The sequence below is a fragment of the Pantherophis guttatus genome, chromosome 2, assembly GCF_059756535.1.
Source record: "Pantherophis guttatus breed Tessera chromosome 2, ASM5975653v1, whole genome shotgun sequence".
Lineage (NCBI taxonomy): Eukaryota > Metazoa > Chordata > Lepidosauria > Squamata > Colubridae > Pantherophis > Pantherophis guttatus.
In genome coordinates, this window is record NC_142064.1 from 59,182,992 (window position 1) to 59,327,170 (window position 144,179).

Consider the following 144,179-nt stretch of genomic DNA (forward strand, 5'->3'; position numbering starts at 1 on the left):
ATTATTTACACTAATTGGATCTTTGGCCTGTCCTTCCCTAAGTAGGATTATGAATTCTAAATAATGCAGCTAGCCTACATTCTGCAGGTATAATAACCCCGTAGAAATCATTTGAACTCACATCTGCATCTGGTCCTACTCTCTTCTCACTTTTTTCCTGGGCCACTCGGTGAATCTCTTCACTTGCTTCATCTCCTGAAGGTCCCTAGAAAACCAACGCTGAAAAAAGGTCCAGGACCGGCAAGTAATGAGAGGCTGCTCAAGAGGAATACTGTCTAGTGCTGAAGTTACTTCCAGATTTTAAAGATGGCTAATGTGCCATTCAACAGAACTGTCCTTTGAATGTCATCTGGAAAACCTCTGAATGTCTCAGGCACCTGAAAACAAGGTGTCTGTGTTGCAAAATCTAATCGCTCCGATCTACTTTCATGAAGTAGAAATCTTCTCATGAAAAAGGACTGATGAAAATTTCCCTAACACTAGATTATTCCCCTTCTGCTGAAGGGCCCAAAAGGAGTCAGTTCTATGTGCTATGCATATAAGGGACAAGCTAATGGCTATTCTGGTTGCTGTGAATACATGAACCTCCTTTGACCCAGAAATGTGGGTTTACTATCACCCAGAACTAAGAGTATAGATGAATCCTTAACCACCCTGCAATAAGATTGAGTAGCTTGGGGAGGGAAACTGTTATGCAACTAGGAAGATGGTACAAAAAAACACACACACCCCATTTCCCTTAAGCCCTACATTGCAAACATCGGTTCATGTTTGGCTACTTGCAGAACAGTGATTTGCACAACTGCTACAATGCATAAATGCTGCTCCATTTCTCTTACAGTTTCATGTGAATTATTTTAAGTATTCCCTGGCACATTACCAAGAAGATTCTTTTCCTAGGATTAAGCCTTCCACGATCGTAATGCAACTGCAAGAAAAGATAGATTTAGTTTAAGAAGTTGCATGTGCTACATGTATGTTCCTTTGCATTCTAAAGCACCTTTCTGCCTTCCGATATAAAGCCTAAACACAGACTACATGTAAAAACTGCAAAAGCCTGTGTTGTCGAAAGTGATATGACTGGAAGCCATGCCATGCTGCCACTTCCATGCAAAAAAAGCACATCCCCACTAAGCATATGTTTGTCATTACCTTGTGATCAAGTGACATTAGGTTGGGACTGATAGATGCATGATAGCTAGTTTAGTATAGTGGTTAAGGCATCAGGCCTGAAATTGGGTTCTAGTCCTGCCTTGGATACAAAGCCAGCTGGGTCACTTCAGGACAGTAACCTCCTTCAGCCCTAGGAAGAAAACAGGAGCAAAACATTTCTGAAATCTTTCTAAGAAAACTGCAGTCAGTCAGCAGAACTCTCTCTCTCCCCCCCCCCCCACACACACACAGATGTATGCATGCATGCATGCCTTTCAACTCTGCCTCAGTGTGTTTGAAGTTTATTGCAATAAGGGCACCTGTAAGTGAGCTTCTAACATAACATCTGAACGAAATCTGACCATGGAGTCCAGCAAAGAATTGGGTTGACAGGATGGGAGGGTTGCATGAGGACAACCATCCACCAGCTGTGATGAATAATGGCTTTCAATCAGTGAGAGCCCCCTCAAGCAGTCCTTTGCTACGTGCACCGAAATATTTTACTTGAGAGTCCGTTTAGGAATCGTATCTGGATAATGAAGCAATTCTTAATCCAAGCAAGTGCCCAAGTGCAGCTTTGGCTCAGCTTCAGACCAAGGCCTGCTGTTGATCAACTGAACTTTGTTGTGGCAACAGCTTAAAACTACAGCTCCATTTCCCTGCTATATATACCAGGTTGAGTGTATTTCCCTCCTCCCCTTTTGATCCTGCTTGCTTCAGTACTTGCACTCAGCTAAACTTTGGACTATTTATCAAGCCATGAGATTTCTTGTACAACTTGCCAAATATAAAGATGACATGATAACATGGCCAGCAAAGCAAGATGAGAGTTGTTCTAAAGAGATTCTTGAAAGATACAAAGTTAGCACGCTTGCCTATATTGGCTGACAGATACACTGCAGACTCTTTTCTTTTTTTCCTGCACACAAGAGTCTGCTAAGCAGATTTAGGTTTGTATAAGTGGAAGGTAACAAGCCATCCTCCAAATATGTTCAACTATCCTATCATCCCAAACTATTTGCCTGATTGGTTGAGGCTGCTCAGAGTGGGAATCTCAAACATTAAGAGATTGTAGATCTCCTTCTGTACTTTTTAAAGAAGGAAGACAGCTGGTCCTGGAAATAAAAGATTAAAGAAATTGACATAAGTAGTGGAAGTGATAAATTTGGGAAGAGTGGCCCATTTTCTATTTATTAGAATGTTCTCTTTTTCTTTCATTGCTAGGAGTCTATCATGGTTTTCTCCCTCGGGCACTTAGAAGATTTCATGCTGGATTGGCTATTCATTTCTCCTATAAATCTGAATTGCAAAAAATGTAATGAAGGGAGAAAGAAATTAAATACTTTCAGAAAACCTTTGCCATGTCAAAGCAAGGGAGATGCATCAAAATTAAAACCAAAAGCCTCCCAGAGTTGCTTTGAAACAAGATGGGCGGCAAATACTGTAAATTTAATAAACAAAAATAAATAAGAATGGACAGAAGCTGACAATCAGATGACATTTGCAATAAGATTTTTCTACCTGTCCTGAAAACTGGTTCTTTGATTTTTATTGATTGGCAAACAGCTGATCACATTACTTCATTTCAGTTATGTCCAGGGCCATTTTTACAAGTTTACTGTGTAAACTTAATTCAACTGCTCACCAAAGAAAGGTATTGCTGTCCTTCTTCGTGTAAATACATGAGCAAGCATTCATTTTTGCATTCTAGTATTTGCGACTTTACGATACTCTCTAGATACAATTTACAAACCAGGTTGTATTTATTTTAAATTTGTTACTTAAATAAATCATAACTGAACCATTATGAACTAACTCATTGATTATAAATCCCTCACATAACAATGTTTCTTACTTTGTAGACTGATTGAACTACTATGCATGCCAGGAGGTTGCCTATTGGCTGGGTAAATTGGACATTTTATATGAATGAATGTCTTTCTTTCATTCATTCATTCATACAGTCATGTAATGTTGCTTGTTGCTTGTATTCTTATGATTTATATTGATATTGACTGTTTCCTAGTATGATTTGATTGCTTATTTGTACCCTATGATTATCATTGTGTTGTACCTTATGATTCTTGACAAATGTATCTTGTCTTTTTATGTACACTGAGTACTATTCTATTCTATTCTAAATTAATATTGGCGCAAGTGACTCCAAAAGGTTCTGGGAAAATGGATTTATTTATAATTGACAGTAGAGAGGCAGGCAAACTGAGATTAGGGCATGGAGGACTTCAGGGGATAATGAGAGAAGTGATAAAAGAAAAATGTGATGAGAGAAATTATGGAGAGATTGCCAGATACAGGTAGCCCTGAGTTACAACTACAGTTATGTTGCTAAGTGAAATATTTGTTAAGTGAGTTTTGTACTATTTTATGACCTTTCTTGCCACAGTTGTTAAAGGAATCACTGCATCTGTTAAGTTAGTAACACTCTTGTTAAGTGAATCTGGCTTCCCCATTGACTTTCCTTATCAGAAAGTCACAACAGGTGATCCCATGACCCCAGGACATTGCAACCGTCAATAAATATGAACCAATTGCCCAGCGTCTGAATTTTGATCATGTGATCATGGGGATGCTGCAACAGTCGTAAGTGTTGGTCATAAGTCACTTTTTTCAATGCTGTTGTAATTCTGAATGCTCACCAAATGAACTGTTGTAAATTGAGGACTACCTGTATTGAATCAGTGAGAGCATATCTGCACAGTGACCTGAAGCTGTTCCTGTTCTGTGTTGATTCTGTCTTAACACTAAGTCATTTTAAGAAAAAAGTTCCTGAAATGTTTTGGCGTTGCCTTCTAAAACAGGGGTCTCCAACCTTGGTCACTTTAAGACTTGTGGACTTCAAGTCCACAAGTCTTAAATTGACCAAGGTTGGAGACCCCTGTTCTAAAGGACTCAAAGCAGATTGTAGACACTATGACACCCATCGGAAAAAATTTCCCTCCTGCTTGCTGTCTCAACTTTTCACTCCTGAATTGCAATTCCCAATAGCTTTCTATCAGTGGGTTTTACTGGACATTTATGCATGTGTGTGCTTAGTGGTTGTTTGATATGCAGAACAGCTTTGTTTAAACCCCAGCACAGTTTCCAGACTTTGGAAACGGAAGAAAAACTCTTCTACCTCTAGACTAGAAGATGAAACAGTGCACTAGCTAAAACAGTGCCCTACTGGATGTGTGTGTGTGAGTGTGTGTGTGTACTTACTAAAAATGTTGAGAGGAAAAGGAAGTAGCTGGTGGAAAGAAAAATATTCTTTTTAAAAAAATCTACATCACATTTTCTTGAAAACACTCAGAGAGTACATTCCCATCCCTTTTAATAATCAGTCAAACTGCAAGAGGAGGAGTGAGGTTAGAACACAATAAAGCACAGAAGACAAGTCTCCCACTTCCAAAGGAATAATGCATTTTATGAGCAAATTGGAGTCACTATGGAAGGCCTCTTGAATCTGGCCATAGTCAATTTCATGGAAAAGTTTGAACAGCCGGAACTGGACCGGGGTGAAATGCTACCGGTACGCTTCAGTTCGGGTGAACCAGTACTGATAAAAATTATCGGTTCGGGCAAACCAGTAATAAAAAAAATCTACAAGTTTTTCCAAACCGGTATTTCCGACAATCAGCTGTTCAGTGGAGTTTAGCTTTGCTAGAAAGCAGGAAATCCTGCTTTCTAGGAAAGCTAAATCGCGCGCCACAGCTGATCCCCCCCTTGCTTCTACTTATCTTCCCAAGCCTCCTTTCAGCGCATGCTGCACATGAGCAGGCAGGAACATTTGGCACATAGTGCGCATGCGTGGCCAGCAAACCGATAGCAAACTGGTTCGGATTTCACCACTGCACTGGACACACAACACTCCTAAAACCATCATTTTGGTTCTAATATGTAGGTTGGCTTACACAATACTATCAAGACTGCCAGATCCTTGTTGCAAGTACTATTGCAAACCTGTTAACCTCTGTCTTGTACCTGTGTATCTGGTTTTAGAAGCTCATATTTTTCACCACTGAACAATATGTTGTTAGAGAGGGGTCAATGACATCCATTCCTTTCCATTAGAAACTGTTGATGGCCTGAATTACAACAGGGCATCCAGAATATGCCATGTAGGTGGCATATTTTTATTTTATTGATTTATTTATTAAATTTGTTTGCCACCCATCTTGCTACAAGGGGTCCTAGGCCACTTACAACATCAAAACTGGAAGATCCTGCAAAACACAGAAAACTAAATGAGTGGGCAAGGAGATCCCTTATTTTGGGAATGGGAGGTGAGTGGGAGAACACTGTGTTCAAATTTTTAAAAATGTAGATTCTGTCTCAGATCTCTCCACTGCCTTGTAGCCAGGCAAGTAACCTGTGCTTTACTTTCAGCATTTACTCATGTGAAATGAGTATTTTGAGGGTGGCTGCAGGAAAGCAGCACTTTGCCGATCTTGTCCAAACTTAGAAACTAAGCAGGATCAGGCCTGGTTAGTACTTGGATAGAAATTTCTACAGAATTGCAACACTAGCCTGAAAAATTGAAAAGCAACTAGAAAACGTTAATTGCAAACCACTTCCTTACTGTTGCTGAGATATGAATGTATCTAGGGACTGCCCCAAAGGGGAAACTGGGATTCGATTGAATAAATAGAAAACAAGAAACCATTTGGATTTCTGGAAAGATCTTCAATATTAATAGACTTTAGTAATAGAATTTCTCATTCAAGTTATACCTAATGAAATTAATATGGAGCTGCTTTGAATCTAATCATCACTTTTTCCTCTTCCCTGCACTGAGGGGTCTCTTTCAAAATGGGCCTCTTTCCTCTCTGCTTTCCAGGGTCTGTTAGATGTTCATCCCATGTCACAATTTTGGGATGCAAAGCCCACTTTGTTTGCACATGGATCAGGATGTCACATAACCACCCAAGAAAGGCAGTGCCTGCTGATGAAATCAGCATAAGCCTGCAAAGATTACTGAATGCCTCTAAGTAGGCTGGAGGAGTGAAGCTCAAATTGATAGCATCTTTACCACGATCAACTGCATCTGTTCTGAAGCTATTTCATAAATATCGTGTCTTGCCTTGTGCCAACAATTCGGGGTTGGTACTCATGCCATTTTCCCATATTCCAACTTACCCGACAATCTTAAGTTTCCTCTGCCTTAAAATAAAGAAACGGGTCTGTCAACTAAAATAAGAAAAGACGTTTTATGTAGACAAATAATTAAAAAAAATCTTTTCTTTTAAATAACGGGGGTTTGATTTGGAACTGGGAGGGAGGCCTAAATTTTATCCCGATCTTCAGAAGAAGAAAAACATGCTGCAGAATGTTTTATCACAGTTATTGAGTCAGCGTATTTGGGGGGGAACAGCCATATGTAGTGCAATGCAGTTATTAATAGACTGTGCAGAATTGCAATATGCTTTTTTTTTTAGTTTATGGAAGTTTGGAAATGGCACCAGTCTCCAAATAAGGAGACTAAATATAGACCCTGAACTTTGGCAAGCCTAAAACTCTGGCAATAGTAAGCAAAATCATATTTTAAAATCTCCACTGGCACTATCTTTGGGCTGGAAATTAAAACTGGCATTGAAGAAATACACAGCCCAACACAAAAGGAAAGTAGTACAATACAGGGGTGGGCAAATGTGGCCCTTTTACAATCTGTGGATTTCAACTCCCAGAATTCCTGAGACAGCTTGGCTGAAGTTGAAATCCACAGGTTGTAAAAGGGCCACATTTGCCCACCCCTGGAGTAGGAAGATGAGAAACCTCAGTTTTAGATTCATTTGATTATCTTCTTTTAATCATGTATTTCATTTGGTAGCCTATGAGATACCCTTATGTTACTATGTACTTTCTTTTTTAAAATTAGCTAAAACATTTATATACTAAAACCAGGTGTGAAATCCAGCAGGTTCTGACAGGTTCTGGAAAACCAATAGCGGAAATTTTGAGCAGTTTGGAGAACCGGCAAATACCACCTCTGGCTGGCCCCAGAGTGGGGTGGGAATGGAGATTTTACAATATCCTTCCCCTGGAGTGGGAGGGAATGGAGATTTTGCAGTATCCTTCCCCTGGAGTGGGATGGCCAAGCCACACCATGCCCACTAAGCCACGCCCACAGAACCAGTAGTAGAAAAGTTTGGATTTCACCACTGACTAAAACTCTTGTCTGTTTGTAACCTTCAACTAGCTGAAACGATGCATCATAGGGTAACAATTTTTGAAGCTAGGTATCACAAATGTATTACCTTAAAGAATAAATCTAGGACCCAAGACTCCTGTAGATTTGAAATGTCAAGGAGGTTCAGATCAGTTTTATTACAAAGTTCTGGCCATTGCAGCATCCCTGCAGCCATGTGATATAGATACTCTTCTAAGGTGATGATGGAATTACCCAGAATTAGATTAATATATATACATAGTCAGCCTAATTATGCTACATGACTGTGATTTTCAACACTTCCTGCCAATCAAAGTCAATGTAGAAGCTGGCAGGAAGTCAAAAGTCACTCCCACTGTTTTTGTTTTTGTTTTTGTTTTTTTGCCTGCTCTTGGTCATTATGTTTCTCTGTTTAAGTAAGAAAATATATCTGAAAAGGATGAAAATGGATCATGGGTCATCTAGTATTAATTGTAAGTCTTACCTTAAGATAGGAAATAGTTCACAGAATCCCCAGTTTCTGGAGAATTCTAGGAGATGAAGACCACACATCTTAAAATTGTCAAGGTTGAGAAACACTGGTTCAAACTATGGGACATGAAACTTCAGCTGAAAAGGTGCACCAGGCATCATTCAGCAGTTTAGGACTCAAAGTGGATAGGGCCAGTTCCCAATGCAAAAAAAAAGAAAAAAGAAAAAAAGAAATAGCTGAAAAGTCTGCTTTGGGGACACAAAAGAGGTGCTGATATGCTGCCTGTGGACCTTCAAACACACTATTTGCAGCCCTGCAGCCCTGGTGTTCTGCAGAGATCTTGCAATATGCAAAGGGGGGGGGGTTATTTCTGAAATTTGAACTCAGTCCCCAATGCAAAAAAAGACCTCAAATATTTGTTTTGGGGACACAAAAATGATGCTTATATGCTGCCTGTGGACCTCCGGACAGGGGTCTATGGCAATTCGCCATGGCCAACTCCCTGTAGCCACCTTACCACAGCCAACTCACCATAGGACAACTTGCCACAGGACAGGAGTTACACTAATATCAAAGAAATATAGGAATAGAACCATTGAAGAATGGATGCAAAAGGGGGGACAGAATGAAATGAGAATGGCAAAAATTAAAATAATTTTTATTTTAAATAATTAAATAGAATTGTTAGATTGTCCTGCAGCAAGTTGGCCGTGGCAAGTTGACTGTGGCAAGTTGTCCCATTCCATCCGGACACAGTGTTTATTGTGATCTGCAGAGATCTTGCAATATGCTAGGGGGGGTCATTCCTGAAATCTGAACTCAAACCATGTGGAAAAAAATGTCCCGGGATTTAAAAATAAAATATATATCCTTGCAAGATACCCCTTCTTTTGCTGAATGTCCCACTGCTTTGCCTTCAGATTCAAAAATATTCCTGCTATTTTGAAACAGTGCTGGGCCAAACCCTGCCCCTACATTGACAAATCATTGTATTCCTTGAGAAAGAAGACTTTTATTTTTCTTCCTTTTCCTTGAAGCAATGAAAGGATTTAGTAAATGAAATAATTAGGGGTAAGTATGAGATTATGGGAGCTTTTTTAAGCATATGAAGTGTCAGAGGAGTCTTTCTAACCAACTATCAATCTGACAGATCTTTCTGAAGTACCTCTGTGGTCACACTGATCTGAGATTTCCTAATTTAAACCTTTTGTTTTAATTTTCTGTTCTTTTATTGCTTTATGCAGTGCTGGATTTTATCTCATTTATTACATCTGTTTATTTGTATTTATGTTCTATAGCTATAGTATCAAAGGACCACCCCGCAGTGCCTCTGCCAACCAAAACAGGCCACTTACAGTCCCCCCCCCCCCACCGGCAGCCCATTTTTGGCCTCCTGCAGCATTCTGCCAGCCAGATATGGGCCGCGTGAAGGCCTCAGGAGGCCTCCATGCGACCTATTTTTGGCTAGCAGAGTGCTACTGGAGGCTGGGGAAAATCAAAAACGGGCCACGTAGGGGCCTCAGGAGGCCTCTATGCAGACCGTTTTTGGCTAGCAGAGTGCTGCTGGAGGCCAGGGAGGCAAACAAGGTACTCCCCGCTTTGGCCGGTAAAGTGCTCAGGAGGCCATTCAGGCCAAAAACAGGACAGAGGTGTCTCTGCCCTCCCCCCCCCGCACCCTGTTTTGGCTTGGCAGGATGCTGCAGGAGGTGTCTGTGCCATCTCCCCCCTCGCTCCCCCCCCCAGCCCGCAAAGGAGAACTGAAATGCTGATCTGGCCCTCGAAGAAATCCAGTTTGACATCCTGATGTAAGATATTTGCTAAACTTTACACCAACATTTTACACTTGCATTCACAAAGGAGGAAGGAATAGTTTCTGTCTCTCTCACAATGTTGCTGAACTATAAATATAACTTTGTTATATTCATATGTTTGGCCTTTGTCAAAATGGTTGGTACTATTACTTCTTAAAATTTTGGTGATATCTGAGGACCAGGGATTCCCCCATGTAAGTGACTGCCCAGCTGAATTTTGACATGTGCATACTGTTTCTCTCTCATGCACGTCATGACCTTGTATTATAAAGTCTGGCCTTGTGTTATAAAATTAGAATGTTAGACAGTATAATAATAAATGCTTTTACAAATGCCTGTGGAATCCTACACAGTGGCCTCCAAAGGCTTGGGAAATGGAGGCAGAGATTTAATTCAAGGTAAACAAACTGTCAAAGAAGGAAAACATGTTTTGACCGATTATGTAAAAGACAGCCAAGAACAAGCATTGATGCAAATTAAGAATTGGAATTTATTGAATTCACAGGAAGCAAAACATGAATATCAAAATAATGTAATAAAAACAAACTAATGCAATCAAGGCCAGAACTGAAAAATCATCAAGCGATTCAAAGCACACATTGTGCAAAGAAGCAAAGACAGTAGATGATACATTCAGCTCTTGCAAGAAGATCACACTAATTTAGTATAAACAATGACATAACACAGTTGTCAAAATAATTCAATGTAATTTGTATATGTAGTCCTTGACTTATGACCACAATTGAGTCCAAGATTTCTGTTGCTAAATGAAACAGGTGTTCAGTGAGTTTTGCCCCAGCCGCTCTGAATCTGACACTGGTGAGGTCTCATATTAAGACCTACGTAGTGGCGATAAAAGTGGCGAAATCCAGCTATTTTGCCGCTCTTATCGTGTCATCAGATGATCGCCCAGCTGCCCTGTTTAGGGTGACCCGCTCCCTCGTCCATCAGGAAGCGCGGGATGATCCCTTGCAGGCTCGAGCTGAGGATTTTGTGCACTATCTGTATGACAAGATCGCTCAGATTCGGGAAGGCCTGGCCTCTGACTGGGTAAGTCCGGACGGGATGACTGAGGCAGGTCTTGAGAGTGTTATCTGGGAGGAGTTTGATCCTGTGGCTCCCGAGGACGTGGACAGGATCCTGGGACGGCTGAACGTGACCACATGTTTATTGGACCTGTGTCCCTCTTGGTTGGTACTGGCTTCCCGGGAGGTTACATGAGGCTGGCTCCAGAGGATTGTTAACGCTTCTCTGAGTGAGGGGGTCCTGCCAGCCGCTTTGAAAGAAGCGGTGGTGAGGCCCCTCCTCAAGAAGCCCTCTCTGGATCTGGATGTTTTAGCTAACTATTGTCCAGTCTCCAACCTTCGCTTCATTGCGAAGGTTGTTGAGAGTGTGGTGGCGCGGCAGCTTCCCCAGTACCTGGATGAAGCTGTCTATCTAGATCCGCTCCATTCTGGCTTCCGGCCTGGGCACAGCACAGAAACAGCATTGGTCGTGTTGGTGGATGATCTCTGGAGGGCTCGGGATAGGGGTTGTTCCTCTATCCTGGTCTTGTTAGATCTCTCAGCGGCTTTTGATACCATCGACCATGGTATCATGTTGCACCGGTTGAAGGGGCTGGGGGTGGGGGGCACCGTTCTTGCGGTGGTTCTCCTCCTACCTCTCTGACCGGTCACAATCTGTGTTGACAGGGGGGCAGCGGTCGACCCCGAGGTGCCTTGCTTGTGGAGTACCACACGGGTCAGTCCCCTCGCCCCTTCTGTTCAACATTTATGTAAAGCCACTGGGTGAAATCATCCGTGGCTTTGGGGTGGAGTTCCATCAGTACGCTGACGACACTCAGCTGTACATCTCCACCCCAGGCCACCCCAACGATGCCCTTGAAGTGATGTCCCAGTGCCTGGAAGCCGTGTGGGCCTGGATTGGGAGAAACAGGCACAGACTCAACCCTTCCAAGACCAAGTGGCTCTGGCTTCCGGTGTTCCGATATAGCCAGCTGGTGCCATCGCTGGCTATTGGGGGCGAATCACTGGCCCCCACGGAGAGGGCTCATAACTTAGGCGTCCTCCTGGATGCACGGCTGTCTTTAGAAGAGCACATGACGGCTGTGGCCAGGGGGGCTTTTTATCAGGTTCGCCTGATATGCCAGTTGCACCCCTTTCTGGATCGGGACTCCCTACGCACGGTCACCCAAGCATTCCTCACTTCCCGCCTGGACTACTGCAATGCTTTCTACATGGGGCTCCCCTTGGGGTGCACCCGGAGGCTGCAGTTAGTCCAGAATATGGCCGCGCGGGGGATTATAGGAGCGACGGGGCGCTCACATATGACACCTCTCCTGCGTGAGCTGCACTGGCTTCCTGTGGTCTTCCGGGTGTGCTTCAAGGTGTTGGTGACCACCTTTAAAGTGCTTCATGGCTTAGGGCCAGGGTATCTGCGAGACCGCCTTCTGCTGCCAATAGCCTCCCACCGACCGGTTCGCTCACACAGAGAGGGCCTCCTCAGGGTGCCGTCGGCCAGACAGTGCCGGCTGGCCGACCTCCAGGGGGAGACTCTTCTCTGTGGCAGCACCTGCCCTCTGGAATGACCTACCCCCTGAGATACGCATGATATCAGACCTCCAGACTTTTCGTCGGGCCCTGAAAACACACTTATTCCATCTACCCGGGCTGGCTTGATCCCATCCTCTCAGTTTTAATTGAATTCAGTTTTAATTGGGTTGTTTTAAATCTTGGGCCGAAATTATTTAATTGTTTTTTAAACTGTTTTTAAATTTTATATGCAATGTTTTATCTCGGCTGTACACCGCCATGAGTCTCGCAGGAGAAGGGCGGTATAGAAATAAAATAAAATAAATAAATAAATTTGATGACCTTTCTTCCACAGTTGTTAAGTGAATCACTGCAGTTAATAGCAATAGCAATTAGACTTATATACTGCTTCACAGTGCTGTATAGCCCTCTCTAAGTGGTTACAGAGTCAGCATATGCCCCCAACAATCTGGGTCCTCATTTTAATGATCTCGGGAGAATGGAAAGCTGAGTCAAACTTGAGCTAGTGAGAAAAACTGCTGAACTGCTGACTGTTAAGTTAGTAACACAGTCACAGAAGGGATTGCGTGACCATGGGAAACTGTAACTGTCATAAATATGAGTCAATCACCAAGTATCTGAATTTTAATCACTTGACCATGGGGATGCTACAACAATCCAAACAGTGGGTTGCTCCTGGTTCGGTCCGGTTCTATAGAACCGATAGTAATATTGGTGGGAGGCTCCACCCACCTGCCCCGACGTCATCATGGGGATTTTTGCATGCTCCCATTGCGAACCGGTAGTAAAGTTAAGTAGAACTCACCCCTGGATTCAAAGTGTGAAAAATGGTCATAAGTCCCTTCTTCAGTGCCACTGTAACTTCAAACCGTCACTAAACGAAAGGTTGTAAGTTGAAGACTACCTGTATTGCATGTTGCAATTATAAAAATTATCATTTGCCAGTAATGAAAAATTGAACATGGGAACATGTGGTTGAAAATATAATTAAAAATTAGCAGGGTAAAATTTTGTGGGATTTTTAAATAGAAACAAATGAAGTCCTACTTCCTACTTTCTTATATTTTCTTTCTTTCCTTCTTTTTTGCACCTTTAACTTTTTCTGATCTTGCTTTTTCACTTTCTTCTGTTTTTATTTAGTTTGTTGTTGTTAAACTTTTAATGAAAATTATATATATAAAGCAGGCTGGGAAAATAGAAGTGAAATCATCAAGTATGTATTTCCTTCCTTCTATGTTTCTGGAATGCTCATGCTTGTTGCATCAGCCAGTATGAATTCAATTACTTTACATGAAGTTGCATAAGGCAACAGCTCTGATACCATTTGATGTAATACCTTGAAAATGCAAGATAAACCCTCTGCTTCCTCCTGGATTGAAATGTAAATGCATTTGGTGTCTTGTGTTTGGAATTTTAATTTTTTTTAAGAAGTCACATGATAAATTATTCATATCTTGGATAAAACTATTCCTTCTCCTTTCATATTATCTCCTGCTCCATCAGAGCGTCTTGGTTTCTGCTGCAACTGAAAACTAGCCATTTCACATGTACAGAGTGCCAGGAAAGAAATTGAACACATTGATAAATTGGAAGATTTCAATGCAATGACAGGTTCATAATTCTCTCATAATGAAGGTGAAACATCTGTCTAATAAATTTTTAAGCGCATGCCTGAACTTCATTGCAGGGAGTGGGGAATGACATGGAAGAAATCTAAAAAGGCAATACAGACTAATTTTCCCTAATTTAGTACGCATACAGGCCAAGATTGGTGGAGTACATCTGGAGATGTCACCGGATTGTGCAGTTACCCAAAAGGTTCTGCTTGCCTTTTTTTTACAACTTGATAGACATATAAGAGGAGATTATCATTGTGATTACTCTTCTCACTCCCTCTCCAAATCTCTGGATCTTCCTAATCTCAAGATCTTCCCATCTTTTGTGAGGAGAGTTTGTGTCGTCCTTAATTGTACTCAATCTCTGACAGAGGGAAGGAAACTTTCCGTCCATACTTACATCTTTAATCTGGAAAGTAAATGGAACTCAGATTTTTTTTTATGCGTTTTTTTAAAAAATTGCCTTTTATAAACTTCTGATGATTCTCTCACTTGCTTCTGTTTGTTTCATCTCAGTAAAGGATGAAAAAGACTGTTGCTTATGAATGTTTTATGACAAGCAAATATGCAAACAAGACTTCAGTTTTTAAGTTCCATCAAACAATTTGATTTTCTTTTACGAAAAGCTGTTTCTCCTATAATATTATCAATAGCCACACAAAAAAAATCTTGTTTCTACCCTGTGAAATCTAAAATAATAGTAACAAAGAAAAGCATATGGCATCTTGTGCTCCATTTTAGATGAAAGTATATTTGTTTTTATGTGTGGTCTTTTATTTTTTTGTTTACAAAAAGATGTGCAGCGTCAGCACCATGGGCATTGAGCGTGCGTCTTCTGTGCATGCGCAGAGCCTTTTGCCCATGCGCAGAGGGTCAAAAACGGGACAGAGTGACATCCCAGTGGGTGGGCGGAGCCTTCCGCCGTTGCTGCTACCGGCTCACATGAGCCAGATAGATCTGGCCAGATTTCACCGCTGACAATGTGTCCATGGTAAATAAGTATTCTTGGGATCTGAAAGAGAAGAGATGGCAAAACCTAGGGGCAGAGTGAAAAGGGGGACCAGCCTGGAGTCCCTATATAGCCATGAGAAAACTAAATCTAACCTTCTCCCCGACTGCCATTAACCTTTATTTAACTTTTTTTTTTAATGGTGCCAATTGTTACTTCAGAAGATTCATGTGCATAGGCTTTTAGCAATAAATCAGCTTTGCAGCCCTCTCTAAGCAGTTTACAGAGTCAGTATATTGCCCCCAACAATCTGGGCCCTCATTTTACCAGCTCGGAAGGATGGAAGCTTAATTGAACCTTCATATATGGATCTGGTCTTTCATGCCTGACATGATCTTTGGAACAGTTTCTAATTCCCAGAAATGCCAAGTTGTCACGCCTGGATTATGGAAATTCTTTACTGCAGCCAAATCACTACAAACCATTCTAACTGGAACTCCATACTGGGGGGGGGGGGGGAATCCACCTGATTTAATGTAAATTCAATTCCTTGTATGGATAATTTGAGAAAATGTAGGGTTTAATACTCCTGTCTTTGATCCTGATTCTAATATTGATGATGATGATGATGATGATGATGATGATGATGATGATGATGACAATGCAGTGCTGGTAGAACAACATCTGCCTCAATTACAGGCAGTGAGGTATTGTACAAAGTGGTATAAGATCTACTCTCACACCAAAAGTAACAGGTAAAATCCACCCACCTTTCCCCACTTTACTTTACAACATTTAGCAGTTTTCTTCCTCCCTGGCTCACTTCCAGCTTCACACTGGGAGAAAATTGCTTAAAGTAAATGATCTTTTAAGATCATGCAACAGTCGTACATCATCTGGGCTGAGGGAAAACCTTTTCTCCCAGTTTCTGCTCTCTTCTGCTGTATTATGATTTGAACATAAATAGACCCTTATTGCTACAATCTTTACCTTATTATTTATCCCTCAGACTTTCCAGTACTATGACTGTAGAATTAAAATGGAAAGCCATCTGACACTCTCCAAAGAATTCAATTCAAGAAACACAAAAACACAAACAACCATTTCCAGTTATCAAAAGAGAATAAACATATGGCATGTTTCCACATTCACATTCTGCTTCTCTGCAAACCCTGTACAAAGTTCATTCATAACCAGATTACCCCCAGATTGCACCATGCTGTGATGTTTTGTATGGACGTATGTAGTTACTCAATCCACAGATTCAGTTGGCATTTGCAAATCCAAGATTTCAGGAATATCAACATCCAGTAAATGCTTGTTTTAATAACTGACAAGTAAGAATGGAGAAACAATATGTCAAGCACGGACTTTGCCTAACTGAATAGTTTTATTTCATAAGCTTCTGCAAGAATGGCTGGATTCATGTGGCACATCTATCCGTACTAACTTAAACATGATTTGTGGAACTAAACAGGTTTTGTGGTTCTGTGACACAATAAACTGCAAATTACTCAGATGAGTTAGATCTGTAAACCAAAGCAGGCTAAAATATGTTTGGTCATCTTAAGGTTCATTGTGCCATGCAGACAGAGTAAAAATAGAGGTGTGCTATCTATACATGAACGCAAGGCAAATATAATTTGGTCCATCAGTTAACAATCTACAGATAGTCCTCAACTTACAACAGTTCATTTAGTGACCGTTCAAAGTTACAACAGCACTGAATAATGTGATTTATGACCGTTTTTCACAGTTATGACCTTTGCAGCATGCCCTTGACCGTATGATCAAAATTCAGATGCTTGGCAACTGATTCATATTTATGACCGTTGTTGTGTCCCAAGGGCCTGTGATCCCTTTTGCGACCTGCTCACAAGCAAAATCAAGGGGGAAGCCAGATGCATTTAACAACTGCATTACTAACTTAACAGCTGCAACGTTTCACTTAACAAATATGGCAAGAAAGGTCGCAAAATGGGGCAAAACTCACTTAGGAAATGTATCCCTTAACAACAGAGATGTTGGGCTCAATTGTGGTCGTAAATCAAGGGTAACTTGTAACGATCTGAGGCATGACACTAATCATATCTGATTCTAGAAACAAACGTCCATTGACTTTAGCAGAATTTTTGTGTGGACCAAATTCATCAGAGAAAAATAAATTCAACAGTAGTTGCCATGTACAAGAGCTGAGTGTCCCTTCCTTTCAAAAGTGCTTCTCCCACGTGCTCTTAGAAGGTCCACTTTGAAGCCTTAGCTTTTCTACTGGAAAGGAGCAAAATCTGACAGGATATTACCCTTCAAGTTGCTTTTGCCCTCTGGTACTCCAGGAAGTGGATCCCAGTCAATCAAAACTGATTCAAAGCAGGACCATCTCTGCCAGGACCTAGATTTCAGGATCTTGAGTGGATTAAATTGGAGTGAAGCCATTTCCATCAACCTCTCTCAAGTGCTGTTCAGAACAACAATTCCATAATTTCCAACCAGGATGGCCATTGTTTATTTATTTATTTATTTATTTATTTATTTATTTAATTTGTATACCGCCCTTCTCCCAGAAGGGACTCAGGGCGGTGAACAGCCAAAATTAAAAAACATACAAATGCAAAAGTTAAGATAATTAAAAGAATTAAATCATTGGCTACCCAAATTTGTTGTCTAACACATCTAGAGGTCATCAACTGAAAGATCAATTCAGGGTGTAATTTAAGCTTAAACCAAACCAGTTGCCTAAAAGTGTTATAACAGAAATATTGATGCAAATCAATGTTCCTTAGTTAAACACATAGTCAAGAAACACTGTTTCAAAATGAAACTGGAGAATTTTAAAGGTTTCCTGAAAATATATCTATTTTGTGAGTGTCAATTACTTTAAACACTGAGTGAGAATTTTCTTTTTTTTTTTTTTTTTGAAATGAAAAAAATACTTGAAGACAATCTGGAGAAAAGAAAGTTCATATGAAAATCGAAACAAAACACATACATACATATTCATACCACCATTTCCTTTTGAGGCAACCAATGTTATGCAAAGTGCAGGGAAAAAAATAAAAAGTAAAGAAATTATGATATATGGTAAGAAGAAGAAATACCACAATATGTGCTTTCGATAATGGCCTGAGCTACATTCAGAACCTGCCATCACTTGTGCATTTCTCACTAAAAGTCTCAATATTTCATATTAAACAATGCAAGTGAAACAATTTTGCCTTTTGAGACATTCCTTATGAGACATTCCTCCGCTTATACATAAGTAGTTTTATGCTTAAGCCACATATTCAAGACTGTTCCCTGAGATACTGATAAAACAATAACCATTTTTTGTTCCCATCAATCCACTTGTATTACCCAATTGAATCATTTTCCCCCTGAATTGCATCCATTAGGCAATTCTTTCTGAAATGTATTTCTTTTTGTTACAGGTAGTCCTCAATTTACCACAATTGAGCCCAAAATTTCTGTTGCTAAGTGAGACCTTTCTTGCCCCAGTTGTTAAGTGAACCGCTGCAGTTGTTAAGTTGTCACATAACAACTTAACATGGTTGTTATGTGAATTTGGCTTCTCCATTGACTTTGCTTGTCAGAAGGTTGCAAAAAAATGAACATATGACCCCAAGATGCTGCAAGCATCATAAATATAAGTTAGTTGTCAAGCATCTGAATTTTGATCACGTGACTGTGTGATCATTAGTCATATGTGTGAAAAACAGTCATAAGTCACTTTTTTCAGTGCCATTGTAACCTTGAATAGTCATTAAAAGAACTGTTGTAAGTTGAGGACTTCCTGTATCCCAATTCACTAATATATATACAAGTATTAAGAACTTATTGATTCCACTTTCATATGTATCCACAACAACCTAACTGACACCGGTTGATGTTTCTACTGTTATTTTATTTTTTTTACAGATAACTAAAATGCAAATTCCATGAGCTGGTACAAGTATTCCTACATAATGTACTATTTACAAAAGGATATTCTCAAGCCTTTGATGGCTAGAGTCACTTTTTTGTGAGATGGATAGCTATATAAACATAATAAACAAACAATGTAAAGCTTTAATGTCCTTATTATTGTAAAAGATTTCATCAACATTTCTTAACTCGAAAACAGCTTTAGAGCAATTTGCTATGCCTCATGACAGGCACACCGAATTTGATTAGAACTGTACACATATATTCTTACTCTTTCTTATTGCGCATCACAGAATCCCTTATTCCTCTAATAATAGTTATTTTTATTAATGTTCCCTCCCAAACTAGAGGTTATTAATGAAATTGTCCAATTTTAAGTGCTGCTTCTCGTTTAAGCATCTAACTACTGGACATTTTGCTATCATATAATTCTGTGGAATCTGCTGTGGAATTGTCTGCACAGTTATCCACAGAATAGAGAATTGTAGAAGTAATGGGGTGTTTCTTGTAGTCTAACCACTTGATTAAAAATGCCACATCTCCAATATGCTCCATCCATCTTATGACTTTGATATATCCACTAATTGATTTTCTTTTCATCTTGCCTACTGAGGTAATCATTTGAATTGGTCTCTAAAATCCATTTGGCTTTTGGTACAATAAGAGTTCTATTTGTTCTTTATGGAATTTTAATGTCATATAAAATATGCTCTGAATCTCATGTTGGTACATAGGCATCTACATTCATTTTCCGTGTGACATTGATCAAAAGTTCTTCTGTACATTGCAGATCTTGCTGTTCCCACCCTAGGAAATTGCATAATTAATCCAACTGAATATGGTATTGGGGACCTATGTTAATAAGCTTTATGCATCCCCAAAGACTAACCAGATGATAACCATTTCTTCTTAGATTTTATTTCTTAAGATATGCTGTTTTATACATGCTGACATAAAATCTTCCATTTGAATGCAGATGCTTGGCCAGGAAAATAGCTTCTAACAGCCTCCTCTTACATAGTTTAATTCACAGTTGATTATGCACCTGTTGTTCAGTATTTCTTTATTTAGATTTTGTGATGCAAAAATTCTCTTCTCTGTGTAAAATGGCTTGTCAAGTATTCTTAATTTATCTCTTATCTTTATAAACTGTTTCTTTGGCAACACCTTTCCTTGTCCTTGTGCAGTTTAATTCTCTCTCCACATAATTTCATTCCAATGTAACACTTCCTTGAAGATTTTTGCTAACTTGCTAGCTGCTTGATTTTTTTTTTAAGATTATTTTCAGATGCCATGTAATGTCTGTTGTAAACTCTGGAAAATGATGCCATAGAAATACAAGAGTGGCAAATGGAGTGTGACACTCTGTAGCCAACATATCCTTCAGTATTCAGTGTTTCTATTGTTCCCCAGAACTTTCTTCTTTGTAAATACTAGAGCAGGGATCGGCACTTTATGAGGCATTTTCTATGGTCAGACTACATCTCTAGATAAACCCAGTGGTGGGATTCAAATAATTTAACAACTAGTTCTCTGCCCTAATAACCGGCTGGGTAGGCATGTCTGGATGGTCATGTGACTGGGTGGGTGTGGCCAACTCAACATCACTCATGTCGAGGGGTGCCTCACTTCGCCTGGCCTCCCAACCTTGCCTGGCTGTTCATCTGGCTGCTCACCTAGTCTCCTGGCCGCTCGCTGGCAGGGAGGGGAGGGGTGAGGCAGGGCCGGGCATGGTGAGACACGCTATTCAGCCGGTTCGCCGAACTCCATAAAAAATTAGCTACCGGTTCTACTGAACTGGTGTGAACCGGCTGAATCCCACCACTGCATAGGCCCCTTCTTCCCCCTTTTTCCCCATTCTAGAATTATGATAATGGGAACAATGTTATTCCAGCAACAGATGATGATCAGGCATCAGGATTTTAATATAATATCAGTTGACTGTCAATATTCCCATGGTGCTGTCTGCTTCCATGGCAACTGCAGAACTGTGCATATAAATGTAGTTGGTCAGCTTTCCCCATTTGGGCCCATTTTCAGTTCAAGAATATCTTAAACTGGAATTCCTAGAATTGGGCACAGAATTCTGGGTGTTGGAGTACCATCAATCTGGACAGAACCAAGTTGGAGAAGCCTGTTATGGATTTCTTTTTAGATCACACATTCCTAGCATCCATCAGTCACTGATCTTCTGATAAGGATCAGGAGCCAAGGCCCATGTTGGGTCTCTTAATGGCATCTGGGGCCATATTTGAAAAAAGAAGGTTAAGCTAGGAGAAAGATGTAGGCAGACCTGGGCCAGAAACTTTATTTATTTTAAATTACTGAAGTACAATTAAAATTATTATCCCCTAGTATATTTAATACTTTCCTTTTCTAGCATGTTAATATTAATATAGGAACAATTTTGGAAAGATCTCTAGACACCTGCACACCAATGGATTTGAAAACTGATAAGTAGTTCTTATCTACTAATAGTAGTAGATACAATCCAAAATCAATACAGGGGAGCAGTTAGGCATTCCCAAATGCAGACTTGGAGGTAACATTGTCACCAAAGTTTTATTCAAACCATTTCAAGAACTCCCTCATGTAAGTTTTCTATATTCTGAAGAATTCCATACTGCTTATGCTCCTAAAAACAATCAAATTACAGACCTATAGGAGAGAAAGAAAGAGATTTTAACACTGGAAATCATATTGAGGGTACCAATCTGTCTCTTGATTGCATTTGTTCAAGCTATCAAATTAGATCACTAGTTCAATCATTAACAGATATGCTAGCAGATACGCTAGCAAACTCTTCCTAGAAATATATTTTTAGCGGAGTTTTTTCTATTCCATCTCTGGGGACAGTTGTTATTGAGACACAATGTTTCTAAAAGTGCAGGTAAGAACCTTTTAGTAAGATAAATACGCCCCCAGGATTCACTTAACCATTGATGATTCTATAAACATGTTCATGTAGAGGTTTTCGGCAATAATACGGACCTGGTTTGCCAGAGCTTCCTTCTGGAAAGTTTCCTTGATTTCCCAGTTCAGTCAATACCTTGGCATTTCTCATGCAATATGAATTCTAATCAGAGCCAACCAGCTTAGAGTTTTATTTTGTTACATCAGCTACAACAAGCCAACCTGGTCATGGGTGAATTTACAAGATTCAGTTTAGAATGGGTTGTACTTTTCTGACCCTCACAGATACTCTGGAGCAAATTGCACAAAACTAAATCCAAAACTACTGATACAGCATTAGGGTAACCCTTCATAATTGGGGAATTCATGCTTTGCCTGCAGAAGGGCCCCAGATTCAGTCCATGAAGTCTCCCAATGGAGCTGGGAAAATATAAAGTGGGGTGTACAACTCTATCTCAATTTTTCATGTCAATCTCTCTCCCCCCCAACACACACAAATAAATTAGGGGTGGAGCTTTCCAAATACATCTGAAAGTTGCCTAGGGTTACACATTTTAATTTGAGAAATAGGAAAAATATTGTAATGTGGTTTATTTTAATGGTTAGCGCTACAATCTGCTTTTCCTCCAGGTATCCAAGATTCTTCCTCCTCCCATTTTTCTCAGAATAATTGTGTGTAGAGTAAGTTGGGCCGAAGTCATTCTAAAAGCTTTGATGGCAGAGGAGAAGTTGACCTGTGTCCTGCCTGCTCTGGTCTTCAGTATTGCACCCTACTGAATACATGGCAAGTTGTAAGATTCACCGCATTTAATTTCACTGTTGCTGAAATGAAATAAAGTTTAGCTTTTGACCTTAGTTCTTCGCAAGTTGCACAACTCGGTGTGGATAGAACTGATTGCAATAGGCTACCTTGGTCAAGTTTTGTAAAATGCCTGATTTTCGTTTCCTAGTAAGAAAATATTGGCTTTATCCTTTATTCATTCCTGGGCAGGATATTTAAAAATACATTGACATCATGGCCAATGCTTTTTGCTATCTATTTAATGTAAGTAAAGGATAAGGATGTCATATAGAAAATATAAACATACATTTCATATCAGCCAGATCATGGTGGATAGAGTGGGGAAAAAAGTATAAGCAAATCCATGAAATCCAAATTACTCTCATATGGGGCCAGAGAAAATCTGATTAATAAATGTCAACCAGAACAGCATTAATTCATATTAATTCTGTTGATAGCTAAAAAAGAATATAAAACAGTTGGGGGAAATTCTCCCCTAGCAAATAACGAGAATAATCTGCCCATTTCAATATTTTCTGGAAAGTGCACACAAACAGACAGGTCCTAAATGAATATTCCTAGAATGAGTGGGGAAATCCTTTTAAATATCTCTCTAGATGACTAATGCTTCTTCAGAGCATAGCAACTGATAGTGCTATAGAGATGCAAAAATTTAGGTAATCCTTCCTCTGTTTCAAAGATGGCAGAAACCTCAAAAAATTAAAGATAAGATGATTGCTGCAATTAGAAAGACATTAATTGGCACTGATAAAAAAAACCTCTGTCTTTAATTGAACTGCTACTGAGAAGATTCTGAAATTCGTGGCCTGTACTTCCTTCATGTATGATACCAAACACAGGTAGGTAAACTATAACTTACAGAATTACTTACTTACTTACTTACTTACCAACTTACTTACAACTTCTTTGGCTAGGGGCTTGGCTAGGGGCTTCCTTGGCTAGGGCCTAGGGGCTAGGGCCTCTCTCTGAACTCCAAGGCAAACCTTGGTCATTGGTTTAAGCACTAGTGATTATCTTCAGAGATGCAGATATGTTGTGGTACCCAGAACTTGTACACAGAAGCCACTCAAGAGGCTGAACTGAAGAAGTGGTAATTTGGGATGCTTTCCTGAAGGTGGGCAGGCACCATCGTGTAGTATCAGTACTAGTGGTGTCAGATCTGAATTGTAAAAGTCTGGAAAGTTACTAGATGGGAGCAAAGAATTAAAACATTTGGTATCTGTTTGCAGCTATCTAGTAGTTGTGCACTAGACAGCACGCACTAAGGTGTCCGCTGCATTTTCCCTTGACACTTTGACCCTATCTTAAGACAAATGCATTGATTTTCCCATTGCAGCAAACCACAATATTTGAAATTAAAGGTCTGACTGGAACCTGCTATGCCTGTTGGCCTGAAGGTAGCCCCCATCCCTTTTTATACTTACACCTTATACTTACACTTATCCTCAACAGCAACCAGAGGGGCTCAATTTAAAAGACTTGCTACTGGAATTAAAGGATTCTGAACCTACAAAAAGGATACAGATCTTCAATTCTAAAGTATAGAGGCACTTACTTAAGAGCCACAATTTTGCAGTGGGTGAAGCAATAAGGTGAAGGGCCATTCACTTCACATGTGCAGATTTGGGGATCTACATTTCTCTTGCTTTGGAAATGGGGTTGAGTGGTTTAAGGCCATTAAGAGCTTAGACTACCATTTTTGTCTATATCGTGTCTCAAAATGATGGAAAATCAGAACACTGATGTTTAGCATTCATCCTCAGGTGCAGCTCCAATGGGCAAAGAAAGGTGAGTTGGGAATTGCACATAGCCTTGCAGCCATACTTTGACCACCTCTGGTTTCATGCAAGAAGCTGGATGAAAGTTATCTTGTTCTTGTTAAAGAATTCCAAATCAGAAATCTTCTCTAATGTATTGCTAATCCTTTGCGGCTGTACCAGGAGACGCAGCTGAGTCATCTGCCACCTGTGATGTAGAATATTAAAACCTCAATCAAATCTTTATGAATGTATTAAACATGGGCAGATTAGTGGGTCTCTGATATTTGTGCCAAATATTAAATGGATGAACAACAGAAGGTATCAGTTAATAAGTAAAAGTCTTAGAATCACACAGTTGGAAGAAACCATAAAAGTCGTTTAGTTCAAATCCCTGCTAGATGCAGAACCCATTATAACATCTCTGACAGATTGCCATGCAAATTTTGTTTGAAATCCTCTAGTGGATGAGCTGACAGGGTTCCAGATAACATAGCAAACAAAACTCTGAGGCAGGCAATTTCCTCAAAGAATATGTTTATTGGATATATCATATTGGCAGAGCTTGGTGAAAAACTGACTCTGAATATTCCCGTGGTTTTCCACCTAATTAAAAATGAAAGTTTGTTACTTTCTCAAAACAGTCACATTAGGATATTGTCTGGTTCCTAGGAGACTCCAGTCCCCTCCTTCCAAGCACGTGCAGGAATGTCCTTGGTTCCCACAAGAAAGTATTTTGTTTTGGCTAACCCAACTATCTCTATTCCCCCCACCTCATCCCTCTTCTCTGGTGTGTCAGTACTGAAGTCTCAAAATGGCCTCAGTCAGGCCAGCTTCAGGAGCATTCATTACCTGGTTTATTCATCATTTTGGTAGCCTTCTTCTGAACATTTCCAATTTGTTCTCCACTTTTTCCAAGAAAAAACAAATACATGTTTTAAAAAAGAAAGAAAATTGTATGTTTACATTATTCAGGTTATGAGTTACCTTTCACAGCAATATAGATACTTATAAAACAGCAGAATATAACAAATTGTAAAGTTGAGTTCAATATAGATAAAATGAAAAAAAAAAAGTGGTACAAATACAAAATCCAGTTATACAGGGAGGGAGGGAGGGAGGGAGGGAGGGAGGGAGGGAGGGAGGAAGGAAGGAAGGAAGGAAGGAAGGAAGGAAGGAAGGAAGGAAGGAAGGAAGGAAGGAAGGAAGGAAGGCTTTTAAAAACCCCTTGGGTAGTCATATGAATTTTAAATTTAAAAGCCAAAAGAATAAATATTATTTGCCCAATTTTAGGAAAGTAGTCAGGAAAGTAGGAACCCATCACTCATTTCAGCAGAAAGCATTCTACAACCATTTGACTACTTCTGAAAATAACCGCCTGCTCTTGAATTTCATCTGGTTAAGTCTCAGGCTATGAAGGACACTCAGAACAAAATATCTGATGACAATCTCAGGGTATGATTAAAAACATACGGAAAGGAATGGTCCATCAGATAATGTCACTTCAAACTGTTGAGGTTTTATAGGTTACCATCTGAACCCCAAACCATCCAGGAGCCAGTAAATTGGATTAAAGTGAGTATAACGCATTCCAATCATTAATCCAGCTACTGCTTCAAGGGCTACTTCATGTCAAGTGCACTACAATGAAACAGAGGGGAGAAGGGGGAGAAGATCATCATAGATCACTGAAATTGCTTGCTTTCTATCTATTTAGGGATGTAGTTGGCTCATCCAACTACAGCTGGTAAGCTGGTAAAAAGAAGTCTATGCTACACAGAAACACCAGAGAAGGACAAGAGAACCCTTGTGATTCTAGTGATAGAGGAAGTCAAAAGCTACTTCCAACCTAATATTTGATCCTTCAGGGAGAGAACAGCTCAATGCAGAGGGAAGACATTATTTAATACAGAACAGCTAATCAAAACCACCCATGAATAATACTTGTAACTTCTCTGGATTGGTGTTCAATTAATTGATCCTCATCTAGTTCACTATGGCCAGACATAGATTAAGTATTTCAGCTGCTTAGACTGACTCTAATGCAAATAAGAAATAGTCTTGCATATCATCAGTAGATGACTGCCACAGCCCTTTAAGCATTATTTCTGGGGAATGTGATAAAACAGGCAAAGAGGGATCACAATGTTGTGATCTAAATGTTGTCCCCTTTCCTGTACAAAAGGATTTCTCAGTAGACAAATTAGTTCCCACAGAAGACCTATTAAAAACTGATCCACAAATGGAACAATGGAACACAGCTGTCTGTCACCTACAGCCCAGGCCATTCAAATCCGTTAATAAGCTAAACCTGGACAATGACACTGCACTTTCTCAGGCACTGACTGGCAAACCCATACTTACATATAGACCATCACCCAACCTGAAGCAGATTCTCACAAATAACGGCAGAATGCTTATGCTGGTATAAGAACCAGACCTTTTAACAAACCCAAATATCTACTTTGCCCTCATAGCAATAGCAAAAATTCCAACAAACTTCACCCAAACTTCTCACAGAAGCATAGAAGGATCTTCACATGTTCTTTCTGTATTGTGATATATGCTATTATCTACTGTGCTAGCAATTGTCCCTCTGGATTCTACGTAAGAGAAACAGACCTTGAACAAAATAGTCAATGGATGGACAAGTTCAACATCAGGACTGTGAAGAAGGACAAAGTAATATGAGAGCATTTTAACTTCTCAGGACACTCCATTAAGACCTCAAAGCAGTTGTTTTGGAACAAAAAAACTCTAACATCACAAAATGAGATTGCTGAACTCACATCCATTCAGAAGTTCCAATATCTCAGAAGGTCTCTGCAAACACAATGGGTTTGTAACACATGATAATTGCTAACTAATTCAGTATTTTTAATCTATCTCACATGTAACCTGAATTTGCCTAGTCACCCTGTCTTCTCCCCACCCTTTCCCCCCTCTGCCTGACCCCAATTTAAATCCTACATCAGCTTAGTTATTCCATACATCTGATAAAATGTCATTGGTTTGCAAAAAGATAGACCGAAAAAATGCTATCAGACTTCTAATTCTTACCAAATATTTTATTTCAGTAAATTAATAAAAATATTCTGTTTTCTTTCAAAAGTAGAAAATCCATCTTGAATCATAAGTATAAAGGTTTGTTTAACTCAGGGGTCTTCAAACTTGGCAGCTTTAAGACTTGGGGACTTCAATTCCCAGAATTCTCCAGCTATGCTGGCTGGTTTAACTGAATCTCATGGCTGCATATTTATTTATTAAGGGTTATTATTGTAGCTGTGCAGAACAGAAAATAGAATCAAATTATACTTTACTGGCAGTGAGTACCACTTATAACATCCATTCCAAACCTTGTTTTTTTGCATAAGCTTCACTTGGTAACCTAGTGGCACACCAGATGCCACTGTCTCCTCTCTGCCCTTCTGTCATTTGGTCAAAGCCAAGAAATTAAATTTCTAACCTACTCAAAAGGTAATTGCAAGATTTCGTGGTTTGAGTTGATGTGTGCTTAAGTGACCACACAGATCATGCGGCACATACATCACTGTCCTCAAGGGTAAGATTAGCTCCTGGTCCTCCACATTCAATGTCTGAGCGAGTTTACTCACAGTCTCATGGAAAATGAGTTCTCACAACTGGTAAAACACTCTTACTTCCCTCAATCTATATCGGGGGTGTCAAACTTGATTTCACTGAGGGCCGTATCAGGGTTGTGTTTGACCTCGGGGGCTGGGGTGGGTGTGGGCAGGGTGGGCATGGCCAGCTTGATGTCACTCATGTCAGGGGAGCCTGTGGTGGCCTGAGCACACTGCCAGTGAAAACGGGCTCCTGAGCTGTTTTCAGCCGTGACGACCTCCTGCAGCCCTCTGCCAACAAAAATGGAGCTCAGGTAGACCACGCATGACCCCCCATGGCCCTGTTTTTGGCCACAGTAGCCTCCTTCAGCCCTCTGCAGTGAAAACAGAGCTCCGCAGGCCGGTCCTTCACTGTTTCCAGGGCAGCCACACAGGCCAAATCTAAGCATTCCACAGGCTGGACCTGGCCCCTGGGCCTTGAGTTTGACACTACTGATCTACATCTTCTGAACAGACATAAAGAATAATTCATTTTCAAATAATTTGCTATGATTTTTTTCCTCTTGATTTAACAATATATCATTAGCCCAGGGTTTTGACTTCCAATCTCTTTAACCTACTGCAATTACTTACACACATACACACACAGAGAGAGACTTGCCATATTGCTATAGAATATAGAGAACTATATCCAAGCATAATTTCTTACTTCTGAAAAAGAGAACCTTTACCCTTTTGTGTTCCCCCCCCCCTGAAAATATAGTTGGTAAATCTCACTTTACTTTCCACTGATTTTAAGCAACAGTGCATTCCTACTAGGTCTGCCACAGGGCAAGGAGAGTCTTAATATTGTGTACTAGCAAACCTCAGCTCTTTCTACAGAATGATGGAGTCTCTAGTAGTATTATGTGTTCTTGGTTGACTTTCCAAATGTTGCAACAGAAAGAATATCAACTGAACCAGGAATATATTAAACTTTTAGCAGCCGAAGCCCCAAGGGACAGACTGATGACTCAAAGCGAACTATGTCAACATAGTTGTGTCCAAAGTTTCATCTCTTTTTTTTTTCCTCCAGGTTTTGGGAAAGACTTCTGGAGTCTTTCTTTAGATTTAAAACTGTTGAGACTGTTTTAATCTGTGTTAAGTCTTTGGTCCTCAGTAACTGAAAAACAAATGTGGCTCCTGCTTGGAAAATAAAAACTATTTAATTTGGATTATGTTCTTAAATATACCGGTAATTCACTTGTCCTGAACTCAAATAAAGTAATAAAATAAAATCATAGCAACTAAATTCATGGACAATTGCATGTATCATTTACTATTTAGTTTACATGCTAACTTTCCTCTCTTTTCTCATACTAGATTTTATCTCTGAGCTGGCATGTTATTGTTCTTTAAATATGTTTACCTGTAGTTTTCATTAACACCCATGTACTTTCGGCCAAACTTAAATCTTGATGCACTCTATCTTCCTTGAATATATATTTGTATCTGGTGGGTTGGTTTTTGTTGTTGTTGTTGTTTTGGTAATATTTTTCCTATTGCCACTGTGTTCTTATCCAACTATTCTTTTTAGTTTTTAAAAAAATTGTTTTCCAAATTATTGTTTCCTTTGGATATACTGTAAATAAAAGAAGCCAATGTGCAGATAGTCAATGTATCATTTTTAAAATTTCTAGTGTGCATGTAACCATGATTTATAATATTTCTTAATATCAAATCTTCATTGCTGGAGATACTGACCTGGGTCCTTGATAGTTATTTATCTATTATCTGGAGGGCCACAGATTTCAATCCTGAAAATTACAACCTAAGAGCCAACCAGATTCCACACAATTTCACGAGGCCCATTTCCAAGTAAAACATACGGTATATGAAATGATTTCTAATTATGAAGACAAAATACAGTAGGGTTATTCTTCAACACCAATAATATTTTTTTAAAATTCCAGACACATGAAGAGTCTATCCCTTCTTCTTTCCTTAGTTTCTCAGTTTCAAACTGCAGAAAGTGCTTGTTATATCAACTAAAGAGGATCACCATCCAGTAAGAACATTTAGACACACAGAATTATCTTGATTTCTTTTACATCATAGGATTGTTTTTTTTTTTTTAATAAACAGAACGAAAATAAACTAGGGCATTCAATGGAATAATCATACTCATTCTCCCCTCTGTTGACTTCCTGCTCCTTCCATTATGTCGCTGCATTAAAAAAATTAATGTGTAACTCAAATCAAATATGGAATATTTAAAAGAGATATATTTACAGGGCCATGAGCTCCTAAGCTGTACCAGAAGGAGATATAAAATATGTCAGGCACTGAAGACAAGAGGAGCACAAGCAATTACATTTGTATGGCACGTGAACAGTTACAAAAACAGCATATTGTAAACTGAACGCACTTCAGATGTTTGTTCCTTTCTTAGAAAACTGTCTGCAAGTTGGAATTATATTGTGACATAAAGAGGAGAGAAAAATGAATCCAAATGTGGCATTTTATATTTTTTCTTTTTTAAAAAAATGACTGACAAATGTGATATCATACCTATTAATAATTTCAAAATATTTTCAGCAATACAAGAATTATTATTATTATTATCATATGGCATTGTTATATTAGCCAGGAAACTGCAATGCTATTGCAGAGTAGTAGTTTGGCTGCCAAGGTACTTACTCTGTCATGGTACACACTCGCACGCTTGTGCCACAGGAGAGTGAGCTAGCTTCGCACCAGAAAGAAAGACAAGCACACTTTTTGCAGTGTCATCAAAGGCCCCCTCCCTCCACTGAAGCCACATCGCAAACGGGCATTGCAATCAGGAATTCAGAGCCAGCAAGAATCTGACTGACTGCATGGAGCACCAACTGATCTTCCCACCAAAGGGGTACCTATTTATCTAGTCACATAGACATGCCTTTGAACTGCTAGGTGGATAGAAGCTGAGGCAATTGATGGGAGCTCACCCTGTCATGCAGTGCTAGGACTCAAACCGCTGAAGCAGAGACCATCTCCAGCATCACTAAGCCCTTGAGCCACCACATCTCTCAGCCATAAAACTAATGAAGATAGTAAAGTTATAGAAATCAGCGTTGACTGAATTCAGATAGATTTGAAAAAGCAAACTGATTCAATCTTTACTTTTAATCAGACTGGAAAATTAATCCAATTTGAACTTTTGCATCATTTGCAGAATCAACTGGACCCAAACATTCAAATTAATTTGGAAAACCTGCCAAAAACTCTGAATTGGCTCTGAATTGATTTGGAGGCATCCAATTTAATCCTTCAAAACTTCAAAGATTCACAGAGCCCTATAAATTAACTCACATAATTAACCTGGCTATTTAAACTTCATGATAATGTAGAAGCCACATTTCCCATTCAAGGATTAGTCTCAGCATAAACATATTAAAGAATATTCTTTTAAATATGACATACAACCAGTAATTAGCCTTTAAGTCTATTTTACAAAGGGTAGGCCTCTGCCTGAGAACTTTGGTTAGGAAAACAATGGGCAAGTTGCACCCCTAAGTCATTTTTTTTAGGGCCTCAGGGATCTTTCTGACCACAACTTGAGCCTGACCACAACAGTGGACTAAAGCACTGTTATTAACATCTGCTGCTTGCAATTATTGCAAGTTCAAATCTCACCAGGTTCAAGGTTGACTCAGCCTTCCATCCTTTCAAAGGTAAGTGAATTGAGGACCCAGATTGTGGGGGCAATAAGCTGACTTTGTATAAATATACAAAAGTATGAAGCCTATTGCTTAATGCATTGTAAGCCACCCTGAGTCTCCGGAGAAGAGCGGCATATAAATTAAAGCAAAAAAAAACAAAAAACAAAAAACTGTCAAAAACTGATGGCAAACTTCCCATAATTTTGAAATAGGACCCCTCAAAATGGTGGCCCTTTAGGGCATATAAAAGTTTAATAACAAAAAGTCCCCTATATTTCCATTAGAAACTCACCCCTTCCTATATGTACATTGCAGTTCCATCTACTCTAAGACCCCTAGTTGCCCCCCAAAATGTGAAAGTAATCTCAGCTACCAAAAGACCACTCACCCATACATTAGAAGGATGCCTAGATAGCATCCATAAATTGGTAGAACTGATGCAGACTTTGCAGATTAATCTTTCCCATTACAGGAAATGTAATATATTTCCATTTAATATCTAAATAATAGTAACTGTTTGCAAATTTATTTATATAATGTGATGTGCAAATATGTATCCATTTTTACATTCTTTGGGGGATCATTTAAGTGTTGCTTCTTTTTGGTGATGTATAAATGGCCCCTCCAATTGAGATTGGACGTTGGACTTACCTGATACGTCCTTTCTCAGCATGTAGAAAGCATCAGTCATGCTGGGGAATCACGCCTCGTCTAGCGTATGACCGAGTCTTGCTTAATAAAGGCTCCGCCCTTCCGGATGCCCCAGTTCTTCGTCGAGGGCGAAGCGCAGGCTCGTGGAACGTGTCTTCCTGAAACGATAGAGAATTAATAACCGACCCCCCCAACCACCACCGGACGGACAGAAGGGTGGGGCTGACTGACGCTTTCTACATGCTGAGAAAGGACGTATCAGGTAAGTCCAACGTCCATTCTCCAGCGTAGCAGAAAGCGTCAGTCATGCTGGGGACATACCAAAGCCAGATGTCACCAGGGAGGGCAAAGAAGGCTCCGGTGAAACTCAGGAACGATGGACTGCCTGCAGGACTCGTCTGCCAAATGCAGCATCAGCCGAAGCGAAGGAGTCCACTCTATAATGCCTGATGAAGGGGCTGATAGAGGTCCAGGTGGCAGCCCGACAGACTTCCTCCATCGATGCCTGTGTCGACCAGGCAGCCGATGTCGCCGCACTCCTGGTCGAATGAGCCGTGATCCCGCGAGGGGGAGCCAAGTTGGAATGCCGATAGGCCCAGGCAATAGTGGCCCGTATCCAGCGGCCCACGGTAGAAGCTGAAACTCGGGAACCGATGGAGTTAGGATGAAAGGCTACAAACAGGGCCTCCGACTTGCGATGTGGTGCCGTCCGGGAAATATAAATCTTTAGAGCCCTGCGGACATCGAGGGTATGCCACAAACGTTCCAGATGATGGGAGGGATGCGGGCAAAAGTCTGGGAGAACGAGCTCCTGCGTTCTGTGGAACGAGGAATTAATTTTGGGTAAGAAGGCTGGATCCAGGCGAAGAACCACTTTATTGGTATGAAAAATGCAGAGATCCGCACGGATGGAAAGCGCCGCTATCTCTGAAATGCGGCGGGCGGAGGTAATCGCCACCAGGAACGAGACTTTCAGGGAAAGAAAACGAAGGGAAACAGAACGAAGAGGCTCGAAAGGTGGATACATCAGTGCGGTAAGGACCTTGTTTAGGTTCCATGAAGGGAAACGATGGATGGGAGGAGGCCGTAGGTTAGTGGCACCTCGTAGGAAGTTCCGGATAATAGGATGCTGAGAAATGGAATCCTTAGATCCGCAGGTGAGGACCAACGTGATAGCGGCGACCTGACGACGTAGGGTAGAGGGAGCCAGGCCCTTGTTGAGACCCCTTTGCAGGAAAGCGAGGACATGAAGAATGGAAGCCGATGTGGGAGAGACAGAGACAGACGTGCACCAGGAAGAAAAGGCCCGCCAGGAGGCGTCGTATATGCGAATCGTAGAGGATCTATGGGCGGCTTGAATCGTTGTGATAATCGGAGGTGGAACCTTAGCCAAGGTCAGGATGCCCCGCTCAACCTCCAGACGGTTAAGCGAAGCCAGGCCGGATCCAGATGGAAGAGAGATCCCTGGAACAATTGGACCTTGGAGGGAGGAATCTCCCATGGAGGTGAGACAGATAGGGTCATCAAGTCCGCGAACCACGGACGCATCGGCCAAAACGGGGCAATCAAGACCAGTTGAACTCGTTCTTGGAGAAGCTTCCGGATCAGCCTGGGAATTACCGGTAGCGGAGGAAAGGCGTAAAGGAGGCCTGGAGGCCACCGGGTGCGAAGAGCATCCGTGGCCTCCGCCTGAAGGTCCAGAAACCTCGAAAAATAACGGGGTAGCTGGTGGTTCGTCCTGGAAGCGAACAAGTCTACGAGGGGGGTCCCGAACCTGTCCGAAATCTCCTGAAACAGAGAGGAGGGAATCGACCATTCCGCTTGATCCACCTGTGACCAGCTGAGAAAGTCCGCTTTGGAATTCGCTGCGCCGGAAATGTGATCCGCTCGGATCGAAGACAGATGAGTCTCGGCCCAAAGGCCTAGCAGGCGAGCCTCGACCATCAAGTTCCGGGAATGAGTACCCCCCAACTTGTTCACATGAGCTTTTGCAGTTGTATTGTCTGTTAAGACAAGAACGTCTTTCCCCTCCAGAAGGTCCTGGAAGTGGAGAAGGGCTAAACGGATAACTCTGAGCTCCAGCAAGTTTATGCTGAGACGGGATTCTGTTGCCGACCAGCGACCTTGAGTTATGTGATGTAGGAGGTGCGCTCCCCAGCCCGAAAGGCTGGCATCCGTGGTTAACTGAATCCGTAGGTCCACCAGCGAAGAGAGTCGAGTACCCGGCGAGGTAGCCGGATGCCGGGAGGGGATGTGTCCTGCGACGCCCTTTGAAAAGGGAACAACAGCCATTGAAGGTCCCTGCTGTGTAAACGGGCCCATGGAGTGATGCCAAAGGATGACACCATCATGCCCAATAAACGGGAAAGAGTCAAAATGGATGCCGAACCGGAGGCTAAACACTTGAGAGCAAGGGAACGAAGGTTGGACTGACGTTCCGAAGAGAGAGACACCGTGGAAGAGACCGTATCAATTCGGGCTCCCAAGTGGACAATAGTAGTGGTTGGGGAAAGGTGGCTCTTAGCCCAATTAATAGAGAACCCATGCGCTTGCAAGGAGTTCAGGACAGTGGTTAGGTCGGCTTTTGCTTCCGAAAGAGAGGAGGAAAGGATCAAAATGTCATCTAAATAAAACTGGAGCCGTATTGGAGTGGAACGAATATGGCCTATCAAAGCGGCCATGATTTTTGTAAAAACCCGAGGGGCTGAAGACAGCCCAAAGGGTAAGGCCCTATACTGGAAATGGGAGCCTCGAAAGGCAAACCGGAGATATCTACGATGAGCGGGCAAAATGGGGACATGGAGGTAAGCCTCCATCAAATCAATTGATGAGAGAAAATCCGATGGACGGACAGATTCCAAGATGGAGGACAGGGATTGCATCTTGAACCGGCGATACTTAACATGTCGGTTCAAGGCTTTCAGGTCCAAAATGGGCCGCCAACCCCCCGAGGACTTTTGGACAACAAAGAGTCGGGAGTAGAACCCATGACCTTGTTGTGACTGGGGAACCCGCTCAATAGCTGCAATTTCAAGGAGATGATCAATAGCAGCTGTCACACGATCCCTCTTAGCTCTATCCCGGGAAACTGGACAGGGGATAAACCGGGAAGGAGGGTAGGAAGAAAACTCTATGGAAAGACCAGAGGAAAGAGAATCAAGAACCCATGAATCGGAAATGGAAGCCTCCCACTGAGCTAGAAACAATGAGAGGCGACCCCCAATGGGAGCCTGGGAAGGCTGTCTATTGAGATCTACGGGAAAAACGACCTCCCCTCCCCCCCCTGGTGGAGCGACGAGGTGGGAACCTGGAGCCTGGTCTAACCTGGAAGTCCTGTTGAGGTCTTGAAGAGAAGGGCCGTTGATAACGCGCTTGGGAGGAAGAGGAGCCGGAACCCCGAAAGGACTGGAACCTGGCAGACGAAGAGTAGCGAGTGTCCCCTCTGCGAGAGGCTGGAGGTAAAATTTTTCGGTGATCCCTGGTTTCGACCAGGAGGGGATCCAAGGCAGGTCCAAACAGGTTCCCAGTTGAGTAAGGTGATGAAGCGAGTTGCCACTTGCTTCGCATGTCGGCCTGCCAATTTCTCAACCATAGAAGGCGACGTGATGTTACGTTGGATCCCAAGGCCCTGGCCGAGAATCTAGCCGAATTAAGCGTGGCGTCCGCCGAATATTCTAATGCAGCCGTTATTTTGTTCAGGTCCTGATGAGACCGGGAGTCCGACAAAGGAAGCCGAGCCTGAAGTTGCTTGAGCCACAGAAGGGCCGCCTGTTAAAGAATGAGGCTGAGGTGGAAGCCCGAATGGCCCAAGCCGAGGCTTGGTGGGTCTTGATCAGCGTTTTCTCCGCCCTCTTGTCCTCCGGGCGAAGGGCATCCTCAGCCGGACCTGTAGGATGGACTGGATCCGCTAAGGCTACAATAGGGACATCCACTTTAGGAGGCTGTAAAAGGTCTGCCAATGGAGCCGCTGAGTTATAGAGACGCTTGTCTAAACCGTTAGGACTGGGTCCCGCACCCGGAAGATTCCATTGGCGTTGTAAGACATCGGTGAATAACTTCGGGGCTGGAATGGTCTCTGGATCCACGGTTGGTTCCGCGAACATAGCCGATGCTGGATCATGCGGATCAGAGGCCGGAACTGAAGCGGCAGGAGAGCCCAATCGAGTTGTCGCGATTGCTTTGAAGAGAAGAGAGCGGAACATCTGGGGTTTGAAAAGGCCCACAAACGAAGGTGGATCAGGCCCCAACCCTTCATCGTCGGACCAAGCCTGGTCCAGACCTTCATCCGCTTCGGAAACTGAAACTTGATCTGTGAGGTCACGACAATCCCCGTGACCTTGATCCAGGAGGGTTTCATCCCTGGGACTGTGGTGAGGCAAAGATGGAATGGAGTGGCCGGAGGGAGGAGGGGCCTGTTGCCAACATTCAGCCAAGCCCTGGCGAATGGCCCGAGCGATGAAGGCCTCTAAGCAATCCGCCATAGAAGTAGGAAGTTGGGGTGGTAGCGAAGGCGGAATAATGGAGGAAGGTTGAACATCTGGATCTGCCTCAGGAAAGGTCTGAAATAGACGGTGAGACTCAGAAGAAGAGGCGCCCGCTGGATGGCCAGGGACATCAGGAGAGAGGTCCCGCACCGACCGTGGAGACCTGGCCCTAGAGCTGGATACAGAAGCGGGCCTGTCGTGGTCTCGAGCAGAGGCCTGAGAATGGGCCTTTTGAAAGGCTTTTTCAAGCGCCTTATGCCTCCTCTGATCCTCCTTTGAAGAAGCAGTTGTAGGCTCCGCCGATTTCCCCTTTCGTGATCTTGACTTCTTGGCGGGGGGGGGCTCATGAGAAGGCCCTTCCAGGGGATCGCTGTCGTGACGGCGGCGGGCTGAGGCGGATTCGCGCTCACTAGCTCTCGAGCGCATGGCGTCCGCCATTTTGAAGGTGATTCGATGGCCTCCGAAATAAGTTAAAAGGAGGCCGGCGTGGGTAGGCGAGGCTCTGCAATCAGGCCGGGGGGCAAAGCGCCGTGGAAAAATGTTAGAGGGGCCGCTAGATGTTCTAAAGCGACCCGGAAATAGCGCCGGCGCTCAGAGGTGGAAGGAGCGCTCTTCGTAGGGTCCCTAGGGAAGTCCAGTTATAACCAAGGCGCCCGAGCCCTCAGATGAAGGGAGCCGGTTGTCGCTAGCCGTCCGGCCACGAGCGACGTGGAATCAGCGAGCAGCCGCTCCAGCCGATGTGATCTGAATGCTGCTAGGCAAAGGCCTTTTACACGCAGCCAATTTTTTCCGCGCCTGGGGAGGCTCCAGCTGATCGGCGCGAAGCCGCAGCGAGGGACGATCTTGCTAATAGAGCAAAAATTTCCAACCTGAGTCCAAACGATACTCGGAGAAAGGAAATCCAAGCAGCAAGGCGATCAGAAGTTGGAAGACACGTTCTCGTCAGCGTAGACCGAGCCGAAGAACTGGGGCATCCGGAAGGGCGGAGCCTTTATTAAGCAAGACTCGGTCATACGCTAGACGAGGCGTGATTCCCCAGCATGACTGACGCTTTCTGCTACGCTGGAGAAGAAGCCACACTCTGTAACTTATACAATTAAAAGTACAAATACCTTTGGTTAGTCCTCTTTCCCACATTTTCTGTTTTGCACATACGTTTCCAACAGTATATCACCCATAAAGTTATATGAAGGAAGGTCAGGTTCACTTTTTGTAAATTCAAACTTGTAAAATTTTTAGAACCATACAAGCAATGAACCATCCCTGGAAGCAAAGAAAACAGGATAAACAACTAACAGCAGTAACAGAACTGACGCTTAGCTAGAAACTGGGAGATTATGAATTCTAGTCCTACCTTAACCGTGAAAGCTGGTTAGGTGACTGCACCAATCAGTCTCTCTTAGCCCAACTCACTCAGAAAGTTATTGTTTTGAGGAAAATAGAAGGAGGGAGGTTCACTGCCTTGAGTTATTTATTAAAAATAATAAAGGTGTGCTCATACATAAATAAATAACATAGCCTTGTCCTTATGACTTTAATGTGCATAATTTTTTTCTCCTAATTCCAGTGCTGCAGAATTCAAGCCTGATTTTATGCAGGTTTGAGCTCCATTACAAATTCTCTTGAACAGAGTCATAAAGTTAAAAAAAAAAAGATTCATAAAGAATTGGCAGTGCATTGTGAGGACCCAAAGGTAAGTGTTCTGGTATGCTTTGGTTAATTTGCTTTCTACATGATAGTTAAGACACGCTTGTAGGCCAAGCGTTGTTGCTAAAATGTATTTGGTTGCTAATGCTGTAGGTCAGTGTTCCTCCTTCTCACTTCAGCCTGCTACATCCTTGAATTGAGGCACTCCTCACATCAGCCCTGCTTCCCTACATTCATGCTTAGTCAGCAATCAGATGCTCCTGCTGCCAGAGTTTCTGCCTACTTTCATTGCCCCAAAGCTGGTTAGATCAGACACTTTGGCAGCTCAGCTCATACCTTCCCACATTCCCTGCCAGGCAGCTGGGCAGAGGCTGCTCACTGTCTCAGCTCCTGCCTCCCTCCAGTCTCTGGCAGTAGCTGATCTGCCAAGATCAATCAGTAGTCGGAATTGGGCATAAAAAAAATCTCACACAGAGGAAAACAACTTGAAATCAAATTTGTCTGTTGTCATAACAAGAGAGGGATGAAAGCTAAGCCTCCGATTCAAAAGAAAGAACTGTTGGTATAGTTCAGGGGTTAAGAGAAAGAGATAATAAACATATGAACTTTGATTTTACTCTAAATAGCATTCTTTTTTAAAAAAGATTTATTGGATTTTATTGGATTTTTATTTTTAAATATATATAACTATATCAATACATGAACAGTGTGGTCACTGGGTATAATTCATTTTGATACAAACAGTATTATTATTATTATTATTATTATTATTATTATTATTATTATTATTATTATTATTGCAGCAAAATCACACAAACTGATTACAAAGCTAGACACGACCGAGTTGCTAAATTAATCCACTGGTCATTATGTAAAAAATACGACTTACCTGCATCCAAAAAGTCATGGGAACATAAAGTGGAAAAAGTTATAGAAAATGAGAAGGTGAAGATCTTGTGGGACTTTCGAATACAGACAGATTGTCACTTGGAACACAACACGCCAGATATCACAGTTGTCAAAAACCGAAACGTACAATTTATTGACATCACGGTATCAGGAGATGCCAGAGTCGAAGAAAAAGAACTGGAAAAAATCTTGAAATATCATGACCTGGCCGTCGAAGCTACATGGCTATGGATGAAACATGTAACAGTGATACCCATTGTCATCGGGGCACTTGGTACCATGTCCAAGAATTTTATAAGATACATCAACAAATTGCAGCTTCCTGCAATAACACCAGCGGAACTGCAAAAAACTGAGCTACTTGGAACATTGTACATCTTAAGAAGGTACTTGGTTGATACCTAGGATGCTGGCAGCAACCCGTATCAACCATTAGCACCAGTCAGTGGTATTTGTGATGCATTTTTGAATGTTCAGTTGACTGAGTTTCATGTTTAATGAATAAAGTAAATAATAATAATAATAGTTGTTACATTAATCAAACTTATATAATCCTAGTATTAATATACATGTTTGTTTTAGAGTAGTCATTCAATATTTCAATGTTCCATTTTAATGCCAATGATATTATTGAGCGTACATAGTAATACCATCTTTCAATCTCTAATCTTTTCATCTAAATAGCATTCATTCTTGATACACAGCAATTGCAGGAATTCCTTTGTCGTATCTCCTTAGTTCTACTACAAAAATTTATTGTTCAGAAGTCCCTGGTTTCTTATGTGTCCATTGTTTCAAGCCCAGCCTGCTTGTTGGGGTGGGGAAACTAGTTCATTGAGCAGCACAAGTGATAATATGAAGAGCAACAGGAGTACTAAAATTCAGAAAACTGACCATAGTGAACATGTCTTGAATGCAGTTACTGACTGCATTCCAAAAAGGCTGTGCTAAACAGACCTCTGATTTTGCACAAGCCATGTCAAAATTAAAGTGCAAAATGAATTTCAGCAATATATATCTAAGCATTGCATTTTTTTTATTTAGGCTCAAAAATCACACACACACACACACACACACACACACACACCCTTAGTATTCTGGGTATCTGTTGAACAATTTATCTTCTGTGATTGTACTAAGAGTAGTTGTGATTATGACATGGACTACATAAGAAAAACCAAGTGGTATAAAGAGCTTAATTTTATCATTATTAACTACAAAAGAAAATTTTAAAAGGGCTGTTAAAAACGGAGGGAATGCAGAGATATATAGGAATGCATCTATAACATTACCCTATTAAAATATTTTCACTCTTAAGGGGGTAGCACTTAATCACTCCTCACATTTTCCAAAAGTGGTCCATGATTGCAGAAAGCTTCAGAAACACTGCTCCATGTAATTCTCATATATAGCAATTGAAATGAGCCAAATCTGCCTTTCTTGAAAGCCAGAATTAATATTTTTAGATGACTTGCTTATAGGGGCATTTCTATTTGTATTAACTAAGTGTGCTTAATCATGGCCTCTAAATATCACTGGCTACATTTACAATCAACAAAACAGAGGTACACAGTATTCTTTCAGGGATGTGCCAGCTGGACAATTATATCACTGATGTCAAGGTGACAAAGAAGTCCAGTTAGGACTTGGCATACCAAAATGAGACAAGATGTACATATGTCATGAAGGCATTTTGTTTTTCACCACGTATAGTCACTGTCATTCAAATACTTCATTTTCTTCAACCACAGGTTTGTTGCCCAACCTGCTCTGTATGAAATAGGGCCTCCCATCTACATCTTCTAAGGAACAATGCCTCCAATCTAGAATATAGATCTACACAAACTGGGATACCTCCTTATTTTTCATTGATAAACTGCCCATGAGGTGTGCTATCAGTTTTAATTCTAGGTTTCTCATCAATGCCCTCAGAAATTTAGCTGAGGATCGTTCATCATTTCAGTTCCTGGTTGTGTTTCTGAGAGATAGTTCCAATATGAACCATTTCAAAAAGGAAGCCAACCACATTTACTTCCACTTCAAGGCAGAGAGAAATAGTCCTACCATCTTTCTTTGATCTCCTTGAATCAATTACTATTTTTCCATTGATGTCCTTTAGTATAGCATTCTCAGGTTGGAATCTCCTTCTGGTTTCTTATTTTTCCCATGTCTTTTCCCATCTTCAGTATTTTTACAGATGTCATGTAATACCTCTTTTTGTCTCTTCTAACGGTTCTCTAATACTCTTTGATAATTTCTTTTCTGAGATTTTTGCCTCTTTTTTTGGCTGTTTCTCTTCTCTTTTTGGCAATTTTCCACTATTTTTCTGGCATCCAGTTGGCTTTCTTCTCTTTTCACATTCATCATTAATGACTTTTTAATGTTCACCCTATCATTCCTTTGATTGTCTATCAATGAAGTTCAGGACTTTGAAGAATTTCCACATACCCTGAAACTAATGGATATATGTTTAAAATCATATTGTGAACATGGACTGGCTTTCTTTTTCTTATTTAACTTAACTGGGAGCTTCCACATCAGCACTTTAATCTGTTACGTAGTCTGCACCTGGCAAAAAACAAGTGAGGGAATGATTTTAAAAACTACAGCAAGTAGATGAATTTGTTTATCTTTGTAAAATCTACACTAAAGATGGAGAAGAGGATTGAGATGTGCAAATCTTAGTGGCAAGGTAGTGGGTAATGTGTGATCTGTAGGGGGAATGAATATTTGCACATGAAAATTACTGTGGAAATCTATGTGTTCATGGATATATGGAATGAGAAACATACTCTAAATACTGAATACAATGAGAGTTGATTTTTAAAAAGAGTAAGGATAAAAAGAAGAAATTCAGTGAGGAATGAATGAGTTTTGAACTGATTGAATACAAAATTCAAATGTAAAAATACAAACAAAACATTTCGAGATGATTTGGTTATAGAGAAAGAATGAATGACAGTGAATTACAAAACAAATATATACTCTATGGGCAAAGGGGGTTAGAGGAAGTTCCTGGTTGGATGGATTTGATGAGATACTCAACGAGAGAGTAAAAGAGCAAAAGGCAATGTCTGAAGCATTATATGACTGCAGCATTTATTTGTTTATTTTAAAGATCTATATGATCGCCTACCTTAAGCAACTCTAGGTGGTTTACAACAACCAAAGAAACAATAAATAAACAATCATAGAAACAGACAAAAAACCTTTGCTGTAAGTTTCCCCCTTGGAATGCTCCATAACAGACTCCTTTACCCTCCTTCCATGTCTTCCAGTCATAGAGTAGATGCAAGAGATAAAGATATGCAGAGGCAGAGTAAATAGTCTTAGTAATTAGTAAATAATACGTAAATTAGATTTTGCTCTTTGTTGCTTTATCCATATCTTTTAATCTCTTTGGCTTACTATTTCTTACTTTTTTCTATGCTTTGCATAATGGAGAAACCAATAACGTTTGTGACAAGACCCTGAAAATTTTTCTTCTGTATACAAAATATGAAATGCAAGGTAAATAATAAGTGATGTGCATTTTATGAGAAGCACATATATAAGTAATAATAATAAACTTTGCATATGATGCTGCTTTTCTTATGCTAAGTTTTACTAGCCATAGCATCCCATTCCCTGAATATATCTTCTGTCTGAATATTATTCTTGATTAAGTCAGGTATTGGAATGATAAATTAGTTTCCAGAAGTTCAAAACAGTTTGAAAATTCAGTATTTTCCCTGAGCATTCAAGTCTTAGTTAATTGGTTCTGTTTTAGATAATAAGCTGACTTATAAAGCATAAATAGCTAAAGGTCTAGCTACGCATATAGCCCCTTTGCTCCTTCTTTTGCTATGATTGGTGCTTGCATTTCAGCATGTAATAAATAATTGCTTCTTATTATGTCTAAATCAGGAATATATGACTAATGCCCAATCCAGAAAGAATAAATAACTAGAGTATGATGGATCCAGTAACTGTTCACTCTGGCAATTTACATACCTATCTTTTATGCAATATTTGAAATAAAATTCACCAGCTCAGAAAAGCAGTGGATGATGGTTGCATATACTTTGTTATATATCTATACATATTTGCCTCTCCTATGATTCCTAGACATTTCCTATGTGGCCATCTCATAAATCTAAAATCTAAGGGTGAATGACCCCTATTCTCAAAAAAATACCCATAATCGCTTCAACCAACAGTTGTGCAGATTTTTTTTTAAATGCTAATTGATCTGAACTTGATTAGAAGCTCCCAGTTATATTATGGTTCATGAAAGGGGAATAACATTCCCCCCCCCCAGCAAAGCATGAGCGAATGAATGATGCAGATGCACTATCGTGACAATGAGTATTCTCATTAGATGCAACTAGTGAGGTATTAGGCTGCTCAGAGAATAAGTGTAATGCAGTTTTGTCATTTCAGCATGCCCTGGAACCACACCTCCTACCTACATCATCTGTCAACAGGAATCTCGTTAGAGAATTCAATATCTACAATGCATAGCATTGTGTCATACTGTCCAACAGGTTCTTATTTCTTTTCTGTTCTGCCCACACTCTCTGAACACTATGTGATCTACTTTTTATGTAACAAGAAAACGGCTCAGACCAACTCTTATCTAAGGAAGCCTCCTCTTCCTACTGTGACCAAAGAGATGTCTGATAGAAGCTGAAAAAGATGCTATGAGGGTATTCATAGGTAATCTACTTTTTGCATTCCTGGAAGTGTGAACACAGCTGTCATGATTTATCATCAGAGTGGGGCAGGGGTTTCTGCAGGTGTGCGTGTATGTATGTCAAAAATTCAAGATGGCAGCCACAATCATGTGATCAAAGCCCCACTGTGTCACTGGTCTTAAATCACATTCTGATGGTCACATGATTAAAATTTGGATGGTTGGCAACAGGCATGCATTTATGACGGTTGCAGTGTCCCAGGATCCAGGATGTGATCACCTTTTGCAACCTTCTGACAAACAAAGTCAATGAGGAAGCCAGATTCGCTTAATAAGTGTGTTACTAACTTAGCAACTGCTCTGATTCACTTAATGACTGTGGCAAGAAAAGTCATAAAATGGGGCAAAACAGTTGTCTTGCTTAGTAATAGAAATTTTGGGTTCAATGGTGCTTGTAAATGGAAAACTACCTACAATCCTGTAGGACTGTAATCAGTGGTGGGTTGCCCCTGGTTCGGCCAGGTTCACAAGAACCAGTAGTAAAACCGGCGGGAGGCCCCGCCCACCATCTCGGATGTCATCATTGGCGATCTGCGCATGCGCAGAAGCAAGGCATGCATGTGATTGTCGCACGCACATGCGATCCCGTTGCAAACTAGTAGTAAAGGTAAGTAGAACCCACCCGACTGTAACCCTTTCACTTACAACCATTCATTTAACAACTGTTTCAAATTACAACAGCACTGAATAAAATGATTTATAACCAGTCCTCTTGTGTACAGCCCTCACAGCATCTCCACAGTCATGTGATCAAAATTCAGGTGTTTGGCCTGGCATGTTTTTACAATGATTAGAGTGTCCTGTGATCACCTTTTGCAACCCTCCCAGTCAGCTTCCGACAAGCAAAGTCAATGGGGAATCTGGATTCGCTTAGTGACTTTGTGATTCACTTAAGGACTACAATGATAGGCTTAACAACTGTGGCCAAAAAAAATGGTTGTAAAATCAGGTGTGATTCATTTAACAACTACCTTGCTTAGCAGTGGAAATTCTAGCCCCAATTGTGGTCATAATTCAAGGATTGCCTGTATTTGAAACATTGTGATTCAATGTGCCAGATCAAAGAATCCTAGTCCATAGAGGAAGAGGAAGGGTGGGAGGAAGTACGGTATACATGAGAGATGGAGAATCAGAAAACTTGATCCCACAAGTGACACTAAAAGGTGAAGACAATAGCAGCAATAACAAAAGGCGTTAAAATTTTGAAACATCAGAAGAAGCACTGAGTGAGGAGCAACAGAAGTTGGACATACTGTAGGATTTGTGATGGGTGTAAGAGGTAATCCAGTACCAGCCATAACCAATTAGCCCAGTACAGCCTAAGGGACATCAGAATTATGTAAAATTAACTATGATTTAAATTCAGGAAATTAAATCAAATGACCATCTCTCCCGTCAAAGGAAAGGTCAAATTAAGAGACATGGAACTATCACCTGGCCAGCACTTGCACAGCAATGTTGAAATTTAGCCTTTGTCTTCTCCCACTAAATCAGATGTATAACATGTTGCTCGAGCATGAAATGTTGAATCTGAGAATATGTGATCCTAAATATGTATGGATCAGTGGTGGGTTTCAAATTTTTTTTACTACCGGTTCTGTGGGTGTGGCTTGGTGGGCATGGCACGGCTTGGTGGGTGTGGCTTGGTGGACGTGGCAGGGGAAGGATACTGCAAAATCCCCATTTCCTCCCAATCAGCTGGAACTCGGGGCGCAGAGAATAGATGGGGGCAGGGCTAGTCAGAGATGGTATCTACCAGTTCTCCGAACTACTCAAAATTTCCGCTGCTGGTTGTCCAGGACTGGTCAGAACCTGCTGAAACCCACCTCTGGTATGGATGCATGGAATGAACCTGCTTTAAGGAGACCTAAAGACAGAATATGGGCAGACATAATGCTAGGTAAACTAAACATTTTGCAATGTGAGATCTCTTCAGATTTTAAAACAATTGGTGTTTATTAATTCAGCCATCTCAAACAGTCACTTCCTGACGTCACATCTTTATTTAAGTTTTCTTCTTGTTCTGATATGGAACAGGAAAAGGAACAGGCCTGAATCAATCCTGTACTCTCATTTTTTCATTGGCTTTAATCTTGTTATTAATAGAATGGTTTCACAAGCTAGCTATATAAAAGCAAAATCATAACACTGAACAGCTTGGTTTGTTTTAGCTCTGAAAATAAAATAACAATTAAAGTACTTTCTCTGTTAATTCTGGATCCATTTTAAATTACACATCTTTTTTTAAAAAAGTAACACTATCACAATAATTTCTGCTTCCATTTTATATGAAGCAAATGCTCTATATTCAGCCTACATTGTGTACATTTTAAAACAAATCTCTGAATGTAAGCTATTATTCCATAAATGATTTTACTAATCAGTATAAATACTACTCCAGATATTTTTAAAAATTAGAAAATAGCAAAGCAAGTAAACAGTAACACAATGAGCATCTAAGACAGTTAAAATATTTCTAGGAACTGTTCCAATGAATGGATACCAGAAGTGGGTTTCAGCAGGTTCTGACCAGTTCTGGAGAATCGGTAGCGGAAATTTTGAGTAGTTTGGAGAACCGGTAAATACCACGTCTGATTGGCCCCACCCACATCTATTCTCTGCCTCCGAAATCCCAGCTGTTTGGGAGGAAATGGGGATTTTGCAGTAACCTTCCCCTGGAGTGGGGCAGGAATGGAGATTTTACAGTATACTTCCCCTGCCACGCCCACCAAGCCATACCATGCCTACCAAGACACACCCACAGAACTGGAAGTAAAAAAAATTTGAAACCCATCACTGATGGATACATTTATTCATGTATGTATACAATCTTTCTATACTTCTTTTCAAGTCATCGGAAGAAAACTCTTTCCAGCAAGTTTTTAAGGTGAGGAAGTATAGATAGCCAACAAGGATAAAGGATAATGAAAAAGCTAGGTTTTAGAAAACTATCTCCTTTTTCATCTTTCAATAATAGGGGGGGAATTGAAATAGCTAGACATGATGATAGCAAAATGTTTTTCACTTAACTTCATCCCTATCCAGTAGTGAATAACCAGTTCTGTGAGCACATGCTTTGCGTGCACGCACCTAAAATGCTTGCATGCAGTGTTCAAAATACAGCAATTTGAAGCTCAGCTGCTTACCTTCTAAGGCAGCCCCAGTAAGTAGAACAGTGGAGGCATGGAAATCAGCTTTGCCACGCAAATCAGCTGAGCCAGAAAGAAGGAAATATAGGGCAGGTGCGGGTGAGAGGGGCCAATTGATCATCGGAACTACTGGTTCACCCGAACTGGTAGCAGCCCACCACTGCCCCTATCCCCATGGACAAGGGAGGTATCTCTAAGCAAACTTTCTGAACTGGCTGGAAGTCAATTCCAGGTGTACATGATATTGACTGATTTTGTTCTTATCTGGCTCTGCTGCCACTGCTGTTTTTCTGAAATTGGAACAAAGCTAGTGTTTATAATGCTGACTTTCTGAATAACTTTTGGACAGTCTATTTTTTTCCCATTCCAACTCCTGCAGCAAAGGTAACCCATCCCCATCATCCAGAGATTTAGCATCCTGTTGTTTAGAAGGTGTCTCACCCTTCTCCCTTACCTTCTTCAGCAACATGCAATCATGGTTAGCATTGTTAAGAAAAATGTCCGGTGCAAAGATGCCAACTTTGATGTCCTTTCTGCATCACAGCTCACCATGGCTGATAAACATAATGGAGGAACGGTGGTCTGAAGTTTTGTATATCTCCATGTGAGCCAACAGCCAGTTTGTTTGTTTATTTAGTGTGTGGCCAGACAAATGCATAAAACATGAACTAAAAGCATAGATGTAGTTGGGTGTGTGTGTGTGTTGGGCGGTAAAAAATTATTTTCTTTCCATTTTGAGTAGGGTGAAGATCAGGATTAGATTTGTGAATTTGGTTCCTATGGTGTATCATGTGATTGAATAGCAATCAAACCATACCCTTTGTATTCTGCCCTTAGATAGACTTTGGGGAACTGGGAAATGAAAATGATGACAGTACAAAAATGTTGTGAGAGGAGGAAAAGAAGGAAAAACAAATGTGTCATTTACAGAAGGGGAACTAAAACCTCTTTCAAGAAATCAGAGGCCAAATTCGATGGAAACATTTGTCATGACAAACTTGCTGTATTCCATGACCTATTGAATTCTTATTCATCCTGATATTAGATCTTCCTATTCCTGCTTGTACTTTTCTTGCCTTCATTAAAGACTCTCTAGATCAGTGATGGCTAACCTTTTTGCCGTCATGCGCCAAAAGAGGGGGGAGTGCGGGGGGTCACGCATGTGCGTGCCCACACCATACTTCAATGCGCCCCACCTCCCGTGCATGCGCGCATGATCCCTCCCCCACTTTTGGCACTCGATGGCACAGTGGGCCCAGTAGGCCCATTTTTCACCCTCCCCAGGCTCCACAGGCTTTCTAGGACCCTGAGGAGGGTGAAAATGGCCTTCCCCACCCCCCTGGAGGCCCTCCGGAGGCTGGAAACGGCCCATTTCCTGACTTCCGGTGGGACCGGAAGGCCCGAAAATCAGCTGGCCGGCACACACATGCACACTGGAGCTGAGCTAGGGCAACGCTCACGTGACCACAGATATGGCTCCGCGTGCCACCTGTGGCACGTGTGCCATAGGTTCGCCATCATGGCTCTAGATGCTCTCTTTCCATATCCCAATGTCATCCACATAGCACTTGTTTATACAGGTAGACATCACTGAATGACCATACATTTAGCAACAGTTCGAAGTTACAACAGACTGAAAAAAGTGACTGGTCTTTGCACTTAGTACAGGGTCAGCATTCTCACAGTCATGTTAGTACAATTCATGTACTTGGCAACCATTGCGTATTTATGAGGGTCGCAACTTCCTGCAGTCATGTGATCACCATTTGCAACCTTCCCAGCTGGTTTCTGACAAACAAAGTCAACGGGGAAAATGGCAGGATGCTGTAAGTCACATGATGTCTCATATCAGGATCGCAATCAGGATTGTTGGAATTGGCGTTGGATATTGGCCCAATTACATAATGTTTTGTTTAACAACCATCTCACTTAGTGACAAGATTGCTGATCCCAATTACGGTCATTAAACAAGGACTACCTGTAGTTTAGAATCAGTTTGTTATGAAAAACAGTTATATGTTTATTATCCATTAGACAAAACCCCCAGAATTTGCAGTGAGTGATATCTATACTAGTGGCAATCAAAAAAAAAAATGCAAAAATTTATAAGTTTCTAGGTTTTCCAGAATACTTTATCAAGTGGATTGTTAGAGAAAATAGGAGCTAGAAAAAAAAGTAAGAAAGTCCAAGATTTAGGTCATGAATCTACAGCTTGAAGTCTGTTTTCAGGGCTGGAAGGAAATGACTATTTCCTTTGTTGCCAAGTTGCTGGAAAAGAGAATGACAGCAGAGACAAGCCAAAATGAAATGGAGCAATATTTTCTGGGTGAATTGAAAAGTGTGCCATGCGGGGGTTTCAAAAATCAAGCTGGCAGCCATAATCATGTGATCACATGCAAAAAAGGATGGGCCTTCAATCACATGATTGTGATATATTGATCTTTTTTTCACCACATCCCTGTGAATTCCCTGGGTTGGAACACTGCCAGTTTTCTATTGTACTTATTCTTTTCATTCTTGCATGACTAGTACAGAAGAAGTTGATGCAAACTTTGCCAATGCTTTCCGGGTGTAAAATGTCATTGGCAAATCATTTTTGGAAAACGTGAGTAGGGATTCTGTAGTTCTAAAATGGGGACTTTTAAGTAGAGTAATCCCTGTGCTGCTGGATCTACCAGTAGGGAGATTTGGCTATGTTAGTGGCTGACTAGATCAGGCCTGTCAAACTGGAGGCCCGCGGGCCGGATGCATCACATTTAGGCCACGCCCACCCCAGTTCTGCAAAGGCAAAAAAAGTCACGATACGTCATGTGACATGATTGAGTTTGACATCTGTGGAGTAGATTAAGTAAAATCTGAGAACAGCCACAGAGGGGTTTTTTGGGGGGAGGGGGGAATCCCTCAGCATCATTTAAAATATGGAATGCACCCTGAATCAAAAATATTTGGACTAACATCTTTTTATTCTAACTATGGAATCATCCCATTTCCAATTCTCTTGCAAATGGGCAACTTTACCCATTGTCCATATGCCAGACATCAGTTTACAGCAGCTGCTAGAAAAGGGTTTAATCTCCTTCAAAAGCTTTACACTTCAGAGCATCAGAATATATGAAGGCGAAGTCTTGAAAGATGTCACAAAATATTATAAAAGATGTCAGGCCAAGTGGGATATCGGATGTCTCAGAAAAGGACTCCGGTTTCCCAGCAGCCTTAAAGAAAGATCACGCTTCGCCTGATGCTCCTCCGAGCCCAGAGGTTTATTGGCAATAAAGGTGATATTTGAAATATGAACCATTTCCAGTGTTTTTCTTTCAAGTAGCAGCAAAACCGCTCTCCTTCCAGAGATGATCTGTGTGCCATAAATCACGCCTTATATTTAAAACAAATCAATTATGTCTGTGGGAATAGATCTCTCAACCGAAAGAACACACACTTAGCAATGGTCCATTCAGCCTGACTGACTTATCATATTTCTCCACCTGTTTCAATACTACAAACACCATGAAAAGCATTTTATTGTTGGATCGTTAGTGTTTAAGTGAAAAGAGAAAGGATTCCCCATATCTAAGCTTATAGACAGGTCATCCTTGACTTGCAACCACAACTGGGAACCACAATTTCCATTCTTAAGCAAGACGGTTTTTAAATGAGGGGTGCCCACTTTTATGACCTATTTTACTGTGGTTGTTAAGGGAATCACTGCAGTTAGGTGAATCAGGTGGTCATTCATTCAGCGAATCCAGCTTCCTCCATTGACTTTGCTTGTCAGATGTCAGCTGGAAAGGCAACCAATATATATATATAGTACTGTCATAACTTTGAAACATTGTTAAATAGATGGTTGTAAGTCGAGGACTGCCTGTATTTCTTTTTACCTAGTAAGGTTATAAAGAAATGCATTTCCTAATACCATGAATCTCTCTGCAGATTTCCTCTTCATGTTCAATAAAATATACAAATATGTATGCCTCTCTTCAGACTCTTCTCCAACCTTTATCCAAGACTCCTTGATTATGTTTCTCCTTTGTTGTTGCTTCATATTATCAACCTTCCAGAGTGATAGCACAATCTGGACTAGTCCCATGGGGCTAACTTTTCCTTTAGGCCTACACCATTTCTGACAAGTGGCAGTCCATCTCTTCTTGAAATCCTCCAGTGATGAAGCTCCCACAACTTCTGAAGGCAAACTGTTCCATTGGTTGATTGTTCTCACTGTCAGAAAATTTCTCCTTATTTCTTAGGTTGAACCTCTCCTTGATCAGTTTCCATCCATTATTCCTTGTCTGGCATTCGGGTGCCTTGGAAAATAGCTTGACCCCTTCTTCTCTGTGGCAGCTCCTCAAATATTGGAACAGTGCTACCATGTCTCCCCTGGTCCTTCCCTTCACACAAGCTACACTATGTATATTATTTGTATGTGTATCTTTTCTATTTACATATACCCACACATAATGAAATACACACATAAAAGGAGAAAGCTTTGTACAAAATTTGAATATGATTGTTAATTTAGATATAATTATTACATTAACAATTATAAGTAACAGTAAAGACTTTCTCGCCTCAAGCTCAACTTATAATGATTACTTAGATATGTAATTCTCTTGTCAATAGTATGGAAATAGCTTGCTATTGCCTTTTTTAGGAATGCTTTTCTGAATGTGGTCCAGCCTCAACACCTTGGTATCTTGTAATGGTTCCAGTGGGGGGCTGCTGCCAGTCCGGACCAGTTCAGGCGAACCAATAATTGCGACCCATGGGTGGGCCTGCCCTATATCGCCATGTTTTTGAAACAGCATACATGCACGGAAGGCGTATCACATTTTCAGTGCTGGGTGAACCGGTTGTTACAACTGGCAGCAGCCCACCACTGAATGGTTCCCTACCCAACACCTAAACAATTGGGCTGTCTTATCGTTGTTGTTGGGTTTTTTTGGTTTTTTTTTTAGTTTTTAGCATCCACCAAGATCAATAACGTATACAATATATCTCAACACAGAAGAAAAAATTGACACTGTGAACTTATGCATTTGCTCATGCCCATGTCCAGATGGTGAGCAATTTATCAAATGGGAATTAATTATGACTGCTCTTCAGATGATTCACATCTTGTAACAGAGGGCATCCTTCCACTGCCCCTTCCAAATAGTGAACTCTACTCAAAAAGGAGAACTCATAGTGCTAGGTCCCCTTGAACTGCCAAAGGAATTTATTACTGAAAAATTACATACAGGTATAGCTGCCTTGACTTTTGTCCCAAATAGAGAAGATCAGTGATAAGCACAGTTCCTCCTACTTGCATGATCACCTGGGGTTCAAATGAGTTCTTGGAGAAGAACTCATTAAACTTTGATAGTTTCCCAGAGGAAATCTCTTACTGTGTTAATTAATTCTTTCTCAATCTACCACAGATTTAATTAGAACAATGACAGAGGAATAATAAACCTCAGAGATAATAAGCATCAGACAGATGAAGCCGAGGAAGGCATTATTGCATGTGGCTTTTCATGGTCTAAACCACTAGCAAAGAAGGTGGCAAGGCAAACAAAGGAATACTTCTGAGCCTTTCTTTAGATCCAATCAATGCATCTTTGTGCTGAAAATATACCACATTTCATCCCTTGCCAGGTTTACATTGCAGAAATCTTCCTTTTCAGAGAATTTTTATCAGAGCATTCCTAGGTAAACAAATATTCCTCAATGTACCAGCAGGTGATCCAAAATCTATTTGCCTTTCTCATGTGATTAGCACAAGAAAAATACAAATACACATGGTCACACACCTGATTAACATGAAGAAATATGCTCACAAAATCTTCTCAAATAAGCAATTATATCTCTGTATCTTTTCAAACTAAATATTTGCACTGCTGCCCGAGTCAAACACCAAAGTCTATATGATTACATAACAGCCACTAATTGAATTACATGTTCAAGTTATAATACAAAATTTTGAACATAACGAACTGAGGAGGAATATAATTTGTTCTCCTATATAGTCAGCACTGATATAACAAAGTGTCAGGTGCCACTGGGGAGTTTTATGATGTCACATATGATGTAACTAGAATTATATCAGTATCATGAGACTAACATCTGACTGTACTCTTAACCTCAGAGTCAATCAGGAGGGAATATTAACAGCTCAAAAAGACTGAGTTTTAATTCAGTGCCTATATTCAACCTAACTTATATAAAAATATATAAATTTAATAAATAAATAAGGTCACGGCTGGAAACTTCTTTTCTGTAACCCAATGCAAGTATTTCCTTATGGCTAATGTAATTTCTTCATTTTGAAGCAGCAAACTCTGGGTATTTAGTGTTGCTATTGGGACAGTACCATATTGGGAGATAACGTACTAAATCTCCCTTACCTGCTGCACTCCAATAAAATCCAATGCCAGCTCCCACCTTAATGCTTGCTTGTGCTTCATTACTAAATGGTGACAGTCTGCCATGAACTCTGGGGAGGGTGGATAGGAAGGGGATGCTTGAGGAAAGTGAAACTGCTGTATCTCCCTGAGACGCTGCTTCAAGATCACCCGGCTGGGAGAAGAACACAGCTGCATATCAACCTATGCTTGAAGTAACCATTCTGGAAACATCTTGCCTGAGCATGATTGGTCATGGGGGAGTCAGTGATAGGAGGCAGTTAAGGAAGGGAAAAATGGAATTTAGGGATTTTGGCACATGATTCTCAGTTCTGGCTATGCATTACTGCAATACACTTGACTTCTAATAAAATTATACCTTTCTCAATAAATGGAGCCAAGGATCATTTCTATTAGAGGTTTAAGTGCTAGCTGGTCTGACATTGAATACACATAGTCATGGTTGACTAAGAGAAAAGGTTTCCTCTGCTAACAAGTACTTTTTAAAAAATAATAGATGTATAGAGGAAATAATTTTTCAGCAAATCAAGGCTACGAAGGCTCAACGCTTCCCTCCCAATGTTCAACAATCTTGATGAAAATCACTCCCCACACCTGTTTATGGCCTCTGGTGTGCTCTGTCATGTCATGTGTCATTTTGACCTTTCCAATCCATTTCTGTGTTTATCAATATAAACTACTGCATTCACTTCATCTATCTCCTTTTCATTCCCAGTAAACATATAATTCAAGATACAAACAAATATCACCAGCAAAAATGTCAGAGAAAGAGAGGAAAAAAATAAGAGAACAACAACAATACGTTACAAAGGGATTAAGTCATATCCTGTTTTCTATTAAGTACCTGCCTACTAAAATAACAAGCTTCATTCAGCCACTCATAAATCATAACTGGAATAGTAGGTTCCAGTGCCTAATTTACTAGAGCTTTGTAATGCCATAGTGCTTGTGAATTAGATGATGTGAATAGCATTGCTTATAGTGCAGGCCTAAAAGTGCGTGAGAAAATTTAAAGATGGCTTTCATTTTCCATGATGCAAAATGCTGATCCAGAATTGAACCACTACAAAGCAAGTCCAGTTGTCAATTTCAAATTCTTCCCCAAAGGTTTTCAGCATCCGCTGGAGTCTTCCTCTTTGCAATCTGTTGAAATGGCAGGAAAGGAACTATGGCTGCCAATCACCTTAAAATTATCCTAGAAGCATAATTATCTGACCAACCTCGCTACTCAGCCAGCTTTGTAGATTTCCCTGTGGTGGAAAGTTCTGATTGAACAATGCCATTAACCCACAGATTTTTAGGACATTCGGATCAGATCACTCCGTTCTGATCTCTTTTAGTCCGGCATCTTCAGTAGAATTTTGAAAATTCCATATTTCATATATGAGGTAATCAGGTTTCAGAGATATAACTAAGGGATATTATTACCTGGAATGGTGGTAATTTTCAAAAGAACAAGGCCTTTTCACCCTGATTACTAAAACTACAAAATTTTCAGCAGATAGTATACAAGGTCCCAAGCAGTTTAAGATCAGATACTTTAAGGAACCAGATCCTTTTACACACTTCCTTCTATCTTATATTTACTTTCAAGAGGAAAGTCCTGCTGAATATATCAAATCTGGCTGAGATTTACTCAGCTGTGATGAGGAGAAAACAGATATTCTCTCCATTGACACCCATTTTGTAGAATAAGCTTCCAAGGGAGTGCTTAAAACAGCCTTACCCTCACTTTATCAGCTGCCCTAAATATTCTTCATGTACAGTGGTCCTTGACTTATGTCCACAATTGAGCCCAAATTTCTGTCGCTAAGCAAGCCAGTTGTTAATTGAATTTTGCCCTGTTTTATTATCTTTCTTGCCACATTTGTTAAGTGAACCACTGTAGTTGTTAAGTTAGTAACAAGGTTGTTAAGTGAATCTGGCTTCCCCATTGATTTTGCTTGTCAAAAGGGCACAAAAAGTGATCACATGATCCTGGGACACTGCAACTGTCATGAGTCAGTTGCCAAGCATCTGAATTTTGATCACCTGACCATGGAGATGCTGCAATGCTCAAAAGCATGAAAAACAATCATAAGTCACTTTTTTTCAGTGCCATTGTAACTTTGCATGGTCACAAAATGAATCATTGTAAATCGGGGATTACCTATATTATTGAAATGGTGGATCTTATTGCTTTTACCATTTTATTATATATATATATTACAATTTTTGGAGAGCCATTTTAGCATAGTGGTTAAGTTATCAGGCTGGAAACCTGGAGAATGAGAGTTCTAGTCCCGCCTTGGGCCCTAGGCCAGCTGGGTGACCTTGCTCTAATCTTTCTCTCTCAGCCCAAGGAAGAAGACAAAGATGAAACAGTTACACACACACACACACACACACACACACACACACACACACACACACAAAGTTGCCAAGTAAATTGCAGGGATTAGTCCAGGTAGACATCAGGAATCAACACTGACTAGAACAGGGGTCTCCAACCTTGGCAACTTTAAGCTTGCCGGACTTCAACTCCCAGAATTCTCCAGCTAGCTTTGGCTGGGGAATTCTGGGAGTTGAAGTCCACCAGGCTTAAGGTTGCCAAGGTTGGAGACCCCTGGACTAGAAGACACAAAAAAGATTTTTAATTGTGGGTTTCACCATTTTACTGTTTTTATCACAATTGTACTGTACACCACTTTGATATATTTAATGAACAATGGTTTAATAGCTTGGAAATATATTGTTAGTTATGCAAAGCCTCAGGTGATAAAAAGAATTTTAAAGATAAATATTTTGATGAAACCAGAACTTTTCTTATTGGGACTTATGGATAGCCAATTAGAAAAGACTAGGATTGGCATTGTACACAGTAACTGGAATGAGTGTATTATAAGCACAAAAATGGAAAAAATACTGAAACACCCACAATGGTAAAGGTAAAAATGATGGAATATGCAGAAATGGCAAAATGGACCGATTTGGGCAGAGATAAAACAATAAGTACTTTTATTAAAGACTAACCCTTTACAGACTTTTTGTTGAATTTTTTTTAAAATGAGTTGTTGGTTTTTGAATTTGCTGATTAAAAAGGGTTGAATACAAAAAAAAAAAAAGGAATTGTGTAATATAATCCTAAAAGGGGAGTGGGAGGAGAGACAATTAGTTTATTTGTAGCAGCTGTAAAGAAAATCAGAAGTGGTTTCTTTAAATATCGCTTAAAAGTAAAGGTAAAGGTTCCCCTCGCACATATGTGCTAGTCATTCCCGACTCTAGGGGGCAGTGCTTATCTCTGTTTCAAAGCCAAAGAGACAGTGCTGTCCAAAGATGTCTCCGTGGTCACTTGGCTGGCATAACTAAATGCCAAAGGCGCACGCAACGCTGTTACCTTCCTAACAAAGGTAGTCCCTATTTTTCTACTCGCATTTTTTATATGCTTTCAAACTGCTAGGTTGGGAGAAGCTGGGACAAGTAATGGGAGCCCATCCCGTTACGCGGCACTAGGAATTTGAACCGCTAAGACACTGAGCTTGTTGATTGAAAATATCGCTTACTTTCAGCTTTTTTCCTCTCTGCATTTTTTCTTTTCTTTCTCTTTTTTAAATTCCTTTTTTGCTTATTTATTTCATGTTTATCTTTTATTGATGTAACACACACAGACACACACACACATATACACAGAGCACAGATTCCAGAATTGGCACTGTACTTCTATGTTCCCATCAGGATATTGGTCTTTACTGCTGGTTTAGCTGGTGCTGCAGACTCCATAACTATTTTTGTGGGTATTTCCTCTGGAATTATGAAGAAGACAATTTCTGAATGATTAGAACCTCATCCATCCAATCCATACTTTGTGTTACCAGGCTGAATGTCCTCCCTGCAGTCAAGGTATGACAGCTTCTTCTCCCAGGTCTCCTTTGCCACTTCCTTCATTCAGCCATCTCACTGAGAAAGTAAACGGAGCAAGATAATAATAGGAAGAGAGGCAGGGCCTTGGTGGAAATGTATCCTCCAGCCAGCCAGCTGGTCTTTCCATGAGACATCTTCTTCATCCTTCTTAGCCCCAGAAGCATCTATGAGGCCATTCATGTGACAAAATAAAATTGCCACAGAAACTAGTACCTGAATATAAGTGGCCTAAAGCCCTGTTCAACATTAAACAGTTTAATGTATCTATTTGCCTTCCCAGATTGTATCCTGCAACAGGATGTCAAAAATGTCAAATATATGCTGTAGATCAGGGGTCCCCAACCCCTGGTCTGCGGCATGCCAGAAACCAGGCCGCGTAAACAAGCGAAGTCCCATCCATGGTATTCAGGCAGCACACGAAATGACGCTCCCTCCAGTCCACAGAAAAACCTCTCTCCACGAAACTGGTCCTTGGTGCCCAAAAGGTTGGGGGCCGCTGCTTGTTTCTTGTTTTAGACAAGCTACAGCCAAAAACTAAATCTCGGAAACCATGTTAATATTGTATGCCTAATCTAGGTACTCCCAAAATAGGTATGCAGCAATCCTCAGAATTCCTTAGCCGGCGTGCCATTGTTGCAAGAGCCCACAGATTTGGAGGGTATTAATAGCAAAAAGGCTTCTGCCCAGCTTTAGAAAAAGGCTGCTGCTTTCCAGGACCTGCTGTTGCAATCTTTGGCCATTATGGTGTGTTTGTTTTTGCTAAGGTGTTTTCTCTGCTTTGCAGCCAACTAGGTGAAGATAACCCTGAATCATGTCAGTGTGACCCACTCTTTTGTTTGTTTCTTTGTTTATTGAGTAGTTTAGGGGATGGTGTCCATCAATTTCAAATCAATTCGGTGAGGATTAATTGATCTCCCGCTCTGCTTAGATTGTTTCCAACACTTCAGAGTTATGAATTAGAAATAATATTTGCAGTGTGTGTGCGCATGCGCGTGTGTGTGTGTGTTTCACACCTCCCTCTTGTGTTGAGCTTTTTAGCACTTTGGCGCCAGATGGGAAACTGAAACAGGGGCTAAGAAGCATTTCTTGAGGCCTGTACCTGAACATATTGCAGGTATCATCTTGCCTGCTGTTTCAAGCCCTCTTTCTCACTTCCTCTTTTCTCAGCACCTCAAAGGGGCCTATTTAATGTTTCACAAGTTCACTTTAACAGAGCAGTTGAATTTCCCTGAAGCTTTCCCTTCATCATACTTTCATTTCTCAGGCCTCTTCTTGATCAATAACTTGCTCTCTTCCTTTCCTCCTTCCTACACCACCCTGAAGAGTGAGTTTCCTAGTTAAGCCTTTTCACTTTCTGTCTTACTAAACACACTGACTGTACCCTTTAAAACAGCAACCTGGTGCCACATACTATATTGGTTAATGACTGGTCACATCAAGACAGCAATAGGAGTTCCTGGACTCATGCTGAGACTTTTACAGCATGGAAGCAGGGAAGGTTTTAATTTGCCTCCTATCTAACATGACCTTCTTTCTCAGTAGAATCAATATTAGAAGGAAGTCACTGTTCACAATGTGGGAAAAGGCATCATTCATCCTCTGAGCAAAACCAAGGTCTAAAGGCTATTCTGTACATTTCGTTTAGACACAAACTAAATGGCCTGTTTAGTTTTACAATTTTTGGGCAAGCAGAAACAAATTATTCTTCTTTGTATAGAATATAATATGGGCAATAGTCTGTGCTTCTGGCTTCAGTTTCATAGGTTCGTTAAATATCTGTTGACAGTACAATCAAGATCACAAATTTAGAATGCCAAACAGTTGATTTAATCTCTTGTATGACTCCTCCATCAAGAGTTCCATCTGTTCTTCTCATTAATCCAAAAGCCAAAAATACTGTTTTTCAGTTGCAGAATTATTTGTCTATTTCTATATTTTTCTGTACCATCAGGGGTTGCCCATGCTTACACAATAGAATTATTCAGCTTACCCCAAAATAAAATTTTACACCACCCAAGATTACAGGATGCTGCCAAATAATAAGTCAATCCATTTATCTATCTAACCTGGTATTATTGACTCTTCCTAAAAAGGACTGAACAGAACTTGAAAAAGAAATTGATTACCCTTCCACATGAAGAGCAGATGTTCTGTCAGTGAGCCATGACCACCTCATAGTCATCTTTCCAAACATCTGTTTTATGTTATACAATCTTTGTATCTTTAGTACTCCCCAGGACTCTTATTGTGGGTTACAACCTGCTAGAACAAAATATTCTTTCACTCTAAAAATTCTGCTTCAGTAGCAGTTGCTAAACCAACTGTATTTTTAACATACATTCATTCTCATTTCATTCTAAAAAAATAGCACCTAATCCAATTTGAATACCACAAAGGAAGAAAGAAGAAGGGACTCACAGATGATTGGCCAATTACAGAAAAGTATATATTCCTAAACTTAAAAACAAATTAATCATACTTAAGATAAATTTAAATTGGATACATTCTTGAACCATTCAACATCCTTTTCATTCTTGAACCATTCAACATCCTTTTCATAACTTCCCAGGTATTAAGGAGAGATGGATAGCATTATAATATCTAAAAGATTACTGATTTGTACTGAATGACTTAGCAAAAGTTATCATCCAGTTTGAACATTAGCCAGTGATACTATACTGTGTTCTATAGCAGTCTCAACTCTGATGGGGTTTATGGATAGGGTTGCCAGGTGTCCACTATTTGAGCGGACAGTCCACTTTTTTCACATTATGTTCACTATTTTTTTTTTCACAAAATAGTGGACTTTTTTTTATTCAAAAGCTTTATGATGAAATGGTACGTAATCTAAAGCTGTACAGTCTAAGAGAATAAGGATAGGAGAATTGCGTTTTGTCTTTTTTTTCATAAGTTAGAATGAGACAAAGATCGAATGCTCATTGCAATAATCACATTTTACACAACAGCACAAAAAATGCATTAAAGCAGTTATCTTTTGATATCAAAAATGAAGGTTTTTGCCAAATTTTCGAATTCTGCGAAGAAACGAGAAGAGTTGAAATCATTTTTTGAGTTTTGCGAGTCAGAATTCCATGAAGTTTTGCGCCATGTTCCAACACATTGGTTAAGTTTGTTTAAAGCGGTCAAAAGACTTCTTTTAAACTGGATACCTCTAAAATCGTATTTTATTTCTCTTGGATCTGATGAGTGCCATAAGATTATCTGGAACCTTATTTCGGATCAGGAAAATGAACTCGCAAAGGACGATGAACCAACAATTTCAGAATTGTATTTATATTTCACGCACTTCTTCATGTCAATAATGCAAGACACCCTACTGAAGCTGGAAAGCAAGAAAATTCTTGCATGTGATCTTCACATTATCATGTGTAAGCTGTGTGATTCTTTGCAAAAAAAATACGATGAGCAGTTTTTTGGAATGAAAGTTTTATTTGCCTTATGTAAAAAACATTTGCCTGAGAATGCCATGCAAAAGTTCAAGAAAGAAGCCATCAACGTGTATCAAAGAGCCATTGCGTACCTAGAAAAGTGGTATAATTTCACCGATTCAGTATATGAGACGCTAAGTTGTTTCAATCTAATTGATGGCAATAATCCTCCAACTTTAGAAGAAATGACGAACATCTGGTTATTATCACCATGGCGAGAAGAACTTCCACCCAACACTCTCTTCGATGAAATTTCTGCCTTAGAAGAAGTTTATGTTCATCTGCAGGGCGATTCATCCCTTGATAAGCGGACGTACTTTTTCAAGAAAGAGCCAGCTCCGAGTTTACTGAAACTGTTCCAGTACTGTGCATCAATTCCGGTATCAAATGCAAACGTTGAATGAATTTTCAGCGTCATGGGAAATTTGTGGACTGACGAACGTAACCGACTGCTTGTACCATCAGTTTGAAGTGAACTTTGTATATTTTTTAATATTTCTCAATGTTGTACTGAAATTAAAGAATTATTCCTTAAACACAAAAAATTGATCAAAGCTGCGCAGTCAAATAAAAAATACACACGACAGCAAAGTAAAATGTAATTTAATATTTTACATATTATTATAATATATTTGATGTTTTGAATTTTAAGTAAAGTTTTGAAGTGATTATTTTAATACGTGTTAAAATGTTTGTAAGAAAATATATAATTTAATTGTAAATTTTTTTAAAAAAATTTTACTACTTAACACCCCCCCCCCGCTTGTCCGCTATTTTTTGGAAGCAGACCTGGCAACCCTAAGGAACTACCCAGATGACCTTGGCCCTCTCTCTGCCTCCAACTCAGAGACCTCATCCGAGCCTTCCCCAGACTCCAGCACTGGCCCACGTTCCTTCCCAACCTCCTCATTGTCCGACTCTGCTGCCAGCTCTGCTGGCCGCTGGTGGGCCACAACAGAAGCCAGGAAATTCTATTAAGTTGCAGACTTCAATTCTATTAAGTTGCAGACTTCAATTCTATTAAGTTGCAGACTTCAATTCTATTAAGTTGCATCCTTGCATTGTTGTGTCAGTATGTCACTATTGAATACAGTTTTATATCCTACATTAATGGCTATATAAGGCCATAAACCTTTAGTGTGCAAACAGATCCTCTAGTTGTATATATCATTATTACTGAATTTATGCCATTTTCTACTCTTTCTTCCCAAACTATGATATGGTAACAGGGACATAAAAGCTTTTTGTTATAATTATTTCCAAGACTAAAGGAAACTGTCCATGTTATGATCCCATAAGATAAACCTCTTTCTGCCTAAAACATCCAGCTAAAGGAACTTTAAAAGTTCCTTGCTGCCTCTGGAGTCTCCAGAGTCTGACATCAGTGAGGCAGAAGAACAGCATGAGCCTGTTCCCGGGGTCGACGTGGGAGTAAGGCTTGGAGATGATTGGCCCCTCCCATAAGACATAAAAGAGAGGTGAATGGGATGTGAGCTTTTGCAGGAAGCAATTAGTTCATCTGGTCAGTAAAAACTCTGGAAAGGCTCTGTTTGACTCTGTGCTAAGTTTGGCCATGCCCTTCATTTGGCAATTAGTTCTCTGGCAGCATTTCAAAGGAAATAAGGTGAGTGTTTGTAAACACTCTCCTGTTTGAGAAGTCTTTCAGATTGGGAATGATAATAATTCACAGCCGTTTGAATTAAAGAGGTTTGTCGGGACTAAGTTTGTGCTGTATACTTTCTAAGAAAGGCTAGGTCAGAACAGTTTCAGACGAACTTGAGACATAAACAAGATAAACTATCACGACCAAACTTGAAACCAGTCCTAATGAGGTCTGTTTTAGCAGGTGGATAAGACAAAAATGCAGTGTCGGGGGGGGGGGGGAGGGAGGTATCCTTCCTATGGGGACAGATATGCATAAGAAATTGGAATGATATTCGAGACGCAGAAAGGAAAAAAATGAAAAAATGAATGCATTTTTAGAGTAGAATCAAAGTAGGCTATTAGGCTCCATATCGGGCAGGTCATAAAATCTCAAGCCTCCATGCATTTAACCCCATGTACATGACTGTGTACAGCTAGTCCTCGACTTACAACGGTTTGTTTAGTGACCATTTGAACTTACAATGGAACTGAAAAAGTGACTTACGAGCATTTTTTACACTTACAACCATTGTAGCATCCTCACGGTCACACGACCCAAATTCAGATGCTTGGCAAATAACTCATATTTATGATGATTGAAGTGTCCCTCCTGGGTCATGTGACTACCTTTTGTAACTTTCTGATGAGCAAAATCAACGGGGAAGCCAGATTCACTTAACAACCATGTCACTAACTTGACAACTGCAGTGATTCACTTAACAACTGTGGCAAGAAAGGATGTAAAATGGGGCAAAATGTCTCACTTAGCAACAGAAATTTTGATGCTCAGTTGTGGTCGTAAGTCACAACAAATGTCTCACTTAGCAACAGAAATTTTGATGCTCAATTGTGGTCGTAAGTCAAGGACCTGCTGTATACAGCAGAACATCGCAAGCACATGGCTATGTTAGCTGTTTTACTGCAGTCAAGAATAAAGCCATAGACTCTCAGAAGATCTGACTACTATAGTTCATAGCAGTCAAACCCTATGGTGCCCTCTGACACTTAATACTAAGCCTTTTCCTCCTGACGTTGTAAGTCAATAGATGTCTAGCCATTCTCATCATGGTCTTGAGGTTTGAAGATACCTGCTCAGTCATGATAGAGCTGTTCTGCCAGCTCTACCTGCCAATAAAGGAACATATTTGTAGCTCAAGGTTGAAATGAGGGGTCCTTGGTGTTCTCCGAACTTGCTTTCTTGCAAGCAAAACAACCAAGTCCAGAGAGCACCAAGGACCCTTTATTCCAAGGGTGAAATCTACTTACCTTCTCTACCGGTTTGGAAGTGTGAGCACCATGTCCGATTTTTGACTCTCTGCACATGCGCAAAGCCTTCTGTGCATGCACAGAGGGTCAGAGATGGGTTACTTCCTGGTTAAAACCAGAAAGTAACAACATCTGGGCAGGTGGGCAGAGCCATGCGCTGCTGCCACTACCGGTTCACCAAACCACACGCCACCGGCGCTACCGGTTCACGCAAGCTGGATAGAACCAGCAGGATTTCACCACTGCTTTATTCCTTACCCGCTTCATTTTTTTTAAATAGGGCTTACAATTCGCTCCTTAGACAAATTGTGACCGCTTTCACCCTGATCCCACTCATTTTAAAGTATGTATCTCAGCATGCTTTATCAATGCAGTGTGCTCCTTGAGTCCTTTGCACTGATTTTCAATTCAGTGTTTGATCTCTCCTCAGCTAAGTAGTTTAATATTCCAGTTTTGTTAGTTTTAATACCAAAGGTTGTTCTATGTAAAAAGTGGGGATTTAGAGGCCTAGAGAGAGACATGCAGTCAGGGAATCTAAAATATTTTCCAATTCTCATGGATTTTATCCACAAGTCCTTTAAAAAGAAAAACTACAACATGAATATTCCTCAGTGTGAATTTTTCGAATGTGGATGCAAGGGCAAAACTATTGGTTCAGCAGAAGTCCCCAAATTGCGCTTAAAAGCATAAGTGTAATCCCCTATTGCTGAAGTCTTAAAGCCTTAATTTCTACTTCAGCAAGGTATGAGCAGCAGAAGCAGCCAAAAGGGAAGGGGGAAAAAAGCACAGGAATGCCAAAGAACTACCGTATTTCCTGATTCAGAGTTTCTGTGAATGAACTGGGGTGAGCTGTAGCAAAAGGAAAAACACCAAGAGCTGTCTGACAGTTTACTGCCTATTCAGAGCTAATGAAGTCGATGGCACCAGGGAAGCTGCCAACTGCTAATTAAAACAGGGCCAAAGAATTTTCAGCCTATTGCAAAATCAAGTAACTGGGTAAAGGTAGAGAGGTGGAGAAAGACATGTGATACCATTAAATGTGATGCATCCATTTCTTTAGGGAAATAAGGTTCAGAAATGCCAATCAAAGTCAAGACAGATATTCTCTAATTGTCTTCATTTAGTTAATGATAATTAACAATAATATATTATTATTTATTTGTATAAGCGCTTGAGAAAAGCTATTGCAAAGATTGTCTTTCAGAACTACTTTTTAAAAACAGATCCTCATCTATGGGGGACTTTGGCCCATTGTGCATTCTCTGTCTAAACCGAGTCCAGCAAGCTAGAACTGAGGAGAAATTTCCTAACGATGAGAGCAATCAATTAATGGAATAGCTTGCCTTCAGAGCAGTGGTGAAATCCAAATTATTTTACTACCGGTTCTGTGGGTGTGGCTTGGTGGGCATGGTAGGGGAAGGATACTGCAAAATCTCCATTCCCACCCCACTCCAGGGGAAGGATACTGCAAAATCCCCATTCCCTCCCCACTACTGGGGGAAGGATATTGCAAAATCTCCATTCCCACCCCACTCTGGGACCAGCCAGAGGTGGTATTTGCCGGTTCTCTGAACTACTCAAAATGTCTGCTACAGGTTCCCCAAACTGCTCAAAACGTCCGCTTCCGGTTCTCCAGAACCTGCTGGATTTCACCCCTGCTTCAGAGATTGTAGGTGCTCCATCATTATAGGCTTTCAAAAAGAGATTGGACAGCCATTTGTCTGAAATGGTATAGGGTCTCCTCCTGCTCAAGCAGGGGGTTGGCTAAGAGGCCAAGGGTCCCTTCCAACTCTATTATTCTATGACTTCTGTGATTTCTACTTCCAAATATAGCTGTGGAAATTAAAGAAGATTCCTGCGTTTCTCATGAACTCATGAGAAAAGGTATAATGTAAATTGCAAATTATGGCCCGTCAGATTTTGTTAGAATTTGAGTTCTCTCTGTCCCAATAAGCACAACTGAATATAATAAATATTTAGTATAAATTTAGGTATACATTCTGTATCTCTCTTCAGTCAATCTGTGGTAAACAGAAGGAATGGTCCTGAGGGAATGTGAGGAAGAGCTGTTACCAAAATAATAGTCAGTTATGAGAAACTTGACACGGAGGCAGAACTGTAATTTGAGAAAATGTTTTTTAGATAAGATCTCACAAAGTAATTCTCACAAAGATAAAGGGAAGTGGGGGAAGCAGATTGAGACTTGCAAGATTCTGTTACTATATCTCGATAATAAAAGTAATATCGGTATTCATGACTTTAATTCAAAGTCAGCCCTACTTTGAAGGGCTGACACAGTCTCTGTTTAGGAGGAAGAAGAGGAGGAGGAAGAAAAGGTAAAGAGACTGAAACTTTACTTTATCTTTTAAAGTTTGTACTTTATCAAGATGCCTTTAAGATGCTGTAGGAAGAAATATCCTTCTGGGTTCTGCTCCAAGAGGGGAAAAAGACACTGGAAACATGGAGACTGCTTGGAAAGATGGTTTAATGGTGGACAGGATCACATGACTTGAGTTCCTGAACAGAAAAAGGGCAGATACAGTAAATCCTCGGGTTTTTATGCTCTCTGGCTTTGCATTTCTTGGGGCCCTGAAACAGTATCCTGATTGGTTGTCAGACTCCCAGTGGGTGGGGGTCTTAGCTAGCCTTGCTGGCTGATGGTCACATGTGCTTCCCAAGTCACATGCTTCCCAGGTCACATGTGGTGAGTTTCGGTTGCTAGATGGGGCCCATTGTGTTAGTTTCTGTTGCTATTGTGTTGCAAATGTCCTTTGACAAAGGATTGGGTTTCTGCCTCTGGCCCATTAACAAAGGATGGGGGACAGGAAGGTGGGAGCTGCTTTGTCTGTAAAATATGCTTCTCCATTTCTCATCCAGGGAAATATAATATTCTGCCTTTTTAATATTTCCCAAAATATTTCATTCTTCTAGGAAAGGGATGGGTGCTAACCTCCTACAATGCAATTCTGACTACTTGTTCTCCTTGGTAGGTATGTGCCTCACCTCTGCCAAACTAATGGCAAAGTATTTCATCAATTTTTGTACATTTCCCATACATATTTTTCCAACCATCAATTTTCTGTTCCATTGCATTTCTGAACTTGGCTTCTGTCATCTTGATTTCTGATACAGGATCTATGTAAAATCCTAACAGTTGTACTTTTGTCAGAAATTAATCTTCAATTCAATTCAATATGAATGAAAATATTTATAACATTTAGTAGAAAACACATGGAATTAAATCTTTAAAGTCATTGATTGATCGATAATAACCTATCCTCCCAACACAAAATGATTGCCATTTTCTCCTTTCAGAGCAAATACTTTCTCAATGGAAATACTTATAAACAAAATTTATACTGAGACTGTGAAATCTGTTTTCTGGATTTGATAAGCTGAATCAGTGATGTGTTTTGTCACATCCAAACGAACTGACTCAGACATATGATACCTACAGACAACAAAAGAGAACTCCAAATGAAAATAAAAACTAAATTAAAGTAGGCAATGGAAATGCAGCTATTATTTAATACTGAATTCACTTGGAATTGCATTTTTTAAAACATACCTGATTTTTTTAAAAAAGCAAAGTTGAAGGTGAGTGCAGAGCCTCCTGGTTTCATTGACACATGAGTATGGTTTCCCTGGCAGCAGTAAAGAAGTGGTTGGCCAATGCTTTTATGTTTCAGTTATAGGTCTATTTTTATCTATGCATCCTATTGTTGATTACTTTGATCAGTATGTTTGGCAGAGAACAAGGACACAGTTAAATAACTAAAAAGGCAGATAAGATCTTCGCAGTTGTTCATGAGAGCATCTTACATTGATGCAAATATTCTAATATAAAGCTATAGGAAGCCATTTATTTCTTAACCTCTTCCTTAACCAAAAAAAAAAATGATGATAGATCGTTCATGTTTATTTTTTAGTTTGCTTGTTATGGAATATCCAGTCAAGTCTTCTTCTGTTAACACGTATAGTAACATAAGACTGAGGTGACAATTCATTCTGACTTTTTTATAATGCAAAATGATCAGCTACTTTCAAGCTCTCCATATCAATCTCAGTTCCTCCTCCCAATCATATAGCTTATTTGGCAACAATAAAGTGATTTACTACTGACCTCTTCCAGATATTTTTTTGAATCTTCAGGTGTTACCTTGATCTCGTGCTTCTGTTGTTGCATAATTTCTGCAAAAGACTTTTGTTTGCCCATCTAAAATCATGCAAGTAGATTTTCAGGGGTGCCTGAAAAGTAGCAAGAATACCAATGAATCTCTGTGGTGTTGTTTTTACAATATTTATCCCCTAAAATGCCAAATCATTTATATATATTTTGTCCTCTGCAGCCTGTTTATGCTCTTTTTCCAAAGTTATTCAGTTTTTAACTGAGAAAAGGCAAAACAGTTTGCCCCACTTAAGCATTCCTTCCTTATTCCCAGTGATTTAAAATTATTTGCATTTATTTTCCACAAAGGATGTCTGATACTTGGAAACTATCAGAACTTCAGCCCTGCATCTTAGATAGTTTTAATTGTGACCAATTTTCAATAATATGCTATTTGCCTGCCCTCACTCAGTTTCACAGAATTCTAAGCTACCTCATTAAATGCGATACAAAGAAAAGGTTTTCTCTGAAATGCTTAGCTGATGAATATATTGGAGGTTAAAAGGACACTGTCACTGATTGCTTATATGCTGTATAATTAGTATAGGCAAAATAGTGCCATTTTCTGTAGCATTGTGTTACTCCATCATCTAGACTTCCACAACAACAAGCACTTCCAGTTGATAGTCTCCTAGTGACAGTAATCAAAAAGATGTGCCACTGTTTTGGCTTTTCCTCTTTCTGATATTTTCCTGTAATAAAAATAGATGGAGGAAATTGAAGGAAGAAACTGAGAGGTTCACACAAAGGGCAATACCAAATGGACCATTTATAAAATTAAACAAAAGGGTGACCGCACAATAAAAAGCATCTTCTGAAACACTAGACCTTCCACTTGGGTACTACTTATTATAATGATGGAAATAAAACATTCACCCTATTGTCAGCCAAATTTTACTTAGGCTTACTCAAACGTTAACTTCCATGACTTCCTTATAGTACATGCAAGTATTATAACTTGGATTTAATTGGACAGGTATTAAAAATAAAAATAAATAAATAAAAAGAAGATCAATGTCATGTGTCATAGTGGTTAGTATATTGAAGTAAGATTAGAGGTCCAATTTCAGATCCAATCCTGTTTCAAAGGCTTTGATCTCACCCAGAGATCAAAGTGTCAGGGTTCTGGATGCTGTAATTAAATCATGAGCAAGCTTCAAAAGAAATCCAGTTATTTATTAGGAGCTTCATGTCCGCATGTTCCCAAGTGAAGCCAGTTCTGATCCTATGTAATTTACAGTCCAATTATGACCCTGTTTCTCCCCTCCCCCCAGGGTGTGTCATCAATCACATTCGCCAATGGAGCAATTTCACAGGTAATAGAGGTCACTCCCCTTGGCTGCTGTAGGTATCCCTGGGATATAGCCTTGAGAGAGATAAGTGTGGAATGTGCATCTGTCTTTCGCTGCTGTGCCATTTCGCCATCCCCCCTGGCCTATGGCAACTTGAGAGCAGGCCAGGGATGCTTTGCAAGTTGACACAAAGCCTTTGAAATCTCTCCAACCACCTCTTCATACAAAAAATCAGGGCATGAACCTTTGAGCCTATCCATCCATGTCTAAGGGGACATATGAGAGGTTTTGAAAGGTTGTATGTGGCGTGCACATTTTTCACCTCAAACATGTGTCAGTTAGTTTTCCAAAACAGGACAGGAAATGTTGAATTGCTGTCTACCTGGCATGTCTCCTCCACAGTCTGTGGCACTATCTTCTTTTTATACTGAAGCAGAAAGGACTGCTTATCTATCTATCCTTTTATTTTGGTGCAAATTATCCAATGTTCCTCCCATCGTGCACAGCAAAGGACATGGCTCATGTGCTCAGAGGTACGAATTGAAACACACTGACACCTCTCCAAATGTTGATAGAATTAGTCAAATTGATCGGCAGCCAACTACAGTCTCTTATGAAAGGCAATATGTAAGATGTTCTACGGTAGTAAAAACCCTTCTATGAGTCATCATTTCAAGTAGGCTAACAATATTTTTTTTTAAAGAAAAGAAGAGAAAAGACAAATCCCTGTGTGGCAGATTTAGAATAAACCCTAGACAATGGCTTCATTACAGTAGAGCTAAGGATGCTGGCGATGTTGCTAATTAGTGAAGAGAACAGAAAATGCTTCTGATAAGCTTGTATAATAACAAGGCTACATCACTCTATCCAACACAGCACAGCACAGGACACATGTAACATTCTTAAGCCTAGCTGTCACATGTCCAGTCACTATCTCCAAGCCGAGTGTTTCCTTCAGCCTGTTAGAAAATATTGTGTGTGCATTTTTCCTTCTGTCTTTCATAGCCTAACACTGAGGAGCAATTGATTAAAAATTCAGTGCTAATCTATCTCTCCTAGGTGGCTGTAACACTAATCTTATGTACCTTTTGGTCTTCTTAACATCAATACCTTTTTATTGTTTTTTTATTTTCTACCATAGTAGTGTTTGTTGATTCTGAAATGCAATTTCCCCCCCCCCCTTTTGTGTCTCTTGCACTGACAAGTTTCAGGAATCTGTCACTAAAGTTCTAATTGAATTCTGTTCTTTTGTGGAGTGTTTTTGTTTTACAAAATGCCTCCCACTGAGTCATTTGAACTTCTTGTGATAACCTACTTATTAAAATCTATTGTGAAGGTCTGTTGAAGGATGGGAAAAGGATCAGGAAGCATTCAAAGCTATTATTTATAAAGCAGGCTTAATAACATGAGGAAATGTAATGTATAGTAAAGAAGTATATAGTGGGTCATATTTACTTGTTGAGTTTTAAATAGCTATACCAAGGGTGTCTACTGCACTAGCTATTAATATCTGAATTAGTTTTATTCCTTATCCCTGAGCAGTGGATATAGTTCTTGGTTCTTTTCACATGATTATTTATCTATCAGATTGCTTTCCAATGTGGGCATGGAAAATATCATGCAGCTTAGTAAACTACTTACAGAATTGCCTACTCGTGTAAAGTACGCCCTGTACTCTTGGGTCATTGACAAGGCATTATTTTCTGTTTGTGTCAGACACATTGATTACATCAATGACCAATTCAGCTTTCTCCATGGCAGGATCCATATTATGGAATAAATTGGCACTGCAGCTGAAGCAAGCCATTCCTTACTACAGTTAAGGAGGAGGCTCAAAATTTTATGTTTATTGACTTGCCAATGCCCCGTTTCCTCCTTTTACTAACAAGAGTCTGAAAGGCTGCCTCCATCCTTACAATTTTACAAATCAAATCAACTCTTGTTTGGGAGGAACAACAGAATTAATAAGATACATTCTTTAAAGCTACTTTTTAAAACCTGTGTTTGATTTGTTGAATATTTGTTGAATAGGTCATAGAATGCTTATCACAGTGGTGGGTTGCTACTGGTTCACCCCAGATCGGGTGAACCGGTAGCGGCGGCAGTGGGAGGGTCCGCCCATCTGCCCAGATGCTTCTGTGCAGAAGTGTTGTGTGCGCGGGTGAGCGCGCGAGCACCCATAAGTGAACCGGTAGCGACGGGTTTTGAAACCCACCCCTGGGTAGAATCAAAGATTACAGAATTAAGTCTAGGTATACAAGAAATTCAAGTTTAAATTTAATACCTAATTACTCTTTTTAAAAAATCTAAAATGCAACTGGATTTACTGAGGTTTAGTAAAATGGCTGCATTTCCTTTTGAGACTTTTCACAAAAAGTAAAGTATTTACACTTGAATATATTATGAGCCAAATAATTGCTTAAATTATCACAATAGTAAAACATAGTGACATAATAGATAAAACCCGAGCCTGCAAATAAGTAAATAAATAAAACCTTTATTCTGGATGACACAATTGTAGATACTTGAAAAATCATTAGTCTGTAATAGAAGAGAGTTGCCATGGTTTTTAAATATATTTTAAAATAGTAGTATTTCTGTTTGTTATATAAACACCAAATAAGAAGTATTAAGAAGATGAAAGATTTTATGAATGCCCCTACTGAGTTTAGGAAGAGAACTGCAAATGAATTAACTATAAACCGCTTAGAGAGGGTTGTAAAAACACTGTGAAGCGGTATATAAGTCTAAGTGCTATTGCTATGGCTAACTGCTAGGAATATTAAAGGATATTTTATTGTCTGCAAACTAAACTTTCCTTCACTTAGAAAAGGGGCAGACAATACTTTCCCTATGGTGGGATTATTATTTTTTTAAGGAAAAACTCAGGGCTGTAGTATCACAGTGATGTCATAGAGATGCCAGGTCTAAAATTATGGATTGATTTTACATGAAATTGGGAATCAGGTTTAAAAGGCAGGAGTGTGTCAAAGTATCACCAACAACAAAACCTGGCAAAAATAGCTCTTAAGAATAGAATAGAACAGAATTTTTTTTTTAATGGTTTTGTTGTTGAACATACTGTATAAACAAATTTATTTATTATATATTCCACATATCAGTTTCCAAAAGCAGTCAAGGTGGCTTATAGCAATTTTTTAAAAAAGCAAAATCAACAGTAACATCATATTTTAATCATCACTGGAATCATGATAATTAAATTCAATTAACATTTAAAGTTTGGTGAGTTAAATGTTTTCCTAAGTACTGGGAAAAAAGGGGTGAATGGCAATAGGAAAAGCATTTCAGAAACAGTAAATCACAGAAGAAAATATTTATCTTGGGTGGCAGATGACTGTCTGACAGCAAGGGGATACTGAAAAGGGCCTCTTCTAATTATTTAAATCCCTCTGCAAAATCATAATGAGAGATTTGGTTTCTCAAACAGTCAATTCTTAAGCCCTTTAAGGCTTTAAAGGCAAGTACCAATTGTGGGTGATAACAGTTGTATAATCATATAGTTAGCCCTTTCATCCAGGAAAGAGTTTTGAGTAATACAGATATTTTATCAGCAACAGACCTTGCATTAAAAAGCAGGACCTCCAGGTTGCAAGATTTCTTTCACTGTCCCCCACACTTTCAGTTTTCTGCCGTATGATCTAGAGATGTTCTAATACCTAAAAAGCTTCATCAAACCCTTAACAATAAATGGTAATAGCTTTGTAATAAACAACTGTATTGGAAAGTTAGTGATTCATACAGCTCTACCTGAAGTTCATATATTTTAATCCTGATACACATGAATCACTATATTGAGATTATCTGTCATTGTCACATTAATCAAAATTCAAAACCCAAAAAGATACACAGGATACACCTTTCTATTACTAGGATAATTTATGCCCCTTTTCACTCATGTTGATATTACAGGGGCAGTTTCTATGATTATCAGAGTCAAAAGAACATGCTCATTGTCCAGAGGTTGTCCACACTCATTTCCAAGAGCTACACCTTTTGACTTCCACCAGTAATTATTACCTATTTTTGTTTTTATTACATTATTTTGATAGTCATCCAATTATTTTGTTTTCTGTACACTAATTTATAATTCTTAATTTGCATAATATTTGTTCTTGGCTGTCTTACACATATCAGTAGTGCTATAGGAATGTAATGTATAGTGAATAATCGTGAGCTTTCTTATTTTTGATCCAAACTGTCCAGTTCAGCTTGTGTCCAGTTAATCATTCTAGCAATGTATTTTATCACAAGTACAGCCCAGGTATTGATGGCTTTGGTGCTATTTCCACCATTCAATTTTGTTTTGTTTTGTTTTGTTTTTGTTTTGTTTTTCATTTTCAGAATTTCTATTGCCATTTATACTTTGATAGACTCAATCTCTGGCCTGATTGAAATAGTTGGTTTTGCTTAAATTGGATGATGTGTGTCTCATAGCATTCAATTTTTCCTGCAATTGCTGTAATTTGTTGCTTTATGATGGCCAAAGCTTCTTCAGTTTTTCTGGTGCTAAGCCAATTATTTTTTTATTAGGCTTCTCTTGAGCCTTGCATTCTTCAACTTTTGCTGTTTCATGTTCTTTAAATTACTCACATGTGGTTTTAATTTCTTTATCTTGGCCTCCATTCTGATCTTCCACTTTGGGATTAAAAATGATTTTGCTTTTGGCTTTCTAATTTCAATATCCAGCTCTTTTGTAACCACCATTGCTGTACTGTAGGCAAGTTGTTGTTTTTTTAAATGTCCAGCAGTGTACCATTTGTTTTTCCAATCATTCAAGTATTTTGCTTCATACACACATGTACCGTACGTTAGAGCACTCTGATTTGCATGTAATTTATTCAAATTGCTCCACATAGTTTTTGTTTCTCTTGAAAATATATTTCAAGGCTGCATAAACAGGCTGCATAAACAGAGGGATAGAATCAAGATCATATGAAGTGTTAATACCACTTTTTCAATGCCTTGGTAAGGCCACATTTGGAATACTAAATCCAATTTTGCTTGCCACGATGTAAAAAAGATGTCAAGACTCTAGAAAGAGTGCAGAGAAGAGCAACAAAGATGATTAGGGGACTGGAGTCTAAAATACTGTATTTTTCGGAGTATAAGACGCACCTTTTTCCTCCAAAAAGGAGGGTGAAAATCTGGGTGCATCTTATACTCCAAATGTAGCCCCACCCAACTTCTCAAACGGAGGTTTCAGAAGCTGAAAAAAGCATCAGAAATGAAGCTTCAGAAAAGAAGCCCCCAAACAGAGCTTCAGAGGCTTTTTTTCTGAAGCTCTGTTTCGGAGGCTTTCAGAGGCAGAAAAAAAAGCAAGGCACAGAGCTCACAACCAAGGAACCTGTTGCTAAAATTCACCTGTGGGAACAGCTGATTGGGGGTATTCCAGGAGACCGATCCACCTGCCAATCAGCTTTTTTCTCATTTTCCTCCCCAAAAACTAAGGCGCATCTTATACTCCAAAAAATACGGTATATAAAGAACGGCTGCTGGAATTGGGTATGTCTAGTCTAGTGAAAAGGGGGACTAAGGGGTGACATGATAGCAGTGTTCCAATATCTCAGGAATTGCCACAAAGAAGAGAGTGTCAAGCTATTCTCCAAAGCACCTGAAGGCAGGACAAGAAGCAATGGGTGGAAACTAATCAAGGAGAGAAGCAACCTAGAACTAAGGAGAAATTTCACTGATTAATTAATCAGTGCAATAATTTGCCTCCAGAAGTCGTGAATGTTCCAACACTAGAAGTTTTTAAGAGGAAATTAGACAACCATTTGTCTGAAATGGTACAGAGTTCCCTGACTAAGCAGGGGATTGGACTAGACCTCCAAGGTCCCTTCCAACTCTGTTATTCTATATTCTATTTTCAAACGGAGCCCCCTAGTTGTCATTTGTTCATACTATGTGCCTACCCAGGGGTGGGCCTCAAAAATTTTAGCAAGGGGTTCTCTGCCTGGTTGCTGGTGGGGCATGGCCATGGTGCATGTGGCCTAGTCAATCTCCTGTACCATGGCAGCAGGGAGGTGTTTTTGCCCTCCCTGGGCTCCTGAGGCTTTCCTTGAGCCTCTGCGAGGGCGAAAATAACCTTCCCAGGTTCCGGAGCAGTGGTGGGTTCCTCCCGGTTCCGCCTGGTTCCACCGAGCCGGTAGCGGTGACGATATGATACCGTTCTGCCCCCCCGCGCCCCACCCACCCACCGCGTTATTCTTACCTTTTATTTAGCCCCACCCCCAATCTATTGCTGCCTCCTGAGTCCCAGTTGATGGCTAGAGGGAAAAAAACTGTTTAAACTCTTGCTGCAGGGCTTCAAAGGGCCACCCTACAGCTGATCAGTGTTAAAAGAAAACAAATGAGTAGACCAGTGCCTGCAAAAATAAATGGGTAGACCAGTGCCTGCAAAAATAAGTGGGTAGATCAGTACAGCTCTGCAAGCAGTTAAAAGCCTGGTAGACCAGTACCGCTGCTAAATCCTAAATAATTGTCACATGACCATCAAGGCAGGCCCCAAAATAAGCCACGCCCACAGAACCGGTAGTAAAAAAATTTAGAACCCACCGCTGCTCCGGAGGCCCTGTGGTGCCCGGAAACGGGCCCGTTTCCGAGCTTCCTGAACTTCTGGTAGGCCTGTTTTTCGCCTTCCCAAGTGCACCCTGCACTTACCTGCATCCAAAACAAGCCGCGTGGGGACTCCTGGAAGGGGAGGGGAGATGTGGGTGGGGCCATCCAGGAGTGGGGGTTCTCCAAACTACACAGAATCTTAGCTAGAGGTTCTCCCGAAACCCTGCGAATCCCCAACAGCCCACCCCTGTGCCTACCTCAGAAGTGTCTCTCCCATGTATTTTGAAGCAATAAAGCTGCATGCGTGTGCTTTATTTACAATGGATAATATGAGAAAACAAAAGAAGCAAAACATTCCCAAAAACCAATAGATGTGTAGAAGATGTTTTTAAACATAAACAAGGCTAGATTAAATTTGCTCACAGGCTTTTCAACCAAGGACATCAACATATTTCATCATATTGTTTTTACCAGGCCAAACATACATTTGAATCAGAGGTTTCACCCACTGTTGTGCTTGAAGTAAAGTGTGATTCACTGTGAGTAAGAGTGATACAATCAGGCCAGGCTTCTGTAAGGGCAATAAACATTTAACCTATGTATTTCAGTCTTCTTCCTTACATTTTGATGATAAGGAACCAGCTCTGTTTCTGTAAACATTCTAACATAGGGCTCAACAGCATAGATTTCCTAGCAGATATTCATAAAAAACCAAAGAGAGAGAATGTTAACCCAGACCATCTGAACTGAGTTTATGGTTGCATCTGCAAACACATATTGCCCTTAGGCAGCTGCATTTCAGTCATGCTTCATTTCTTTTTTCAGTGCAGTGAAACTGTTTATTTTTTTTAAAAGAAAAACCTGGTTACAGACCAAGCCATTTTTAGTGGTGTGTAAAAGCCCCAAATTCCACTATATTTCCCCTTTGAAGAGCGAATCCAAGTAGCCGAGCTGAATTGGTTGTCTCTGGATGGGTGCCAGAATGCCATTTAAGGCTGCCAGATTATGGAGCCAAAGGCTGCTGGACAGGAATGTTGAAAAATGCCTTTTCCACAAATTAGTTGGAAAATGACATTCTTCTAATATTTGAACACTTTCCAGCATCTACTTTGCCTAGCAGCTGCTTTCCACTGTAGGCATCATTCGTGTGTCTCCCAGCAGCTCCCTGATCGAGCTCAACATCCAGGAAAGCCATTCCCCCCCACCCCACCCACGCCCTGCTGGCCTGTTTTTCCCTTATAAGTAAGCATGATGCAGAGCTTCCTGTTTAAGATCTGCATTTAGAGATCACAGAATAGTATCACTCTGAATGTGAAGGAGACACACCTCTTTCTACAATCCAAATGCCTGTAATAAAACTGCTTAGGGGAGGGAGAAAAAAAAAAAAAGCACAGTTGCTAAATATAGCAACTCAAAAGTGTATAAAGCAGAGCCAAAGCAGTGTCAGCAGGCAATGATGCAATCTTCATGATGAAACTTCATGTAGTAACATTCCAGGCTTTAAATAACCCCACTGTATAGCCCTGCGGTGTGCAATTCTGTTCGGCAAGCATCCCCCCCCCCTCCTCAGCAGCTTTCTGTGAATGATGAATGCAAATCAATATTACTACTTCATCTGTTCTTTGGAGATACTGTGCATGTTTCAATTTTAACTTTGTCTCTGCAGAATACAATATAATCCAAGGGTCTCCAACCACGGGGCCGCACAAATATTGCTTAACGCATTGTAAGCCGCCCTGAGTCTCCGGAGAAGGGCGGCATATAAATCAAATTAAAAAAAAAAAAGCCAAACCCCATTTGTGGGATGCAGGCAGTACACAAAACCACGCCCCCTCTGAGTCGCGGAAAAACCTTTGTCCATGGAACCGGTCCCTGGTGCCCAAAAGGTTGGGGGCCGCTAATATAGTCTATTCTTCCATAGGACAAGAAGCAATGGATGGAAACTAATCAAGGAGAGAACCAATTTAAAACTAAGGAGAAATTTCCTGACAATTACCGTGTTTCCCCGAAAATAAGACCCTGTCTTATATTTTTTTGAACCCTGAAATAAGCGCTGGGCCTTATTGCCATGAGCTCAAAAGCCCAATTGGGCTTATTATCAGGCAATGTCTTATTTTGGGGAAAACAGAGTACAATTAATCAGTGGGACGACTTACCTCAAGAAGTTGTGGGTGCTTCAGCACTAGAAGTTTTTAAAAAGAGATTGGGCAACATTTTGTCTGAAATGGTATAGAGTTTCCTGCTTGACCAGGGGGTTGGGCTAGAAGATCTCCAAGCTCCCTTCTATTTATTCTATTATTCTGTTATTACAGACAGTCCTCGATTTACAACAGTTCGTTTAGTGACCATTCAAAGTTACAGTGGCACTGAAAAATGTGATTTATGATCATTTTTCACAGTTACGACCTTTGTAGCATCCCCATGATCATGTGATCAAAATTCATGTGATCCCCTTTTGTGCCCTTCTAACAAGCAAAGCCAATGGGGAAGACAGAGTCACTTAACAACCGGGTTACTAACTTACCAACTGCAGCGATTCGCTTAAAAAGCAGAGCAAGAAAATGGAGCAAAACTCACTTAACAAAAATCTCACTTAACAACAGAAAACTTGGGCTCAATTCTGGTCGTAATTCTGGTCGTACCTTATTCCAATGATGTTCAAATTACAGATTAGAACCCTCCAGAGGCTAGGGGCAACTTTGAGAGTGGATCTAAATGGGCCGGGGAACAGGAATTGCACACTGTAAGCTAGAACACAATCAAAATTCATTGCATTTTTACCAGGGCAAGCAAAGAAGGGAAGCAAAGCCTTCCCTTCTTCCCAAAACCCCAAAATGGGTTGCCCAATTAGCTATTGAGATTGCTAGAGAGAAGTCCTTGCAACAGCCAACACCAAAAGCAAAGGAGGAAGGCTAACCAACAAAGTGGATTCAAAACATAGGAAGGCGTATTTGATATGGGGGGTAGGAATATCATAGTCCAACTTAGTTCCTGCCCCACCCCGGACTTAGGCACTGGAGCAACAGATGCCATGCATTGAGATCTGAAGCAAGTGGTAAGGCTATTCTACATTTAGCCACTTCTTTACAGAGCTTGGGGGAGGGATGGGACTTGGCATCAACTTTCCCATTTCAGTGCCTATAGTTCATGAGAAAGCATCAACACTGCCCATGGTTTGTGTCTTCCATTTCTAGCGGTGGGAGGGGGAGAAACTCCTATTATCAGTGTTGTCTGGATGCCAAGGACCCTGTTCTGACCTAGGCTTCCTGAGACAGTAAAAAGCACACGATTAGTCCCCAAAACCCTCTTTTTATTTCAGTGGCTGTGAATTCTGTTCATTCACAGCTCGTAATGAGTCACAAATAGTTTGTAAAGAGTCCGACAGAAGTCTGCCACAGTCCTTTGGGATAAGGCTGATAAGCACACACCTTTATCTCCCTTGACACGCTGCCAAAGACCTAATTGGCAATTAGCTTTGCAAGGCCACATGGAGTACAGAATCAAAAAGGAGCTTCAGAATTTAAACTGACCAGAATGAACAAAGTTGCTTCCTGCAAAGGCTCACGTGCCTTTGTTCCTCATTTATGTCTTATAGGAGGGGCCAATCATCTCCAAGCCCTACTCCCGAGTCGTCTCTTTTGTCTTAACTGTTTTTGACTTCTGGCAGCTCTGCACATGCATGCACTGGGAACAGGCTCCCCGTTTCTCTGCCTTGCTGATGTCCATCTCTGGAGGCGACGGAGGCAGCACATAACTCCCAGATGGCCCTGGCCCCCTCTCTGCCTCTGACACAGAGCCCTTGTCCGAGCCTTCCTTAGACTCCAGGACTGGCCCATATTCCTCCCCAACCTCCTCATTGTCCGACTCTGCTACCAAGTCTGTAGGCCGCCGGCGGACCACAACAGACCCCTCTTGTTTGGTTTGACATAACTTGTGAGTAGGCAAAAACCAAGCATTTCAAGGAGCTCCAAGGTGGAACTGACTGGCTAACACAGAAATCCCCAGAAGAGCAAGGTCTGAAAAGCTGCAAGAATGCTACAGAGGGAGATGGGGTGGACTGCAACCTGAGATCAGCTCAGCCTTCCTTTTGCTCCAATGCAAAGGGGCCATTGAGCCAGACATCTCCTTTCTACAAATGCACTTGTCTGTAGCAAAGCAGAGTGCTTGCAGCACCATGAGTCATACGTGGAGATATATATATATATATATAGTATCTCTCTCACGGTCGCTCTCTCTCTCTACCCCACCCCTTCACCCCAAAACCAGGCTTTAATCCAGGCAAGGATTAAAGGGCCTACCATAATTAAGAAGCACATTTCTTCTGTGGGCCATTTTATCAAATGAATTTTTTACTGCCTGATGACAGCGGCAAACACACTGCATAGAGTGAGGTCAGAGGGCCAAAGAGAAAGGAAAGCAGATGCTTCCTTCAAGTGCACAAAGGCTTTCATGGAGCCCCCAGGGACATCCCCACATCTGGCACTACTTCCAGTGACCGAAAACAGTTAATCTCCCCTCAAGTTCTGGCTTCATACCTTAAGAGGGAATCAGAGAAACTGGAACAAGGCTACACATGCAAAGTTGGGAAACTGTCCAAGCTCAGTCTCACTTTGCTTCCTCTTTTGCCTGGACTTGTTTTAAACCTTAAATCTGTGGCAAAGTGGGGAACAAATCTTAGGCTGACTTTTGACAGCAGAAAAAGGCAAACAAAATTCAAAGAAACTTTTGATAGCACACAGACACACCCTTTGTGTGAAAAAGTGGAGAGCAAAGCCCCAGCAAGTTTTGACAGATGGCTAAATATATACCTAGCCATCTGTCAAAACTATCAGCCAACCACAACAGTGTTATTGATGATCAATTATGCATTAGTTTTATGCATGTAGGAGATGTCACAGACATTATTTTATCACTTTAGCGGATCATGATATCAGAAAATCTGAGAAGCCCTGGGTAACATTCTTAGCCAAATATCCAGGAATCTATGCAAACATTTTTGGATCACAAAATTATGGCTCTAACCTAAAATTAGGCAGCTTCCCCCAAATGCTGAGAATCAACTTTGTCAATTTAAAAAAAAAATGAATTATGGTCCTCTAGCCTACAGAAGCAAACCTGAATGTGAGTGAAATAATTAGCATACAAGACAGATATAATCACTCTGGTCCCTTTTTAAATGATTTTCTTATCACACACACACACTTCCCCTGTGTTAATTCATTTAATACGGTTTTTAAAAGAAAAACTGAAAGCAATAAAAATGCAATTGAACCCAAAATTTATGTTGCTAAGTCAAACCTTCGTTAAGTGAGTTTTGCCCTATTTTACAACTTTTCTTGCCACAGTTGTTAAGTGAATCACTGCAGTTGTTAAGTTAATAACACAGTTGTTAAGCCACTCTAGCTTCCCCATTGACTTTGCTTGTCAGAAGATCCCAAAAGGTGAGCCTGGGACATAAATATGAGTCAGTTGCCAAGCATGACCATGGGGATGCTACTTAAGGGTCATAAGTGTGAAAAACGGTCATGTCACTTTTTTCAGTGTCGTCGTAACTTTGAATGGTCACTAAATGAACTGTTGTAGGTCAAGGACTAGCTGTAATTCTCCAATTAAAATAAGTTAATACAACAATTAACAGGGTGGTAATAAATGGGAGAGGAATTGAATAGACATCATATACCCTTACATCCTTATCAAAAAGTGTGAAAGTGAAATATTCATATTGGTTTTAATGTAGAAATGAAAGTTTAAATGCAAGATTTTGTTAATGTAATCTTTCAATAAAGTTAGAGCTAGTGTTTGGGGCTGTGCTTCTTTTCTGGACAACTTCACAAGGCTGACACCCACTTAGACAACCCACAGTCTCCAGACACTACAGCAGGACCTCCACAGCATCACTTGGACAACCCAGAGTGAAGGCTATCTGCATACTAATAATGCCTCATCCTGAACCCTTGGATGACCCCAACCAGAAGCTTCATTTAGTATAGATGTTAAACAGAATGGGGGAATATACTGAGTTCTGTAAAACACCGCAAAGCAGGGCTGCAGGTTGAACCGCTTCCCTGCATCAACACCAGTTGAAACAGCTCCAGAAGAAGGAGCACAACGTTGAAAAGTAAAAATAATAATTTTATTATGTCAACTATTATTGAATTCTAAATTACAGAGGAAAGTGGAACATTGTTACAGTAAAAGATTTATATATCATTCAGGGGTGTCAAACTGATGGCCTCCAGGTCAGATGCATCATGTGCAGGCCACGCCCACCCCAGCTCCACAAAGGGAAAAAACGTCGCGATACGTCACGTGACAGCAACATGACGCCGTGAATTTGACACCCGTGATGTAGATCAATACCACTCAACTTGGCAACTTTAAAATGAGTGGACTTCAGGAAGTATGGCTGGCTGGGGAATTCTGGGAATTGTAACAGTAACAGTAAAAGTCCACTCATTTTATAATTGCCAAGGTTGAGACACATTGATGTAGAAAATTGGATTCCCAATATAAACAGGACAATTACTTGTTAATTGGATGGGCTATATGTTGATTGGCTTGTCACTAAAAATTCCCATCTTTTCCAGGAGTTGGCCATGCAGAATGGTAAAAAGTGGATTTCCAATTAAGCAGTTAACTTCAAAGAGATTACAGCAGATACTTTAATTGTTAGCTTATCATGGTGAGGTTTTTAGCTATTAGCACTGGAAAGAATATGTTACTAAGCCTTGCATCAAATCAATTCAAAGACAGAGAAGGGATTCTCCCTTGAGTTGATTACAAATGGGAAAATAAGTTAGTGAGAGAATCTTTGCCTTGATTCAGTCAAGGACAGAAAGATACCAGTGGAATTTTTTTTCCTTTGGGACCAGTTTTTTTAGTCTGGTTAGTCAAGGAATGAAATGGGAAAAAGAATGGTTTATGGAAATTTTTATTATCCTTTGCAACCAAAATCTCTAAATAATTTGCACTTGGATTAATATGTGTGTCTGTACACCGTCATGGCTCAGTAGGTGACATTCTCAAAAGTTTGTACTGAGAATTTTCAGGTTGAACAACTGCAAACAAATCTTTCTTAAGAAAAAAGGCACACAATATGTATAGTTCAGAATGCATAGGAATTTGTGTGCATTTTAAAAGGGCAGAGAGAGAAGGACAACTCCTGAAAAGAAATACCATTCACCCTCACCGAAACCAAGAAGAGATTAAACCTACTTGTTTGTAAGCACTGTCATGATTCAACCTATGCTGCCTGAGTCAGGCCACATAACAATTATGGGCGTGTGTATGTAAGATATTCCCATTATCTACAAGCTTTCCATTATGGAAGAATCTCTTTTCTGTGCCCTTCGGGAGAAACTCCAACCAATCTCTAACATCTCCAGTGGGCTAAAGGAAACAGAAACCTGGAAGAGGGGGTGTTATCTCATGACACTGCTTTACCCTGACCTCTAGGTCAGGGATCTCCAACCTTGGCGACTTTAAGCCTGGCGGACTTCATCTCCCAGAATTCCCCAGCCAGCTGGCTGGGGAATTCTGGGAGATGAAGTCCGCCAGGCTTAAAGTCGCCAAGGTTGGAGGCCCTACTCTAGGTCACTGTGAAATGTAGCATGTAAATATGACCTAAGAGAAATATTATTTTCAAAAGAAAGCAAGCACCACTTGGAATTTCCAAAGGGAAGACAAATGACCAGATATGAAAGCAGTCTTTAATTATGTTTTTCCAACCAAACCAGGTTTCCTTTTCTTGAAGTTTTCTTTCTTTTTCTAAAAACAGCTTCTTGAAAAAGATCCTAGCTTTCTTTTTATCATGGATTGCGGGGGAAGGGGCAGTTAAAAGTGAAGCGCTACATTTTTGAAACCACCTGTGAGCTCACAAAAAAACCCTCAGACTTTAAAGAAACACACATACAGTGGTACTAAACCAAAAGAGTCAGAATCAGAGTCAGAAGTGGTGTTTCCTGAATCACCACAAGAATAATTTCCCTTCAGTGTTGGGGAGATTACTCAACAGAATTGGCAGCTAGGCAAATAAATCTGCACAAAGTTTGACGATTTAAAAAAAAAAGGATTTCAAAGAGGGTGTTTGCTTTCAGGAGGAAAAAGTTCAACATGACTCAAAAGCGTAAAATTGCAGGATGTTTTTTATTTATAAAGCTTACTTCTGCATCTAATGCTTGGTGAAATTGAAGATTTGAATTTGGATCTATTACAATTTTGTGGTAGGGCAAGGATGAGTATTTTGTTGCATCTTAACTTCTAAACATATTCAAAGCTGAAGGGTTTCAGAATTGGAGCAGTTTGGTCAATCTCACTCTTTGTCATTACACATTTCGTTTTCATTTTATTTGGTAAATGGAAGTCTATGATTTAGGGACATTAATTGTTCCGTTTAAAAGTTGAAAGCTGTTCTCTACTTGCCTGAGTGTTTGTCTTGGTGTAATGTAAGCATTTTAAACCAAAATCTTGCAGTTTCTAGATGGAAGCTGGACTGTTTGATTTTGAACCCATTGCAACTGGTGGGTCGTCTTCAAAACTCTATGTACAGCACATTACAGTAGTCCAACCTAAAAAAGATAAGACATTGGCCATTGTTCCTAGGTCGTCCTGCTCCAGGTAGGATTACAAACTGGCACACCAACCAATGTCAGCTTTGGAAGCCATATTAGCACCAGAAGCTTCCACGCTGCCAACTCCATATGCCTGGGAAAGTAGGAGGAGGGATTTAGGAGAGTGAATATAGTTAGACATAATAGCATTCTTCCCTTCGGTCAAGGTCATGGTGTTTATGTATCTAGAGGAGGAGTGGTTGCAGGGATGGCTCAATTGGGATGGATGATAATTGGATCATGTGACAGACTGATGGGTGAAGGGGCTGGATTTGGGGTTTTGATTTACAGATGTGCCAGTATATCTACTCTAATAAAATAGAACTTTGAGAAATGCCTGCTTCGGAGTTTTACTTGGGGACTTTCTGGAATGCTGACAACCAAAGCTGATAAGGGCTACCAAGTCACAGCCTCCACTGCCTTTCTAGCAGTTGCCATGAGCATAGAATGACCTAAATCACAGACTTGTTCCTTTCTGGGAAGTCTTACTCATTCAGAATAAAAACTTGAGTCAAACGAGAGCCAGAAAGTCTCTCTCCAAATAATACTTCCTATTTTTCAGCTTTTTCTTTCCAATCCAATTCTTCACAGCAACCAAGCCCAATGTCAGGACTTCCGTAGTATCTCCAGCCCAACCCAGGGTGGCTGTGTATAGCTAAATATGTCGATACCTAACCCAAACCAGGTTTCTTCAGGTTTTTTTAAATCGATAGTAAAAAGCAGGAGTGAGAGAAGTGAGCCATGTAGAATGATACAAAAATGTAAAACACCCCTTCTCCTCTACCTTTCACTAGTTCCCCTAAGTGGAACTATCCACTTAGGAAGGAATTGAATGACCCAGGCACAATGCCTCCAATTTTCAGCCCTTACAATAGTTTGGAAGGATATCACAGATGATTCAGATGGTACTGAACTTAGCTGAGAGATCTAAGAGGATTCGGGAGGTCCCATTACCCTCATCTAGGTCCTGTAAAGGCCTTCAACCAATGTAACCAGTGTTGTTCCATGTCCATTCACTAGAAGGAATTAGATAATCCAGTTCATCTAAAGCCCTTTGCAGGTGAGGTCCCATCACTTCTCAACCATCTTCCTTAAAAAAGGGAAGAGTGGATACTGGATAATAGTACAGGCAGTCCTCCTCTTAAAACAATCCATTTAGTGACTTTTCAAAGTTACAACAACACTGGAAAAATGATTTATGACTGTTTTTCACAGTTATGATCATTGCAGCATCCCCATAGTTCCCATGATTTACATTCAGATGTTTGACAACTGGTTCATATTTATAATGGTTGCAGGATCCCCAGGTCATGTGATCACCTTCTGCAGCCTTCTGACAAGCAAAGTCAATGGGGAATCCATATTCATTTCACAACTATGTTACTAACTTAAAAAGTGTAATAAGTCACTTAACAATTGTGGCAAGAAAAGGCGTAAAATGGGGCAAACTCACTTAACAAATGTTTCACTTAACAATGTAAATTTTGGGCTCCATTGTGGTTGTAACTCAAGGACTACCTGTAATCTAAACTGGGAGGATTCAGAGAGGCCTTCTTTAAGAGGGGATACAAAACTGTGTCTTTCAAGCAACCTGACATCACTTCCTCTCCCAATGAGGAACTGACAACCTCTCTCACCACTGGCTTCCTACAGCCAGCCATTGGACTGGTTATTGATCTATACTACAGACAGTAGTGCTCATCCTAGAGATTACTTGATTCACATCCTCAGAATCAACAAGCCAAAAATAATCCCAGGTAATATTGCAAGACATTTTTCCACTCATCTCCTCTGAACCTGCCCATGTAGAGTCCAGATTTAAACAAAGTTGAGCGATTTTCATCAGCAAAATGTTGCACAAACATTTACCTCCAACAAACCAGACACTGAAATCAATCCTAGACAGATCTCCAAGATATAGCTGACTATCCATCTACAAAGAGCCATGGTGGTTACTTTGCGTTACTGTCTGCTGTGGGACAGGGGTGGGATTTAGCTGGTTCAGACCAGTTCGGGCAAACCGGATGCTAATTATACATCTGGTTCAGCGAACTGGTAGTTGCAAGGACTGGCTGGCCCCGCCCACCTGCCCTCTCCCCTCCCAGGAGTCTCCATGTGGCCCATTTTGGATGTCAGGTAAGTACAGGGCCAGTGTGGAGGCTCTGGGGGGGCAAAAAACAGGCCTCCCAGAAGTTCTGGAAGTCCAGAAACGGGCCCATTTCCAGCCTCCAGAGGGCCTCCAGAGCCTGGGGGAGGCCATTTTCACCCTCCCGGAGGCTTGAGGAAAGCCTCTGGAGCTTGGGGAGGGCGAAAACGCCCCCTCCCCCATGGTGCAGGAGGCCAAGTAGGCCACACCCACCATGGCCACGCCCACCCAGCAACTGGGCAGAGAACCGGTTGCTAAAATTTTTGAATCCCACCCCTGCTGTGGGAACTCACAAAACCGTCCTCTTCTCTGGGACTGCTGTGACAGGTTGCTTTTCCCTCTCAATTTGCTTGCCTGGAAAAATCTGCGCAAAATATCAAAATCAAATAAAAAATGAGGGAGGAAAATAAAAACTTTCCTCCTGCCATGGTTTCACATCCCAGAGAACCAGGAACTCAAATCTATCAAGTTCCACTTTTTGAGTAAAATAGTTAAGTACTTTAAGTAGTTCTACAGCCAGCTGGTTTAGCTACTTGGGTGTTTTCAAGATGAGCAGCCCTTTTTCTCTGCCCTTCTTGTTTTCCATTGTGCAACCACACTGCTATCCCACAATGCATTCATTACAGACTATGCCTATTGAATTTGCCCCATAAGCTTATGATAATAATTGGATGGCACATAAAGTTTCAGATCAAAACAACTGGTTATAAACAGCTAGTAACGCCCACCAAATGAAACCCACCATTAAATCAGAAAGTGGAGAGGGGACTTTAAACTATATAGTGCAAATGTTTATGTTATGATTTGTTGTTTTTGAATAATAATTATCATTGCAGGCAGCCCATGGAGTATAAATTTGATATGCCTGATGTAATTAAATATTTTTAAATAGTCTACTTTCTACAGAATGATACATTAGCAATAAGAAAATGATATAGTTTACAATCTGAAATATGCTAATTTACCAGAGTTAAGATTTAAAAAGAATCTATCCTACAGAATCCTTTTAAATAAAGTTGATTTTAAATTGTGGCACTTCTTTGTACTTTGCATATAGTTTCTTCCATCACATTTTTTAATATATCAGCAAGCATAAGGACTAAAATGATTTCTTTCTCTGGAAAAAAAATTGATGAAAATCACAAAATGCCTTGGGAACCACATAAAGTCTGTGCATAATCAGTCCTTAAAATAAAATACCAGTGCTTAAACAAAACTGCATAGCAATGTGTTAAAAATCTAAAATTCCAATTTTTAGTTTACATAGCGTTTGTTCATGTATCACTTATTTCTGCTGGATATCTGCAAGCTAGAGTTTGTCTTGAAAATCGGTACTCATTCTGGCATACCTTGGTAGTAGATCCTGAGAGTCAACATTTCTTGGACTAATTTCTTTTCTTCTACACCAATATTTCCCATTCTCAGTAACTTTAAGACCCGTGGAGTTCAACTGCCAGAGCATCTAAGGAAGGTGATGGAGATTCTGTCAGTCTTCCATATATATCTGGAAGATGCATTAATACGTGTGCTGAAAATTTTAGCTGTTGCTGCTAAATGGCATTCAAAAAGAAGAGGAAGAAGGCCTCCACTGCTCCTGAGAATAAATTAACAGATTAACAAAGTCGGAAAGGAGCCTGTAGGTCATTTAATCCAACCCCCCACCCAAGGAGGAGACGCTACACCATTTCTGACAAATGGCAGTCTAATCTCTTCTTGAAAGTCTCAAGTGATGAAGCTCCCACAACTTTTGGAGGCAAGCTGTTGATGGTTCTCAGAATTTTCTCTGTCAGAAAATTTATCCTTATTTCCAGGTTGAATCTCTCCTTGATCAGTTTCCATCCATTATTCCTTGTCTGGCCTTCGGGTGCCTTGGAAAATAGCTTGACCCCTTCCACTCTGTGGCAGCCCCTCAAATATTGGAACACTGCTATCATGTCTTCCCTGGTCCTTCTCTTCCCTAGACTAGCCATGCCCAGTTCCAGCAACCATTCTTCATATGTTTTAGTCTCCAGTCCCTTAATCATCCTGATTGCTGTTCTCTGCACTTTTTCTAGGGTCTCAACATCTTTGCTATAATACTATAGGTGATCAAAACAGGATGTAGTACTCCAGGTGTGGTCTTACCAAGGCTTTATAGAGTGGCAATAGTACCTCACTTGATCTTGATTATATCCCTCTGTTAATGCAATTTAAGATTGCATTGGATTTTTTGGCTGCCGCTGCACAGTGCTGGCTCATATTTAGCTGGTTGTCCACTAAGACTCCAAGATCCCTTTCACAGTTACAGCTATTAAGCCTGGTTTCACCCAGTCTATACATATACTTTTGGTTTTTCTTGTCTAAGTGTAGGATTTTACTTTTCTCTATATTGAATTTCACTTTGTTAGTTAGGGCCCAGTGTTCAAGTCTGTCAAATTAATGAATGGAGAAGGCATTTTGCAATGTCATTTCTAAGCCATCCCAGGAATCTCATTCTGAAGTCTAAAACTAAATTAAAAGCATCCGTATCTAAATTTTTATCTATATACAGTACATGTGCATGCACACACATGACGATATTATTCCACCACTTTAGTAAATAAAGAAGAAATTAGATTCATTTGCACTTTCATGTAATCCTATCCAATTCAACGATTTCATACTCTCAGGCAAAATGCCACTTCTTTTCGTTCCCGCATTATTTTTTTTGTATTAGAAATGTACATAAAATGTAGAAAGATGTGCTTATTAGGTTCCTGAAACGCAAAGTATTAATTTGGTATTCATTAAAATAGTACCAAAATGCACTACATCTAGGGAAATAGTTTGAAAAGATATGGACGTTAGGCAAAACTCCAAACAAAATGCAGACATTATGAAAAGTGCATGAACATTCATTTAAATTTTAGCACCAACTTTACAAAAAATATAACAGATACTTTCCTAACAAATCAGTACATTTGGACAAACTAAATTCTGGACTGGAAAAACAAGAAATGAAGGTCACAGACAGGACTTTCCAGATTTGATCATGCCTACATTGGCTCCAGATCACTTCTATTTCCAATTCAAGGGGTTGGTTTTAACCCATAGAACCCTTTTTGGCTTAGAATCTTAATATCTTAATCTTAATATCTTAATATGCAAGTTTCTTCCCATGCCTTCCTACCTATCTTAAGTTCATACTTGGAGGACCTGCCCTGAATGCCTTCCCATGCCAAAATGAGGTGAGTGGCAATCCAGGAGCAGGTGAATGCCAAATCTCCCTCTTTAGTATCCTTTTCCACATCTTTAGTCTTCTAGACTTCTTAATTACAGCAGTCTTTGTTCAGCAACCACAATTGGAACTGGCAATTTAGGTGTTAAGTGAAGCTGTCACAAAGTGAAACTGTGACTGTACTTATGATCTTACTTCAGCTTTCCTTTGCTTTACAGATCTGTGAAGGTCATAAAATTACTTTTTTTATCACCATCTTAACTGTGAATGGTCACTAAACAAAGCAGTCACTATTCAAGGATGTCTTACCTTGCTGAGACACTTTTATGATGTTCATTCCTTTTTACTCTATTATTGTTTTGCCTGCTTTGTTGTTTGCATTGTTTTAACCTTTTCCCCCTAAGTTTTAACACATATTTTTATAAATTGTTTTAATTTACTGTTTAATTGTGGCCTTTGATAAACCACTTTGTGATTTGACATGAGGAGCAAATGCTTAAAAAAAACAATACATAGATATAAAGCTTTAGGCTGATAGACCAGATTTACATTTTGTATTTCTTTTGTACTTTTTTGGGTCATTTTTGTACTTTTCTACCTCTCTTCTGATGCTTTAGGTTAGCGTTTTTTTCAAAAATGGTAATTTTAAAATGTGTGGACTTCACCTCTCAGAATTCCCCAGCCAGCGTGCTTCTTGAAGTTGTCAAGTTTGAAAGACACCATTTTAGGCTGAATTCATGCTTCTGAATCTTTTAGGGAATTTCTATCATTCTTACCGTTACCCTCCTGTACTTATGATTTAAATTTTAAATCATCTGTATGGTTTAAATCCTCAGCAGTTATCTCCAATAACTTTGAATGCTTTTGTTTTGTCTGCAATTATTTTTAATAGAAAATGGACTTCAATACTGATAGTAATAAATCAGTGGTGGGTTGCCCCCGGTTCACACCGGTTCTATAGAACCGGTAGTAAAACCGGCGGGAGGCTCCATCCACCGACCCCAACGTCATCAGAGCGCTTCTGTGCATGTGCAGAAGCTTTTGTGCATGCGCAGAAGAGCACGCACACGGCCCCGTTGCAAACCAGTAGTAAAGGTAAGTAGAACCTACCCCTGGAATAAATGTATTTCTCTTTATCCCTTTCTTGTTCAACTAATTTATGCCAAAACAGAAGGTACGTGCTGAAATGGAGCAATTGCTAAAAATAAAATCATAAAGGACTCAATATTAACCAATCATAAGGTCATCAGGAAATGCTTCCTCTTAATTAAGAAATGGCCAATTGCCATGCTGAATCTTGGAAAAAGCCACAGGAACCACATGGCTGCTTAAAAGAAGAGAAGCTACTGAAGAGAAAAAAGGAGAGAGGATGTGGTTTCTACTTTTTGGGGGGGGGAGGTGGAGACAAGAAAGCAGGCAGCTTATTTGTGGGGAGGGGGCAAGGCATGTTCTTCAAAGACTTGGCATCTATAATATATATTTTAAGTGGGTTGCATGCACAGGAGTTTGTTATTACTGGAAGCTACTGCTTATCCTGAAGTTACTTTTGAAATGTTTTATTTAGTTTCCCCCCCCCCTTTTTTTTTTTTGCAACCCACTTAAACTACTTCCTTTCATCTCCTTTGCCTGCCTTCCAAAATTCTGCTCCTTAAAAGGACATTTTCTGTCTCTCTTTGCTGTTGTTCGTTTCAGGTACTCCACCTGAAAAGCACATTCTGCATGGAAAGTAGCACAAAGGCTGGATATCGGAAGTGCACCTGGAAATGTAGGTCACCCGGTGGGAAAAAGTAATTTGTCCTCCACTTTAATGGTCAAGAATTTTATCGGTTGTTCCTCTCACTGGATACTCAGTGACAGATGCAGTTTGAAGTAGGGAAATGGGGTCGCATGTTAAAAATAACATGTTGAAATACAATGGCAGTACGCAGCTGCTTAAATATTTAGCTAGTGAGAGATAGCGCGAGCATGTTCCAAATGTTTGGAAGTCTTCAGAAAGAGGGTGGCATTTTTCAGCAGCAGCAAGGCCGGATATCTTTCATGCTTTCTTGGGGAGCATTGGTGTTCTCCGATTAAGAAGAAAACCACCAGATCAGTGGTGGGTTGCCCCCGGTTCACACCGTTTCTATAGAACCGGTAGTAAAAGTGGCGGGAGGTCCCGCCCACCGACCCTGATGTCACCAAAGTGCTTCTGCGCCTACGCAGAAGAGCGCATGCACATGCGCGGCTCTGCTGCAAACCGGTAGTAAAGGTAAGTAGAACCCACCCCTGCACCAGACCATTTTCCAAACCCCACAGTTGCTCTTGAATCAGCTGCATTGCAAGCAGTGTCATCATAGTTGCATTCCAGGAAAGCTGAGGGTTTTTTTTTTTTCCTGAAACCAGATTGACAAGGCCTTGGAAGCCTGTAATTATGCTGCAATCCTGTGCTAAGAAGCAAACAAGAGCATAGCTGCAGGTTTCTAGGAAGGGTTAGAGTTTTCTGGTGATTTATGACAAGGTTAGTTTCATCAAGTTGCAGGTTCTCCACTTTGCCTTCAATGTCCATGCATTACACTAGTCAAAAGTAAAAGGGTAGCTGTGTGAAAGAATGATGTCCTGGAGGTAACAACTGATGAATAAACAGAAGTGGCTCCTTCTTGCTGTCTGCCGAAATTCAGACACCCAGAATGCACTTCCCTACCCAGGCATGGCTTTACAGAAGAGGTAACTGCTACCCTTCAGCAGTTTCAATACACATGAACTCTAGAGGGGTAAATGGAAAAGCTGTAAACAAGTTTTCCCTTTTTTTTTTCTTTTTTTTTTTTTTACACTAGTAAAAAAATTGTCCTTGTTTCTTTTGGGACAATCTTTACAATGTCCTTACTGTTCCTCCACAAGGCAGAAGGTACAATTCAAACAAGCAATTCCTTCCTTCATTTTTCACCCTAGCAATGTATCTACTAGTGTAGAAAGCTGGATCCCATTCTGATATCTTCTTAGATTGCAACCAACACAGTATCGTTTAAGATTAAAATAAGCATGTCCAGCCTTGGCAACTTTAAGACCTGTGGACTTCAACTCCCAGAATTCCCCAGCCAGCCATGCTCAGCTAGAAACCTGAGAATATGTTGACAGCAAATCAAAATGCCTGCTGTAAAAGGGAGTGCTTCCTCATAAAAACATGGGACATCTATCTGAGTACAAAATATTGAAAGCTATACAAATGCTTCCTATTATCATCGTTTATCTTTCTTCTTGGCAGGTGAGCATATTCCCAAACGAGGTACTAATCTATAGCCATTCATCATCTTTATTTTTGAGAAAGCTTTTGGATTCTAGGGTCAATCTTGAAAATGTAGGAGAGGCCACAGGCTGGAAATTAGTTCTATGACATACTAGTTTCTCTGCTTTTTAAAAGAAATTGTTTCTTAATGCAAAACGTCATAATGAACAGTTTGATGAGAAGAGTCCAGAAATGCAGAAATATTCCCAGATCCCCTTTGGAGATCTTGAATAGTTTCTGTGTAAGATATTCTGCTATGTTCACTTTCTCCAAAGCTGCCTAAGTTCCCTTGCACCAAATGCAGCATGCATGACATTGGCCACATACCCAAAATGAACTGAGTTTTTGGGTCAGGAAAACAAATTTCGGAATTTTTAAGGAAGTAAAACAGATGCCTGATACTCTTTGAAGACTTAAGGTGCCCATCTTGTTCCTTAGCCACCATCCCAAAAATGCAAAAAGAGGCTCAAATATATGACCTCATCCACTCTAGGCAACCTCTGCAGGCCATAGAAAGGATAATAACGCTCGTCTTGCACCCACAAGCCTAAATGGTACAAATGGGTACGGCAATGGACAATTATCCCAATTCACAGCTGAAGCTTCTTGATGAATCTGATTATCCTCTTAAGCTTTTATGGTGATAGGATTGTACTTTTGTTTTAAGAGGACACTGATTCAGCATCAGCTGAACATTTGGGGGAGAGGAATGGCCCAGAAATGTTTTCAGAACATACCAAAGTAGAAAATATTGTGCTTCTTTTCAGTACTGAAGAAATCCTGCTGGAAAAAGGCCTTGGCTGGAACATTCCATTCTTGAAAACTGTACCATGTAGGGACTGCATGCCTGGGTAGCTGGTCAGCAAAACACCTCCTCTCTGTATTTAACAGCTTCCTGTGCAACGTCATATGCCTTCTGTCACATAGCAGGTTACCGTGACAATGAGTGAATATGAAATAGGCACTGACAGGGCAAGAAAACTCAGAGTTGCTAATCGCTCCTGCACATGATAGGTTTCCAAATGTGCCGAGAAATTTAATTTCCCTAATTGCCAGTTAATGAGAAGGAGAGAGATCACACAGAGGAGGTGCACACACAGACGCCACTCACACAAGAAAAACACATTCAAAATGAGAACTGAATAACATCTGTACATCTCTTTTTCCTAAATGTTGTAATTCTGCATTTCCTATTTTTTTCTGAAGCCTTTATAAAAATTACTCTTTCACGATCTTGGCTCTGGGACTATCATTGCTCCCCAAAAGAGATGACAAAATCCATGTTACAAATACATTAGCAAAAGCATTAATTGATTGTCCCTTTCTCCTGTAACCAGGAATTAAATCTTCTGCTGGAATCCTCCCAACCAAAAGAAACCAGCTAAGGGGCATTCTTTGCCCCAACTCATGACAGATCTGATGTGGGGTGTGGAAGCAAATTTCTCCTGCACCCTTGTGCCTTTGGAACAGATTACCCTTGAAAGCAAGAACGGCCTGTCCCTACCCTACTTCTAGAAAATGATTAAAAATTGCATCTTCTGCAGGGGCTGAACAATAACAGAGTGCTGGCTGATGAAGGTTGACCCCAGATATGGAATTTTAGGACACCAGTTGAGTGTTGTTATAATTGGAGTTTTGTTTGTGGTGTTTTTCATTTAATTATAGTATGGGAAATCTTGGGAACTACTTAGAGTTGGGAAGCTGAAGCGGTATGTAAGACCAGGCAATAAACTAAGTAACAAACAAGGGACATGAAAGGAAATCTGATAATGACTCACAATTTATAAAAACAGGGACTGTTGGGTGTGATGATAATCCAAAACCCCATCCAGGCGAACTCTTATTTCCAGTAGCAATGAATCATTGTTCCATTTCTCCTGGAATGTTTGGAAGTCAGACAACACCCTAAACCTCGGTCATGTCCTCAACTTCACATAATGAACTACCTGAAGCTGTTAATTTATGGTTATTTTTCTCCCGTCAAAACCATTATATACAGTATATAGAAAGGCCAATCTATTACCCACAATCTGATATAATTCACAGTTCTCACATGCTGTAATTGATAAATATCCAGGCTAAATTATCCATGCTTACATCTCTGTAGCGTAGATTAAGATTTTAAGAAGACTACATTCCGCTGTCGTGGGCATGGAGCCCATGGTGGCACAGTGGTTAGAATGCAGTATTGCAGGCTAACCCACTGTTCGCTGCCAGTTCAATCCCTGCTCAAGGTTGATTCAGCCTTCCATCCTTCTGAGGTTGGTAAAATGAGGACCCAGATTGTTGTGGGAAATATGCTGACTCTGTAAATGGTTTACCATTTACAAGAGCTGTAAACCACTATGAAGTGGTATATAAGTCTAAATGCTATTACTAGCGCTGTATCTAACAAGCTGATCAGTAGAGCGACTGTTTCTATACGAACTGACTCTCCAATTTTTGGTAGTGGCAACATTAAATAGAATAGAATTCTTTATTGGTCAAGTGTGATTGGACACACAAGGAATTTGTCTTTGTTGCATATGCTCTCAGGGTACATAAAAAGACAAGATACACTCATCAAGAATCACAAGGCACAACACCCAGTGACATTCATACAGTACAATAAGCAATCATATCATACTAGAGAACAATCAATATCAATATAAATTGCAAGGATTCAAGCAACAAAGTTACAGTCATGCAGTCACAAGTGGGAGGAGATGGGCGACAGGAACGATGAGAAGACCATTAGCAATAGTAATGCAGCCTAATGTGAATAGTTTGACAGTGTTGAGGGTATTATTTGTTTAGCAGAGTAATGGAGTTTGGGGAAAAACTGTTCTTGTATCTAGTTGTCTTGGTGTGCAGTGCTCTACAGCGTCGTTTTGAGGGTAGGAATGGAAACAATTTATGTCCAGGATGCAAGGGGTCTCCATAAAATATGGAGGTGAGATGAGAGGACAGGAAATAAACACAGATTTGGGCATCAAAAGTCACCAAGGAATACAGTGTTTACACTGCAACAAAAAGAAACACGGGGGAATGCTTTAGTTAGAATTGGCTGAAGTGAAGCACTTATGACATTAAACATGCTTTGGGGAAATCAGTTTCAGGATCCTGCTTTAGGATTCTACTTCCAAAATGTTTAATTGGTGTAGACAGGTAATAGATGTTAAAAAGAAACAATACATCATCTCCCAGGAAACTGGATAGTATCAAGGTAAAGCTGCTTCTAGATTCCTCAACGCTCATAAAAGTGGCGAAAAGGTATTATAAATATAATCTGATCTCATCTAATAGTTCTTGGGAATATTCTGCCTTCAAGCAACTGAAGAGAGGCACATGAGAATAGGCTGGAGGGCAAATACCTTCTTTTGCTTAATACAGACTAAGGAGAATATTAAGTTGTTGGTTGCTCCATGTGGAAACTCCACCCTGGAGTTACTGTTGCCGTGTTTTTTCCTGTAAAAGACTTCCTGTAGCTATTGTGTATGAATTTCAAACCACCTGCTGAAGAACAGAGGCCAATGCTGGAATAAAAAGTGAACAACACTCTGCAGATTTCAAAGCCATGTGGCATTAAATTTAAAACTCTTTCAAATGTTCCTCAATGAAAGAACAATTTTTGATTGATTGATGAATTGATTGATTTTGTACCAACTATTTGGTGTCAACACTTAGCATCCACATAGATAGAATTTCACCACGGCAATCTGTCCCTTATCTTCAGGTGAAAGGATGATACATTTCTTTCACTTGAAGGTTTTCTTTGAATCAACACACGGGTAAAATGCTCCCGGTTCGGACCAGCTCGAGCGAGTAGGTAGCGATGGTGGCGGGCAGTTCAGAGAACCGGTAGCAAAAATCCCTGCCCCTGCCCCCGATGCCCAGCTGAGCCGCACAATCATCAGAGCCTTTTTTTTCTTTTAAATGGCTCTGACAAGCCAAGTTCTGACGATCCCAGCTGAGTTGCCTGCTAATCAGGCAACTCAGCTTGGATCGCCAGAGCCATGTAAAAGAAAAAAACTTTTTTTCTTTTAATGGCTCTGACGATCCAAGCTCTGACGACCTCAGCTGAGTTGCCTGCTAATCGGTAGCAAAAATCCCTCCCCCTCCCCCCCTCAGCTTGCTTACCTTAGCTGCTGGTCGCAACGCCTTCCTGTAATCCCTGCAATCCATTGCATCAGCAAGCAACTGAATTTCTCTGCCTGCAATCAAGCAGGCAGAGAGTTGTGAACTTCAACTCCCAAAATTCCTCAGCCCGCAAAGCAAAGCTGGCTGAGGAATTCTGGGAGTTGAAGTCTACAAGTCTTAAAGTTGCCAAGGTTGGAGACCCCTGTTCTATTGGGTAAGGTTTTTTTCCCCTTTGGGAGCTTTAAAAAAATAGTTAATTGGGGTTTTTTTTAGTTGTTCTTTTTTTAGACCTAGCCATTTAAATTTTAGGAAGTTTTAAATTTAGCTGCTTTTATATAAAAATAAAAATAAAATAATATTTGTGCAGCTTTCTGAGATTTAGTGTGTTTCTGTAGTGTTTCATTCTAACTACACAAACACACAAAATCTCACAAAGCTGTATGTGGAATTTTGTGTGTGTAAAGTGTGAAAGTTGTTTTTTTGGGCTTTTTGTGGCTGTGTGAGGTTACTGCTTGTTGCAGGGTCATTTTGGGTCTAGCACAGCTGCTTTTATATTGTGGGTGAGCCAGTTGTGTTGTGTTGTGTTTTGTAGGTTAAAAAAGGGCAAAGAAGTGACATTGACTTGGCCATGCCCACCTGACCAACAAGCACACCCTCCCAGTCACCTTACCACCAAGCCCCGCCCACTAATTAAGCCCCGCCCACAGAACCGGTACCAAAAAAATTTAGATTTCACCCCTGAATCAACATTCTTTATGAGGTTGGCCTCATATTATTTTGAATACCTCAGGTTTTAGATCATGATTATTTGAGGAAAAGAAAGGACAGAAAAACTATAACTGACCAGGAAGCTACAAATAGATATGCAAATTTTGCTCATCTGTAAGACTGAACTGGCTTTTTTCTGGCTCATTCACTAAACCATGTTGCTCAATCCATGATTTGGTGAAAAGCATGGCTGCAGCCACCACAGAAATGTTTTCAATAGCAAGCTCTTTAAAAAAAACTATCATTGAATTGATTTTTCCTGATCCTCTCAAAATGTAAATTTCTTTTAAAACTTAATTGATTTTTTTCCGCAATGTTTTTTTTTTTTTTTTTTTTTTTTGCTGCATGAATCTGAATGTCAAAATTCCTATCTCTAATGAAAAAGTCAGAGCTCAAATAATCTCATCTTGGCTTGGTTCTTAAATGCTTGAGCATGATTTCTAGTATTTACCTACTTGGACAGCTTTACTTTCTCCTGTACTCTTTTTCTCCTTGTACTTAAATAAATGCCAAGAAGTTGAAGGAAGTCCAAAGTACAGTTGTTAGACTTTAAGACCAAGAAATATAGTATCTGCACATTCCAGTCACTGGCATTGCTATAATTAGATGACATGACAGAAACCTAGTGCAGAGTTGCATAAAAAAAATGAATAAGGCAATTTCATATTTAAATGTTAGACAATATTTGTAGCTCAAGATTGAACTTCGGATCCTTGATGCTCTCTGAACTTTGTGGTTTTCTTGCAGACATTTCATTACCAAACTAGGTAAAATCATCAATGCTGGAAGGAAATAGGCTCTGATTTTTATATATTAATGGCTTGCCCTATCAGTGTTGGTGGGAGTATTCTTGGGGATTCAGTAGGGGAGCCACCAAGAATAGTCCCATAACATTGACAGGGTAAGCTATTAGTATATAAAAATAAGAGCAAACCCCACCCCCTTCTATCTCTGAGGCCTACACTCAAGGGCCACATGCTTCATCACTTGGTATACAATAAGAGAAGGGTAATCTGTGATTTATTCTTTGTGTTATTCATGGAAAAAAGTTTGGCTTCCACCCTGGGTCCATGTGTTTTCTTTAGACAAAGCATTCTAAGAGCAACACATTTAGCCCTAGAACGTTTTCATCATTTATGATAAGATTAAATTATGTGCCCAACTATTCATTTGAATTTCTATTTGCACCACATTGACTGAAATAATAATTTCATAAAGAAAGAGCTTTGACTAAGCCTGCAATAGATTCGTCTCTTGTGTTTGAATCCAGAATGGCAAATGTGGAGCTGTTTGTTTTTCCTCAGACACAGAGGAAGCATTTGCTATAAATCCCAAGATTTATCAATCCTATGCCAAAGCTTTATTTAGTTCAGAATATTTCAATAAATTGTGGTAATGTACTATTTGTGGAAAATGTGATGAAGCCTTTGGCTTTAATTTGCTTAGCACTGTTTGTTAGAACGTCTGGCCAGCCACTGGAGTCTTTAAATGCAATTAGCTGAGGTGCCAGTCCTAAGTAAAGCATTGGCTAAAGAGAAGTTTATAACTCATGGAGTCCAGACAGAGTGTCCCCGCCCTCCCCAACCTTGGATGCAACCCCCAGAATGCCCTCAAACATTGCTACCGAATATGAAAGCTGCAGTTATGTGCAGCAGCAGACAATAAATAATAGTTTCTTCTTGGTGGCTGTCTGACTGAGGTTTCTTCTTGGTGGCTGTCTGAATTCTTTCCCTCTGTTCTGGCTAGATCACTCCGTTCTTCCATTTATGCAATGACAACACTGAAATTGCCGCATTCAAGTAGCAGCTGGCTTGGGAAACAGAAAGAAGCATCAAGTGGAGCAGCTATGTTGCCTCCCTGCCCCACATCCCCCATGCAGTAGTAGGGTTGGGTAGACAGTCCAATGCAACAGTCAGGAGAGGCTTGCTCCAAGACTGTACCAATGCAGCACTTCGTTTTCAAACCGAAAAAAGTCAATATCTAATTACTGTAGAAATAAAGATATACAACAGTTAATGTAGATGAACTATTTTGCCCTGTTTTCTAAGTAACTATTTTTTTTTTTTTACAGATCTCCCTCTCTCCTTCTCGTATACACCCAGCCACATCACACTAAGCCATAGTGTTTTAATTCTGGTTTATTGTACAAGCCAACATCAAACCGAGCATTTCTTAAAGATGAGCAAAGTAACCACAAGAATCTGAGAGAAGCCTGGATTGGAGTGAAGAGATGGCATCTAATTTGTGTTGCAAAGCTGAAACAAATGCTTAAATTCAGTTGGAATAATAATTCATACCTTAGACTGTTGGCTTTTGATCATTATATATCATATTTTTAATACAGTAGTCTGTTGATCGTGGATATTGCTGCTATGATTTTATTTAATAAGATCTTCAGCTCCTAATTTCAGACTAGCCGAGTTGAAATCATATTGTGATATTCATTTCATTCGGCAAATATGTAGTCTTTTAAGAGCTTGACAGCCAGTTTTTCTAGTACTCAAATTCTGCATTCTGATGGGATGTTGTGTAACAGTTTCTGCTTGTTTCTTTGCTATTTGGAAAACTAGTGCTATTCTTCGTATGTTTGTTTTCTTTTTCACATATTGATTTTGTTAGTTTGTGGCAGTTAAAGAACGGTATGACTTGGATGTACAATACTTGTATGACTTTGAGTTCTCTTGTATGTACAGAAAGTTCTTGGGTCAATTGATTAGCAGGATGATATATCTTTTTCAACCTTATTTTTTTAAGCTTTTCAAAACTGGCATGAAAGTGGATCATAACTTTGCATTTCACTCTGTCAGTATGTACACCATTGCTAGCCTGTTAAGATTTTAATTAGATATTGTCATTATCTTTTCTATAAATATTTGCTGGTTGGGGGGGCACAAGAGCCTTGGTAGTACAGTGGTCTAAGGCACCCTGTTATTAAGCTGGTTATTAAAACCAGCTGCCTGCAATTACTGCAGGTTCGAATCTCGCCAATGCTCAAGGTTGACTCAGCCTTCCATCCTTTCTAAGGTAGGTAAATTGAGGACCCAGTTGTGGGGGCAATAAGCTGACTTTGTATAAATATACAAAAGGATGAAGGCTATTGCTTAACGCATTGTAAGCCGCCCTGAGTCTCCGGAGAAGGGCAGCATATAAATCAAATTAAAAAAAAAAATCACCTGCTAATCTAGCAGAACTGTTATAGTAAGAGTACTCTTGATTCCAAAAATGCCATGAGGGATCACACACAATAATAAAACTGTTAATGTCCTGTTAATGTCTTATTGTTTAGAATTACAAACAATGAAACTGTTCCCTTTGACCTGGCAATGGCAGCAGGCTGAAAAATCAGGACTAAGGAACTATGAGCAAGAAATAAAAAAAAAAAAAAACAGTCAGGAACTAAGAACAAAGCGGGACTGGAAAACAAACTAGGATTCACGATCAGACACACTGTTTCAAGATACACTGGATCTTAGATACAACTCAGTAAGACTTATTAGGAGGTGGGGGGAATCCAATGCAAAGCAAAATAGATTTATAAAACTGGACCACAACACTGGCCAATAGTGATCAATGAGTGTGTATGGAAGGCCTCAGGCAAAATGACTGGTGTGCAGGAGTGAAATGCTATCGGTTCGCATTGGTTTGGGGGAACCGGTAATGGCGGCGGGTGGTTCGGGAGAACCGGTAGCGGCGGCAGCGTGAGGCTCCACCTACCTGCCTTGACGCCGTTACTTCCTGGTTTTAACCAATAAGTAACCTGTTTTTTACCCTCTGCGTATGCACAGAAGGGTTTGCGCCTGCAGAGAGGGTCCAAGCATGCATGCACGGGGTGTGTGTGTGTGTGTGTGTGTGTGTGTGTGTGTGTGTGTGTGATAGAGAGAGAGAGAGAGAGAGAGAGAGAGATCTGTTGAATCATGTAGTTTGAAAGAACTGTAGAGTTGCTTGGAGTTTCATCAGCAGTCTTTTCTAGCTATTTCATAGAAGTTAATTGTGTTTGGCCCATTATTCAGTTTCATCTACTGCAACACACAACAGTAGCATCTCCAACTACTTCTTTATCACTGGTATGCTATAGCAAGAACAGAGTATGTGTGTGATTGTGCACAAAGGACACTGTGCTTGTGCAAGTCAGGATCTAGTTTAACCTTCAGATGTACAGGTATAAAACAAAAGAACTTGTAATTATATAAGCAGGAACCTACAATACTGCACATTTCTTATTACCTCATTCTTCTAAAATAGCCTTCGCCAACTTTTCAAATGTGGTGGACTCTGAAAGTATTTGTCTCTTCAAATCACCCCAATTAATGAAGATATCTAACTCTTCCTTAAAAAAAATATTTGTTATAAACATGGACTTTTCATCAAAACTGCTCCTAGATAAATTTCATCCATCTCAAAAAACAGTTGTAGCAAGGAGTTGGAAACTTTTATTACGGAAGACAATAGGTCATTTCCATTTAACAAGCTCAAATCATTGTCAATAATGTGGCTAAGAGGGCAGGTTTACTTTCACATTCCTCATGTTAATATAATTGCTGAAAGTGTGAAATCAGTGGGTTTAAGTTGACACGGTGTCTGCATGAAGGCTTTGCTTTTATGTTTAGCTATAGCTGAAGGACCTCATAAGTTCCGCATGAAAGTTCTAAAATGATGCGAAAGTGATGTTATGCCTATTACAGATAGTCCTTGACTTGCAACCGCAATTGAGCCCCAAAATTCTATTGTTTAGCGACACAGTTGTTAAGTTAATTTTGCCCCATTTTACGACCTTTCTTGCCACAGTTGTTAAGTGAATCGCTGCAGTTGTTAAGTTAGTCACACCGTTGTTAAGTGAATCTGGTTTCCCCATTGAATTTGCTTGTCAGCTGACAAAAGATGATCACATGACCCCAGGATATTGCAACCATTATAAATATAAGTAAATTGCCAACTGCCTGAATTTTGATCACGTGATGATGGGGATGCTAAAACAGCTGTAAGTGTGAAAAAATGGTCATAAGTCACTTTTTTCAGTGCTTTGAGTAACTTTGAAAGGTCACTAAACAAACTGTTGTAAGGCAAGAACTACCTGTACTAGCAACATTATGCAATAGGAAAACCATTATCTTCATGTCTCTGCTTTAAAAAGGTGAGAGAGATAAGAAAATCATAGGGAGTCTTTTGGCTCAGGGTTTTTTTTTTTTTGTATGTTTTTTTTTAAAAGATTGTTGCTGTGAAAATTAGCAACACAGCTCATCTGAAGAACCAGTAGATCTTGTTTAGACTTGATGTTGAAAGCACTCTTCATTACAGTATATCCTTTGCTATAACAAGCAATGCCAGTATTACTATTTTGAGCAGACTTTCCCAAGATACGTTTTAGTACTACAATTCTCAAAGTGCTTCGCCAATATGGTCTTTAGTTAGACCCTGGTCTGAAAGGGTCTTGATTTGAAAATTTGCATTTGAAACCTTACTCTTTGGTCAACCAGTGAGAATGGTGATATGGACAAGTACAAAGCAGCCTTTTCAGCTGTTGCTTAGTGTTTGAACTAAGCAAATCCATCTCTTTGCCTGTGTGGTCCAGACATGGGAGCTGGCTAAAAAAAGTATTAACACAGGAAGCTATATTTGATTTGCAGCAATCAATTTGTTACATATGTTGTTAGTCAACTAATTTGTGGGATTTTTTTTCCCAATGACAAAAGTGCAAAGGAAGCAGTGCATGGCAATTTGGGATTATCTATGACATAATTTTCCAGGCCCATTTTCTTTGTTGTTATTAGTTTTGAGTGATGTTGTTTCATTAATAATGTTTTATGTATTGTATTTTCTTTTGTTAATTAGTTTAGCATGATAACATTAGTTTTAGAAAGCAATTTCAGAAGGAAATTCCAATGTGCACATTGTTAATTTTAGAATATTATTAAATACATTCTGCAGCTAACATTATTTCAGCAAAGGATGCATTGAATTTTAAGAATTGTTGTTATGGTTTTGTTGTACAATTGCTTTTAAAAGCCTGGTTTGTACTTACCTGTATCACCACTGAATATATTTTAAGGGTTCGTAATAAATATTTTAGCCTATGAACAGTATTATCTACTGTTGTTGAATAAATTTAACATTTATTCAACAACTAAGCATGGCACAGAAGTTATACATGGCTTTATAAATCTAATTTGGAACTTCAAAGAATCAATGTTATTTTCCTTTAAGAAATTACTTGAGGTACTAATGTAATCAGATGGATCACGTGACAGAATATTCTACAGTACTTGAAGAGCTAAGCAGAGACTGCAGGTTTTCTCATGCCTTTCGTAAGCAGGATTTGAGTTTTGATCATAACAGGTTGTGAAGGGCTGCAGGAAGAAGAGAAAAGCTGAAGCTGCATTGTTTTCTGCAGCCTTTGGAATATTCAGAGACATGCATATCTTGCATCTCCAGCTGGTATTCAGTGTGAGAACAAAAGCCCTTCTGCATGTTGGACCAAGGAAAGTAAGTCTATGAGGTGCTTCTGAGAAAATGTGACTTAGAAAAAACAACCATATGTGCTATGCATTCAAAACACTGTACTCCCACAGAATGGTTTCTCTGTGCATGGTTTGATTATTCTCAGGCAACAAATGTTATTCTACATGGCTATTAACAGCTACCTGTTATGCAGCAGTTTAAATATCTGATGTACAACAAATCATACACTTAGGCACAGTCTTCCTGTATTTAAAGAACATGTGAACTGTTGTCCCATGCACAATCAGAGCTGACAGGCTGCTGGCTGGTTCTTCATGGAGGTTCAAGTTGCACTGGTAGATAAACCCTCAGTCGTAGGAACCGTAAGGACGTATTGTAAGAAAGTGGGAAAAGAGTACTCATGTCCTGTTCTCTACATCAATGCCCCATGGTAGGCTTGTCATGTTTGTTCTGGCAGTCATTGGCAAGAGGTCAGTGGAACTGATTTGTTCTAAACTGAAACTATCCAACTAGTACTAGGTAGGGTTTTGAGAAGATGAAACTCAAATACTTTGGCCACCTAATGAGAAGAAGGACTCACTGGAAAAGAGCCTAATGCTGGGAAAGATTGAGGGCAAAAGAAGAATGGGACGACAGAGAATGAGGTGGCTGGATGGAGTCACTGAAGTAGAAGGTATGAGCTTAAATAAATTCCAGAGGATGGTAGAGGACAGGAAGGCCTGGAGGAACGTTGTCCATGGGGTCGCGATGGGTCGGACATGACTTCGCAAGTAACAACAACAAAAGGGTTTTGAGGCTAAGCCACATAACTCTGCCGTCACTGTGGGCAGCACATTATAGAAAACCTCTTCCTAAATGCATAGGCATTAGGAGGGAGGGAATATATGACATGAGTGAAGCTGAGAGTCAAGATACCTGCTTGATTCTGTGCCCCACTTTATCAGAAATGCCTGAATAAGTCTTTCCTGGCTTATCAAAGCGTGATCACTTTACTGGAATATGCAGTGAGGAGTTTCCACACCACCTCCCAATCCCTGTAGCCAATCAGCTCAAGGTGCGATGCTCTCCATCATGTCCATCGAAGTTGCAGCTGCCATTTGCACCATGAAAAATAGTAAAGTGACTGGATGAGATGACATCCCAGCCAAAATCTGGAAGAAGATGGGACTTCAGGGAGTGGTATTCCTGGCAAGGCTTTTTTAAAAGGGCATAGACCAATGTCACAGTACCTATCTAGAAAGGCAAAGGTGATGTTACTGCCTGTCCTAATTACTGACCAATCTGCCTCCCATGCCACTCAATTAAAATCTTTGAACGTGTGATTGATGCCCACCTGTGGAGCATCATCACCATCTCACCAAACCAGTGCTGATTTGTAAAAGGTCATGGAGTGATGGATGAGATCCATGCTGCTTGATTGCTGAAAGAGAGGCACAGGGAAAAGAGGAGAATGGTCTTTCTTGCAATAGAGAAGGCATTTGATCAGATCCCGCATAAACTCATGTGTACCCTCATGGCGTCCCAGTGGCCTATGTCCACTGGCTGCAGCTCCACTACAACAATGCCACCAGCTCTATCCACTGTTCCACTGATGTCACTGAATCGTTTTCCATCTGAAGGATCCGCCCTGTCACCACTCCTGTTCATCCTGTGCATGGACACAGTGACTGCAGACCTGCAAATGCTGCACCCATGGACCTTGCTCTATGCCGACAATGTTATGCTGGCTTGCAAGACCTGGGATGGAATTGAGTAACTGGTCAACCAATGGAAGACACACCTCTATGAATTTCAACTGCGGTTTAATTTTGCGCAAACTGAACATCCGGAATGCAGCATCCAGACAGATAGTATGATCATAATTAATGGCACCCCACTTGTAAAGGTCTCTGATTTTCGTTATCTTGGATCCCGTATAACAACTGATGGTGACACATTTCTGGCTGCCCAGGCATGAGTCAACGTCGCCTAGCCGAAGTGGCACCAGGTTGCTGCCATCCTCTCTGACCAAAAGAACACACTACCTTAAATCAAAGATCTACCACACAATTATCCACCCAGTGGCACTCTATGGGGCGGGAGGCTGGCCAATGATGAAGAGACACAAACAGGCACTGCATATAGTGAAAATGTGAATGATGAGATGGTCTTTGGAGGTCACACAATTGGATCGTATTATGAACAAGGACATCTAGAAGGCTTTCAAAGTCACCCCAATTCCAGACAAAATGAGAGAAGCAAGGCTATGATGGTACGGAAATGTGGTCCGAGCTGATGTGGAAACAATTGTGAAGTGGGCACTTGCACTCAATCCTGACAGCCAGCGTCCCCAAGGATGACCGAAAAAGCAATGAATGGACTGCTTATATGAAGACATGTGATCCATAGGCATATGTCCCATTGATGCTGCAGACCAGAAGTGGTGAGCAAAATATAAAACTGCAGACCCTGCAAATAACACAAAGATGGAAATAACACAAAGAATAATAAGAAGTCTTTCCTGGCTTCACTTGTACTCTGTAGAGCAGGGGTGTCAAACTCAAGGCCCATGGGCTGAATCCAGGGGTGCTGAGATCTGGCCCATAGGGCCGGCCTGGAAATAGCAAAGGTGCCTCTGCTAGCAAAAACGGCCATGGAGGGCACGGCCAGCCCCCATGTGGCCTGTTTTCAGCCTGGATGGCCTCCTGCAGCACCCTGCCAGCCAAAACGGGCCATGGGAGGGCCCCACCTGTCCCCCGTTTTGGCCAGCAGGGTGCTGCAGGAGGCCGTCCAGGCCAAAAAAATGGCTGCGGGGAAGCTACGGGCAGCCCCTCCATGGCCTGTTTTGGCTGGCAGGGTGCGGCAAGAGGCTGTCCAGGCCAAAAATGGGCCAAAGGGGGGCCACGGGTGCCCCTGCATGCCCCCTTTTGGTCAGCAGGGTGCTGCAGGAGGGCGTCCAGGCCAAAAATGGGGCACACGGCGGCTGCCCTCAGCCCCCCCGCACCCCATTTTGGTCAGCAGGGTGCTGCAGGAGGGTGTCCATCCATCTCCTCCCCCCACCCGGCCGGCCCATGGAGGACAACTACAATGCTGATCCAGCCCTCCAAGAAATCCAGTGACACGCTGTAGAGCCATGTTGTCAGACTCTTTTCCAGAACTGGTCTCCTTTTCTTATAATAAGATCCAAACAACTATGGCTTCCCAAACTTAGTGTTATGTTTCCTGTCACTAATTGGTAGTGCTTTCAGTCCACTGCTGTGCCATTCTTTTTACAGATTGATATTGCCTGTAAGAACAACCACTCTATAACAAAAGGAAATCTCCGCATAACCAGACAAGCTTCTAATTGACACAGATACATTTCAGAATAAACACATTACCAAAACTGAACCTTTAGGCTCAACATGTTGTGAGTCAACAAAAGCTTATGTTCATGCAATTGCTTGTCATATCAAAGATAATAGAGGGTACATTTACTATACAATTTCCTGTCTGTGAATTTAGCATTTTATTGGGGGGAAGTTCCAGACAATGATGAAATCTATCTGTAAGTTTCCTTCCTTTTATTTCTGTATGCTTTTTTCAGTTTGGAGAGGATAACAGATAACCTGCCTAATATCTTATAATTGGAAGCTCTAAAAGCCATCTGTCTGGAAGAAAGCACGCTACAAAGAAATGAATCAAAATAATGTTGTGGATTATAGCCACTGAATGGAAGGAGGGAGGGAAAGAATTACATTCAGCAAGTCCTATTTCCAAATACAGGAGAACTGAGGGTGCTTATAGACTTGTTTGTGAAGGCACTTTACATATGGTCAGAGGGATTTACTTTTTCAATACCATCCAAGATGAACATCAGGAAGAGGATTCTGGACTCAGGCAGACTAAGGCTAGTGAATCCCCAGCCCTCTTTATGCTACAGCATGGAATCCAAGTCCATGGAAGTCCTCTTCTGTGGCCCAGCAAGGATTTGTGTAGCTTTTGTTAACAGCTGCAGTTCTTTGAGGAAGCACCTGCTGAATCCCTCTCCGAAAATACAGAGGCATTCTGTGGAACCCCAAAGCCCCATTGAAGCTTTTGGCTTCTGGGCTCTCTTTGGGGTGGCAAGGCCTGCATTGTTTGAGTTGTGCCTCTCAAGGGACCAGGCACAGAGGGTCAAGTGGATTCAGACAGCTGGCAGTCACCTGCTCCATCAGCAAGTAAGGTGGCAAGAACAGGGACTCCCTCCCCCCACCCCCCACCCCACCCCACCCCACCCTCTGATGTTAGCATCAGACAGCTGTGACTTTTGTGCATGGCGGAGATAACATCACACAGCTTTAACCAGCTGTCAATCAGTTATGGTTGCAACCAGCCCTCACTAGGTTTCTGTTGAAACTGCTCAGTCCCTTGATAGAAGATTGTTGGCAGGGTAAAGGTAAAGCTCCTTTAAGTCAAACTTCATTTCTGCTAACTTCAAAGAAGTGTATTTTCAATTTTCTTGGCAGCAATAAGAATGTGGTTAGCCATTGTCTTGGGGGATATTCTTTCAACTTTCCAGTCTAAGATTCCCTGCTACCCTCCTCTCCCTCCCTCCCTCCCTCCCCTCCTTCCTCTCCCAATCTCCTACCCAAGCAACAATCAAGACTGCTTAACTTCTGAGGATTTTTTGCACAAATGCCCAGGTAGTCATTAAAACATGGGCTCTCACCTACATTCCACAGGCTGTGATTTTCTTCTACATTCAGTTATAGAGTCTCTTTTTCTGTGGGGGAGTGGAGACGACAGAAGATCTTTCAAATAATGAAGTGGGAGAAATTGGGGGGGGGGAGCTGATTCAGTTCACTCCTTCGGATTTAGGGACACGAATCCGTTCTAGAACATGTGGGCGACTGAGAATTCCGTTTCTCGAATTGCGCAGTTTATTATCCTTATTTGGCAATGAGTGTTTTAGCTGAAGGATAAGCTATGACACAGCAAATTAGAATTACAAACAATATGCATTTTCTTTCTTTGTTTGGTTTAGTATCCTATGTAAAAGAGATTGACAAACATGGAGGACAGCTCAAGATAAACTGTCCGAGGTTTATGCAATGGCTTGTTCTGGGAACATGCATAATACAGACACACAGGCATGGGGGGGCGGGGGGGGGAAGGAGGCACAATGTCATTGTAACACAAACTCCACCCTTACATATTTGTGTGCATTGTTGTCACGCAAGTAGAAAAGGGCAAAACTTGCACTGTGATGTCACAATGCACGTTTCATCATTTTTGGCACGAATGTGGCTAGAACAGAGGCCCTTGTGAAGAAAATGTCTGTGCAACCAATGTTGCAAGTGTGAATTAGTTGATTAGAGCTCCACTTTCATGTATTAGCCAAAAGAAATCCATCATTCATTTAACGCTTTATATTTTCTCAGCAGGCATTTCGTCAACTTCATAGCCTTTCTTCAAAGAAATCTATATGCCCAGAGGCTTCCAAAGTGATCTTATGCAGTTTTAAGACTAGAGCAGCATTTTTAACCTCAGCTTATTTAAGGTAGCTGGAGAATTCTGGGAATTGAAGTCCACACATCATAAACCTGCTAAGGTTGAGAAATACTGGACTAGACACTTGATACCAATGCGCTGCTGACTTTAATCCTGGTTTATAAATGGTTGAACATTGCATTGAAGTATATACTACAGACCTTAATAAAAGTCAGAAGCCTAGTTGTAGCCTTTTTTCTTTAAAAATATGAGGAAAATTACATAGGTGCTCATAGTCATTCACCCAAGTAGACCCACACAGACAGCTGTTTCAGCTTAAGTATTTAGTATATATTTTTGTGGTACAGGTAGCTCTCAACTTACAACTATTTTGTTTAAAAGCAGTTTGAGGTTATGATAGCACTGGACAAAGGGATTTACAACCAGTCTTCACACTTAGAATGGTTGCAGCATTCCCAAGGTCACATGATCAAAATTTGCCTGCATGTATTTATGACAGTTGCTGCATCTCAGGGTCACGTGATCTCCATGTGCAGTTCAAATTATGATCACAAGTTGATTACCTGTAAGCATGTGATGACTAAAGCAATAATGCTCAGTGCTCTCTCTGTAGCACCTACCTTTGTGAATTATTATACTTCGTTTAACTCAACTTTTTTTCTTCAGGAGCCCAAGATGGCATACAAATGCTCCTTCTATTTTTCCCAACAACAAGAATCTTATAAGGTAAATTCAACTGAGTGGCTGGCTGAAAGTTACCTGGTGAGTGCCAGTGACTGAGGATAGTTTATATTAGAACTTGGGTCTCCCTACTCCTTGTTCCATCATTTTAACCACTATACCATAGGTTGTTATTTATTTACTTCTATACCTTTTATGCTGCTTCAGTCCAAATGACTGGCTGACTGAATCTTCTAACACAGCTAAACGTCCACAAAACAATAAAGAATAAAAGTTCATAATTGGTAATATTTCAACAAAATCCCTAATGCCCCTAAGTACCAGAGGTGGGTTTCAGCAGGTTCTGACCAATTCTGGAGGACCGGTAGCGGAAATTTTGAGTAGTTCTGAGAACTGGTAGTAAAAATTCTGACTGGCCCCGCCGCCATCTATTCTCTGCCTCCCAAGTCCCAGCTGATCGGGAGGAAATGGGGATTTTGCAGTAACCTTCCCCTGGATTGGGGAGGGAATGGAGATTTTACAGAATCCTTCCCCTGGAGTGGGGTGGGAATGGAGATTTTACAGTATCCTTCCCCTGCCATGCCCACCAAGCCACGTTCACAGAACTGGTAGTAAAACTTTTTGAAACCCACCACTGCTAAGTACCGTTTTTCATCCCAGAAATATCACACTGATCATTCTCCAGTGCTCAGTTTCCTCAGCGCTTGTGTGGAATAGCTAGGTCTTCCCTGAAAATTTTAAGGGAAGGAGCTGATCTCATCCTCAAGGAGGGAAGGGGAAAACGTTGTCCCTGAGGAAGGCAACCCCACAGGATGTGCTCATTCCCACATGGTCTCCTGCTGTGCCACAAATAGCTGGGAAGGCTTAGCATGCATTCTCTGTATTGGGTGGGCAGATCCTAGCAGGAAAGGGATGCTTCTAGTTTTAATTCATCTATGTTTGGCTCAGGGGTGGGTTCTATTTTTTTTTTACTACCAGTTCTGTGGGCGTGGCTTATTTTGTGGGTGTGGTTTGGAGGTCATGTGACTAGGTGGGCGTGGCTAGCTGGTCAGTCATTTCTGGAAGGTCCTCGCACTTACGACCAGTCCTCGCACTTACGACCCGACTCATTTGTTTGCTTTTAACACTGATCAGCTGTAGGATGGCCCTTTGAAGACCGGTGGCAAGAGCTTAAACAGTTTTTTTCCCTCTAGTCATCAGCTGGGACTCAGGAGGCAGCAATAGATTGGGGGTGGGACCAAATAAAAGGTAAGAATAACGTGGGGGGGTGGGCGGGGAGGGAACCGATTCGGTGACGTCATATCATCACCGCTACCGGCTCGGCCGAACTGGACCAAACTGGGAGGAACCCATCACTGGTTTGGCTGCAATCAGGTCAATCTTGGGCTCTTTTTTGGCATCACGATGCCCAAAGGACCAGCCATTTAGGTCAGGCAGAACCAGTTTGCTGACAATCACCTGCTTTCTCAGCGAGAGAACCAAGAGGCAGACTGAAATAATGAGATCTCCACACGCATGAGTTGATGCTATCTCATGCTATCGGTAGGCAGCTGCCTTTGGACTGCAAGAGAATACCACAATTTGCGTATGTTTGGGATGGAATACTTGTGTCTTCCTCTCCCATTGTCAGGGACTCTCTGCCCTTAATTGCCAGTGTAGATTTTGGTGTATTTAAAGCAGTAGTAGAGAAATGGGAACTACTGCCAAATATTTATATGGACGGATAATTACAGAGCACTTGTGCACAGCAATGGTCTGTTTGTTAAGTTCTCGTCTATTATTACTGGTAATGGTAGAACCAATAACACAACTTTACCATTATGATTTCCAAACTCACATTCTAGCCCTCTCTTTACTGCACATATGAAATATAAATGCCAGCTATGGTTCAGCCCTGGGTGAAAACAGAGACAGTTGTTTGATCAGTGTTTCTCATGGCTGGCTGGGGAATTCTCAGAATTGAAATCCATTTGTCTTAAAGTTGCTAAGATTGAGAAACACTGCTTCAGAGCATTGGCCAGGGATTTCATGTGACATTACACTAGATTACCTGCTGCATCACAGAATCACATCTGGGAGGGAGAGCAAAGCCCATAGAGTGTCCAAATTGTTCCTGAGCTCAGTACACATCAACTATATCTGTACTATCTGTGCTCTACGCAAACTGCAGAAAAGTCTGTCCAGACTTAATGGCTGCAGGTTACTGAAGCTGAGCAAGGCAAGAGCTCTTCTGTCTCTGAACAATTTGCCTTGTCCCAAAGGTGCTTTTTTCAAGAGGCAACCGAGCTTTCTGGTTTTTCTTTGAAGACATTTCGCTTCTCATTCAAGAAGCTTCTTCAGCTCTGAAAAAAAAGTACCTTTGGGACAACCATGTCCTGGATGACATGACTCTCCATAGACAATTTGCCCTGTACTTGAGAGTGGGAGTAGTAATGCCCTACCCTGGTGCAAACTATTTATGTTCTAGTGCAGGGGTGTCAAACTCAAGGCCCGGGGGCCGGATCTGGCCCATGGGGTGTTTAGATCTGGCCCACAGGGCTGCCCTGGAAAAAGCGAAGGACCAGCCCTCTGCCAACGAAAACAGAGCTCAGGGGGGCTGCGGGTTGCAGGAGGCAAACACATCACAGCTGAAAAAAGATCTCGGTAGCCTGTTTTCGCTAGCAGACCGCTCAGGCTACCACAGGTGCCCCAATACAAGTGACATCGAGCTGGCCATGCCCACCCCAGCTCCCTGAGGTCAAACACAATGATGATGCGGCTCTCAATCAAATCAAGTTTGACCCCCCTGTTTTAGCACATTGTTTTTAGTGTGATAGATGGGAGGATGATGGGAGAAATGGTCAGCATTGTTCCCCTAGCACCGTGATGGCAAACCTATGGCACATGTGCCACAGGTTGCATGCAGCACCCTCTCTGTGGGCATGCGAGCCGTCGCCCCAGCACAGCTGTGCCGTGCATGTGCACGTGCTTCCTGCCAGCCAGCTGGTCTTCAGGTCTCTGCCGCATATGCAGGGGTGTATGCGGGAGTGCGCGTGCGTATGCACATTTGTTATGTGGGGGTGCGTGCACATGCGCAGGGGTGGGGCGCATGCAAGGGGGGCACATATTTATGGGCAGGACACATACAGGGTGCACATGCATGCGTGGGGCACATGTGAGCGTGCCTCACGTGAATGCATGGTGGGCAGGGGGCATGCAGGGGGCATGCATGCATGCACAGGGGTAGGTGCATACAGGGGTGCATGTATTGCATTTTGGGGGTTTGGCTGCACGCATGCACATTCACACACGCACATGCTTTGGACACTTGGTCTGGAAAAGGTTAGCCATCACTGCCCTAGCATGTACAGGTAGTTCTCGATTTACAAGAATTTGTCTAGTGACTGTTCAAAGTTATGACATTTAAAAAGTGACATGATTGTTTTTCACACTTAAAACCATTGCAACGCCCCCAAGGTCACGTGATTAAAATTCAGATGCTTGGCAACTGACTCATACTTATGATGGTTGCAGTGTCCCAGTCAAAGGGGAAGACAGATTTGCTTATCAACTATGAACAACTGCAGTGATTCACTTAATAATTGTAGCGAGAAAGATCGTAAAGTGAAGTAAAATTCATTTAACAACTGTCTTGCTTAGCAACAGAAATTGTGGGCTCAATTGTGACCATAAATCGAGGGCTATCTATATTTTGCTTAATCTTTCAAGGCAACTGCAGAGATCATGTAGGATTGCTTTTTTGTTGATGAATCTCAAATCAAGTTTCAGGCATATACTAAAGAATTTTACTCCATACCATTTTAATTTCTTTTAAAAAGATTAGATTTCTCAGACTGTATCTCTCCATCCCCACAAATAATGGCCCAAGAAATAATAGTTCCTTCTTGGACTTTTCTTTTTCCACATTTTTTTTTTCTCTCGCAGCTGAAGTTTGAACTATGCTGGTGGCAAATGTGAAGTGCAGAAACCATTTAATAGTGTAACATCTTGGTGCCATAAAATTTATGTTCTACAAACAGAAGGAAAGGAAGTTGCTTTATTAACTTTTTCATATCCACATTAAGGAACCTACACAATTATGTTTTTGTTCGTTTGGAACAAGCATTTCAAATGCTTGAGCTTTTCCAATAAACCTTCTCATATTTGGCTATAGTTTTCAAAACCATTTGATCTGCTGAACAAATTATCTCGCCGTTGTGCTGTACTTAATCATTTATGATTTTGCAGCTAGAAGTCAAGCAGGAATATACAGGAATTAGTCTAGCACACCAGATGCTACCTAAATCAACATTTCTTGAACTTGTGTGTTTCAGATAGTCTTAGACTACAATTCCCATCTTTCCCTTGCCAGCACAGCCATGCTTCCTGAGAGAGATAGTAGCTGTAGTTCAACATTATTAGAACAACAGCAGATCTGGCACAAGCTCATGTATATTACATACTGTTTTCTTCTGCACTCAGTATCTCCATGTCTTCAAATGGCTCTGACCATAGGCAAAATTTATGCCGAGGTTAAAATAACCTGACATTTTCATCCTGCCTTCTAGAAGCCAGAAGCAGTGTGTTTTGAAATATCTTGAAAACATGTTTATACTGTAGTCTAGTATCTTATCACAAGTCAAAACAAACACATTATCACAGCTGCAGTACTCAATTATTTCTTTGCCATTAATTTATTATTGTAACCAGAACTCTCATATAATTTCACATGTCCTGAATGGATTTTAACTGAGCTTTTCTACCTCATGCAATAATAATAAGAGCAACTGTGTCCTTTAGATTATTTCTATAAATCAGTGTTTCCCTACCTCAGCAAATTTAAGATGTGGAGACTTCAACTGCCAGAATCCCCCAGTCAATGGGTTGAAAGTATTTGGAACTCACACCATCAATCAACATCTAAAAGTTGCTAAGGTTGAAAAACACAGTTTTAAATGATTGTCTAGGGCAGTGGTGAAATCCAAATTTTTTACTGGGTGTGGCTTGCTGGGCATGGCATGGCATGGCTTGGTGGATGTGCTTGGTGGGCATGGCAAGAGAAGGATACTGTAAAATCTCCATTCCCACCCCACTCCAGGGAAAGGATACTGCAAAATCCCCATTCCCTCCCCACTCCTGGGGGAAGGATATTGCAAAATCTCCATTCCTACCCCACTCTGGGACCAGCAAGAGGTGGTATTTGCCCATTCTCCAAACTCCTCAAAATTTCTGTTACCGGTTCTCCAAAACCTGCTGGATTTCACCCCTAGTCTAAGGCATACAAATAAAATGGATTGGCAGTTTTGATTAAAAAAAAGAAAAAAATTAAAGTTGGATTCATTGTAAAAAAAAGTGGTTGGATAGAGGAGGGATGGAGCCAGTTACAAGTGGAAACTGTGTTGCCCTCTCCCACCAAGGTCCATGAAAACAGGTTGCATAAATGCTTAATCCAGAAGGACTCCAAGAATAAAGAAATAAGCAATGTAGGTCCAGGTACATCTTTTCTGATTCCAGTATTTATTGATGTTGTGTGTAAGCTTTCAAGTTTCAGAAATCTACCAATAATAAATGTTATAGCCATATGTATACTATCTCCCTTGATGTCCAAGTACCCACGAACACATTTCAACTTAGGAAGGCGGCTCACTCCCCCTTGTGTGGTCTGCTGTGGCACACTTTTCTGCTTCCTTGGTCCTTGCACTTAGCCAATCCTCCTCCTCCTCTTCCTCCCCCCTCCTTGTCTCTGCCTAGAAGGTACAATCTGGAAAGACTGCTGGAAGCTCCCTTCGCTTCAGCTGCCAACAATGGCACCATTGCAAAGCTTGGCCTCTCTGCCTCTTTGCTCCGACGGGCCTCTTGTGTTCGTGAAAGGAGACTCTCAAATTTCTGGTGTAGGAGCAGCTGTTGTGGGAGCCGAAGCGCTCTTTTCAGAGACTTTCCCTCCTCCCCCTTCCCGTCTTTTGTCTCTGGTAAAGCGTGCTCCCCCCACTTTGACCCCACGGTGAGTGCAAAATCCAGCCCCTTTGTCAGCCGCTGCAGACAAGTTCCACCCTAAATCAAGCCTTGTCTTGGCCCCCAGAAGCCAGCACGTGCCCACAGCCCCCTAATCTTTTAATTTCACCCCAGGAAAAAAAAGCAGCTGTTCCTGAGCCGCCCAGGGCACAGCTGTCAGCTGCAGGCTTGTGGCCTCCTTAAGCAGCGCACAGGGGGAAAGGGGGGGGGGCGGAGTGGGCAAATAGAAAGATATACATGGCTGTAAATTTTCAACAGTTGGCAGCACAAGCTCCCATAGGCCACTTTTTGGCCAGCCACAGTCAACATTTTCAGGCACATTTCAAACTTCAGCTTTGTTTGGTGAGGAACAAAAAGTTCATCTTGAAAGGGCAGGGCACCCTGTCTGGTTGTATTATAACTTTGCCACACCGAAATGATCAACTGTGAAATTACAGGGTAAGAAGGGAAAGGAAAAGCTAGCGCTTAAGGTGTGCTCCCTTAGGCCGACTGCACACTCTTCAGATAATGCTTGGCTGCTCTGATACAAGCGGGAGTAGCAGAGTATGCAGTCGATAGGTAAAGAGGGGAAGAGGAATATCAATGATCTGCACTCTTTGCTTGTCTGAGTAACAAAAAAATAAGGGCCCAGTTCTGAATATTAAGTAGTTTGTCTTTCTTATTTGGCAGACATCGGGATCCTTGAGCATGATTCATTTCCTGCACAGAAAGCATTTCTGCAGCTGAAAAAAAGGTCAGTGCTCATGTATAAGTTGTCAAACCTGAAAACTGCATAGATTAAAAAACAAACAAACTCTGCAAGTATTCCATTTGACTTTCTACTCTTACGATTTCCACACCTTTTCCACAGCAGAACTACTATAACCAATGTACGTAGACAAAGGCTACAAGCGATAAAGCAAATTCAGGGACTCTCTGTTTGTAGAACTTCTCATTCACAGGATTGTCAGGCGCCTATAAGAGTACAATATGAGAAGCACCCTCTCCATGTTCTTAAAAATGGTTCACCTGTGTTATGACATTGCATATAAAATTTCTGCTTTTGCAAAACTGAAGGCTGCAGGGGTGCCTGTGCTGTTTTTACAGCAGTAAACGATATGCATGCAAGTGAAACCTTCTAAACAATTTAAGTAACTGAAAATTACAACCAACAAGAATGAAAAGCCTAAAGATTTAAATTTCGACTGTACTTTGCTTAGATGTAGGGAGAATAAAATTCAGCAGTGGCAACCTTGGAGGTAAGAAAATAGACCAGTTCAACTTAAATGTGCAGTTTTGCCCTCTTTTTTGTATGCTGTGTTTTTTCTTTTTTTTTTCTGAAGCCTGTCTCGTCTGAGCTCTGGGTTGGCAGCAACAAGACAGCAGCTGCACAAAGATCAAAGGAGGCTCCCCTGAGCATTTGAGACAATTCAGTTTTTGGGGTGGAGAAAGCATGTAAAAACCAACTGCATTTGCTCTGGTGTTTTTCAGCAGAGTTGAAATGTGTGCATAGAAAAATCTATGGAGAAAATATCTACCACTGATTTAAGCCAAATCTTGAAGAATATAAGGCCTGAAGAAATTGAGAATGACAATGCCATCTGATAACGTGTCTCATGGATAAACTAAGCGGCCAAAGAAGAATCCTTTTCATGAATACTTCTGGGGAATCATGTTTATTTCAAGATAAGCACCGAAGAACCGGTATTAATTCACTGCCTATAATGATCGACCTTTATTAGCATATTGAACATGCATCTAGCTTTGCTCTTTTAAGCACATGCCTGTTTTTTGCTCGGTTCCTCTCACCTGGCTTGCAATTTACAGAACTTTAAGGAAACACTATACTAAGTGCAACATATGGCCAATGGTACACCTGCCCTCTACTTAGCACCTGCTGAATAGCTCTGCGGGAGTCGGGCTTCTGCCTGGACCTTTGACGGCCAGGGGGCAAAAGCATTCCAGCTCATTTGCATGCCGGATTGAGGCCACGTGCCTGGACTTTGGACACGGCTAACTCAGCAGTGTGGCAGGGCTTTCTGTATTATTAGCAAATCTGAAGAGAGTCACAGCCTTCTCCGTAAAAACCATCCGCATACAGACAACTATACAGAGATCAAAAACATTCAGTACGTAGCAGTTCTATTGAAATGGAAGTCAGGAACCAAAAATGCCATTTAAATTAGTTTGTATGAGCATTGTTATCTCATTAAGAGCATTCATTCATTGGTCATACAGCTGATCATACCAAGAAAGCAGACATAGTCGTGAGATTCAACAACGCAGAAATCAGGGAATAAAAAGATCTTCTTCACAGCCATAGCAAGTTGTGGTCAAGATAAACGCAATTAATTCAAGTAGAACTCTCATGGAATTTGTTATCACTGTTTAAAACCTGGCTAAAACAATAATTCTAGCCATCTTTAGAAATAAGTCCGACTTAATTAAATAGGTTAGATAAGTTAATTCTTGGGGGGAAAAAATTAAAAAACCTTTTCCATTCAAAGAAGCCCTAAATTTGAAGCTAATGAAAAACTCTGAAATGTTCAGTTATTATTGTATGACAAAGCCTGCCTTTTCTTTCTCTTCACTTTGTAACACAAACTCTACACAAAAGCAACAAAACAAATATCTAAGGAGTCTTAAGGAGTCCATATATTCAATGGGATATTGAAATAGGACTTCATATCTGGGCTACAAAATCTCGATATCCATTAGCAAAGAATTCTAAATCATTTAACTTCATTAAAATAGACATATTGGAGGATAAAATAATACTTCCACCTAAAGAAGAGACCACCGGCTCTGATTAATCATATTTATATTCTGTCACTACTGTGGCCATTTACTCATGTGTATCTGGAAATAAACCCCAATGAAATCAATGGACTTTATTTTTTAATAAACTTGATACAAGGGCCATATTTGCCTCGGAATAAAAATAAGCTCAAAACTAAAACAATAAACTACTTAAGCCGACAAATGGTAATAAAATATGTATATTTCTCATCTGAAAATTTACATTTAATGAATTTAAAAACTAAGCAATAAAGTCATTGTATGCATGATAGTTGAAACCTATGCATTATTTCTGCAAATTGCTTGCTTTTAATCCATATAGTGTAGTTTTACACTAAAAATTTGTATTTACTTTTATGCACACTTGATCCAGTGGAAGCACATAGATGAAGATAATTGGATGCAGAATTGAAATAATCATCTCCTCTTGCTGTTTTAATATACAACATAGAGTAAATACGTCCTACGATATATGATCTAAGTCAGCATTTTTCAAACTTGGCAACTTTAAATATGCTGGTTGGAGAATTCTGGGAGCTGAAATCCAAACATCTTAAATTGCCGAGTATGAAAAACACCAGTCTAAATGGTATTTTTCCTTTTTCAAACAAACCAAAGATCAGTATGTCCAAACATTGTATCGGGAATAAGGCATAGAGATAGTGGGCTTGACACTTCGGCAAGTGCCGGAACACATATGTATGATGAAACTGAGATCACATGACTAAAGCTAGATGAGCAATAGATGTTTGCAAGACTCAAAAACTTGTTGCAAGCTACTAAGGAAAATATACTTCTAATAGAATTTAATGTAACAAGTAATGAATGCACACACAGAGCACCAGCATCCACAGGCTTTGGTTGCCTTTTCAGATTGACAATTGCAACGTTTCAGCCATGCTCCTCAAGTTGTGTTCCTATCAGGTAACATGTGCAACAACACAACACAGAGAGAGAAGAGGAATGAAGCTTGCATCATAATACTATAGCACTGCCAGCAATATCCATCCCCAGATATTGCTGCATGAATATGTATATTTATATCCATATGTATATGTACATGTATTTATATGCATGTTCTAGATCAGGGGTGTCAAACTCTTTTTCATTAAGGGCCGCATCAGGGTTGTGTTTGACTTTGGGGGGGCAGGGGGGGCATGGCCAGCTCAATATCACTTGTGTCGGGGCACTTGTTGTGGCCCGAAGGCTCTGCCAGTAAAAACGGACTCCCGAGCTCCATTTTCGGCTCCGAAGTCTTGCTACAACCCCCTGCCAGTGAAAACAGAGTTCAGGAAGCCACCTGCAGCCCTTGGGAGCTCCGCTTTCAGTTGCGATGGCGCCCTGCAACTGTCTGCCAGCGAAAATGGAGGCGGCCTTCCCGAGCTCAACTGGCAGAGGAAATGCCGGCCAATCCTTTGCTTTTTCCAGGGTGGCCCCGCAGGCCAGATCTAAGCACCCTGAGGGCCAGATCCGGCCCCCGGGCCTTGAGTTTGACACCCCTGTTCTAGATACTGCATAGACATTTTCAAAAGGTTCTCTATCTTAATTCTTTGTTTCAATCAACATTTTTGTATTAGTATTGACCAATGTTTCTTCTTCTAAAGCCTTACGGTTAGGCAGACTGAGAGATTTACCTTAGATATCAGGTGATTGATAAAATGGAGGTTGCTATTTATCTGAGGCACCTATCTTGTATTTGGGGTACTATCTTTGGGGTGCAAAAATCCAAATGATCACTAGATGGGAGCAGATGGATTGGTTGCCGTCTACTGGATGTCTAGATGTGGAATCCTATCCCATGCCCTCTCACCTACTTTTGCTGCCCTATCACCCATAGGTCCAAGTAAGATTTAATTAGCAGGCCAGCTGTCTTCTGCCCATCTTGTTTTGGACAATAAAATCACTTCTATTGACTCTGACCACTAAAGCAAAGTAAGCATATTTCCTTGTTTTTGTAACTTTGCTTCTCCCACTTCCTCCAAATTAACCGTACATGCCAGTTTGGGGTTTACCTACAACTTATGGTGAAAGAGCATTTCTCTTTTTGTGTATTTTGAGGGACTCTGGAGGCAGAAGAAAGGAACCTACAAACACAGGTGGTTTCTGATGCACAACTGGTCAGGGTTGAAACACAGCTCCCTTAAGCGTGTCTTCTCACTCCCCCCCCCCACGTCCCCCACCCTTTCTCTTGTTCATTGGTCTGGAATTGAGCTATCAGCACACACTCTCAGGCTTCAGTCTAGCCTTAAACTGCTGTAACCTAGCCCCATCTGTCACCCTATCTGGGCCATCTTTGCACAAGGCTTGGGGAAAAAAATGATGCCAGATAGGCCTTGTGGCAACTACAGGGCCTACAGATGGCAGGGGGCAAGTGGGTGGGGAGAGAAGCTTTGGATGGAATGTTGGGACAGGAGGAGGCCCAGCCTGGGACTTGAAGGCCCAACTCATTGCAGCAGCTGATGGCTGGAGGATGCCGCTGTGTGGCTGAACATCCTCTTGCTGCAGGCAGCAGACATTTCTGGCAGCCTCTTCCCATTTGCATCATTCATTTAGAGAAGCCCCTTTAAATTCAAAGGGAGATTAGACTCTTTTTCTCCCCACCCCCAACAGTGGCCTCCAGATAACTCCAAAGGCAACTGGGAGACCCACTGTAAGGCCATTAGCAAAGAACAATGGGAAACTGAAAGGGTAAATCTGAGTGAATAGAAGAATGAAAGTTGGCTTGTGCCAGAGATCCTGTCTTATCACATTATGTGCTGCAGCAGATGGGAGTGTGGTCTGGTTGCCAAGCAGAATTCTAGAGTCGTAGAGCATTCATGTCTAATATTCTGAAAAAGTACTCTAATAATAAATGACCCAAGTCTCGTACGCTTTTAACTCAGTGAGAGCTGCAATAAATACACCATGTTTATTGATACAATTCACATTTCTATAAGACAAAACAAAATGTAGATTTTATTGTTTATTTTGTGTTTTTTCCTAGAGTGTTATTCATTCAAGCAAAAACAGAGGGTTGTTTAATTTTAGCCTACTGTTTGCAATATAATGCACTGTGCGCGCACACACCCAAATACATCTTAACATATTTCTTGAAACACAAAAGGAAAGCAATGGTACAGTCCCTGCATTCTGAAATAACCTTTGTTGCAGAAATTCTCATTTAAATGTCTATTCAGATAACTTCTTTAAATAAAAATGTAACAAAGAATTTTCAATGTACATCGGACATTCGCTGTCTTTATCCAGTGCTATGCCATAGTCCAGTGATGGCTAACCTTTTTGCCATCACGTGCCAGGAGAGGGGGGGCGGGGGAGGGTCGCACGCACGTGCCCACACGCATGTGTGTGCAACCCCCTCCCCCCCCCCCGCTCCTGGCACATGATGGCCTAGTAGGCCCGTTTTTCTTTCTTAACCTGGTTCCAAATCCTCTCTGTGTATCTGGGAACCGCAAAAACAGCCTTTTCCACTCCCTTGGAGGCCCTACGGAGGCTGAAAGGGCCCATTTCCCAACTCCCGGTGGGACAGGAAATGACGTTTTTTGCTGTTCCCAGCCTCCAGAACCTCTCTAGGAGTCTGTAGGAGCCTCTCTAGGAGTCTCTAGGAAAAAATGTCACTTCCTGTCCCACTGGGAGTGGGGAAATGGGCCATGTGAGCCTCCGTAGGGCCTCCAAGGGAGTGGGAAAGGCTGTTTTCGCCATTCCCAGATAAATAGAGAGGATCTGAAGCCAAGTAAGAAAAAAAAACAGGCCTTCCCCTCCCCCCCAGGCCCTCCAGAGGCAGGAAATAGCCTGTTTCCCTACTTCTGGTGGGCCCAGAAGGCCCGAAAATCAGCTAGCAGGCACGTGCATGCTCCCCAGAGCTGAGCTGGCATGCCCACTAATATGGCTCCGCGTGCCACCTGTGGCACGCGTGCCATAGGTTCGCCATCATGGCCATAGTCTATAAGGACAAAGCTAAACTCTAAAGGGCTTTCAGTTATTTTTTTTCAAGACTCATTATATAGACTTAGCCAGAATAGCAAACACAGGAAGCCAATATGCTCACATTACATCAGGAGTGATAAGAGACATGAAGCTGAATGGACTGCCATGTCCCATATTTTTCAATTTAAGAAAAAAATCCACAACCAGAACATCCCTCAAATCATTAAAAGACCAGATGTCCACAGCATGCCTTGAAACTTCATCTACATCAGAACTGTCAAACTCAAGGCCTGGGGGCCAGATCCGGCCTGCGGAGTGCTTAGATCTGGCCTGCCGAGATGCCTTGGAAATAGCGAAGAAGCGGCCCATGGTGCCTCTGCCAGAGAACACAGAGGGCCGCATGGGGGACCCCCGAGTTCCATTTTTGCTGGCAGAGGGTCGCAGTCATTTCTGCTGGCAGAGCACTCAGGCTACCACAAGTGCCCCCCAACACAAATGACATCATGCTGGCCATGCCCACCCTGGCCATGCCCCCTCACCACCCCCTGAGCTCAAACACAACCCTGATGCGGCCCTCAATGAAATCAAGTTTGACACCCCTATTCTACATCCATTGAACAACCCAAAATGTGTCAAAAACAGTATCACGCCACCCACAATGAGGGGAAACAATGAACTCACCATGATAGGAACATACTCCCATTAGAACCTTCCACCAACTTTACACCAAACAACAATACCAAAGCATTTTCTATCAGTCCAGTCTCATGGCAAGCAGCACTCTTGCAGTTTGCCAGTCTCCAGGCATTCCAAGAACTACTGTTTCAGGCCCAAGACATAAAGACAGAGGATCATCAAGGGGCAGTGAAACTTCAGTTTGAAAAATGTTGTAGGCCCCTGTTCAAAGAAGGTTATATGTAGTCCCTTAGGAAAGCTAGATATGAAAAGCATATAACTTTATTAGATCAAAGTTTAAAAACTACCAGGGAGGAGTGGAGACATATTTTGCAGAGCAACAAAGAGGAGAGTACTATTGCAGGATGAGGAATAGAAGAGTAAGTGCTGTAGGAAGCTAGCACCCACCCCTCTCCTGGAAGAATGAAATATTCTAGGAAATATTAAAAAGGCAGAATATTATACCTCCCTGGATGAGAAATGAAGAAACATGTTTTTTAGGCAGGAAGCAGACTTACTCTTAATAGCCCCCACATTCTCAAAAGCCCACAGCAGATGTCAGTACTTAAGAGATAAAGAGATAGGTAGGTCTATTCATAAGCAAATGCCCGCCCCCAAGATCTAACAAAGATAGGATTAGCCCTCTACCCATCTAGCAATAGAACTCACCACATGGTACCTGGGGAAATTGCATCACCCAGCAAGGCTCAACCAAGCCTGGGACTCAAAAGACAACCTACAAAGTTACCCCTGCATTGTCCCATGGGAGTCTGACAACCAATCAGAATACAAGCTCAAATTCAAAGCCCAATAGAGGGTATAAATCTCTCTCTCTCTCTCTCTCTCTCTCTCTCTCTCTCCCTCTCTCTCTCTCCCTCCCTCCCTCCCTCCCTCTCTCTCTCCCATGTGCCTTTTTGCCCAGGACCTCAAAACTATGTGGTCCTGTCCACCATAAAACCATATTTTCAAGCAGTCTCCATGTTTCCACTGTCTTTCTCCCCACTTGGAACTGAACCCAAATGGACATTTCTTCCAACAGTACAGTATCAACAAGGAGAATTGCAGGAGTTACTTTGCTCAAAAAATTTGCGTATTTTATTTTTGCTTTTAATGTTTAGATTTAGGCTCCATCTTTCCTCTAGGAATTAAAACAAGCTTACGTGGAGATCCTACTTTTCTATATCTTCACAACAACCCTTTGAGGCAAGATGACTTAGATAGATTAAGCCAAAGTTTCTGACAGACAGCTTTATCAAGGTGTTTTTCATGCGTTTATCATTTATGAGCTATTTATATCCTTTCCTAGGTAAGCCTTTCCTTCTCAGAGTAAACATATTTTTTTTAAAAAAAATGAACAAGGCTTATCACAAAGGGTGAATACCTCTAGCAGTGCAGTCGGTTTGCAAAGAAGAAAGCTGAAGGAGTAATTTAGAGAGCTGAAGTTGTTGTTGTCATTTGAACAGCACCTTACACTCTTTTCTTTGGCAAATTAGCAGTAATAGCTAGCCAGTTGGATTGGCAGGCATCCAGTGCCATTCAACCCAGGCTCTTTTCGAGAATCCAGGAAGTGTGCTCCCAGTTATAATAATCCCCAACTACACTCAGCAAGAGAAGCCTATTCAAAATAAAAACAAAAAACAGGCCACCTGTTAAAACTACCATCCTCCCTTTTTTTTCCCCCTCCTCCTCCTATCAAGTAAATTCAGATTTCCAGGAAAGGCTTGATTTGCCAATGAATTAGCAACAGCCAGGGCATAAATAAACTCTCCAACTGGGTTGTTTTTGTTTTTTTTTAAACTTCCTGCCCTTGAGTTTCTGAATCAGTGACATGAAAGTGTTGCTCTGAAACCTTAATTTTGGAAAGTTGGCATAGAACATTGCAACTGCATTTCAAATATTGGAATAAGTATGCCAATAATGGGATGAAGATGTCAAGTTGCAAACATATGAGTGGTTGTTTTCTTGGTCACATGTCAGTAGGAAGGCTTTGGAAAGGAGAGAGAGAGAGATGTGCTTGTCTGAGTTCACATTTTAATCTACTGGACAAGCACTTTTATGGTATTTCTTTGCAGCTAGATTTATATAAAATATAGAATAAGAATAAGGATAGGATAGGGTAGGGTAGGGTAGGGTAGGGTAGGGTAGGGTAGGGTAGGGTAGGGTAGGATAGAATAGAATAGAATAGAATAGAATAGAATAGAATAGAATAGAATAGAATAGAATAGAATAGAATAGAATAGAATAGAATAGAATTTTATTGGCCAACTGTGATTGGACATACAAGGAATTTATCTTGGTGTATACGCTCTCAATATTCCATTGGGAACGCCATAGGGTCCTTCAATCTCCAATCTCTGTGCACAGAGTCACAGAATATAAGGATTAGAAAGGATTTTGGCTAGTCCAACCCCAGGCATAGTACAGGAATCCATTCTAACAAAGATCCAGCAAAAGGGAGAGACACATCTTCCTTTTTGTCCTCGTTTCCTCCTGCTAGCAGGCATAGGTTTAAAAGCAAATATGCAGCTTTTTGAGTCTCTCTTCCTGAGCAGCTTTTCTCTATGGCCCAACAGTTCCCTAATAAGTGCTAATCACAAGTTAACAAGCTCAACCCTGTGAACTTAATTAGTTGATTAGTACCCTTCATCCAGCTTGCCTGCTGCCTGAAATTGACCAGACCTTAATCAGTTACATCCTGAAAGCTTTTGTCTCTTTAACAGGTTCTAGCACATTCCTGAAATTGAAAAACCAGTCTTTCTGATGCTGGAAAAAGTAATTTCATACACATGTAGGCTTAAGTACAGGGTTTTTGTTTTGTTTTGCAGTTTTTCACTGTAATTTTTGTCATGGATGCCAAGAAAGGTAAATGGTAAGTGTGTCCTCCTTTCCCCCTGTTTGTCCTCCATTCCAATTGCACAAGTCCTCCTCTGCCTGTTCAGATGTCTAGTAACCTTATTCCTACAACATGATGCCAGCAGAGCAGTTTTCCGGCACAAGCACTGTGGAAAGTTTTGAAGTGTTTGCTGGGTTTTCCACTGAATCCCCGTTTCAAAGCAGATTTGAGAAGGGAGGCCGAGAACGTTCAGTGGGTTCAAACTGAACCAGTTGACTGGGAAGCCATTTGCAGCTTTGTTAAGCATGTTGTGATATTGCTGGCTTTTACTGTTGTTTCTGGGGTTGTTACAGAGACTATATAATGTTCCTTTGCAACTGCATTCCAAATATGGAGAACATTGGAGGGGTTGAATCAAGTGGGTTTCAGCAGGTACTGACCAGTTCTGGAGAACCAGTAGCAGAAATTTTGAGTAGTTCGGAGAACCAGTAGAAAAAATTCTGACTGGCCACGCCCCCATCTATTCTCTGCTTCCCAAGTCCTAGATGATCAGGAGGAAATGGGGATTTTGCAGTAACCTTCTCCTGGATTTGGGGGGGGGGGGGGGAATGGAGATTTTACAGTATCCTTTCCCTGCCATGCCCACCAAGTCATGCCACACCCACCAAGCCACACCCACAGAACCAGTAAGTAAAATAATTTGAAACCCACCGCTGGGTTGAATGGTGGGATGGTTTCCTCTAACGCTGATATGGATCAACAGCAATAGCACTTAGACTTACATACCTCTTCATAGTGCTTCCCAGCCCTCTCAAAGCGGTTTACCAAGTCAGCATATTGCGCCTAACAATCTGGGTCCTCATTTTACTGACCTCAGAAAGATGGAAGGCTGAATCAACCTTGACCCAGTGGGAAGTGAGGCCAATGAGTCCTATTGCTTCCTCCGATGTAACTATAGTAAAAGTGAGATAAGTGTTTTCCTAGAGGCCTGTAGGGAAATGGAGGCTGAGTTTTCATCTCTTTTTAGAAATAGCCTTGGTCAGGACACACACTTGTCTATTTCATCTATTTATTTAGAAAATGTATATCACCATCTACTTGCTCATAGCAACTCTAGGCGGCTTACAAACAAAACATAATACCCACCCACCCATTCCCATCCATCCCGATGGCAACAATTCAGTCAATATACATTTATAAAAGAAATCCGATTAGCCCAGAATGGGGACACAAAAACCAGTGGAAAGGCTGCTCTAGGGACACCGATGATGCCTCACCACCACCACTGCCCAAAAAGCATCTTGCATGAAAGATGAGCCTCCAATGCCACCACCCCTCCCAGTGTACACAAATTCCAGGTCACTCTCTACACCAGTTTCTCACACACTTGGCAATTTTAAGATGTGTGAATTTCAACTCCCAGAATTCCCCCAGCCACACTGGTCTACCTAGACTGTTGGTGCTTCTGCTGCGGACTTCCTGGAAGGGGGGGCAAGGGGGTCCTGGATTGTATGTTGGCAACAGAGCCCTCAGAGACTCTGGCAGCTTCACTAGTGCTGGCAGCTCTCTTTCCTAGTCTTTCCTGGGGCTCTGGCTTAATACAGTGGCAGCAGCAAGGAGGAATAGGCCATATGCCGCTGCTTTGTGCATTCTCAATTGTCACAACCTAGGGAGTGGGTGGACCTGGCACCTGAGCTCTCTTACCATTGGCTAAATTTGCTTTGCAGCCAGGGAGCTCAATTTTATGCTCTGAATCAACCCAGTTGGATTACAGTCTGAATGTACTAAATGAGCACATGTTGTTCTATAAAAAGAGGGTCCTGCAACTGATGTGACAGCTGCCGAACTTCACAGGCAACTTTCATCTTACATAGTGAAAGTGGGGGAAATCATAGTTTTGACTCCTCCTAAAGTTCAACTTTTTTTTTTCCATTTGATTCTGAGCCAAAATTTTATTCTCCATTGGAATAAAAGCACCTTCCCTTACGCTAATGGAAAGAAATTGCTTTATTTGTTTTTCCAAATGAGAGGTCATGTTCAGTAAAATCCTGGTGGCTTGGGTATGGGATTCTTTACACTTAACTTTAGTTATGAAATAACAGGCCAAAGGGAGAGGAGTAAATAACCTGCCTTTCACTATAATATTATCTCTCTGCCACATTGCAGTTTCCCTAACTTCCTACACAGCAATGAAGTTCTAAGTAAAGAAATCAGATGACAGTTAAATATCATGGAAGAAGCCAATGAAATTTCTTTAGTTCAGAGCACTTGGGCCTCCAGGGATAGAACAAAGCAAGGGATTGCTTTGTTATATCTATAGAAAACAACAATGAAGTTACTTTGCTACCTCACAACAATAGAATACTTTCAGGAACACCACCCCAAAAAATTCCAGTTCTCATATCAGATGTAGTTTGGAACTTTGGACTAAATTAAATGGATTTGAGATCTATGGGGTTTTTTTTAGCTTTTGAAATATTAAAATTGTTGTTGGCTAGATCTAATTTGTATAGGAATCACTGTGGAGATTTGGTTCTCCCCACTCTTATTTCTGATTTATATTGGTGTAGTTTACTGTAGATCTGAATTTTACTACTGTATCTCCTCCGTCTGCTGAAGAGCTAGCACTTTTTAAGGCGCAGAAAGGAAGGAGGGTATTTAATTTTGAAAAAAAGAGCAATGGTGAGGTGGGTTTTGCAGACAGTATAAATACATGGAAGTTAAACAACCATACTCACTGTTTTTGCATTTAGGCAGACCAGTTGGAGATTAGTATTTGGAAGTTCATAAACACTGAATTCATTTCCTAGAAGTTAGCAACTAATTTCTTAGAGAGAAATACCATGTGCAGTCAGAAAGACTGTCTGAATCTGATAGAGTTTCAAGAAGACTGGTATGTTCCCAAACAAGATCACATGAGCATTCATGCACTCACTCTTGCCTTCTTTTAATAACATGTTTTTCTAATAACTAGCATGGAAAACATTAAAAATGTAATTTCAAGGCTATGGATATGAAGCAAAGCAAAATAATTACATTTTCAAAAATACATACAAAACAAATACTATTCTACTTATGACCTGGAAATTTAACTGATGTCATCAATGGACCTGAACACATGAAAGAGGAAATAAGCATCATACACTAATTCCTAGGTAACATATAATATGTACAATGTATTACTTGGCCAAGGTGATCTCTGGAAGGTGATCATTGGCTGCATTCTTAACAACAATCTCTATAGTAGACTGCAATCCCAGAGGGCCCAAGAGTTGGGAAAGCCTGCTCCAGAGTAATTGCTGAGATGTGCTGTTCTTTACCCATCTGACAGTAAGCCCCACTCAGCAGGAAAATGTTCACTGAAGAAAACACCTATGGGAGTGCATCAGTGGTGGGTTGTTCCCGGTTCAGTCCGGTTCTATAGAACTGGTAATAAAACCGGTGGGAGGCTCCGCCCACCCGCCACAACATCACCATAGGTGATCTGCGTATGCGCAGAAGCGCACGTGCATGCGAGCAAAGCACATGCATGTGCTCCTGTGCGAACCAGTAGTAAAGGTAAGTGGAACCCACCCCTGCAGTGCATATGTATTAGGATGGTTGCTATTAAGGAGATAGGGCTCTTGCTGCAACTTGCATTTGCTGAAAGTCCCATTTCAACACAACTACCTATGGAAAATTCAGAGTCCAGCCTTAAAAAAAAAAGTTTCAGGAAAGCAAAGTGATCTTTGGCTGGTGTTCTCCAAGATAAAAGAAAATGCTCTGTGCTTGGCTAAACAGGTGACAAAGGACCTGTTTCTCTGCACGCCATGTGTCCTTACTTTGCAGTAGAATTTAGTCTAGAAATGAGAGCTAAACAACGCAGGAGTTTCTCCACGTGCCAGAGCCTGATAACTGTTGTGAAGCAGGGAAGTGTAGCAAGCATTTGGGGGATTAGCTGCAAAGTTCCTATTTACAAATAACTCTCAGGCACGAGGTAATCATACCCCTTACATAATGTCATCATCATCAGGTAAACAACCCCGGAGCACTAGCCCGGCAAATGGTTACCGAAAGAAAAACACGATTTCAGCTACTTAAGCCCCAGCCAACCTCAGATCCTTGCGAGCTTCTGGGCCTGTTGTTTGAACAGCGGGTCTACGATTATTGAGCGGCGTTCAGTGTAACAATCGCCTCTGCCGTCCAAACTATGGGAGTTGCACGCAAGCAAGAGGGCCAGTCCTGTTAGCAATTACGGGAGGCCGTTTGAAAGCCAGGTTGTTGCAAAACAGGCCTTGGCTTCAAAGACGCCGATGACAGCTCAGAGCGTCGCAAACCTTTTGCTCTCGCGGTTCTCTCGAAACCCAGAGCTGTTTTCACAGGAATTCACATAGCAAGGACGGGCACAGTGGAAGTTTCAAAATGTTCCGGGTGCAGCTTACTCTGGGTGTTTTTCACTACTTCATTCTCTCTGCGTGGTCTGTTGAGAGAAGAGGGGGGAGTTCGGAGGAGCAAAAATAAACGAGAGATCCCCTTTCTCTCTCTTTCTCCTAAGATACGTTTTTGTTTACTTCTCCATTTGTACCGAGGGGGCGGGGGGGGGGGGAAACCCAGCTGAAGCAACCTTTGGTGTCATGACATTTCTCTGGAGAGTTCCCTGACTTAGATTTCTCTCTGATACCGCCTACCGCATTCTGCAAAATGTGGGTGCAACTTTGTTGGAGGAGAGGGGGGTTGGCAAAGGTGCAAAAAGAGAAAACCTCTTGAAGATTTGCCCCCCCCCCCCAAAAAATAGCATTACTTGTTGAAATGCAAGAGCTTTGCTTTGCTCTGCTCGGAAGCTCTTCCCAAATTAGTTGGGATCTTTAATTAAGGGTAAAAATGATTTCCAGAACCTGTCCTTGGGTAACAAACAGCGAATGCCATGTGATCAAATCATTGTAATGCCAGTGGCCAAAGGCTTGCATTTGATCAAATGTCATAACACGATGTTCTGCCAAAAGGCAAGAGCAACTGTCGTGTGTGTGTGTTCTCCCAGGGGAAAAAGTTATGAAGGAAAGAAGATAAGTACATCATACCAGCTTTAAGGTTAAATAAAAGAAGAAGGTGAGAAGAATGAAAGAGATTGCGGATTGTTAAATATTTTTAGGTCCAAGACAGGAAGCAAACTGCTGGAAAGTGAAGGACATCTCCAACAGGTGAACATGCACAAATCATATTCTGAAATTCAGTGAATAAAACACAGTTTGAGTCTTGAGACATTGCCAAGCCATTCTGCTTGGATTCACAATCTTATCTTTTTTTAGTCTAGTCTTTCAATTTCTTTGATTTCCTGCAAATACTGAATAAGAGGGGGGCTCTTATCATCCAACAATATTACATTATTTTTTGCATTACTTTGGGATAGTCTTTAAAAAACCATAATGAGATTTTTGCACTGGCTCTGTTTGAGAATTTCCCCTCCCCTTTTATTTGAATCCAACTCTTAGAAAGCCAAGCAAACGTCATCAGGGGAGTATACAGCACTGATAGAATTGACTAATCTTGACATAAATTGTGAGCTCTGCAAGAAATCAAGCGTTCTTCCCCAAAGTTAATGTTTTATAAGTTTACAATGGAGCAGCTGCTCTGCTAATACTACAGCCAGGAAAGAATTTGCATTTAAATCTACACAGTCATACTTTTACTACATGATTCAGCTGAAATGATTATTGCTAGCTTTTGCTTACATTGCAAACTAGTCTAGGTTTATTTAAAGGCAGAAGACATTATTACAAAGCTGTATACCCAAGTTATTTTGGGAGAGTTTTTGAATTTTAAAGGCTGTAAGGGACAGGCAAATATTTTTCTTGATCATAAATCTAGATGCTTTTATTTGTTTTATCTATAAGCAAGCAAATATGTTAGACACTTAACAGTATATTTCATAAATGGAAAACAGGATTAAGTTATCTTCCATCAGAAACCACATATTTAATCTTAATGGGCTACAGTACTGATATTACTGAACAATGAGGACCAGTTCATATCTTAAAAGTGAAAATACTTCAGTGGTCTGGAGGAGCCCTGATGGTGCAGTGGTTAAGAATGAAGTAAAGGTAAAGGTCCCCCTCGCACATATGTGCTAGTCGTTCCCGACTCTAGGGGGTGGTGCTCATCTCCGTTTCAAAGCTGAAGAGCCAGTGCTGTCCAAAGATGTCTCCGTGGTCATGTGGCCGGCATGACTAAACGCCAAAGGCGCACAGAACACTGTTAGAATGAAGTAATGCAGGCTAACTCTGCCCACACACCAGGAGTTCGATCCTGACTGGTTCAAGATTGACTAAGCCTTCCATCCTCCTGAGGTGGTAAAATGAGGGCCCAGATTGTTGGGGGCATTATGCTGACTAGGTAAACTGTTCAGAGAGTGTTGTAAAGCACTATGGAGCAGTATATAAATCTAAATTTTATTGCTAAAGGAACATGCCACTGGCTCATAAATTCTTTCAGCCACATGATCACTTCTCCCTTTGCATATTCTAAATATTTTTCTTTCTGCCTATTTGAGCAAATCCTAATATGCTACTATTTTCCAATCTACAAAAACTACGGATTGCATCAAGGTAAGAATGGGGAACCTGCAGCAGAAATTGTCTCAAGCAGCTGCTTTGTATCTCCTGCCTATTTTAATAATCCTTACTTGCCAGATTGCCCTTGTAGGAATTCATGTGCTTCATGTCTTGCATGTGGTCCCTGTATATGTATTTACATAAAAAAAATGGGTAGATTTGCTCATTAAAAATTAAGTATCTAGTACTTCAGATTTCATCAATTATTTTTCTTTTTTTTTTTTATTGCAAAAGTTTTACAATTACATTTTCACCCCTTTTTTTTCACCCCCCCACCTCCCTCCCCAAACTTCCCGTCCTCCCTAGCCCTCCCTAACCCTTCCCCCCAGACTTCCCTATTATATACTCATAACTAATAATACTGATATATATACCTGAACCCATCCCTCCCCCTATATAATTTTCCCTCTTTATCTCTTTACATTAAAATATTTCTAATACATTGTTTTCAAATAAAAGCTATTTGGTACTTTCTAGTTTGGTATTTGTTCTGAACATATTCTATCCACCTTTTCCATTCCCATTCATAAATCTCTTGTGAGCAATCTTTTAAATATGCTGAAATCTTCGCCATCTCTGCAAAACTGGCCATCTTCAAAGTCCATTCCTCGATAGTAGGCAAAGCTTCATTCTTCCAATATTTACCTATCAACAATCTTGCTGCTGTTATCATATACAATATTAATTTTATATTGATATGATATTAAAATTAATATCAATTATTTTTCTATGTTGAATTCATTGGATTTTTTCCTGGTGCTGAATGTCCTTCATAGGAAAAAGTTCCTCAGCCCTAATTTAAACCATAATATGCTTTCAAACAAGGAACAAAGATTTACTGTGAAATACTAATTTCAGTCAGGGCAATAGGTATATACTGGAGGGTTTCAAATAGACCATATATTTGGAACCATAACTACCCATAACATTTGTTGAATCATGCAGAGCAATTCCAGAATAAGAATCTTGTATGGAAACACCTAGAGTTGCATTTGATTTCAAAGGCAGAAATTTCTCAAGAAGAAGAGGTAGGGAGTAAAGAAACAGACAGATGAAGAGAATAAAAGAGCCCCAGAAGATTTGTCATTATTCAAAACTACTCAGCAACAGGAGCTTTGAATGTATAATGTACCACAGATAATGCAAAATAAAGTTTTAAGGAAAATGATGAAAAGAAATTGATTTTATGACTTAATGGCTTTGATGATTAGAAAGAATAGGTTATAAAAAGAAGGTAATTGTGATGTAATCTTATAAAGAGAGCTTTGATTAGAATTGAATGTATAGCTGCCAAGAGCAAGATCAGAAGCCATTTCTTTATACAGTATTTCTCTTCATGTTTTTGGTTCTTTTATTTTCTTTCTTTTTTCTACCTCCTTTTTTCTTTGCCATTGTTTGTCTCTTGTTTTTCTTTTTCTTTATTTACTATATACTTTTTCTTTGAATGTACTTATATATGTAAAATCTTTTTAATTAAAAAAAAAACTATTTTAAGAATGAAAAGTATCCGAATGTTCAAATGCTTTTTGGCAATAGTTGTTCAAATGTGGAACAGTGGCCCTCCACGAGGAAGACAATGCAGAGCAAATTATCTTGCATTATGACATCATTGCATAAGTGAAGGGAATTTGTAATTCTATAAAGGCTTCTAGACATGATGGTTGGCTTTGGGGAAGCAATTGCTGGCATAACCCAGTAGGAAGCGATGCCCTTATATTTTTATAACAACCTCTTGTTCATCACTGGGGCAAATAACATGCTTCACTAGATAACCATTTGGACTTAAATATAAGAACTATTCTTATGTTCATTTGTGTTTCTCTCTCACTACATAATCTATTCAGTTTAGAAATGCAGTGTTCCACTTCTCATTGGTTTTTCTCTAAATTTTATTACAAAACACATATTTCTGACCAATAGTTAAAGGTTAGTGTGATAATATCTTTAATTCAGTGTTGAATTCCAAATACCAAACCGCAGTTCCTCATCTTCTACCTCTTCTTTAGTTTCCATTTCCTACCAGCATTTTGCAACCGGCAATACCGTTTCAGTCATTCATTATTTTCTTGGGCAAATATAGGTGATGATTGCACATTGCCTTCTGTGCTGCTCTTACATTGCAGTATGAATGAATGTGTTTCACCCCCGTTGTTAGATGTGCCACTACAACTGTTCCAAGCTACACTCTTCAGTGTGCAGCCGCTATTGGCAGAGCAGATGCCCTCTGCAGGGGCATGTGTTTATTTACTCAGTGGGACGTAATACCGTCCTTGGATATAAGTAACGTTTTGTCAGTAACATTTTCATTCTGTTACCAGTAATACATCCAGCTGGCGTTCTGCTAGGTATCCATGGCCGTTTATTCGGCAAAGCTGAATGTCACAGTTAACCATGATATCAGATTCCATCATCTACAGTCTGGTAGATGTGTCTGGCAACCTGAGGTGCAATCCCAGAAGTTATCACCTATTTTAAAAGCACTTGGCTCTTTCCTTTTCAGGCCTTGAAATTTTCTTTTTTTATAATAAATAATAATCTTCTCCCAGTTGAATTAATCTTTTGGGATAGATGACTCCTTCAGCAGTTTTATCAAAATTAAAAGGAATGTTTCAATGGATTTTATGAAAAAATCTGACATAGATGAAGCTCCTATTCTGCTTCAAACTGATTCTCTGGCATGCAGTTGTGAGGCTGCTGGCAGGACAAGCCCATGTGTGCAGAATATCTTTTCCAAACTCACTGCACTACCTACCTGTAGATTTCTGAGCCCAATTCAAAATGCTGGGCATCACACCTTTCAAGATTTGCATGGAACAGCGCCAGGATACCTAAAGTAGCATCTTGGATCCGAATATCCATTCTGAACATTAAGGGAAGGCCTTGCAAAGTAGATTGGGTCTGAAAATCACACCAGACTTTCTTGTCAGTAGCTCCCACTTTGCAGAATTCTCTCCCCACCAAGCTATAAGCAGCTCTAAGTAACCTTCCTTGCATTTCAAAACCAAATGAAAAGAGTCCTATTTCATCGTGCATTTGCCCCAAAGTGAAAGCAAGCACATAATAGAATATTATGCATCAGTGTACTATATACTTTTGTAAAATTTCATCTATACTGTTTTGCCTACTTTGGGCTTGGGAAGAATATTCCAAAAAATTAATTAATAAATATTGAATAAAAACAGTTCCATGCTCATCAAGATTATTAATCAGGAGATGGTGAGTTAAAGTATTAGAGAGATGTAAGAGGTTATAATTAATTAGACTATGTTAGATTATGATTGTTGAATGTTATACCCTGTATTTTGCTCTGGGAATTAGGGAGGGGGGTGGGAGGGGGAGGGTTGGAGAGGGTGGAGGGAAGGGAGGGATATATATGTAAACTTTTTAAAACTTTTCAATAAAAAAAAAATATATTAATCAGGAGAGATGTTCCAGAACCAATGCAATGTCACATTATGTTGATCATGATTTAGGTTTGTGTAAAAAGCAAAGCATTACGTGTTTGCCCCAAAACATAAACAGTTTTGTGGGAATTTTCTCAATGTTAAAAATGAGCACAACTACTAAGTCTTATTAGAGAAAAACAGCCCCCCCCCTTTTTTTTTTTAAAGAAGGCAGTAACAATACACCTACTTAAACTATTTGATGGGGCTGCAGGGAGAGTTTTGCAGCATCTAAACCCTGAGCTCCAATTTGCTTTCTTTGCCTTGGAAGAATTAGCTGTTGACTCTTCCTGTACTTATCAGACTCTCTTATGAAGTCAGCAAGTCCAGTACAGAATGTATGTCTTCCTTTGCTTCATCAGCAGGCCACTCCTATTCAGCAGACTTGGTATCAAATATTACGTTAGTAAAAAAAAACCCTGCATGCGAATTGGAGGCACTAACTCAGGAGCAAAGAGCATATCTTGGATTAAGTTGCACAATTCAGCTGAAAGTCAACAAAATTCACTAAAGAACTGCCTGTACTTTGGCTAGCCACAATTCCATGGTGCTATCAGTCATGGGGTCTCTTGTCCCAAGGTCCCTGGCAAACAGAATTTGCGGGATTAAGCGATAAAAGCATTCATGATGCTGTTCTAACACAATACCTTGTTTCCCATAACTATATTTTTCCAAATGAGTGGACGGAGCAGGCAAATACTTTGCACAGGGGGGAGAGTTAGCTGCCTTTGCCGTGATCACAGCTGCTGCTGATATACTGACAGAGAAATCATTTTCCAATTGTGGAACTTTAAGAAAGCCAACTGGCACCATCCCAGCACTAGTCTGCGCAAGCAGTGGGAGAAAGTAGAATTAGCAGAAGTTTTTTTAAAAAAAGTATTTAGGAAAAACAATAATGGGAAGAATAGCTGAATGAAACTCAGCATTCCAATTGGCTGTGATTTAAACTCACTGAAGCAAAGAATTGCATTGACATAACCCCATGATGGCGAACTTATGGCACGCGTGCCAGAGGTGGCACGCAGCGACCTCTCTGGGCACGCGAGACGTCGCCCTGGCTTGGCTCCACCGTGCATGCATGTGCACCTCCCACCAGCCAGCTGGTCTTTGGGTCTCTGCCATGCATGCGCAGGGGGTGGGGCACATGCAGGGGGCCGCACGTGCCTGCGCAGGGGGAGCCAGGACACATGCGCAGGAGCCGCACGCACATTGCATTTTGGGAGTTCAGAGATGCGCGCACACATTTGCATGTGCACACTTTGGGCACTCGGTCCAGAAAAGGTTAGCCATCACTGCTTGCTTTCACAGCAGTCTTAAAATTGTCACTAACTTTTACCATACCAATAATCATATTTATTATGTACACATACACATACAAAGTACACCACCTTTCCTCAAATAGTTCCAAGCTTTGACATGAGTCTTTCTTTTTATGTAATTTGTGGATAACTAGGCTACAAATTTGACAACTGATTTGAGGTAAATTTACACAGGGAAGCAGATTTCTAGTGTTGGAATAGGTTAATTCTGTGCACATATAAATTTTGATACTACTTGCAATGAGTTGCCTATTCAGCTGCCTATCCTTTTCCATACTATAGCATAGTTAATCCATAGCTAAACCACCTTTATATACAGCTCGATCTGTTATACACTGTTGGTTTAGCACTAATATTTACTAGGATATTAAAATCCAGCAGAATACACCAGAGAATGCTAGTGACTGCATAATTTATAAAGTGCTGAGTATTTCCTGAAGTAATTTTCCCACACTATTTGAAAATTACATGAGTCACTTCTTTATATTTTCAAACAAAATATGTAATGAAGTTTATTAAAATTCCAAAACCCAATGTCTCAGAATCAAACTGCTAAGTTCTATGTTTTTACACAATCTGCAATAGGAGCAGTTTTATTGGACATCAAATATATCTTATTGTTTAACAGCTATGAGAAGGTAAAATCTCATCTATAGATCAACCCACATACTTAGCCCCCAAGTATAAGGGAGATCATGAAATGTATAAGGCAATTAATTCCACTATGTTCTAACCTGAACTCCCTTGACCCAGAGGGTTGGGTAACATTATTATTGACAATAACATCTAACAGCTAATCCCCAATTGCTATGCCTCTGTAATAATTTGAGAAATGGATCATAACTTATATTTCCAAGAAGGTTTGCAATATCCTTTCCATGAAACTCTGAGCATTCCTTGATGCTCTACACACGTGTTAGCTGTCCTATTTGCAAAACTGTTCATGAGGTTCCAATAATTTCTCAATTATTCATTAAATACTTGAAGAGTTCATAGGCAGGGAAGCTTCTGATCAACCTAAATGCTTCATGCAATTCATGATTTTGGTTTGCTTACCACTACCAAGGTGGCCTGATCGAATGGATCTGGGTAGTTTTGCATGGCTCACCAAGCCAACTGCACTGGCTCAAGATATTTGCTGTCCATGCCACCTACGTAGATTAGACCCTGGACTGGTAATTGAATCAGGTAATTAAATGCTGCAGTACAAGGATGAGAAATGGTTCACCACAGAGCATCTCAGCAGTACAAGACAGAATGTGTAGCACCCAGAGTTCTGACCCAACCAACCTTTGACACATTTGGCTTCCCCTAATAATACTTAATGTTAGGGAAGGTTGTCATTCGTATCTGGTACACAGTGTTCAACAGCATTGTAGACCAGGCATGTCCAACCCACGTCACCCTGGACAGCTAGTACTAAGCACTCTCAAGATTGAAAACCTTGGACATTATTATGTGATTTTATATACATTAACTACTGTATATATTTTATAAGTGACCCAAAGCAATTCCTCTTCACTCAATTTGGCCCAGGCAAGCCAAAATGTTGGGCATCCATGATTTTGACAGTAGATCTAAACTAGATAATTTGAAAGCTTGGGCATGTAGGAGTAGGAGCTGCCACAAAATATTGCAGCGTAGAATCCTTCTGTTCAGTCATCCATATCCTGTTTCAGGATGTGCCCTTCTATCTCCCTCCTCCCTTTTTCCTTTCTTTCTTAAGAGTGATTCTGCATTCTATAGCATAAGCAAACTTAGATTGAATTGTGTTATTTGCAGAGTTTTCTTAAGGTTTTCTTCCTTCGGATTTGTTTGCTGTATTTCTCTTGTATGATTGTTAATTCCGCTTGCCTGTGCACCGGCAGTGTGTTATGACTACAGAAAACTGCTTGCGTGCATACAACACCTCTGAATATTTGCTATGGGAGGAATTATGCTTACCAAACATCCCAGTTCTAATGATATATTTGTGCACATCAGACCATGTAGCTGGAGCAATATGATTCATGCAATTTCCGTGAAGCTACAGTAGATATAATCTATTCTTTATTTACATAAAAAAGTTGTAGAAAGGTGCAGTAGCAATTACAATGCCACAACTAGAGTATTAGAACCAAAACCCAAATGCATCCAGTTCTGTCTTGATACCAAGGGAACTTATTTTCTCCTGCAACAAGATAGACAACATCTGATGCTGCAGTATTGTAATGCTGCATGCACGCAGTATTACAGACAACCCTGGCTTTATTTGAAATCATCCCAAAGAACAGTTGCAAACAAACAGATAGTAAACTTGTTTTACTCTTCTTCAGAATCGTTTTTCTTCTCAGTCTAAAATCAGGTTACATTGGATATTCCTTTACGGTTTGGAAGTACAGTGCTACCTATTCATATGAAACCACAGAATGTTTTTGCTACTGGTTCCTAGGTAATTGGAAAAACAAAACAGAGATAGTGTGAGCTGCTTCTCCTCCACAATGGTGAGTCTGAATCTCATAAAAGAGGGGGGAGAGGAAAGAAATCCCATGCCTACATTTTTAATGAAGTCTCAAGGTAACTATGATAAATATTGACCCATAGCTATATCCCATAGTGCACACTAATAACTGAGGGAGAATATGCATTGTATTGGCTAAGCATACAAAAAAGTACATATGGGCTGACACGACTGACGGCTTCCCTGTGAGGGAAGTTTCCTGCTAAGGGAGGGCAGCCTGAGCTAAAATAACAAGTATGAGGAGAAGAGATTGGCCAATGTCCACAAGACCAGTTTTATTTCGCCTCTTGTTCCAAGAACTCTGCCTGACGGCTGGCTGATGATGAGAACAGCAAAACACTAGAGAAGGTGCTTTGCATCCTGTACACAACAACCCAGTCCCTTATAATAGAGAGATGGGAGGAAAACAAATCTGAGAGAAAAAACTATTATTCTTTCCTCAGGAACAGCACATTTCCATCCTTGCATTTGCTGCCATTATAAGATGATGGTGACTTTCTGTCTTTCAGTTGGGCTAATTATATCAAATAAAACTTTGCTGCTTTAAAACAAAAAAACAAAAACAAAACTTGTCTTATTTTTGTTACAGTAAGCACAGCCCTAGGGGATGTGCCAGTGGTGGGTTGCCCCCGGTTCGCACCAGTTCTATAGAACTGGTAATAAAACCAGCAGGAGGCTCCCCCCACCGACCCCGATGTCATCAAAACGCTTTGAACCCCGCTGCGAACCGGTAGTAAAGGTAAGTAGAACCCACCCCTGGGATGTGTATATGAGAAGGATCTTTTTTCTCTCAGCTTCAAGCATATTCTTGCGTAGACCAGACTTAACAGTGTTTTGGTCAGTCAAGTTTTTCCATCAGTGCAAGAGTAGGTAATCAACCAGCTACATCTGACACACAAACCTATTGTATGTAATGATTAAATATTCCCAAGAGCAGGCCACAGGAACTCAGCAGTAAACCATCATCTCCCAAAGCCATGACTTCCTGTTCCTTTTACATACATAAAATAGTTTTAAAGCGCAATGTACAAATCTTATTTATCTACATGATCATATTCCGGCATCCTTCTTTTAAAAAATTAATTCCTCAGCCACCACAAACTTTCCACCTCTTAAACTGATGGGTGTGTTTATTTGTTGGCTTCTATGTAAAGTTGTTTCAGTATGGAAAATGCAGGAATACAAAAAATACAAGGAAAAATACAGTAACTTATTTACTAGTGTAAGACAGAGTAGTTACAGAAAGCCATAAGATACTCCAAAGGCAGTTTCTGTAGGGATTATATAGCCCAGCTCTACTATTAGGCATTTATTGCAGATAACTGTTTTTAGGTGCAATGAAAAGTATTTTAGGTGTAACCACAGTATTTTACTATCAGGAAAAGATGATATTTGTGAGATTTTCTGCTGGAAAATAATTTGATCTTGAGGAATAAGTGCACATAAGTAAATAACTTACCTCTGGAGATCTCATTTAGCATAGTGAGGGTTCTCCAAGGATAACATCAAGTACAGAGAAGTTTGTGAAAAGGGCCATTTTTTTGTGCACAAAATTGATAAAGCAAATTCTCTGGGAAATGGGACAAAAAGATATATAACTGTCAGTGGTAGAATTCAAATTTTTTCACTACTGGTTCTGTGGGCGTGGCTTGGTGGGCATGGCTTGGTAGATGTGGCAGGGGAAGGATACTGCAAAATCTCCATTCCCTTCCCACTCCTGGCGGAACGATATTGCAAAATCTCCATTCTCACCCCTCTCTGGGGACAGCTAGAGGTGGTATTTGCCGGTTCTCCAAACTACTAAAAATTTCTGCTAGCGGTTCTCCAGAACCAGTCAGAACCTGCTGAATAGCACCCCTGGTAACTGTACTATATTACAGACTGCAGCATCTCCTGGTTATGGGTTTTATCATAATAGATGTCTATCTATTGAATAATGGTTGTGAAATATTAAGGAAGTGGTAAAGTTCCCATCTCATACTTGTTTACTATTCAATTCTCTTGACTCATTATTGGTGCTATTCTTATAGACTACAATATAAGAATGAATGCTCATTTTTAAGGCAACTACCTTAAATTAAATCTCCTTTAGAACCAATACTATTTTTCTATGCTCTGTGTAATGAAATGAAGCAGTAAAGCCTTCCCCAATATTTTGTCATACTTTATTTGTACATGCCAAAGGATGACTAAACTTCTATGTATAATAAAAAGTTGTCACTTCAATTATTCAACTTCCTCTTTATTGACCTGCCATTTCATGATTTCTGCAGAAATCTAGCAAGATAAAAAGCTTTTCCAAAGAGTTTGTTTGGCTGAATTGCTGCTGTTTCCCAAACTCCAAGAAAACTTTCCTACTTTCTTTTGAACGAACTCTGTTCTTGTTAAATATTATGTCACTAGCTGAATACCCGTGCTCAACTATGAAACTATGTGATCGAGCTTGATAAATCGATGCTTAGAGTTTGAAAATTAATGAGTAGTTATGATTGGCCTCTCCTCTCCCCTTCTCTCCCTCAGGCTAGCCCCACAGAAGCCTCTCCTCTCTATCTCCTTCTCTCCCTCAGGCTGGCCCCAGAAATCCTCTCCTCTCCCCTTCTCGCCTTCAGACTGGCCCCACAAAAGCCTCTCCTTTCCTTTCCCTCAGGCTGGCCCCACAGAAGCCTCTCCTGTCCTCTCCTGTCCTCTGTCCTTCTCTCCGTCAGACTGGCCCTATAGATCCTCTCCTATCCCCTTCTCTCCCTCAGGCTGGCCTTATAGATCCTCCCCTATCCCCTTCTCTTCCTCAGTCTGGCCCCATAGATCCTCTGCTCTCCCCCTTCTCTCCCGCAGGCTGGCTCCATAAAACCTCTCCTATCCCCCTTCTCTCCCTCACGTTAGCCCCATAGATCCCCTCCTATCCCATTCTCTCCCTCAGGCTGGCCCCATAGATCATCTCCTCTCCCCCTTCTCTCCCTCAGGCTGGCCTTATAGATCCTCCCCTATCCCCTTCTCTTCCTCAGTCTGGCCCCATAGATCCTCTGCTCTCCCCCTTCTCTCCCGCAGGCTGGCTCCATAAAACCTCTCCTATCCCCTTCTCTCCCTCACGCTGGCCCCATAGATCCTCTCCTCTCCCCTTCTCTCCCTCAGGCTGGCCCCACAAAAGCCTCTCCCCTTCTCTCCCTCATCCTTGCCCCACAGAAACGTTTCCTATCCCCTTCTCTCCCTCAGTCTTTCTGGCCCCTTCTCTCCATGAGGCTTGCCCCACAGAAGCCTGTCCTATGCTATCCCATTCTCTCCAGAGTTATTTTCAAGTTGGGAGGGGGAGTAGAATATCTAACTAATTAGCATCAAAGCGTGTTATAATAATATAGGAAATACTCTGATGGTCATTTTGAAAAATCCTTTCTTAGTGAGCACCTAGAAGCAAATTTCAAATTTGTAGGCTTTACGGTTCTGGAGATTTTGTGATTAATGGGTGAGTGGTTTTCGCTTTTATATATATAGATTCTTTAAGTATGTACATTTTCATTCATTTTTTCCTCTTTTTACTTCCCTTCTCTGACTCTCCTCATCAAATTTTAGGGCAAGGTCATGTCCTTTTATACTTTATAATATGTTATATGCATACTAAGGAAATTATATTTAGTGTCTGCATTCACGTTATCAAAATAAAATTAGCAAGCTTTGAAAGAAGGCCAGACTTAAATATCTAGGGTCATATTTGACATGATGGAGAGTTAAATCAGGGCTACCTTTAAATCCACTCCTCTTCTATATGGTATAAGACGAGTCAAGTGAAACTAGGTCCAGCCACGT

General features: G+C 40.7%; 3 long non-coding RNA genes across 3 annotated transcripts; 2 read left to right on the plus strand and 1 right to left on the minus strand.

Annotated features, from left to right (window-relative positions):
- Positions 1-65,812: 65,812 nt before the first annotated feature.
- On the plus strand, positions 65,813-101,014 carry LOC148115122 (uncharacterized). Its single transcript, XR_015732209.1, has 3 exons — positions 65,813-65,940; positions 91,287-91,359; positions 99,815-101,014. It is a non-coding gene; the product is annotated as an uncharacterized LOC148115122 (long non-coding RNA).
- LOC117661346 (uncharacterized) lies at positions 67,506-87,999 on the minus strand. Its single transcript, XR_015732208.1, has 2 exons — positions 87,748-87,999; positions 67,506-67,852 (listed from the first exon to the last, which is right to left on the minus strand). It is a non-coding gene; the product is annotated as an uncharacterized LOC117661346 (long non-coding RNA).
- A 15,625-nt stretch (positions 101,015-116,639) lies between the features above and the next one.
- Positions 116,640-118,772, plus strand: LOC148115123 (uncharacterized). Its single transcript, XR_015732210.1, has 2 exons — positions 116,640-116,760; positions 116,992-118,772. It is a non-coding gene; the product is annotated as an uncharacterized LOC148115123 (long non-coding RNA).
- Positions 118,773-144,179: the final 25,407 nt, after the last annotated feature.